Genomic DNA, 144,179 nt, shown 5'->3' on the forward strand with positions numbered 1-144,179 from the left:
CTACTAGTCACAGACAATTAGGGAGATCTTTGACAAGTTTTGTTTGTTTCCTACTAGGGAATTCTTAGGAGTTCAGAACTTTCAGTAATACACTGTCTTTGAATACACTTGTTTCTGAATCAGGTCTTGGCTTAATGGCAGAGTTTTCAAATTCAATACTCCCTTATCCCATCTCTGGCCCTTCTCCCCATCTGGGACAAAGACTAAGCTAGCTGTCTCTTAAGGAAAGCCAGTGTGCAAGTTAAATTGTTTATTCAATGACCAAGGTGACGAGGAAGCCTTAGGATTCATTCAATGGTTTCTGAAAGTGTAGCCTAGAGCTCCCTTCAATCTCTGTTTCAGAATCTCCAGTCGACTAGGTCCTGAGATAGGGGCGTCGCTGAGAACCTGGCTTAAGAACAAGCCTTGCCCATCATTTAGTCGGATTTAGGTTCTCTCATGATCCATTCAGTAAGTGAGAAATATTAACATTACCACTTTTATTTCCTAAGTGAACAATGTAAGCTCAGAGAAGCCAAATGTCTTGCCCAAGATGACTGACCCCACCTTCTGCTACCAAGGATGCCAAACTGAACAGAACTTTACAAGCAACATTCCTACTAGTTTGTTACTCAACTCAATCATAACTGCTGTTCCCTACTTTCATTCAACACACCATTTTTGCTTATCCTGTGTAATTTAATCTAGAAACTTCACAATACTATTTGGTGAATTCAAAAAGCTTTCGGGGGCCTGTGAGACAGCTGAGGACCTAAGCCGTCACACCCCACAGAAAGCTGGAAGGACAGCATCGACTCCTGAGTGTTGTCCTTTGACCTCCATGTTTGTACTGGCATCCTCTCCCTGTCGTCTCTCTGAAGAGATTAAAGCCGGTGCTATCTCTGCTCCCAGAAGTCACACTGAAAGTGTCTGGGGCAGTTTTCTCTTTGACTGATGGCATTCCTTCACAATAGCAAGAGGACAATCGTACCTTCATCTAAAATGGGCAGCAGGGTCTGACCAGATCTACCACAGCGGTATTTATCCTAACATAAATGGACACGTGATGATATAAAAGAGGAAGAGAGAAGTTCAGGAGAGCAAGACTAATCCTCCACACTAGAACAATTAAGAAAATAGGACCAGTACAATACATGTTAGGTAAGTCTTTAAAATGAAGTTTATAAAGAATATTTAATATCCTGGAGATATGCCTGATAAAATGTGAGGCAAAATGTGAAGTTATATATTAAAAAATATTCCCATTATGTAAAGCAGTTGTGAAAAGATGAGGAAATATGTTCAAATGTTAACTGTATTCATTTCTAAGATGATGGATGCTTGCTGGTTTATTTTAACCTTTTTTTAAAGTTTCCTTAATTGTACATAATACATACAATGTTAGAATTAACATTGTATTATAGCTTGTATATTATATTGCAGATTGTGTTTAGTAATATGACCTGTTTTAAAGCTTTTCAAAGACAAATGCCCTGTCTGGGTTTAAAAATTGAATAAAGAAAACAACATGGGCCGGACGTTGGTGGTGCATGCCTTTAACTCTAGCATTTGGGAGGCAGAGGCAGGCAGGCAGATCTCTAGTCTACAGAGCAAGTTCTAGGACAGTTTCCAAAACAATACAGAGAAACCCTGTCTCAAAAAATCAAAAAAAAAAAAGAAAGAAAAAGAAAATAACATGGTCTTGGGTTGGAGCTTGTACGGAGGGCTCACCTACCACACCAGGGCCCTTTGTCCATGATCCAGTACTGCAACATAAATGAATGAATGAATGAATGAATGAATAAACAAATAAATCTAATAACAAATAATTTTGGGGTTACCACCTACAAAAGAACACCACCACCCACCTTAAAAAGTGAGATTATTGCTGGGTTTTATGGCACACGCCTGTAATCCCAGCACTAAGGAGGCAGAGGCAGGCTCATCTCTGAGTTCAAGGCCAGCCTGGTCTACAGGGTGAGTTCCTGGCCAGAGGCATGGTTTCTCTGTCTATCCGGGTCAAATCCGTACCTGCTCTCTCACACTCTGCTCTGGCGTCGTTAACACCTTTACGGGAAGCAAACTTGTCTTTGCCCAGTGCACCAGAGCCCCCTTTCCTCTTGCCGCTCACCCCCCTCCAGAACTTCCTGGGGATCCCTCCGACTCAAAGAGGGGTCCAGATCTCCCAGCTCTTCAGTACGTGGGGCCCTATCCAGCACTCCTTCCTCTGCCCGCCCCGCTACTCTAGTCCAGCCCTCCTGCTCCCGCAGACAGTTCCTCATTGGTCTACGCATGTTTCATGGGCTGGAGATGAATGTTCCTTTGCTAAAATAGAATAATGGGATCTTGTCCAAATTGTGCTCAAAGATACCATTTTCTCAATCTTAAGTTCTTCCCATCAATTTTTGTTAAGCCTTTGGTACCCGCAGCTCTGCCTATCTCTTGTGAGAACTCACAGATGGCCAATCAGAGAACAAGCCCCCAGTGGATAACCACAGAAAGCCCCAGGGACAGGCCAACACATGTCCTTCCACGGCGTGTGCATTTGACAGACATGTGCTCACAGCTGTGGCTTTTTAGGCACATCTATGTTCCCATTTTCCATTAGTTCAGTTGTTCCTGCTTTGCGCAATACCTGTCATACTTTCATGATAGTCTTTTTTAAAAGATTCACTCCTATTTGCATGCGTGTGTCAGTGTGAGTGGATAGCATGTATGCTTGAGTGCCTGCCTGCAGAGTCCAGTGTTAGATTCTCCTGGGGCTGGAGTCCCACGTGGCTGTAAGCTGCCTGCTGTAGGTGTTGGGAACTGAACTCTGATTCTCTGGAAGAATAGCAAGTGTTCTTAACCTGTGAGTCATCTCTCCAGCCCTCAGTGATAATTAAAGAAACAAAAACCAAAAAACACGATGATCCGCTTAAGAGACATGGTTGTTGTGAGCCAAAACACTGCCAACAACCATGGCAGACACTCCAACCCTTTCCCGCAGCATGTCACATGCAAATGTATGCCTGTGCCCTTTGTCCATATCCCCATGACCCTTTCTTGTCCAAGAACACTCCAGCACTCTACAGGATCCCATCCCCCCGAGGGTTTCTGCCCCTGTGTGGATCCTACAGAAGCCCTTGCATTTCTTTGGCAGTCAGGGATGAAGAAGGAACAAAGCATCATGGGAAGCATAACACTGAGGTAACACTTTCCACAGGAAGTGTCACACTGAGAAGGAAAGTAAGGGGGTGCCTTCCTCCAGACATGTGTCTGTGGAGCTATTATCATATTGCCATATGGATTACCTAGTTACCATTCACATTTACAAGGTGTACACAGTAAGTGAAAGCTACCCACATTCTAGTCAGGAATGCGTGGGCCAGAACAGGTAAAACATGGATCCTGTAATGAAAAACTACATCTTGTCATTAAAAGCAGCTTAGCGTGGAGGGAGGAATAGGAAGACCATATTTAGCTTTTCTAGCCTATCATGACACTGGCAGGCTCTGTCAGAGCAGGCCCTGAGGTAGGCAAGCCTCCACACTCCAAGTAAACATTCCTAAGGGGAGAAGTCCAGATGAAACTCAGATAAATATAGAGAGCAATTAGGCTATGGAAGGAGCACGGAAGGTGGAGGCAGAGCCAGAAGGGATTCTAGTCAGGGGGTGCATGAAATTCTCCCAACCGGAGCATTCCTCAACGGGCAGGTAGAACAGAACCCCTGCCCAGAAAGGCACATGTTAAACGTAAGCCGCAAAGGACCGCCAGCTGGCCCTTTCTCAGGCAGGGTGTTTTGTTGCAGCAAAGATCACTTGCTTATTTGCAGTCAGATTTTATTTTAGGGGAGACACCGGCTCACAAATAATGACATGGAGACTTATTATTAATTATGAAAGCTCGGCCTTAGCTTAGCTCTTATAATTTAAATTAACCTGCTTTTATTAATCTACATTTTACCATGTAGCTTTTTACCTTTCTTTCATTCTGTATGCCCAACTCCCTTTATGTCACGTGGGTGTCTCCCTTTCACCTAGATTCCTCCTCTTCTTTCTTTCTCTCCCCTGAAATCCTGCCTATAACTCCTGCCTAGCTATTGGCCATTCAGCTTTTTAAATACACCAGTCACAGTAGTACATTTTTACACAGCGTACAAATATACCACGATATTTAGTCATAAAGTCATTCAGTCTTTGGAGACCACCTACAAAGTACTACATGGTGGAGTTCCAAGGTTCAGACAAAACTTAAGAGGGTCTTTATTAGAGGAATTTGTACCCTGAGCACCATGGCTGTGAGCACCAGGATGTGATCTATGCTCTGATCAGGAATATGACAAAGGATGCAGTCGCATCCAGGTTCTGGTGTTTGATGATGGTTTTACCTAGGAAATGTAGCTCATGACTTCAAAATGTGAACGATCCTCCTTCCAATGGCCATACAAGACTCCAAACTCTCGTTGTAGCCCTAGCTCTAATATAAATACCTCTAATATCTAGTATCCTACTAGGTAGACACGTAGGAGCAATCAGTTGGCAGCCTTGGGACATATCGACTATTGTGAAACCTGTGTGTACTTATGTGTGCGATGCCCTCTACATGGAAAGCCCTTTCAGCCTTGCTCTATACAGCAAAGCTCTAGGAATCAACCACCTCCAGGGCCAGCCCATGTGCCAGCTGTCTCTGGAGTCTTCCTTGACCCTCACAGGAAGTAATTCGTGCGCAATACCAGAAGCCACGTCTACGCCTCTCTTATGATACCTGTAGCCACCGTACAATAGCTATTTGTCCCTGTGCCTTTCCCCCACCCAAGCGCAGACTGTTAGCTCTCCTCAGACAAGCACCAGGCTGAGGATGCCAGCTCAACAGATGCTAATGTGAGTGGAAATGACATTCACTGCTCTATAAATGCCTTACCTTTGGGAGGGGTTGTCACAGTGATGACCTCCTCTGACTGACAGAGGAGGGACCATCTACCTGCCAAGGCCACCTACTGCCGGAGCTCTATAGTCGGAATGGGAAGGAGACCAGGAGACATGAATACAGCAAAGGAAAATCTAACATATAGGTTTGTAACAGCTCCACTGTGTAAATTTAAGTGTGGTTGTCTGTACAACAGAACATACCCACATGGTATAGAATAAATTGTTAGTAGTGGATGATTTGGGAAAACTGGATACAGGCAAGGTGGTAACATGGGGGCTTTTATTTCCATTTTATGTCTTTTTTATGATAAAATTTTGTCAGGAGTCCCTATCATTTCAAAGAGATAAGAAAAGAGAACGATTCCTATAAATAAACTTTAAATAAACCAATTAAAATTAGGTTTTTGTTTTTGTTAACCAAAACATACATGCTAGAGTCTCACCAGAATATGCATGGCAAATACCTATATGTCCATTAACAGTAAGATGATTCAACCAACTACAAGCCATTTATACTATGGAATATTACATTACAAAGAAAATGAATAAAGCACAACTACAAATTGGTGACTCTCCTAGACACCATGCGAAGAAGCCAGGCATAAAAATACATGCTGGGGCTCTTTTTCGTGGCACCTCTTAGGCAGTTGGCTGTGTGAAGATGAAGCTGAGTATCTCCTTTTCCACCACCAGCTGCCAGAAACTCATCAAAGCGGACGATGAGAGCAAACTTCCTACGTTCTACGAGAAGTGCATGGCCACAGAAGTAGCCTCTGACATTCTGGTGAAGAGTGGAAGGGTTATGTGGTCCGAATCAGTGGCGGGAATGACAAACAAGGTTTTCCCGTGAAGCAAGGCATTTTGACCCATGACAGAGTGCGCCTGCTGTTGAGTAAGGGGCATTCTTGCTGTAGACCGAGGAGAACTGGAGAGAGGAAGCACAAGGCTGTTTGAGGATCCATCGTGGATGCCAATCTGAGTGTTCTCAACTTGGTTATTGTAAAAAAGAGAGAGAGAAAGAGAGAGAGAAGGGTATTCCTGGACTGACAGATACTACTGTTCCTTGTCGGTTATGACCTACATGAAGTAGCAGAATCAGAGAGCTTTTTAATCTCTTTAAAAAAGATGATGCCCGCCAATATGTTGTGAGAAAGCCTTTAAACAAAGAAGGACCAAAGCGCCCAAGATTCAGCGTCTTGTTACTCCACATGTCCTGCAGCACAAACGCCATCATATTGCTCTGAAGAAATAGAGCACTAAGACAAACAAGGAGGAGGCTGCAGAATATGCTACACTTTTGGCCAAGAGAATGAAGGAAGCCATAGAAAAGTTCCAGGAACAGATCACCAAGAGATGTAGGCTGTCCTCACTGAGAGCTTCTAAGTCTGAGTCCAGTCAAAGATAAGTGTTTAATGGTAACAGATAAATAATCACATGTTGAAAGAAATGTTCTGGGTGATTCTGTTTATATGAAGTATAAGAATATATAAATAAACTGGTCTATCAAATTTTAGAAGCTGAGAAGGTGGCTACTGGGGCAGTGGAAGATGGATTTGCTGCCTGGTGGTGAAGAGGCTTTCTGTTGGGACTAGGAAGCAAGTTAGTGAAGGCTTGGGTCTTTGTCTGCTGTCCTGGTTAGTTTTTTGTTAACATGACACAATCTAGAGTTATCTAGGAGGAGGAACCTCAATGGAGAGAATGTCTCCATCTTATTGTCTGTAGGCAAGTTGGTAGACATTTTCTTAATTAATCATTGACGTGGGAGGGCTTAGCCCATTGATGGTGGTGCCATTGTTGTGGAATACTTTCTGTACACTGTGAAGATGTGTTGCTCTCATTTGTTTAATAAAGAGCTAAATAGCCAACAGCTAGGCCGGAAGAGGTTAGGCGGGCCTTGCAGACAGGGAAAAGTGCTGCAATGAAGAAGGGTGGAGTCGTGAGGCGACTTGGGGAGGAGCAAGATACACGTACCCTGCTGAGGAAAGGTGCTGAGCCACGTGGCAGAATGTAGATAAGAAATACGGGTGAATTTAAGTTGTAAGAGCTAGTTAGTGACAAGCCTAAGCTACTGGCTGAGCATTTATAATTAATGATAAGCTCTGTGTGATCATTTGGGAGATGGCTAGGTGGGACAGAAAAATATGCCTACATGCCATCCGTGGGCAGTTGATCCTGAGTGGGGGGGGCAAGCCAATAAGCCGGGTTCCTCTTTGGCCTCTGCTTCAGTTCCTGTCTTGAGTTCCTACCTTGACTTCCCTCAACAGACTGTGACTCAGGATTTGTAAGTCAATTAGTTGCTTCCTCCCTGTATTGATTTTGATCATAGTATTTCATCATAGCAGTAGGAACCTAACTAAGACATCTGGACAATGCAAACACAGAGGTCCCTACTTTGTGGAAACTTCTTTAGTCTACAGTTAACAATCTATGCACTTTCCTGTATATGCTATACCTAACAAAAAGTACATAGGTCAAATAGGCCAACTCTGATACTCTAAGCCTTCTCTTCTAAGAGGCTGAAAATCCCCCTTGGGAGTCAGATGCCATCCTTTCAGCCTCCTAAATATCCAGCAACGCCATGCCATGGTGACTGAGATAACTATGATTCTTCTGTCTGCAGTGAGCACCTGGTTCCTGCCATGAGCTAAAGCCAGAGAGCAGGGAAGAAGGAGCAGGGACCTCATCACGTCTACAATTCTAGACACCAGGGCTGGCCCAGGGTGGACTTCTCTAATGTTTTACATCTTTAGGCCTGGGCTGGCCTCACACTCACAGCGATCTGTCTGTCCTTGCCTGCCAAGTGCTGGGATTAAAGGTGTGTGCCAGCACACCAGGCTTGGTTTGGCTTCTGGATGGGAATGGGGTGTGTAGGAGGGACAGGAGCAAGAGGTGAGGAGTGGTTTTCAGGTGGCTTGAGTGAATGCTATCTTCTTCCCAGAGCCAAAGTGTCCCCAGACAGACAGAAACACGGAGATATGTATTTGTTTCTAAACGCTGTGGTGGTTGGGTCTCAAGGGGCTATAGATGCGGAGCCTACCCCAGGCTAAAAAGGCAGGCTGGATGTCCTTCCCATGTCAAGGGAAGTAATCAAAGATGGAGCATTCCATCTGGAGATCCACTACCAGTCGACCGTGGTTAATTTCCCCTTTGTCCAACTCAAAATACATACAGCCTACTCAGCAAATCTAGCAGAGCCTCAGTGTAGGTGGGCGCTTAGAGACCAAGCCAAAAGCCAAAGACTGGCCTGCCTCGCCACCTGCCCTCCAGTTGCCACAATGAAGCCAGCTGGCTCCTCCCATCCCTTAGCTCAGTCTTCCAGCAGTGCTGTTGCGAGATGCCACAGCCAGACCTTTCATAGCTCCAGGCAGACAAATTGTGAGAGACACGCTTTTTGCTTGGGGAATAAAGTCTGAAAAAGCCAGCCTCTGCTCGTCTAAAGCTCACCACCACGGCATAAAAGGAAGCAAAAAGAGGACTCTAGGCCGGTCAAAATAGATTTTGCCAAGTTCACACATCAACTTCCTCTACAGAATCACTGGAGTAGGCACATTGAACCCACTCAGAGCCCAGGGACTCTTACCACACCCACCTCGAATTCATTTAGGTTTTTAGAGGGATGGGGGTTGCAGTCATGAACTACCTCCAGTGCCTGACTTGGTTTGGAGTTCCTAAACTGGTAGATCAGAGGCAGAAAGCTACGGTGGATGTGAGGGGTTGAGTGACTGGAGAATTCATGTTTTTAACCCACTGTAAGTTCTGGTAGCCAATCTAAGGTGGAGACGAGCAGGCAAACTCTAACGAGGAGATGCAGGGTCCCCACAAACACCAGTAGCCTAAGGGTCCCTCATGCGGGGCAGGCAATTCTTGTGACCTTCAGAGACAGAGCAGGCAACTTGGCATGTGACCGGCTCCACAAGTAGGCAGGTCGGTAGCTAGAGGTGGGGGAGGGGCTCAGGAGAAACTGCAGGGTCACCGTATGCTGCTGTACAGATCCTGTTTCAGAACGGGCCTTGGTTCCCAACGTAACATGAGGCAGTTTGTATGTATGTATGTATGTTTGTTTGTTTTGAGGTTTGGGGCTTAAGGAGGACATCCTTCTTCAATCAGAAGTCTTGACTGCTCACATTCCTCCAGAGTCCCCTGATAGTTGATGTTTCACAAGATCTAAGAATGGAGCATTAGCAGGAGACAGGAGGGGGTGATGTCTCCGGAAATAAGCCAGGAGAGGGATATGAGCTCCTCCCAGCACCCCAGTCAGAGGGTCAATGACACGCATTCAGCCTGACTTGGCTGCTTCTCAGACATGCATGCCTCTGTGTGTGCGTGTGTGTGTGTGCGTGTGTGTGTGTGTGCATCGCGCATTGCATGAGCATGTGTGCAAATGTGTGTGCATGTGTGGAGAGAGAGGACATTCTTCATTGTCATTCCTTAGGCACCATATACACTTTTTTTTTTAAGACATGGTCTTTAAAGTAGGCTAAGTTGACCTTCGGGAGAGGCCCAGGGGTCTCTGTTTCACCTCTCCAGAATCAGGAGTTCAGCTTTGCACCTGATTTCAGGCATGTTTCTGAACCTCACACACTGAATCTCAGCAGTAAACTGTGCATTAGCACGGCCTGTGAGAGGATTTGGGGCCACTAAATGAGACACTGTGTGTGAAGCGATCATGGAAGATGCTCTGTAAATACAATTTCTTTTTCTGATGTGGGTTTCATGGAGGTGTATCCTGCTGGCTCGGGATAATTCAGAAGTCTAGGTGGAGTTTCCAGAGCAAATTCCCAGAAAACTGCTCTTGTTAGAGAGGCAGATGAAGAACCAGAACCCCACAGGCAAGATGGGACACCATGGGACACTGCACATCACAGCAGAGTGCCCGAGAACATGGACCCTCTTCAGGGTCTGCATTCTGCTCTGGCTCCAACTCTTACTAGCTACATACCCTTGAAAAAATATTTCCCAACCTTGTGCTTTACTCTCCCCATGTAGAAAATGGGAGAATGATGGCCTACATGCACATCACAAGGTTGATAGAAAGATCGAGCAATTAATTTAGGCAAAGCCTTTGCGTAGGGCCTGGCTTTTCCAGAGCTGTGTGACTTTAATTCCTTCAGGTCTCGGGGCACTTATTTCTAAATCTTAGAAAGGAAGACAGAATTCTTGTTCTTTCCTTTGAAGCAAATATCTCTGTACCATTTAGACCTTGTTTTCAAATCCTTTCTTCCACACTATAGAAGAAAGAAACCTGGGGTTATGTGCCTGCACCCAGGGCCACACTCACTTCTAATGGGGACAGGAGGCCTTCTGTTAGCCCAAGGGGACAACATGACCACTTGCATCAGTTTGAATACCAGGTTGAAAGCTAGGTTGCTTGTTTTACACTCTGGCTGGCTTTGGCATTTGGGGGGCACCAGGCAAAAGCAGACCTCTAAAAGGAAGCAAGCCCCAGGCTTGGGCCCCCTCCTCCCTTTCCCGTCTCCCTCATTGTTCCCATCAACTGACACTGTAAACTGAATGTGAACAAGAGTCTAGCTTCTCTTTGTGACCGAGTTTTGTTACTGCCCAAGGACAAAGGCTAGATTGACACAAGATGAATGTCCCAGGGGGCAGGTCTCTTTTTGTTTTCTTTTCCAATTCTGTTTCTCTCCTGGAGGAGAAGGAATGATAATTAGAGTACTTGTTCTACAAATCCCTCTATGTAAATATGTTCTTAAGAGCAAAGATCCAATGCACTAGACAAGGAACTTCTCCAAACTAACCTTAACTCTCGTATCAGCAAAGATAACGAGAGAAAGAGATTGGGGTGGGAACAGACTGGAAAAGCCAGAGAGGAGAAAAACCCATTTTGGCCTCTGGACTCTGTTCAGATGTTGTTGCTGGGTGGCTGGCTTAGCCCACACACTGATGGGACTCTGGTGTAGCGGCTCTGGAGTGTGACCTCTGGTCTTATCTACTTTCAGCAAAGGATGGACTAGCGCTGCGTCTTAGTTTCTCATTTGTAGAATGGAGATATTAATAGTTCTCTCTGCCTCACTCACTGTGAAGAATTAGATAATCTGTGGAGAACTGTATGACAATGGACTCTCCTGGATCTCATCCATTTCTGTAACTTTTCTTTTTTCTGCCTAGCACATCATATGTGGCACAAATTAAATGTTTACCGGATGACTAAATTATTAATTGCCAACAGCTTTAATGCAACATAATTCCTCACATATTATACTGTATCAGTTTTCCTCTGTTCTGTGGTACCAGGGCTATAAGCCTGGACTCCGTGCCTTCTAGGCAAGTTCTCAATGACAAGCTATCTAAATTGTGATGACTACCCAGGACTGCAATCCCAATATTTAGGAGGAGGAGAAGAACAGAGAAATCAAGGCGATGGGCCACATAGTGAGTTTCAGGCCAATCTAGATATATATCAAGGCCATGTCTCAAAAAGCAACAAATAAATAAATCAAGTATGGCACACAGCGCTTCCCCTCGTCCCAGATAGCCTCTGTTTGTTGCTACTTAACCTATAAATTTCCCATCCTCTTCCCAAAGAGGAATGGAGAGCTTTGGTCTGAGGCAAAGGTCACCAGAGCCACACTCCAGACATGAAGTGAGGAATGTGAAGGGATTGCTGTCCAGTGGCCTCCACTGTTTTCCTGTAGCTTATCCAGCAAGCTCCGAGCTTTTGAAGGACCGAGGCCTGAGACAATTAAGCAAAGGGGAGTAGGGAACTCTTAGAGAAAGTAAACCAAGAGGAGGCTGCCCTGGATGAGGACGGGATGGCGGAGGGGAGCGGACCAAGCGGCAAGGGGGGATCTGGGGACTAATGCGGGCCCTGCAAGTAGCTGGATTCAAAGCCTCCAGGGACGTCGGAAACAGGCTGGGAGCACCAAAAGGATAGGGCAGACTCTCCAGTCACCGAGTAAAACTGGTGCTACGGGGAGCACAGTGCTCAAGCAGGAAGTTAAATATCAAGGAACTGCTCGTTAAAAGTTCAAAGCACCTTCCCACACATCAGCTGGTGCCCTCCTCAAGTCTCTGGCAAAACCGATAACTCAGCCCGCTGGGCCTGGCACCAGGTTTCACCCCAGCATTCAAACTGGTCAAGGACCGTGATCAATCAACACACCAAGTGCCAGCTCTGCTATACAAGCAGAGGGGGAAAGACCGCGGACCCTAGAAATCCACACCGCATCCCCCACTGTGGAGGACCGGACACCCGGCACCCGAGTCCGGCTCAACAGCCATTGCTGTGGCTCTTCTAACTTTGACATCCCGCTCCCACGCTGGCAGAGAACAGAACTCCGTCACAGGGCGCCCTAGCATCCTTGGGAAGAGAAGAGAACCGCCGGTGTCGGTCTCAGGAGCGGGCCGAGGGTAGAGGGTTGTTTATTTCCTGGAACACCCTGTTAAGAATCTCAGCGATTGCAGTCAGTGCCCGATCCTTTGGCAAGCAACGCTGCTTCTCCCAGCTCCCAGCTGCACGGGATCTAATTCGCAAATACACCATCTTGCATTCAACACTTAAATGGAAAACAAGCAGCTCGGAAGGGAAGCAAACGGTCTAACTCTGACCGCACGTTTCAGAGGGATTTGTGCTTCCAAAGGCCCTCTACTGGTCCCGTGCGGTCCGAGAACCGGATTTCTGGTTGAAGTCTCTAACTTGCAGAGCCCAGAGTCAATCAGCCCAGGGAGCCACGATCAGATCCGGCCTTAGGCTTTGTCAACATGAAACATCAACTAAAACCTGGAAGAGCTCAGGTTTTAAAAGAAAGATAACTGCTTAGTCTTTCCACTGGAAACCTGGTTAAAGGAAATTAAGGCCTCTCCTCTTCAAGGTAGCTAAGATTAGAGGGCTCGGTTTCCGTTTTCTGTGTTTCTATGGGCCGAACGCCCAGGCGGGTCAGCGAGTTTCTGTGTGTGGAATGACGAATTCCTCTCGCCTGAGTTCTAAAATGATAACTTAGCTCGCTGCTGCAGCTGCGAACGCCTGGCGCCAAGCGGCCCCGCGCGGGGGTGGCGGGAGGAGCGGCGCAGGCAGAGGCCTGGGGGAACTTCGCGAGTGGCCCCTTTAAGAGCTTCACTGACTCAGCTCAGCTCCCCCTCAGGTCGCGTTTTTTATGAATGAAAAACGTCCTCACATTCATTATATAAACAAGCCGGTGCTGATTGGTCAATGGCGCTCAGCGCATAAATTATGTAAAACAGACCTCTGAGGGCGTTGAGAGAGGCCGACCGTTAGCCAATGGGCACCGCAGTTGGTGGGGCGGCCCAGCTGGATTTGCCTGAAGACAGGGTAAACAAGAGGTGATGGGCAGCCCGGGGGACAACCGGAGACCAATGAGGACGCGTCTGCTCTGGGCTGCGGGCCAATGGCGGCGGGCGGAGCCGGCGGGGGCCGGGCCAGTGCTGCAGCGGGCTGCAGGGCGGCGCAGAGTCCGGAGGCCGGTGCGCGGAGCGGTCCATATCCCCGATCGCTGCGGCCCAGCCCGCCACCGAGGCGCGCAGGCGGGCGCGCGGAGTGGCCGCTCAGGTGCGGGCTGGTTCCGAGTCTTCAGTCGGGCGTGCCTGGGGTGACTCCCGAAGCTAGTCGCCCCCTCCCCCCCCGAGGCCCGGTTCGGTTCGGTTCCTGGGAGGCATCGGGCGGGGGCGGCTAGCGGTTCCGGAGCGAGCGGAGAGCGGGTTTCCGTACGTGGCGGAGGAGGCACCCGGGGTGCGGGTGCAGGGAGCGGGGTGCGGGGCGCAGGCTGCGGGAGCGGACGCGATGCAAGAACGGGGTGCGGGGCGCGGAGTTGTGGGCCCCCGAGGGCCCTGGGAGGCTCGCGAGAAGAAATGCTCCGCGGCTCTTAGGTGGGAGGGGGGCGGGCATCAGTTTCAGGGGTGCTGCTCCAGTACCCCGAGAGTTAAATGACACCGACATGTGCAGCCTGCGGGTGCGGGCACGGCCCGAACTTCTGCGGGCCGGGCAAGTTACAGACCGGGCAGCGTGCCCCCAGCCCCCCACTCCGTTCTCTGAGGGCTGGGGGTGCGGGGGGCCGCCTGAGTTGCGGCCTGCGGGGGAGAGAACCGGTGCCGAGCCGGCCGAGAGTGATGCCGGGGCCTCGTGCAGGATTCGGGGTCTGGCTTGCATGAGGGGGGGCGGTTGAGTAGGGGGCGATGAAGGAAGGCGTGTGGGGTCGGGAGTAAATTAGAGGCTGCTGGTAGCGCCCAGCGCCGCATTTCATTTTCTGAATGTGGGTGACTTTTATGAATGAAGCAGGTTTCTTTCGTGGACTCCGAGCTCCCTGAGGCTTTTTTTTCCCCCCTCTCCGGTTTTTGTGAATGAAGCATTGAGCTTTTTTTTTTTTTTTTTCCTAAAACGCTGGGGTGAGGGGCCTGCGTCGGAGACTAGGCGTGCGTTGGGAGTGGGGGCGGGGGCGCAGCTGAAGTTTTCATGAATGGGAAGGCTGGGAATTGGGTGGAAGTGTGTCTTGTTTTGTGAATGGGGCCCGGCGCGAGGGATCCAGTTACAGCCTCTACCTGCGGTGGCGGCCGCGGCTCGTTCTCCCATTCATAAAACCAGGCCCTCTGCGCGCCACGGGGAGGGGCCTCGATCCGGTCGCTGAACCGAGTTAAAGTTTTCCTGGGGGCACCCAGATTTTTTTTTTGGGTGGGGGGAGCGACGAGGACACAAAGGAAGTGGTTTAAAACTCCAGGATGAACTAGATGGAGGCTTCCCTGCAGGCTTTTAAAAGATACTTTGAACACAGTGTTTCCAGCCCTTGAACTCGGAGGGCTGCTTAGAAGAGCCTCCGTGCTGCTTTTGGATTCTCTTAGAGCAGTTTCTTTTACCAGTTTTTTCAAAAGATATTTTTGTGCACCATGAGATTCTAAAAATATTTTACCCTCCGGTTTCCTACACGCTGTCCTGTTACCCACAACAGACATTTAAGAATTTCTGAAGCCACGATTTAATCAGACAGATTTTTTAAATGCAACACAGACTTCTTCCATGCTTCTCTACTAAGGTTTTTAGATTTGGGTACTGGTCGGTGATATTCGAGAGAGAGGGAGAGAGAATGGCCTCGCTCTGATTGATGTTTGCACTGGGTTGAAGGCAAAGCTGGCAGGGGTGTTTTTCTAGGAAGTTGTGAACTCTCTTTCCTTTGACTTTGAAAATATCTGATTACTTGGGCCAAGAGCTGTCTGCGAAGGGTTTTCTTGTATCCTGCTCGCTTATGAAAATTTGATACGGTGTTCACAGCATGAAAAACAAGTCAGATGGAAAGGGCTACTGTGAAAATAGTTCCTTAGTTGGTGTACAAGTTAAAAGAAATTGCCATTTAGGCCTTTCTGTTATTTAGAACTGGAGTGAATAGATGATCATGCCCCCCCCCCCGCACGCCCCTCAGTTTTGACCTGAGTTTTTAAATGGAAAATTAAGTGTTTAGGAAGGGACACCTTCCAAACTTGCTGATTAGCTCCTTCTACATTAAAAAGCTGTCTTCCTTCTTCTGTTGCCCTCTGCCAAGCCCAACTCTTACCAGTGTTTGATTGTTTTTGTTGGGAAATTTGACTTCACTATTTAGTAAAGTGTGTTTTCTTTTTGTGGAGCTTTTTGCTTTGGAAGGTTTTTGGGGGGGCACTTTGGTAGAGATGCATAAATATGAGGAGTGGAATTGAATTTCCTTTATCTCTTACTTTTGTAGATGTTTTATTTTAGAAGTTGAATAGATAATCTTTGTACGTTACCATGGAGATGTTTATGTCATTTCAGGTATACACACCTGTTTGGACAGAAGGCTTAGTTTTAAATAATTTTGTGTGAAGAAAGTATACTTTTGGTCAATTTGTTCCAGGAACTGTACCTAGTGTTCTTACCATAGACCTATAAATAGACCTACAGAATACTTTGAGAAACACATGTATCTTAGTTTCTTAACTGCCAATAATTCGGAATACTTTCACCCAGTTTCTCTAGTTCTTGTTACTGTACTATCAAAAACTTAATTACCTTAAAAAAAAAACAAAACCTGAATCAGATAAATCCTGGAAGGTCATTTACAATGAAAATTACTTAAGGTGTTTTGTTGGTTGGTTGATTTTGGTTATGTGGTAGACAGGCAGGCAATACTATATATATTAATTTTATATATATACTTTTTTGTCATTACTGGAGATTGAACCTAGGGCATTGTAAATACTTCTGGTTTAAGTGTTCTACCACTGGACAACATCCCCCTAATGATCAAGTAAATAGATTTGGTTTTGAGTGCCTAGTAAGCTTTCAAAACTTACACGGAAAGTTTACACCTTGAGTAGGCTTTAAGAATCTCAGAGAGGCAAGGGAAGAATAGACTCCACCCCCTCTCACTTTAATCCCCCAAATTCATGTTACAGGAGGATCTCTGTACACCCCCAGAAACTACTCAATGCTGAAGCCTTTCAACGTGATCCCAGACACTTTGGAAGCACCATGGATGGGTTTTGTGATCAGCAAGTCCCTTTTATGGTCCCAGGGGTGAGTTGGCGCCTGTGCAGTCTTGTCTTGGATCACCTCTGTTGAGTCCTCCCCTTCCTTCCTGGAGAAGTGGGTGGACTCCCTCTGCACCTTTTTTCCTGCATTTGAGCCTTCATTTGTTGGCCCCTTTCAGAAATCTCGGTCAGATGAATGTCGAGGACGACCTGTGATTGACAGAAAGAGGAAGTTTTTGGACACGGATCTGGCTCACGATTCTGAAGGTAGTGGCTCTTGCCCTGCGTGCCGTGGCTTCCTCAGATTAACAATGTGCCGTCTGCTGAGTGTCTTTCTCCTTGGCACTAGAAGTATTCTCATGCTGAGTCTTCTTTTTTTCTTAATTGCAGAGTTGTTCCAGGATCTTAGTCAACTTCAAGAGGCTTGGTTAGCTGAAGGCAAGTTTCTTGACTATGTCATTCTCCATGTAAGACATTCTACTGTGCCTTACTCTACCCAAAGATCTAAAACAGGAATCTGTTTTTCCAGCTCAAGTTCCTGATGATGAACAATTTGTCCCAGATTTCCAGTCTGATAACTGTAAGTACCTTTCTGTTGCTGACACATTTGTTCTGAAATTGTTTGGTCTTGGAACGGTCCCATCTAGAATACATTCTTCAGTGATAGCCAGAAGATTTTGGACAGTGGTATGCATGTATTTTAATAATTTCTGGTTCTGTTTAGATTTAATCAACATAATTTCAATAAAACTTCTTTATCTTAAAACATGAACTCCAGAATTTTAAGTTAGTTTACCATCTATGATCTTATGTCAGTTGTGTGCTTTTTTTTTTTAATTATCATTTTTTGATTTATCTGGGGATGTGTGTGTAACATGTTGATATTTGCAGAGACCAGAAGAGAGTGTCAAATCCTCAGGAAATAGAGTTATAGGTGGTCATGAGTGGCCTTCTTGTGGGTGCTGGGAACCAAACCCAGGTAGGTCCTCTAGAAGAGCAGCAAGTGCTCTCAGCTGGAGAGCCATCAGCCTTAAGTGTCTACTGATCATGCATTTTTTTTCAAATCTTTGGGATGGGGATGTTGCTGAGTGGTATAGTAGTTGTCTCGCATGTACCAGGGTTCCAGGTTCAATTGCTAGCGTTGCAAAAAAGTTATAATTAAGGCAAAGCCAGTGATGAGAGTCTGACCTTTTTCTTTCTTCCTTTGAAAGATAAGGCACATACTTAATGGAAAATTCCTTTTGATTGTGGTTCCACCTAACATGTCCATTTTGTTTCTCCTAAGCTAATGAAGGGTGGTCACAGAATGATTTGATACGCTCTTATTTGTCATGTGGTTGTTATGATGTCACTGTTGAGAAGAGTAAAGTCTTTTTCATGACAATGTCAATTGCAGAGAAAAGTTCCACCATGGCTCCTGGTGCTGGCAGGGCATGGTTAGCTTTTCCCTGTCCTCAACACATTTGGAGGCTTTTATGGTCCAGGCGGAGCTACCGGGGACAAAGCTGGCTGATGAAACTGGAGCAGCACAGGGCTGCTCTCAGAGCATTAGTCACTGGCGAACGAGCAGGTTTAAGAGCGGGCTGGAGAACGCCGCCTCTCTTGAGAGTTGCATCATAGAGAAATTCATGTCTCTTAGTCATAGTTTATAATAGCAAGCACCTGAGCCAGCCTGGGGTCTGATTTCTCATTTTGCACTAACAGATTCTTCTCAGCTTTGTTTTATCTCTGGGGTGTATGTGTGCGTAAAAATGCCACCGGGAGAGAGAGTATCTGGGTCTCTAAAAGAGTGGGGAGTTCTAAATCTATTAGATAAAAGAACAGAGGTACCAGCTAAGCGTTCTGTAATGATAGGCCTGGTGTTCAAGGCAGAATGCCATGAAACTTGAAAAAGAAATAGGCTGCAACCCATAGATGAATGGCTACCTTAGCTTTGTCACAGCTTGCAGTGGAGAGTGTCTATACAAAAGGAAATGCTTATTACTGCCCTTTGATTGCTTTCAGGTGATTGGGAGCATGCCATTGGAAGGCTAAATAGAGATAACCCAAGGGGGCGGTGGGGGGGGCGTTGTTTCCAAGACGAGAGACAGAATCTCCTTAAACTTGTTTTTGTCTTGGCAGTTTGGCCCTGCCTTTCCAGTTCGTACCCAGAGCAGGGTGAGCTGCAGTCTGCCTGGGAGGTGGCTTTCATAGCAGAGGTTCTTTAAAATGCTTTTATTACAGTTTGTTTCTCTGAGTTAAAAGGGAGGTGAGACGGCTGAACTCAGATTGATGGCATGCATTGCCTGTTTGGGGAGGGGCTGTCAGCAAGCAGGGTTTCTATCTGCTGAGACTCTTATCTGTAGGAGTAGGCTAGAGCAAAGAAATCAATAAATGTGTCTTGGTGCTCTAGGAATAATTTCTGCTCGGCAGATAAAATGTGCTAGCTTTTTTAATTAAAATACCCCACTGTAAATGCAGGTGCTTTTGGGGCTGTTCCTGCCCACCAAATGTGATGGGGGGGATTGTTGTTGATTTGTTTTGTCTGCTTGCTTTTTGTCACTACTGCTTAAGGTTGAGCTTGTCTGTATTTTAAGGGTAAAGTAGATGGTCCAGTAGCCTAAAAAAGCCTCGGGACATTAATTTTGTTGCAACTCTTCCTGAGGTAGTGCATGGGAGAGGGTGGATCCAATAGACTGATCTGCCCTGGGTGCTGAGGCAAGAGCCCCAATGTGGCTCCGGGAGCCTGGAACCCTTCATTCAGGTTGCTGTGTATGACTGCAGTCAGGTTCAGACTGGCAAGGGATGGGGCAGGGAGGGGGCTGATGGAGCCCAGCTGCCCACAGACTGGATACCTTGCTTCCCTGGCAGACTGGATACCTTGCTTCCCCGTGAGCACTTCCCATAGTGTTGTGTAAAGTCACATGGAAAACGTGTTTGTTGTTGTTTCTTGTTTTAAAAACAATAAAGGCTCCATTTCTGAAAGATTATGTAAGTCTTCCAGATTTGAACACCTTGTCTGTAAATGTGGTTTAAAGAAATAAAGCCGTTGTAAGTTTAACAGAAATGTCCCCCGCTTACCTCTAGTGATGCAGATTGTGTCTCTGTCTTGTGAATACATACTCATGCACGCGCACGTGTACACAGGACACCGCTTGCTTTCGGTGGTTAGAGGAGAACATGTTGGGATTGGTTCTCTCTTCACCGTGTGTGTGTGTGTGTGTGTGTGTGTGTGTGTGTGTGTCTGTCTGTCTGTCTGTCTGTCTGTCTGTCTGTCTGTCTGTCTTATCAGTTTTGGTGACAAGCGCCTTCATCCTCTGAGCCATCTTGCTAGCTCCTTGTTAAAAATTTTAAAAATTGAAATCTGGGGAACAGAAAGCGCATCTCTGAGGCAGTGGTTGTCAACCTTCCTAACCTGCGACCCTTTAATACATTCCTCATGCTTCCTCATGCTGTGGTGACCCCAACCGTAAGATTGTTTTCATTGCTACTTCATGACTATAATTTGATACTGTTATGAATCATAATGTGAATGTCTGGTATGCAGAATATTTGATATCCGAGCCCCCTAAAGGGGTTGAGACCCACAGGTTGAGAACTGCCCTAGAGCCTAGTAGCGCTGCCAGTGTGCCCCCAGCCCCAATAATCCCTTAGTGTTGAGAAGTGACTTGAAGATCCAAGGTTGTCTGAGCTGGAAACCCCTTGTAGAGATAATCTGAGAAAACCAACATGTAATTTGGGTGTAAATGGGAAGACTGCAGTGAAATGAACAGTTTTTTAATCCTTACGGAAAGCTGCAGTCCCATTACCAGCCTGCTCAGGTGGGTCAGGACTCTTTGTTTAAGATCCCGGAGGTGACTTTCAGGAAAGTGAGGGAGGTGGCTGGCCATCCTGTCCACACCTCAGAAAAAGCTGACCTACAGATGAGGGCATAGAGAGCTCCCATTTAGAACTTGGAAGAGATGTAAAACAGAAACATTGTAACAACTGACATGATGCATCGGTATAGAGAAAGGTAATGCGTGCGTGCATGTGATAATTGAGTATGTCACAGGCTACATGTTGCAACAAACCTTGGTCTTAGGGGTCTCTCCACCCCTTTCCTACGTATTTCCACAGAGTTAAGTCAAAGCCACAGGTACAATTGGAATTGGAGGACTTAGGGACTTTGATGTGGGAGTGAGAAGCTGCTGAGTTCGTTTCTCTAAGCTGACTTCCTGGGTACTAATGCGTGTTTTTAAATGTAGGTTTCAATTGTGATCTTTTTAAACATCTCACTTGTTTCAGTGGTGGCATTGTGAATACATCCATCCAGCAACTTGAGTAACTGGACTAGTTTATGCTGAGAGGGAATGACAGATCTCACTGTAGCACTGTACCAAATACGATTTGCAAAAAAACGATCTTAAAATCTGAATGGCCCCATTTTCCCCTTGAGTTCTCTTTTAAATATGTGTTTCAAAAAAAAAAAAAGGAATGACTTCAGGAAGTACGGGTAATTTCCCAAGGACCATCTAATTAACTGTTAAAATCAGCTTTTCCTAAGTTCAGTGCAGTAGGTGGCTAAAACACAGGGTTAATGGTTGTGTTAGCCCTGGAGCCACAAACAGCAGATACAGTGGTGACACTGGGGCCCTTCTGAGGAGAACACAGTTCTGGCCGTGAGTTGTGGGAGGGGGCGCTTGGAGCAGCCCTTACTCTGAAATGAGGCCACTTGTAGTACAAGGGCCCTAGATGTTGTTGTTGGAAAATGAGGAAGAACATATAGGTGACTTAGGAAGAGGAGGCTGAGTCAGGGCTATCGGTGTGCTTCTCAGAGGGTGCTAGAACTGAAAGACCGGGGGAGAAGAAAAGAAAGCAGATGAAAAAGTGTGAGGAAAAACATGGAGTGGGGATAATTTGGCCTCAGACTTTAAAGCGACTTTCAGAGGCATTGCTAACCAGTCCTCTGCCTTGTGGCACACGGAGCCCTCAGTGATTAGTGGTCGTTTCCGTTTCCATACTGCTGGCATCCTGAGGACTGCTAGTGACCCAAGACCATTGCTCTAAACAGGAGCCATAGGGTCAAGTTAGGCATATTTAAAACGGTGGTGGTTCTCTGACACATCTCCAATAAAGCCTGGAAGCCTCTCCGGTCCTTTGTATTTGGTGAAAAGCCTTGAGAAGGGGAATTAGTCTGTCTGCCAGGCAGATCAGTCATGTAGGTGCCAGAAGTAACAAAATCCTGGCATGCTTCAAGAACTTACCATTAGGTCCCTGCTCTCCAGCATCCTTCGGTTTTATGAGCTAAAGATACGGGAACTGGTGTCTGCTTTTTCTTCTGTCTCATAGTATCATGATTGTGTTACCAGTCCCAGAAAAGAATATTCCTGGGGGTGAGGTAGGTTTGGGTGTGAGAGACAGTCAGCTGCCGCATTTCTGGAGTTCGAATGGTGGCGAAGCAGCAGCCTCGCTGACTTCCCCATCTTGGGCATACTCTGCCCTTGAGCAGCTTGGGCCCCATCTGTGCCCTGGCACTCACAGCTTCTCCATTTGGAATCCAGGGAGCTCAGAGTCTCGTCATGTTGCGGCTCCCAGCTTTTGGATTGGTGCCAGGTGTGCTGATGCCATTACCGGATTAGGTTGGTTTTTTAAAAATTCATTTTGTGAACTCATCAGGCTCCTTTGACAGAGGCTTTGGTCATCACCATCGTCCCTTCTCTAGGCTTCTTTTAAAAGAATGATCCCTGCTGTGGGCAGGGCACAAGTGTGTGTGTGGGCATAAGTCATCACTCTTATGTCCATTTGGGGGTCTGGCACATAAGGTGACAGTGGACTGGTGTTCAGGCCTTATAGGGGATGAGCCCCACCCCAAAAGCTCCACCCAGAAAACAACTGAGGCTCCCCCTGTAAGAGAATGAGGGAGTTAGAATTGCTGCAGAGAGTAGAGGATTTTTAGAGCAGGCTAAAGTCTGGGCCAGGAGTCTCAGACTCACTTCCCAAACAGGTAAGGTGATGTTTGGGAATTTGATACTGAGAAAGGTCTCCAAGAAATGGGCATGGGCAGTCAGTGAGAAGCTGTAAGCATAAGACATTTGAAAATAAGTCTGGTATGAAGAAAGCAGTCTACAAGCTCAAAGTGATCTCATTCGATTTTCCTGAAGTATATTTTTCCTTGAAATCAAGTTTGGAGAGTTTTGCTCTCTCCATTCACCCTCGGGGTAATTACTGAGTGTTTAGAGGGAAAAAAAAACCTAAGACACCAAACCAGTTTTTAGCCTTGTACCCTCTGAAGTCTTGAGAGATTTTATCCTCCCTCTCCAGATCTGTGCAGTCTTCCCTTTGGCTGCCCGGACATCCAGAAGGATGTGCTAAACCCTTCGGGCCACTCAGAAACCAAGAAATTGTTAAAATTCCTCATGTCTCCCAAGTCTCTCTGCCCTGGGGAGGAAGCAGTGGGGCTCCCTGAGTTGGCTACCAGGGAGGGGGAAATGGGGGAGAAGTCTGGTCAGGCAAGCTCTGAGAGGCAGAGTTGGTCCTTAATATAAATCAGGGCAGTAGAAAGCTAAGTCCCCTGGAAGCAACAGTGATAGTAAATGGTAATCCTGCTATTCCTTTACCCCTTTGCCTGAGGGCACTTTTCTGAACAGTGTTTTCGCCGCTCAGCCTTGCAGATTTCAGCAATAATCCTAGCCATTTGGGCCGAGGGAGGGTGCAGACCCAGCCAGCGCCCCCTACTGCGTCTGAATTTCTTACATAAACATAGCACACTGGGCGAGCAAGCTTCTCTGTGGCGACAGCTGAGTCTCAGGCATTAGTAGTAGGTCTGTCCCAGCTAGCTGAGCTTCAGACTCCCCCTCTTGTCTGAATGGAGCATTCCAAATTGGTTGTGAATGGAGGGCGGGGCCCACTGGCAGACTTTTTCAATGAATAACCAGACCCCATTGTGCAGCCTGTGGAAAAACAACCAACTCCAACAAGGCTGTGACTGTTAGAAATATGCATGTGATTGGCAGCTTGGAGAGCCTCCAGAATTAGTTTCCTTTGGCCTGCTAACTGCTCCCTGCTCTCCAAGCCTGAGCTTAATGGGGTATGAGTTTTCCTTTAAGGGCTGTCTTTTAACTCTCTCCCTACCAGGTGGGTGACCTGGTGGCTCCCTGAAGCCTGAGTCTTCACTCCTTGCTTTGCCTGCCATTTTCTAGTGTAGCTTCCCCAGAGAGACTTGATCTGAGGGTGTCAGCCTTTTATCTCCTCTGGGACTGTGTCTTTACTTCTCACCGGAAGGTGACTGCCCCTCTTCCAACCTCTGCTCTTTACCCCAGCTCTGGAGGGTAGGTGTTTGCAAGGCTGAGGCAGATATTTCTCAATTTTGGCTCTTTCATAAGCGCCAATAAAACTGTACGCTCTCTACCCCTTGGCCTCTCTTGTTTCATTTGTCTTTACTCAAAAAGTGTTTCTTTACGATGTTGCTTACCAAACTTCCATACTTAGCTACAGGCTATCCTCCCTGCGGCTTCGCTGCTTCCCAGACACCAGTGAAAGGGTTGGGCCTCTCCAATTAAATGCCCAGGGAGTACCAAAAAGAACTCCGCCTTGGAACAACTCCAGAGCCAAAGGAACCCCCTCATGCAGGAAGTACTCAGCTTTAGGGGGTACCCAACTCTATTAATAGTGTATATACCCTTAAATATCCTCCAGCATCTTGGCTAACAGCCAGCTCCTAGAACAAGCTAGGCTTGGTCAGCATTGTAGGACACACACTCGGCGGGCAAAACTTAACTAGTAATGGTGGGTGTGGTTTCCACAGGGCTTTAAAATGCTCTTCTGAGTGTTTGCTTTTGTCCTCACAACCAAAATAAAGTTTTTTATGTTCTGTCATATTTTTATCCCAAGTATTTTCCTGGAAGTTGACCTTGCAAGCGTACCTCTCCCCCTTTTCCTAGGAGAATAGACCTGGGTAGATTGTCCTTTGCCAGAGTTGAAACCTGTCAGGAGGTGACCCTAGTTTTCTATTGTCAGAATGTTGCCGATGCCCCCCTTCCTGGGGCCCCCTTCCTCCCCCCCAGGCTGAGGACACCAGTATTTCAACTGCAGGCCTGGAAATACTTTGCAGTGATCTGAAGAGCAATTCCCAAGGGTCACTAATAGATACCAAGAGGGATCCTGCTAGCTAGCTCCTGAATAATGACATGGAGACTTCCTTTTATGAAAGCTCAGCTTATAGGCTTGTTCCTAGCTAGCTCTTATAACTTAAATTAACCCATTTATATTAATCTACATTCTGTCACATGGCCTTACTTCTCTTCCACCTTGTTCCTCTTGTTCTCCCTGTGGCTGGGGACTCCGTCTTTATTCTTCCCAGAGTCCTCTTTTGCTCCGGAAGTCCCACCTAACCTCTTCCTGCCTAGCTATTGGCCATTCAGCTCTTTATTAAACCAATCAGAAGGTGCCTTGGCAAAGACATGTCTTCACAGTGTAATCAAACATTCCACAACATGGGTGTCTCTTGTACATTGTCACCCACAGTGAAGGCCAGATTCTGGATTTCCCAAATTTCCTAGTCTGAATCTTAATGGGAAACAGTTGAATGGAGATAATCGCCCCTGTTACTCGAACACCCTTGACCTCTTCAGATTGTCCTCAGGTCTTCTGTCACCCCTCTCCTTCCTCAGCAGCCGCAGAATTTTATTTCTTTAGCGATGTTGATAAAACTGTGAGATTTTAACTTGTCCTTTATTTTTATGAGTATTAACCTCAATTCCCGCTTGCCATTCGCCATTCCTGTCCACCTGGAGAATTTCCTTTAGTCTCCAAGTCCTTCCAACAATGGAGAAGTCCTGTAATGTTTCTCCATACGTTCCTCAGCCACGGACCCGTGCTCTGCATGGTTCAGTAGTACCTGGTCATGTACTTAGCACACAAGCAGGATATCTGTTCCATTCTGTCCCCACCCCACCTCCCAGCGTGGGCCTCCAGACAGTAGGAAGTAAGGCTTCAAAGGATCCAACGCCAATGATGGCTATTTCTCATTTCCTGTTAACTCTGTGCATGCATGTAGTAAAATGTTCCTTGGTAGTCTAGATTGACAGCTGATTTTCTACCTCCAAGGAAATCTCCCTGTGTTGGAGAGCAGGCCCAGCCTTGGTGCCCAATGCCCTGTATAGGAGAAGGTGTCAAGTGACACAAGGGAATGGTTCCTAAAGTTTGGGTTTCCTCCTATCGAACTTCAAAGGTGAATTTTAAATACAAAGTTGAAGACTGAGAGTTTTCACAGGCCTTAATGCATTCCAGATATTTTTAATATTCCTTTTTTGTTTTATTGAGACAGGGTCTTTCTACGTAGCCTGTTTTTAATATTTCTAACATTTTACTGATGTCAGTTTAGATGAGAACTATGTAAAGTGAGAAATTCTTGAGACAGTAAAGCTTAAGGTTCAAGCTTAAGGTTCTGTTTGGGCCCCGTCCCCCCCCCAAAAAAAATGCTCCATGTCTGTTTACCCTGCTGGGGCACGCTACTGTGAACAGCTTCACAGCCCTGCCTGCTATGGTCAGAGTAACCATGCTGTTGTCTCCACCTGGCCACACTAGCCTGGAGAGCAAGACGCTCCTTAGGCCTCTTGTGTGTTGTATCTCGTACTGGCAGAGGATGGATATTAATACTCTAGGCATAGCTGCTAAGAAAGTGGTAAAATAGTCTGCAGGATGTTCAGATCCTCCTTGTATGAGCAAACTAATCAGTCACATTGTTACTCTATAAACACTCTAGCTGGGTGGCTGGGCTGTGTCTTAGGTCCAGAAGCTTGCTTTGACTTTCCCTAGAGTTGGCTCTGTCCAAGTGGACAAGCCCTTTCCTTAACTATTAAAGTGCTTTGGCTTTTGTTTTGTTTTGTTTTTTTGGCCTATGTGTTCTAGTAGATAATTCTCACTCAGGAAAACTTAACTCTGCACAAAGTATTTCTTAAAGATTTTTATTTTTTAGGTGTGTGTGCGTGTGTGTGCGCGTGCGCGTGTATGTGTGCGAGTGTGTGTGCGTGTATATGCACATAGAGGCCAAAGGAAGGCTTGGGACCCCTGGAGCTAAAAGGACAGGAGGCTGTGAGCTGCCTGACTTAGGTGCTGGCAACCACGTTTAGATTATTTGGGAGAGCAGCAAGTACTCAACTTGAACCGTCTCTCCAGCCCCCAGAGGAAGAGGCCCATAGCATGATGCCTACCTCAGTCTGGGCCTCTGTTCTCCCTCTTTTACCTCTCTTCAATTCTTAACTTTAGGGTTTGAGGTCCCTGAACTGCCTCTCTTAGAATGCTCAAGCACTAGGTCAGGATTGTTGACATACACAAACACATCCTTTGCCGAAAAGGAACCGCACAGATTCAAGTTGCTGAAGTGTGGTGACGAAGGAATCTGAAACTAGTTCACCTGGGTCAAAAAGAAAAAGTGTTATCATTGGCTTTGGCAATTATGGTCCTTGTCCTCTGGTTTCCTTCCTTACTTGATGACAGGTTTTCTGTTTGTAATTATAAATGATACAATTTGATATCAAGAGCCAGAGGCTGCTGTTGGGCGTTAGACTCACGGTCTATGAGTCAAGAGGTACCTGATTTGCTACCTATGCCCATGGTAGACTCCTCTCACTTCCGAGACCAACTTCGGAGAGAAGAAGAGAGTGGGCTTTAGTTAATACAGTGAATCTTTCCATTTTAGCTATGCTTTCTTTGAAAACTACCATCATTGTTAGTACTGATCGAGTCAAAGAAAGGACAAAGCCGGTGTTCCCAGATCCATGGCAGCCTCTAATAGATGGCCACAGACAAGACTGGCCAGTTTTTCTACCTTCACTCCTGTACCTATTGAACCCAGAGTCTCACACGTGCCAGACAAGTGTCACTGAACTATAGCTTAGCCCCTAAGCCAAGATTTTTATTCTCTGATGGAGTCTCCAGGCTGGTCTGAAAGTAATAAGTTGACTGTCCAGCTTTTTACCTTCTGGGTTTGATAATTTAATTATGGGGTGTCAAGTGCTCCAGCCAACCGCTAGATAGTGCATTGGTGAGCTGAGCCTACCAGGAACAACCTCTAAGCTGCCTCCTCCCCTATTTATATGTAGTTAAGAGCTAAAATGAATATAGTTCCTGGAATGTACCAGCACCCATCTAAAGCCCCTTGTCAGTGTCCCTAACCACAAAGAAATTGAAATTGCTTTGTGAGTGTGAAGCCCCTGGTTTTGTCTCAACGCTGCTTTGACCTGTGAGTTAAATGGAATTCTAACCCAGAGCCCCGCAAGGCCAGCATCACCCTTGTGCTAAGGCACCTTCAAAACTAGACTGAGTTCTTCTCCCTTGAATCAAGTGTCTTGCCTCTTGTAATTGTCCATACTTCTGGGAGCAATAAGACCACAAAGTAGTATAACATGACCTCCACACAAACCAAAGTGAGAAATGCTGCCCCCGGCTCATATGCACTCTTGTCATCAAAGATTTACTCCATATCCATCCAGCATGTCCCCAGAGATCCAGCATGTTCCCAGAGGAAGAATGCCTTCCTTGCAAGCCCAACACATCGTGCATGTTACGGCTTAAAGCTGCTGTGTTGGTCTGTGGAGTCCACAACCTAAGTCTGAGTTCATCAGAGATAAAGACATTGAGAGGAAGGTTTACACAGCATGGCGTCTTTGTCTTACCCTATCTGTGGTATCATTTGACTGCTAAGCAGAGTGGAGGAAGGTCTATGAGCTGTTAATTCCTGTGCTTTGGGAGAGAGACCCTATCCCAGGCAACTTCGTGGAATTGCCTCAGAATTTCAGAGCTCAGTTTTTAGATTAACTCAATTTTCTTCTTCAAAGTTCTGACTCTTGTATTCGGAGACCATGGGTGTCCATTTTCATAACTCTTAGGCAGTCTTCCACTGTTCTGACAACTTGCGTATCCCCACCATCCCACTAAAATCAGAGTAACCCCCCCCCCATCTCCACAGACTCTTTTCAAGGTGCCTAGCATTTTCAGATAGTTCACCAGCAAGATTCCTGAACTTATACCCAAAAAATGCTGCCCCCAAAGACCCTGGTTCTTGAATTTCCAAAACCATGATACAATGCCATATGTTGTTTTGGACAGAGTCCATACTCTTCCATCATTCAGTTCCTGCTGTAGCAAGATCCGGCTCTGATGTCTTTGGTTGTTTTCCTTTGGTTGACTAGTTATTTTAAACCTTTACCTTGGGTCTTAAGTGGGTCCTGTGCCTGCATCGTCCTGGCCGTTTGTTGCCTTTTCCCATCATCTATGGCATAGTTTTACACTCAAAGCCTTTCTTACTTTTTTAAAGTTCATTAAATTTTCTTCTCTCATATTACAGCCTCCTCTCTTTCCAGTCCCTCCCCCTCACTTCCTCCCTCAGATTCAGCTCTCCTCTGTCAAAGCCTTTCTTAAGCTGATTATATTACCTGGTTTCTAGGTCTGAATCCTGACATTTTTGTTTATTCTCCGAGTACTAATTGCTGGAGCTGTCTGTAGCAGAGAGACCTGACTCCTGAAGTCCCGAGTTCCAAGAACCAGATTTCTTGGGTCCCACTTTGGCTGTGATGTTCTTTATTGTAGAGGGTGGTGCTGGCCATATGACGAGGCCCTTCTCTGACTGTTCATGGGTGAGCTCTGCTTCCTCATGGTGGGTCCCACATCCTGAGATCCGGAACCCTAGCGCCAGGGTGACAGTCCTGTGGTCCTCGGTGAAATGACATTCAAGACAACCCATCTGGCTATGGTGGCAGATACTTGTAATGTCAGCATTGAATGGGTAGTCCCAGAAGGATCACAGACAATTTGAGGCCCGCCTTGTCCATACAGGCCAACCAAGACTGCATAGTGAGACTGTTTGGGAAGGAGACGGAGATGGGGCTGGAGAGAAACATACAGAGACTGTGGATGTCCAGTACTAATCAGTGCTAACCCCCTCACACCACCACCATGGTTCATCACCATTCTAAATTCCTGAGTAATGCAGCCAATCCTGAAGCAGCCTTTCCTGGGACACAGAGATCGCAAATTCTGTCCCATAGCAGAAGCTGTGCGTTGTTGGGACAAATGTATCTGTCCTTGTAGTTTAATAAGACTGTAGTATGAGCCTCCCTAAGACCTCAACTTTTTTTTTTTTTTTTTTTTTTTTTGAGGGTGTGTAAGACAGAATCTTCTGTAGAACTTCCTGGCCTGGAACACACTGTGTAGCCTAGGCTGTCCCCAATTCCACAAACTTGCACCACCACTGCATGGCTATACTTTCGTTTTTAAGTACAATTTAGGTCTTTGGCTTCAGGTCTTTTTCTGATTCCCCAGCCTGGTACATAGGGTGGGCTAACCAGAGTCCTCAGACATGCGTAAGCCCCAAGATCCCCCTCTTTGTTCTTTTCCTGGTCCGGGCCGTTTGGCCTTTATGAGCAGAAGGGAGGGGAGGGGTGAGGCAGCTACTTGGGAAGGGACTGAAGAGGAGAACTTCAGGGAAGATATTTCAAATTTTCGAAGTCTTTTTAGTTGTCACAGGCTGTTGATGGCTGATTTGTGCTCCCTTGAGGACTGTGGGCATGAATCTAATGAGCTGTCCAGCTGGTCTGGTGATGCCGAAAGTCTGTTGTGTGTATATATATATTCACAAGGAGAGGAAATTCTCTCTGTTCCCTGCCCCCCAAGAATGCTCGTGGTTCTGGGTTGGACATATGCTTTAGTTCCTGCTCTGTGTAGTTCCATATGTGAGACGACTGATGGGTTTTATTTCAGTCATTCTCTCCTCTGCAGCAGGGCAGCAGAGAGGAGTGGTGACAGTGGAGGTTCATCTTGCCCTCTCTAGGATGTCTACCTTAATTTTTCTAAGTGGGTCAGAGCCAACAAAATGTTTGAAAAGCAGTCCTAAGCATTAGGATGCGATCAACATTTGTTCTTGTGTGATTTTTAGAGCCCCCAAGGACATCCTATACTGCCCGTTTGGTAACAGGCCAAAGACTGGCTTTCTTTGTGAAAATGACACAGCCTTCAAGGTTTTTGGTGTGCCCCCTCCCATGTTGGTGTGGGTATGCGTGTGTGCAGGTGCACATTTCCATGAATACATTGGTGAAAAAAAGAGTTCAGCATGAGCTATCTTCCTCTATAGCTCGCCACCTCATTTATTTATTTTTCTTGAGACAGGGTCTCTCACTGAGGAAGCTGGACCTCAACAGCTGGCTAGAGCTGGGATTACAGGTGCGTACAGCCACACCTGGCTTCTTGAGTGGGTGCTGGGGATCTGAACTCAGGTCTCTCACAGTGGGACCTAACGGGTCATCCCTTTCTCCAGGTTCCTATTTTTGACCTCTTAGGCAGCCGCAGATAAAAGATCCATCCTGTCCCTTCTTTGAAAAAAGAAGGTACTGGTTGAAAATAGAAGACACTTGTTTTCTTGATTTATTTTAAAAAGCAGATCACTACATTTTTACATTTGTTTTATTGTATGTTCTTTCTCTCTTTCTTGTGGAATCACTTAGAAGCAGGTTATAAGATATTGACATTTCACCTCTGTTGGGGGAAGTCCTGTGCATTTGTCAATAAAGTACTGTTGAGCCAATAGGAAACCTAGATAGGAGGGACTAGGAGTCCAGGAGGACTCTGGGAAGGAGAAACACAGGAGTTCGAGATGTAACCGCCATGGGGTAGGAAGCCTGGAACTGTTCTCCGGTAAGAGAAATATTTAGATTAACAATTATGGGGTAATTACTTAAGTCAGAGCTAGCCAGTAAGAAACAAGCAAGGCCAACAGCTTCATAATTAATATAGCCTCCTGTGTGTTTGTTTGGGATTGATGTGGCTCTAGAACCAGGCTGGCGGAAAAGTTTCTCTCAAAGAAAAAGGCTTCTCATAACACACCTCTAAATGCTTGAGTGTACTTTTCTAAAAAATAGGGAAATTCTTCCCTATAGTCCAAGGAAAGTAATGAGGTCCTGTTCCGAAGTCTGCAGTTGTCCCCAAGGATTTTTCTTATAGTTAATATTGACACTGCTTCTGATTGAGAATTACTACTCACCCACCCACTGTATTTGTGTGTATGCTTCATTTGATGACTACTCAACCTGTAACAGTCTCCATGATTTAAAGACAGAGTCTTGCTGTGTACACTAGGCTGGCTTCGAGTTCCCCTAGTGCTAGGATTGCAGGTGTGTGCTGCCTCGGAGTGTTGTAAGTTGCTTTATAGTTGCTGATCTATTTAAGGATATATTTAAAAAGAGTGTGTAGAAGTGAAAACCATACTAGTCTCTGGCTTGGAAAACTGTCCTATTGATCCTGTTGCTTGCACTAACATTATTGTGTTGAACTTAAAAGACTAGCACCAAATATTGATAATCATATCAAGAAGAGCTTGTGCATGCTTGAGGAGAGGTCTTTTGGGAAACTCATTACAGATTTTAGCACACTGCCCAGCTTTCTGTGCAAGCATGGGGCCTGAGTTCAAGTCTCCAGCACCCAAGTGAAAGCCAGGTGTGACTGTGAGTGCTTGTAACACCCCAGTCCTGAGTGGATGGAGACGGGGTGAATGGGGCTTGTTGGCTGCCAGTCTAGCTCCAGATTCTATGAGTGAGTCTGTCTCAAAGGAATAAGGCCAAGAATAACAGAGCAGGACCCCCAGTATCCATACTGACTTTCCCATGGGTGACGCTGAATATACACATGCATAGATACCACACATACATAAAAAAAATCAAATGAATTTTTAAAAATTTAGCATAGCTCATGTAAGAGCTGATTTCACTATATTAAATTTGAGAGTTTGCTTACGGAAGAAGTTAGTTATTTTAGATATGAAAGTGGTGCTATCCCCTGTACTTCTTCCAGTTCCTCTGTTGGAACTTGTGTCCTGAACTATAATTGGTAACTTCCTAGTCCTTTCTTACTTTTTGAGACAGTTGCCAGACAGAGTGGACCTCAGCCATTCTGCACATCGGAACGTGCCTCTTACTGGGTTTGGGAATCTTAGATACCTCCTTTTCCAAATTGCCTACTTGGCTTACCTTCCAGTGTGGGGTGTTGCCTGCCGTCTCCTCCATTCACTGCTGCTGCAGTCAACACAGTGTGTAGAGGTGATAATAATCATGTTGAGGGTGGCACTCAGGTCCTCATAGCAGTTCGGGTCATCTGCCTAAGATCTGCACAAGATCCAGCCAGTCAGTAATTCTGGCTGAGAATCTGTTGGCAGTGATGGCCGCAGGGTGGGGAGATACCTTCTTTAGAGGTGTAGCTGCTGTTAGGTTTAGTGGATGATTATAAAAACACAACATGAGGATATGAGTGGCACATATTGGGGGAATCTGGAATAGTGGGAGGGGAGGCAGTTAAAATGGGTATGATCAAAATGCATTGTATGTATGTGAGAAATTGTGAGAGAGAGACAGAGACAGAGACCTGAGAGAAATGCCTGAGATCAATTCCGTGTGTAATGACCTTTCTGGTAATATAGCTGAGAAACAAGCCACCTCCTAACTCTGCTGCTCATTAGCTGTGTGACCTGTGTCCCCTTTCTGACACTAAGCCCCACAAGTTTAGGTTGGTCTCTTAAAATTTTTTCTATGTAGATTGATACCTTTATGTCTTATTGTGTTTAGTATATTTGTGAGACTGGTCTGTGTGAATAAATGTAACTTACTCATTCTAACCACTGTTACATTGAACTTACAGATAAATCTGAAGAGAACTGATGTCTTTACAGTACCAGGCTTTTCAATCCATGATACATCCTTCCATTCATTGTCTTTAATTTTTGTTAGTGCTTTACAGGAATCTTTTATTAGATTGTCTTTAGGTAATTGATATTTCTGATGCTATTAATTTTCACTGCATTTTAATTGTCGGGGGGGGGCACATGCCACAACATGCATGTGGCAGTTAGATGACAATTTTTGGGAGTTGGGTCTTGTAACGTGCAGTCTTCCCACCAGCCACCTGGGTCCCGTTGACGCTTTAGCCCCCAAATAACACACGAGACATTATATTAATTAAGAAGCTGCTGGCCGTTTGCTATGTGGTTTCTAATCGGCTAGCTCTGACTTAATTATTAACCCATAACTACTAATGTATATTTCTATAAGGACTCATCTTTCTGAGGATGCCCTCCCTCCTAACGCTTCCTTTCCTCCTGGGAGATAACATGGCGACCCTCTCCTCTTGACTACATTTCCCAGAATCCTCCTTGACTCCTAGTCCCACCTATCTTGCTTCCCTATTGACCAACAGTGCTTTATTTACATATTCACAGAAGGACTTCCCCCATCAGCGTCTCTTCCACCATATGACTCTCAGGGATCAAATTCAGGTTGGGGGGCTTATTGGCAGATACCCACTGAGTCCTTTCACTGGCCTAAATGTATTTTCTTTAATTTTTATTAAATGTATTCATTTTTATGTATGTTTTTGCAGGTGGGATTTTTCCGTCCCACCAGCCAGTTCCCAAAAGAGCCTTATTATTAAAGGTAAATTCTCAGCCGATAGCTTAGGCTTGTTACTAACTAGCTCTTACAATTTAAATTAGCCCATATTTCTTATCTTTTCCTCCACTTGGCATGTTCATCTTCCTTCTCCCCGGGTCTCCTGGAAACTTAGCCCTTCTTCATCCCAGAGCTCTCTCCCTGTCAGCCACTCCCGCCTAACCTCTTTCTGCCTAGCTGTTGGCCATTTAGCTCTTTATTAAACCAGTGAAAGCAACACATCTTCACAGTGTATAAAGAGACTTCTACAGCATGTGTGTATATATATATATATGTATATATATATACATATATATATATATATATATATATGAGTGCCACATTCGTTGGTGCCCTTGGAGGTCAGAAGAGAGCTTTGAGTCCCCAGAAGCTGGAGTTACAGAAGGTTGTGAACTACCATGTGGGTGCTGGGACTCAGACGACCAAGTGCTTTTAACAACAGAACCCCTCTCTCCAGCCCCCTAAATATATTTTCTTGTTTCTTATTGCTTTGGTTATCAGATGTAGCTAGAGTTCTTTTTGTATTTATTGACCATGTAACAAATGACCATGCCAGATGAACCTATTAATTTTTATTCTTTGTGAGCATATTTATATTTTCAATGTACCCATCCAGTTCCGTCTGTGAAGAATGACAGTTTAGTCTTTTCTGATGCCTCTGTGTGTATGGTTTTTGCTATTTTCCCTTCCTCCCTTGTTGAGGACCACCTGGTTTGTTGATTAATCCTGTGCCCCTTGTGAGGAGTTTCCTGTTCTGACATGATAAAAAGCTATGGGGGTTAAATTGGTTGATAGGTAAGTGCAGTATCTAAATTTAAAATAGTTTTATGGTGGGCTCTGAATGTTTGCCCAAATGTGGGCTTGACTAAAGTTACCGTCTAATTTTTTTTTTTGTCTGTATTTGGGCCTAGATCTTTACTAGACTTCTTGTTAAATAGGAACCTAGAGAGTGGACTCAGCGTTCTTGCATCAGAAGTGCTTTAAGAGAGGGTGGACAAGATGAAGGCCTTCCAGTGTGCTGGCAGTTGTCTTGAGTGAGCAGAAGGCTTTGGCCAACTGGACTGTAGAAGGGAGAATGAGACCTTGTAGGTGGAACACTAGAGCACAAGGCATGGATTGCAAATCGTGAAGGCTGTGGGCGAGGGCGGTTAGCTGCCAGTAGGAGTGAAGGAGGTCCCTGGATATTCCGTGTGGTAGAGGAGTGGAAGGTGTCTGTTCCTGGGTGGGTTAAGTGTCAGGTATACCCCATCTGGAAAATGCATAGTAAACATGAGGCTACAGCCTTCCCATTTAGCAAAACGAATTTTCTCACGGTTTCTGACTTGGCTTTCTTTTCCATCTCTTCTGCTAATTTTTCTAATCTATCTCCCCGGAAATAGGATCTTGCTTTGCAGCCATGGTGAGCTTGAATTTATCTCCCAGCTTCTGAGTACTGGGACTACAGGCACATCCCACCATGCCTGCCACCAAGGCCAACTTTCTTCACTATCTTTTTTTATTTTTTTGGTTTTGGTTTGTTGTTTTTGTGGTTTTGAGACATAGCTTCATATGGCCCAGATAGATGGTCTCAAACTTTCTACATGGCAGAACTCCTGATCTTCCTGCTTCCACCTCCCAAGTTCTGGTATTACATACATGAGCCCCTATGCCCAGCTCTGTCCAGTTTTCTGAACAGGCGGTTTTCCCTCTGATTACCTCTGGGAGTCTATAATTAGGTGGACACCCAAGAACTGCTTGGGTGGAAATCCTGACAACATACTAGTTGAGAGACCATAGCAGGCTTTGTTTTCCTATCTGTAAATGGAAAGACTGCAAATACTGTTTTTCATTGGGTTGAAAAGACTGAATGAAATAAAGCAAACCATGGCATCTGCCTCATAGGGACTGCTGAGGGGGTCTGCCTGGTTGCCTGTTCCTGGTCTGTCTCCTTTGTTCTTTTCCAGAATGATTGGTTCTTCTTGTCCATTTTCCTTTGTTCAGGAATACTTTTTGGGGGTGGGGAGGTGGCTCAACAGGTAAGAGCACTTAGTGAGCAAGCTTGAGGACTCAAGTTCAAACCTCCGGGGCTCAGGTCAAGAATCAGGTGTGTGTGACTATGCATGCCTGTAGCCTCAGTACTGAGGAGATGGGAACATGGAGTGAAAAGCCAGGTGTGATTGTGTGTGCCTTGTAACCCCAGTGTTGGGTACATGCGCATTGGGTGGGATGGAGGTTAGAGACAGAATTGCTAGGGCTTCCTGGCTGCTAGTCTAGCTCCAGGTTCGATGGGAGATTCTGTGTCAGAGAAATAAGATAGCAGGATACTAGTGTCCTCCAGTCTCTACATGCATGTGTAACACACACACAAACTGCAAAATACTTTCAATCAGGTATAATATACCTTTATTGTTTTAGGTGAGGGGGAAGTATATGTCCTCTATTTCTTTCTAACGGACAAAGTAGGTGATTGGAATGTCTCCTGTTTCTCACCATGAGGTAGAAAACTGATAGTAACAGTATGGAGCTTTTGCCTCCTTAGACCGTTCCTTCAAGTCCTTTGAGCCTCAGAGTTCTTTTTTGGTTGTTTTTCGAGACAGGGTTTCTCTGTAGCTTTGGAGCCTGTCCTGCAACTCAATTCTGTAGACCAGACTGGTCTGAAACTCAGAGATCCACCTGCCTTTGCCTCCCAAGTGCTGGGATTAAAGGCGTGTACCACCACCACCTGGCAAGCCTCAAGGATCTTACCTGTAGGGGATTGAACAGAGTAGACCGTGGCCCCAGGCAGTCTCTCAGCTGCTTCTATGAGAAAACAATAAAAATCAGGTATCTAATGTATTTGTGCCATGAGAAGATCTCACTGTTTCACATTGTCAGTGCTTCAATAATACGGTCTCAGAAGATCTGAGAAGGGAAGGGAAGGCAGGAAGGAAATCTTCCTGAGAGTGAAGGTGGCCCATTTTATTGTCCAAGCAACTGACTTTGTAGTTCCATCTCCCATTGAGCACAAAGGTTTCTAATTATAGATGGTTATCAGCTCAAAGAGCCAACACTTGGAACATTTCAGACTTCTCAGGAGTTCATGACCCTTCCCTGGTGTAATCCGGTTCCATCCTTTGCAGCTAGAGATGCCTGGCATCATTTAGTAGGTCCACTGCGGAAACGTGAGCACTTTAATTTTTTAAAGCACCAGGTAAAATTATGCAACATCATAGCTCCATCTGAGAAGTTCTGTGTCATTTTCTCAAAGAGGCATCACATACTTTTATTAATTCTGTAGGCACCAGCCAGATCCCAAATAACCACACAGAGACTTCTTATTAATTATGAAAGCTTGTCTGATAACTTAGGCCTGTTCCTAATTAGCTCTTATAATTTAAATTAACCCATTTCTATTAATTTACTTTCTGCCTTGTGGCGTATAACCTCATCTCAGTAGTGTTCCTGCTGCTCGCTCTGAATCTCATAGCATCTCCTGGAGGCTTCACCCTTCTTCCCAGTGTCCTCTTTGCCCCCAAAAACCCTGCCTAGCTACTGGCTGTTTAGCTTTTTATTAAACCGAGTAACCCTTCTTCATGGTGAACAAAAAGATTATTCCACAGCGTTATTCAGATGAGGAGACACACAGCACAGAGTGTGCCTCCTTTTGGAACTCCTGACTTGAGTGAACCCTCTTCTGACTGGCACATGCCAAAAGTAGACTCCTACCCAACAACCTTCACCAGCAGAACTGTGGGCAATTGGGCTTTCTTCTCATTGCTCTCATGCCTCACTCCTGTCAACATAGATTTGTAAAACTTAACATTGCTTTTCTGCCATTTTCTCTCAAAATGGCTGATATGGGGGGGTCGTTATGGCTAAATCTTACCTAGAATTAATGAGTAAATGTGGAGCCTGGCGGTGGTGGCACATTCCTTTAATCCCAGCACTCGAGAGGCAGAAGCAGGTGGATCTCTGTGAGTTCAAGGCTGGCCTGGTCTACAGAGCGAGTTCCAGGACAGGCTCCAAAGCTACAGAGAAACCCTGTCTTGAAAACCATGTGGACCCTGCCTTCAATGTTAAATGGTGTTTGGTAATATAAACAATTTATAATTTATTGTAATGTGATGGATTGTTTTTTTTTTTTTTTTTTTTTTTTGAGAGAGATTTTGCCATGTGGCCCAGTCTAACCACAAACTTGCTGGTCCTCCCACCTCCCCCGTACTGGGATTGCAGGAGCGCACCACCAGGCCTGTGGATTAATGTGAATATCTTGATGGCTCCCTTTCTGTAAAGGAAATGTGAGGTCTCACTACGTGAGAGCCTGGTGGTAGAAGACCCTGCCTGAGGTGGAGACAGCAGGCGGCATAGATTCCCTTTTGAAATGGATTATGCTTTTCCTGAAATTGTAATGAAGTTTTCTCTCTGGGCAGTTTTGGTTTGCAATCTAGAGTTTGCTTTGTCAGAAAATCTGGTAATTTTAATAATAATGTAAAAATGAAGATATTTCTAAAATGAGAAAATTTAACATTGTCCCATAATCACTCTCTACATTTAGGTCAAACCATGATTATAAACGACAACTTTAGACAAAGAAAAGTTAGACTTTTAAAGCTACACACAGTTTTTCTTTAAATTGGAGTGTTGATAATTCTTCCGATTATTATTATTATTATCATTATTATTATTTTGATTTTTTGAGACAGGGTTTCTCTGTGTAGCTTTGTAAACCAGGCTGGCCTCGAACTCAGATATTTGCCTGCCTTTGCTTCCTGAATGCTGGGATTAAAGGCGTGTGACACCACCACCCGGCTTATTATTATTATTTTTACAAAAACTGACAGCAGGAAAGTAATTAAAAAACAAAAAGAGGCTGTGACCAAGGGGCCATCCTGATGGCCACCAGAGTTTCTCATTTATGAACAAAACACAGAGAAGCTTAGCTACTTTTTGTGTCTGAGATCTGAAAACATTTGATAACAATTGACTCTCGGCTGCCATGATGTCACCATCAAAAACTCATGAGAGAGACTCTAATATTAGACTTCTAAATATAATCTGCTAGTTCTCAACTTATTTCATAGATTCAGGAAAACACAGTTGGTATTATGTAAGAGAAGAGCTATGAAAATCAGTCTTCTCCTGTCTGTTCTTGGCAAGACAGCCTTTTTATATATATTGTGGGGGGGTGTACACAGGTTTGGGGGTTGGGGGGTGGGCACTTGTGGGTGAGGGTGTGAGTGTGTGTGTGTGTGTGCACGTGTGTGTGTGTGTGTGCCTGTGCATATTCAATGGCATTTGTGTACAGATCAGAGGGCAGCATTCAGAAGTCAGGTCTCTGTCCATCCTGGGTTCTGCGGGTCGGATTCAGGTTGTCAGATTTGACATTATAAGAGAAACCTGTTGCCTCCATCTTAGTAGATAGAAAAGGAAAATTACTTAGCTAATTCTGTCTAGTATAATCACTAGAACTTAGTCAGACTCCTAAAAGTACTTTATGAGGAAACATTGAGTCAAGGAAGATTTTGGTGTACCATCAGACACTTACTATGGTTAGCTGTTGATGAGCCCTCCGATGTTATGTGGTCCTCAGGGAAGCTTGACCTCACACCCTGCACCCAGGTAGCTAGACAGAGGGCAGCCATTTTAAATCCTTGCCGGAAGGGACAGCCCTCGTGGTACAGTATCGTTGTTAGGGTTTTCCTACTTTGGGGGAAAGGGCCTCTCTGAAGCGATGGAGCGTTTAGGTAAGACAGAAAGGGCAGTGTGGAGCCATTAGAAAAAATGAAGGTGATTGATTTGTTTGCCCTCTCAAAATCCTGTAGTAGGCTTCCAAACACAGCCCCAGCTGTACTTTATGAATTCATGAGAAGCCATTGACATTGTCTCAGTCCGTTTTCTGTTGCTGTAACAGAATAACCCAGACTGGGTAACTTACTAAGAATACATAAATATATTTGTATAACTACATGTGTAAGTATATCTGCAGTTTATGTTGGTTATGGCTTTGGAAATTGAGAAGTGTTTGGTGAAACTTTCAAGCAAAGATGAGGGGAAGGGAAGTGTATGGGAGAGACAAGAAGCTAGGCACACTGGGAGGCTAGCCCTTGGGGTTGCTAATTCAGTCAGTGGAGATCATTCTTCACCCATTCTTTCCTCTGTGTGGAACTCTCATGATCAGACACTGCCCTTCACCACCGTTGCATTGGGAAACAGATGGCATATGAGATTCAGAGGGGACAAAACAAGTCCAAACCATCACTGGGTACCAGGTACTGAAGCCCTGCTTATGCAAACCGGCCCTTCCTGATTGGTTGCTGGGAAAGGCTGGGAAGAGCTGTGGTGGGGACAAAGTCCTCCACAGAGGTTGTTAGCCTTTCCCGAAAGACTGCTCATTCCCCTAAACCTAAGTGTTTCTTACTCAGAACTAGTATTTAGTTTCTTGAAAAAGACTTAAAAATTGTATTTAACTTGAAAACATGATTCTGAATAAGAAATATATTGCAGCCAGGTGAGTGTGGTGGTGGCGGCGGCAGTACACAACTTAATCCCAGCACTCGGGAAGCAAAGTCAGGCAGACCTCTGAGTTTGAGGCCAACCTGGTCTGCAAATTAAGATCCAGGACAGCCACTGTTAAACTGAGAAAAACCCTGTCTGAGAGAAGGAAGGAAGGAAGAATTTTATTGCCTCAGCCATTTGAAGCCTTTGAAGAGCTAATGTGTAGTGGCTAACTCCACAGTTTTGCCTGTTTTCTCCCTTTTTTGATAGAATTCTTGGTGCCCACGTCTCTTGTTATTCTCTTGCCCCCTGTATTTTCCTCATCACCACCTCTAGGGTCTTTAAGGACTTCAGAAACTGGTAAACAAGCCCATGATTAAAGAAATAAGAACAAGGGTTGCTCATTTAAAGTGTCAGGTCATAGTTTCTGATTTTCAGTCTTTTGAGACGTCTCACTAGGTACCCCAGGCTAGCCACAAAGTCACCCTGAGTGAAGACCTGCAGCTGTGCACTGCCATGCCCTACTGAGGAACTTAATTGTCTTTTGACAAAAGGTTACATCTGGGAGTGGCTGGGTCCCTTGACCTTGAGTTTCAAGAACAGTCAGCACTGGCCTTTGGCAGAAAGAAGCCCGAAGTACTGAATGCTGTCTTCTCTCTCTCTCCCTCCCTTCTTCCTCTCTCATTTCAGTGGTGCTTCATGCCCCGCCTCCCACCAAGATCAAACGGGAGCTGCATAGCCCCTCCTCTGAGTTGTCATCCTGTAGCCACGAGCAGGCTCTTGGTGCTAACTATGGAGAAAAGTGCCTCTACAACTATTGGTAAGTGTTGGGAGGTAGGGGAACTTAGGGCGGAGCTGGTTGGGGAGGGTGTGATGGAGAGAGCTGCTCAGAAAGACTCTGAGTAGTAGAGTTGCAGGAATTATCTAGCATGCCCTGGGGCAGAGCTTGCCTGCCTGGCCTTGGTGTAGCCTGTTCCACTGGGGCCATTATAAGCTACGCATGAAAGGCACAACCTTCATTAGTCTGTTGTGGCTCCACAGGGAACCAAGGCCAGCTAGGAGAAGAGCCTGGAATCCTGGGCCATTTGATCTGTGAGGCGGGTAATATACGCTCCTTCCTGTCTATCATGTGTTAATGTGAACTTTAAGCACCAAGGAAATAATCTTCAAATCAGAATAAACTAAAAAGCCCCCACACTTGTGCCCTTTACTTAAGACTATCCAGGTCCCAGGAATGAGGCTTTAATTTTAATCATTCTTTGCACTTAAAAAGGGTAAACACAAGTCTGCCTGGAACCAGGGAAGGCTTGTTTAATTCAAGTGCTGACACCTTCCACAAGGATTCTGACCCAATTCCTGGGACCTCTGGAATATTTTGAAGAGGGGACCAGAGAAGGCCCATAAACTCCCAGCCTCACCCATCCACCCCTGCACACGCATCCACAGAGAATTCTTTTAGAAGGAGGGGAAAAGGAAACCGGAAGCAGAGGCTAAAATTATCTTGGAGAAAAATCACTAGAAGTGTTAAACAAGTCTTTGACGCAGTGTACTTGTCACATTTCAGAGGTACAAATATTCCCCCGGGGCTGGAGCAATTTAACTATGTTAATGATGTCATTTCCTGGCAACAATGGGCTGCAAACTGGTGCTCTGCTGGACCTGGTTACCATGCAAATGCTCCACTGCCGCTTAATGGATGCTTCCCTCTTTCTTTTACAGTGCCTACGATAGGAAGCCTCCCTCTGGGTTCAAGCCATTAACCCCTCCCTCCACTCCTTTGTCACCCACCCATCAGAATCCCCTGTTTCCCCCACCTCAGGCAACTCTGCCCACCTCAGCTCTTGCCCCTGGAGCCGGCCCAGTTCAAGGTGTGGGCCCTGCCCCCACCCCTCACTCACTCCCAGAACCTGGATCACAGCAACAAACATTTGCGGTCCCCCGGCCACCACATCAGCCCCTGCAAATGCCAAAGATGATGCCTGAAAGCCAGTATCCGTCAGAACAGAGGTGGGTGTTTTCCTTGGTTCCCTCTCTCATGGGTTCCTTTCCTCACTGGAGTAGCAGCCAGTCATGTTGGCCAGGTACCTCGAAAGTTACGACTGCACTGAGGCATCTGAGTTAAGACTACTGATGCACTCTGGGTGTAGACTGGTTACTTACCACCCTGTTCCCAGGTACTCAGAATGGATTATAGGGTTGCAGCACCCTCAGGAAGTTTGTCCAGCCGTGAAGACAGTTACTTGCCCAGGATGCACAATCAGTTGACCTCTACCTGTATTTTAGTTTATCCTACTCTTAATTGGCTTATTGTCATTCTGTTTGCATCCTGGTAAAATTCTGGGGTACAGGAGGTATTATTAGTCACTAGATTTTAGCATATTTCTGCAATAAATATGTTAATGATAAAATCTGCTTTTGAGGTACAAATTTCCTGGTCTCCCTCTAGGTAGTTCTATATTTCTAACAGTTGAAGCATCAGGGGAAATTTGTCCAGAGTCCTTCATTCATCAAAAATAAAGGTAGAGAGGGAAATCTGGCTTTCTAAGTACATTGTCTGTGGCAGTGGTTCTCAACCCTTTGATACAGTTGCTTGTGTTGCGGTGACCCCCACCATAAGATTATTTTTGTTGCTACTTCATAACTGTAGTTACACTATTGTTATGTAAATATCTGATAAACCCTCGTGAAAGGATCGTTTATGGCCCCCCCAAAGGGGTCATGACCCACAGGTTGAGAACTGCTGCTCTGTGGAAGTCTAGAAATGTGGCTGGTTGTAGACTTCCTTCTACTTGTCAGATGTTTTTCGGCTATGTTGGATCATGAGATAACATAATGAATGATTAATCAGTAGTTTACCAAGGACTGCAAGATGGAGACCACTATTCTTACCTATTATGCTGTGCGAGGGGGGTCAGAGGCACCGAGAAGAGAGGGTGTAGTTCAACCCAGTGTCTGTTTGGAGGTTATGGTTCGGTCCCCACTGACTCAGAGCTAGCTGATGATGGCCACAACCACGTTCAAGTCAAGAGTCCTGAATAAGCATTTGTGCTATGTAGACCCCCGGAGGTGATCACCAGTTTGGGGGTGGGGTGAGATGGGTGACTTGACAGGCATGCTGGTGTTTTTATGGAAAATGGATTTTTGGGTCAAAAGTGGGTGGGCTTTGTCATTTTTATTTAACTGGTTTGGGTGTTGTGTTTTTAAACGGCATCTCACTGATTGCCTGCAGGAGTTTTTAATGGGGCAAGGGGTGGGAGTTGTGATGTATCTGTTTGGCATTTGAAATGTCCAGCAAATGTGGGCAAATGGAAATTGCCTTGTTAAATCTGTTTGGTTAGCACTTTGTGCTCAGCCCTTGTTTCTTACCCTAAGCATCGTGAACGCATATATGAATTGATCACAGAGCCCAGGGAGAAATACCTCACTGGAATCACTGTTGTCTTGTCACAATGGCTGACTGAGAAGCCAGATCGTCGGTTGTAGCATAGACTAGTCTCCGGGCTGCCCACCTTCAAGAAAGATTTAAATCCCCGGGTCCCGAGGGAAGAGCACACAGGCGTTTCTTTTCCAGGATGAGTCTTTTGTGAAGTGGCCCTGTCTGCCTTGAGCTTCCTGCTTTCTACCCTTTGCCTGTGGTAACGGCGCTTCTAAAACAAGGCCTCACTGAAGGGACGGCGGCTCTAGGAAACTGGGGTGAAAGGTGAAGTAGTGTGTAGGCTCCTAAAGCGACAGGATGAGAGCCAGAGCCGCTCTGGGGTGCTGGGCCTCCCCTGGAGCAGAGCTGAGGGTGTACAGAAGGCTCTTGGAATGAGGAGGTGGAGATAAAATTGCAGATTCTGGCAGGAAAGGGTTGCTCAGTCTGAAAGTGCTTGCTGTGAAGGCACAGCCAACCACCTGAGTTGGATTCTCAGACCCCATGTGAAAAAGCCAGGAATGGTCGTTCCTGCCTGTGATCCTCCTGCTGGGAGGCAATGACAAGCAAATCCCTGGGGCTTGCTGGACAGCCAGTGTAGCCTGCTAGGTGAGGTCCAGGTCCGGTCAGATACCCTGCCGGGTGTGTGTGTGTGTGTGTGTGTGTGTGTGTGTGTGTGTGTGTGTGTGTGTGTGTGTGTGATCAGAACCCGAAGGATGACACCTGAAGTTGGCCTTCTGTGTCACCCACATTCTGTGTGCTTGTGCGTGCAGGCACACACAGAAGCAGGTTCCTTGTTCCACCTCTGAGACTGAGTTGGTGGATCTTGGCCATGACTTTCATATGTTATCATAACACTTTGATATAACATGGAGAATGCTCTCCTATCTCACCTCAGCCTAGCCTTTGACAAGCATAGCCTTTTGTTTGCTAAAGGGAACAGGGCTCTGTTACCAAAGCAGAATTCTGTTGTTGCTGCTGTTATTGTAATTTTACAGTGAGACCGCAAAGCATGAAATTTGCTTTGCTTCTGGTTGTATTTTAGTTGCAAGGATCCACTAAGAGCCAAGTGACCTCAGTGAGACCATTTTGTCCTTGAGCTTTGTTCTGGTCTTAAATGGCAGTGCCTTTGGAGTTACTGCTTTATCTTGTCAAAGTCCATAGGACAAGATGTCTTTGTTTTGTTCATAATGTGCCTGATCTTGCCGGGTGATAAGTCCATGAACTGCATTTTAATGGTCCCCAGTAGGTTTGTTGATAGTGTTGGCCATTCCCTATGGTCCTGCTTTAAACAACTGAAATGTTAAGTATATTCTTAATGTTCTGTGTAATCTGCCTCTATAGCTCTTCACAATTCAGTTTATTTTTAGTAGATACTGTATTTGAAAGCTGTAATCTGTGTTGGTGGTCCCTCCCACGCGGTGTGGGAGGGGATCATCGTGTATTTGGTGAACTCCAGCATATTCCCACTCACGCTCCTTGAAACTGTGCTTTTCCTTCAGCCAGAGCAATCTTGATGGTCAGAAGTGCTGAGAACATGGAAGTGGCTGCGTGGGTTTTTTTTTTTGTCTTTCCTTGTATCATATCTCATTGTATCTCAGTTTGAAGAAAGCCTCACAAATTAACTGAAGAGACTTCACTGAAAAAAAAAAACGTTCCATCTAAGAATTTTGAAATATGTGCTATCTCAAGATAATACAAAACTTGTATTGTTCTGTAGTAGAAAAAAAACAAAGCAAAGCTGCTTTTGAGTAATTCAGAAGTGCATCTGTAATTCAGTGTGTCCAGTCACTGTTGTTAACCGCCTGTGCTACCGAGGTACCAGGAGGTCAGCCATGTTGGTGGATACAGCCATGTTGAAAGTGGATGGGGCTGAGAGCAGTGTCCTGCTGTATGAGCTGTGCAATTCAGGCCTACAGCCTGGGTTGAGCTGTTTTCTCAAACTGATTTCATACACGGCTGTGATGCTTAATAATTACAAGATTTACTTCCTTTTGGAGCCCATCCCTGGCAGACTGCCATTCACCATGGCCCTTCAGATCTTGTGTAGTTATGGGAAAGAGTTGACTGAGTCATATGTGTAACCCAGTCTGGGGTGTAGAACCTGCGTGTCCTCACCACATGTCTGCCTAATAGCACACTGTGTATGGCAACATGGGTTCACTTTGGGGACTAAAACCAAGTTTCTTGGATTCTCTTGTTTTGTTCTGGAGACAGGGTTTCTCTGTGTAGCCCCGACTGTCCTGAAATTCACAGAGATCTGCCTACCTCTCTCTGCCTGAGGAGTGTGGGATTAAAGGCATGCACCACCACCAGGCATTTGTTTTGTGTTTTGTTTTGTTGTGTTTCTTGTATTCTTAATGAAACCTTGTTTGACAAACTAAGTAACTGTCTCCTAACAGTTGGAGTAGAGGGTTTCCAACATTTTACTGTTTATTGTACTTTTTTGTTGTTACCTTTTGTCAAACTAAAGGAAATTTCCTTCCACCCCTCATGAAAAGTTAATGTGAATCAGTGTTGAAATTTGTTAGACAGTGCTCTTGTCTCTGTTAAAATGATCAGATTATTTTCTCCTTTAATAATGCACATTACCCTGATTTATATGAGACCATCCTTGCATTCTGTAACAAACCCAGTTTATCTTTTTTTTTTTTAATGTTGTATGTCTGTGCTTGTGTAACATGGCATGTATATGGGGGTCAGATGTTTTCCACTATGGGATTCAAGTTGTAAGGCTTGGCCTAAGCTCCTCGACAGCTGAGCCCTCTCCCGCCTCTATCTGAACTTGACCTCTCATACGTGTTTAGCACCTCTCTGCGTCTGATTTGTGATAGAACTAAGGTGGCTTTTCATTCATATAGGGACTTAGGTTTAGCATTGAATTTGTGTTCATCAAATGTGTAGAGGATTGTCTTTATATTTGGAATATCTCATGTGAAATCTGAATTAACTGTTCGAAGGTATTTGAAGAATTTACTAGCAACTTATTCTTGACATTCTGGTGGGAAATACTTAAAATTTTAATTTCTATTTAGTTTAATAAATCAAATGAAAAAATTTAAGGGATTTACCCATTTATGCATTTAAAAATTAACCAGCACAGAGTTGTTCATAGCTTTTAAAAACCGGAATTTCTGTCGTCCTTTTTATTTAGAGTTTTTGAAGCCTTGGCAGGCACTGCTGACTTCTGGAAAAACATCTAGCCTCAGGAGTCAAGTGTTGTTTATCTTACTTAGTTTCACTGTTTCTGGACTGGTTCTGTTTTCTGTATGTGCCGCCCCCCTTCAGACAGTCGGCTACATCAGTCCTGATTTTTTTTTTTTTTTTTTTTTTTTTTTTTTGGTTTCTACGAGACAGGGTTTCTCTGTATTGTTTTGGAGGCTATCGGTCCAGCCCAGCCTCGAACTCACAGAGATCCGCCTGCCTCTGCCTCCCGAGTGCTGGGATTAAAGGCATGCACCACCACCGCCCGGCCCGGTCCTGATTTTTTACACAAGCCCTTTTTTAGATATGTTGCCTAAGTTATTATTTGTGAAGTTTTTGTCATTCCAAGTGTTTGCTATCATAGCTTTTAGTCTTAATTCTTTTTTTACGGTTTTTTCTTGGTCTCTAAAAATGGGTGCATGCACTAGTGTTTTCTATCTAGATTTCACTAACAGAGCTTTGAGAGTGGTTGTGGAGCAGTTTAGGTGAACAAGGTGAGCTAGCTTTGTGGTTAAGAGCACTTGCTATTCTTATCCAGGGCCAGAGTTCAGATCCCAACCACCCCACAGCTTATAACTCCAGCTCTGGGGATCTGATGCCCTCTTATGGTCTTCAAAGGCACCTGCGCGAGTGCGCACACACACTATACACACATGCATATATACACATACCTTTAAAAGGCAAAAACTGTGTCATCCTGTAGCTCTGGAGTTACAAACTGAGATCTGGAGTTGAACCCCAATTCTGCTACTTGGAGGTGAGGTGTGCTGGACACGGAGCAATTGTTCCCACATGCTGTGATTTCACAGGCTGTATCACTGTTCCTGGCTCTATTTTACCTTTTTTTTTTCCTTTCTAAACACTTTGCAAATTTGTTTTGTCAGGGTGGGGAGTGGTTGTGGAGCCCGGAAGCTGACCTAGTTGGACCCCTCCTTCCACCATGTGGGTCCTGGGGAACAAACTCAAATGGTCGGGCTTGGCAGCTGTCTTTAGTGCTGAGCCATCTCATGGGGTCTGCATTGTACTTCGCAGACATCGCTTTGGGGCCAGTGAGATGTCACAACAGGTAAATGTGTGCTACACAGCCTGAGCCTGGAACCCGAGTGGAAGGTGGGAAGAGAGGAGTGTGTCCTGAAATCTGTCCTCTACTCCCATGACCTCACCCCACCATACACACCACATCATAATAAATATTTTTTAAAAATATAACTTATTTCTATAAATATACTTTTTACAAAAAGATGCCCAAAATGTGGATGCCACAGAGCATTCCGTTGCTGTATTTTTATGGCTTTTATGTGAAGTCTTTCTCCCTTTTCTTTGACCATTGGAGTTATACTTGTGTGTGGATACTGTCCCAACTGATGATGTCCTTGCAGCATGCCGAGTCTGCCTTACTCAGGAATAAAACCCAACACTATGTCTCAAGGGGCCTGGATATCATGGACAACTCATGGGTCTTCCTTTGATCTGTGTCTTTGGCCATCACCTGACCCCCCATGGGTCTTTGTATTTGCATAGCTTGTGACTTTAGCTGGGAGACTGAAGGAGTGTTGAGGGTTTAGTGTGCTAAGCCCAGTTGTATGCGCTATCTTACATAACCCTGACAACAGACCTTTGGGGCCGGTGCCCTGGTCATCCTTATTCCACTGATGGGAAAATGAAGGCTCGGCTATTACATAAGTTGCCTGAAGTCACGCGGGGAGCTGTGGTAGAGGCTGGCTTTCAGCTCAGCTTGTTTTGACCTCACAGCCAGGCTCTCATTTGCCTCTGCTGTTTCTCTGTTTTCCATCTCGTTTCTTAGCCATTAATAGTGAGATTTAAGTGTGTGACCTGATTCTTGTTGAATCTTCCCTAACAGCTCTGAGATGTCCTCTGAACAGTCATTATTCTACCTGTCAGTCATAGACACGAAGTGCCCTTCGTTGAATCTGCACTTTTTTTTCCTTTCGCTTCTGTTACCATTGTGTTTACTCTGTGTGTTGGCAGCCGAGACCAAAAAGGAAATGCAGAAAAAGAATCTAACAGTTTTCATAACGTAAACCAAATGTTGGTGGTGTGGGTGTGCTCTTGAGAGGAAAGGCGCTATATAAATCTGACAAATAAATAAATAAATTGTCCTTTAAATAAACTGGCGTTCAGAATCCTTGCTCGGTAGTCTGTCTCCCATTGCTCACTGTATCCGAGCCCGGCACTCATGAGCCACATTGGGGTCCTGGGTCCGGTAGGACCAATTGGGCTGCAGCTGCTTTGGGGACAATCCCAAGAGTGTCTTGGTGGTGGCTGTTCTGTGTGGACAACACACTCTTAGATACTTCAAAAAGATTGCTGAGAGAGGGGGTGAGGTTCAGGTGAAGGCCAGTGAGTAAAGTTCACAGGATATATTTTGAGGATGAGTACTACATTCCTTTATTAATCTCTGCAAATAGTAATTACAGCTGCAAGCTCTGAGCCACCGCCCCCCATATGTTGGTCTTGTGACCTACCCCGGGAATCCTTTTCCACCCCCATTCTCGAAACATGGAATGAGGAGCAATGCTGGTGAAAAACTGCCCCATCTTTGATCTTTGAGATCTAGCCAGGCCTTGGCTTCATGAATCCTAGGGCTCAGCTGCAGGGGCGTGGGGTGTGGGGTTCTGGCTAGGGTTCATGGAAGCATCTTTTCCTAAGGAGGCCATCCCAGGCCAGCTCTAGAGTTACATTCCGGAAGGTGAGAAGATGAGGACTAAGCGGAAGCAGAACCATCGTCCCGCCAGCTGCTAAGGCTCTGGTTACAGAACTGAGCGCTGCAGGCCATCTTGAAGCCATCATAGGGACTGACTTGTGGGGGTCACCTTTGAAGGTGCTAACATGGCAGCAGAGGGGCAAGAGAAGAGAACATGGGAGGGGCTGTCCCTGCTGCAGATTCTTCCAAGTAACATCGGGTTTGGGTAGTTAAATGTGAATAAAGCCTCTGCAGGGTTTTTGTGCTTTTCTGAAAGTCCCCCATTCAGGTTTTGAGACCCTGGCTGGTGCCTCGATTCAAAATGTCAAGTGCAATCTCTGAGTTGCAAATGTATGCTTGTTTGGAGACTCTTGAAAGATTTCCTTAAAGCCAGCCACCTCGCTCAGGTTTCTGCTGGTGAAAACAGTGCACCTGTGCCCACTGAACTTCACCACGGTAGGGCGTGTTGAGAATGCTTTTGTGTGGGGGGACAAAAGAACATGCGTGTGTGAAGTTGCTCAGGGATCATGTTAAAATGCGGTGACTTTCGTGGTGCTTCTTGCAGGGGGACAGTAGAAACTCACCCAGGAGCGGATCGTGCTGTGCGCTGATCTCACGGTCTTATCTGTACCCAGATCTCTAAGGTTAAGTCTTGATGCTCTAGAAATCTGTTAGCCACCTGTTGACACAGATTGATTCAAATCTAAACCCAGTTGTTGGGTTAAATCTATTAATAAAAAACCGTGTTTTCTTAATCTTAGCAATTTTGACTGGTGTAAGATGGTGTCTCAAAGTAGTTAAGTTTGCATTTCCTAAGGCTAAGGGTGGCCAACCTTTTTGAAAATCTTTCTTAGCCACTTGTGTTTCTTCTAGCCCATGATTTAGTGGAATCATTTGTTTTCTTGGTGATTAGTTTTAGTTTAGATTTTAGTTTTTTCTATATTCTAGGTACTAATCCTCTGTCAGACATAACTTAGCAGAAGCACCCCACCCCACCCTCACCCCATTTAGATGGCTTCTTTGGTCGTTAACAGCTTCCTGCGGTACAGAAACGTGAATTTCATGGAGTCCCGTGTGATTGATGGCCTTACTTCCTAGATGGTTTGAATCCTATTTAGAAAGTCTTAACCCAAGGCTGTGTACTTTTTTTCTTTTGGAAGTTTCAGAGTTTTGGGTCTGGCGTTGAGATCTTGGGTTCATTTGGAGTTGATTTGTGTGCAGGGTGAGAAGGAATGGTGAGATTTCATTCTATATGTAGCTAGCTGCCTAGTTTGACCAGCACCATTTCATTTGTTGAAGATGTTGTCCTTTTCTCCTATGTGTAGTGTTTTTCGTCCTTGTCAAAAGTCAGGTGACTAGAGAAGCGTGAACTTAGTGGGTCTTTGATTCTATCCCATTGACAAATCTGTCTGCCTTTATTATGCTAGCACGCTCTTTTTATTTCTCACGGGATGTCTGACTTGAAATAAGTGGTGTCGATAGCTCCCACAGTTTGTATTGTTCATGACTGTTTTGGCTGTTTGGGTTTTTATTGTTTCCATATGAATTTAAGGCTGTTTTTTCAATTTCTTTGAAAATTTTTTGAGTTGGAATTTTGATGGGGATTGCTTTGAATCTGTAGATTGCTTTTGCTAGCATGTCCGTTTTCACGATATTAAGCCTACCAATAGATGTGCCTGGGAGGTCTCTTCATTTTCTGGTGTCTTCTTCAGTTTCTTTCTTTAATATTACAATTTTTTCATAGTGCAGGTCTTTCACTTTGTTGGTTAGTCTGGCCCCAAGGTAATTTTTGTGTTTAGTTAAAAAATGCTTATTATATTTATTTATTTATCTCTGTGTGTGGTCAGAGGACATGGGAATCAGCTCACTTCTTGTACCGTGTGGATCTCAGGGACCACACCCCAGTGGCAAGTGCCTTTCCCATTGAAACGTCACCACCACAACTTCGTCTTCTTTTTTCCCCTATCCTCCCATTTCTTTCCCCTCCCCTCTCTCTTTCCCTCCTCTCCCCATCTGTGTGTGCAGGATAGAGGCCAGAGAGGGTTTTCAGTCCTTTGAACTGCCCAGCAGGGTTCAGAAACTAAATTTGAGTCCTGTGGAAGAGCAGCAAGTGCTCTAAGCCCTTTCTCTGGCCCCCTTTCATGATCACTAATCAACTTTTTATTTATGGCCATGAGTATTTCATTACTGATTTCCCCATTTGTCTCCCTCACTGAGTGTCTTACTGTCCTTTTGCTGTAAAGAGACACCATGATCAAGGCAACTCTTAATAAAGCAAAGCGTTTAGTTAGGGCTTGCTTACGGTTTCAGAGTCCATTATCATTGTGGTGGGGAGCAGCAGCAAGCGTGGTGCTGGTGGAGACAGTGAGACAGTGAGAGCTTCATCCTGATCCATAGGAAAGAAACTCTGGCCTTAGTTTAGCGTGGGCTTCAGAAACCGAGCCCACCGCCTTCCTCCAACAAGGCCATGCTTTCTAATCCTCTTAAGCCTTCAAACAGTGCTACTCCCTGCAGACTAAGCATTCAAATACATGAGCCGATGAGGGCCATTCTCATTCACACTGTGTTAACTTGTAGGTGGGGGGGGGGTGCTCACCTGTAATCCCAGCCCTCAGGAGGCTGGGGCAGGAGGATCTGGAGTCATCCTGAGTCCCACTCAAATAGACTGTCAACATTGCCGAGTCCCCAGCCTCACTCCTGATTTTGTTCCTGGCACTTTCTAGCTCTTACAGATGGTGTTTCTCCGATCCCACTTTCATCTTTCACTTTTGATCTTGCATTCATGTTTATCTTGATGGTCTCTGATGTTAATATAACTTAAAAAGTTCTCTCTCGCCCCATAATGGTGCGTATATATTTACTTCATAGTATGAAATGTTTTATCTATATGAGATTTACCTTAGAATGTAACTAACCTTCCTTATAAATTTGAAATGCTTAATTTAACAGGTAATAAAACTATATTTTGCAATATTCTTGACAGTTCTTGATTTTTTAAATTGAGTTCCTTCGATCTACCAATCAGCTTTTCATTTCTTATATTGTAATTATGCTAGTTTTATGGTGTGCATCCTTAGCAAGTAAGTCATTGATTCTTTTCAAAATTAAATCATGGGCCAGTGCGATGACTCAGCCATTAAAGGTGCTTGCTATAAAAGCCCAACATACCCTGAGTTCGATCTTCAGAACCTGTGTAAATATGGAAAGAGAGAATGACTCCAGAGAGTGATCCTCCAAGCATGCGCGCGCGCGCGCGCGCACACACACACACACACACACACACACACACACAATGAACATTTCTTGAATTTAGGAATTGTCTTTTTAAACTGAATGTTGTGTCTAGTCCCTGATGCTGAGTCATAGTAACTATTCATTTTGTATTAAACCATACAACTTTTTCCTTCTTCCAGATTTCAACGACAGCTGTCGGAACCCTGTCACCCCTTCCCTCCTCAGTCAGGAGTCCCTGGAGATAATCGCCCCAGCTACCACCGTCAGATGTCAGAGCCTATTGTCCCCGCTGCTCCCCCACCCCTTCAGGGATTCAAGCAGGAATACCATGACCCACTCTATGAACATGGGGTTCCAGGGATGCCTGGTCCCCCAGCACATGGGTTCCAGTCACCGATGGGAATCAAGCAGGAGCCCCGAGACTACTGCACCGATTCAGGTTAGCATAAACTCAATATTTGGCTTCTGCCTCTCACTGTGGACTTTACTTAAGCCCCTTGGGAAGGCTGGAGCAGCCTGAAGCTGAACAGCTCTAGTGAGTAGAGCAGGGTATAGCTGCTCTTGGTCTCTAAGATAACCCAGACATTGTGCTGTTTGGATGGAAACTAGTTTGGGAGAATCTGAGAAGGCAGGCCAAGGGAGGAATTACCATGTTATGATAGCCGAATAGCTGCTGATGACCCATACACATTTCCACTGGATTCTTTTTGAAGGCTTTGAAATTTTCTTCTCAGGAGAAGTCATGGCAGTAGGATTGACATAGATATAATTTATTGTTTGTTTTACAATATAATCATTTTATAATTTTATATGTTATATAAATTATATATTTGTTTTATATTGTAATTCATGTATTATATAATTATGATTTATTGTTTTATGATATAATTATTGTATTATATAATGAATTATGTATCAGTATATGTGAGTGCATCCAAAGACCAGAAGAGTCAGATCTCCTTGGAGCTGGAGTTTACAGGTGGTTGTGAGCCTGGTGTGGGTACTGGGACTTGAAACTCGGGTTCCCCGAAGAGCAGTGTGTACTCTTAACCACTGAGCCATCTCTCCAGCACCCCAGCATTGGCCCAATGTGCACCCAGTTTACTCTTTTCTTGTGTAACCTGAAGAAGACATGGCTGGAGTGTGGTTTAGTTTCGGCATAACAGATCCAACGTGGAGAAAACAGATTTGCCAAACTACAGTACCCACCCTGTCAATTCTTATCCTGGCTTCAAAGCTTAAAGTTCCACTAATCCCTTTAGCCTTAAATACCTTCACCCCTGGCAGCAGAATTGGATGTGACCATCAGTGACCAAAGGAGCAGATTGGGAAAGGTCTTCCCCACCCTTCCCCCGCCTTCCCCACCCCATCCTAAAGCCCCTTTGAAAGCCAGTTTCTCCCATTACCTTCGGCTTTCTCACCAGATGCATTGTTAGCTGGTTTCTAAAATGAGTGAGATGAAGACAAAGCACCGTTCTTTCTCCTGTGACCCTGTATAAGACAGTCTCACTTGCAGGTGGTGGGTTCCAGTGTTTGCCGTATTTGGTAGCATGGTACACATCCACAGAACAAGGCCCCAAAGGCTTGCCCTTTGTCGTGGGTTGATTCTTAGTTGCTTTAATAAAACACTTGTCAAAGCAGCTTGCTGGTGCAGGGAGGGGGTTGAGGATAGGGAATTTGGTTTAGGGATTACAGTGCATCGACATTGAGGGATGCCAAGGCAAGAACTGCCTCAGAGACCGCAGAGGAGCCTGCTCACTAGATTGATTCCCACCCCCCATGACTTGCTTGGTTTGCTTTCTTGCATACTTCCACGTTGACCTGCCTCAGACCCTCCCATAGCAATCATTAATCAATACAATGCCCGACGGGCCAATCTGAGAGAGGCAGTCAGTCGCTCAGGGAAAGGTTCCTCTTCCCAAGTAAGTCTGCTCTGTGTGACAAAAATTAAAGCAGCACGACCTGGAGCGTGAGGGTTAGGGGCTTTGCTGCCCAGCATGTCTTCTGCTGTTCCTCAGGAACAGTTAAAAGTGCATGTGTTTGTGCTTCCCTTTCAGAAGTGCCTAACTGCCAGTCGTCCTACATGAGAGGAGGGTATTTCTCCAGCAACCATGAAGGTAAGGATCTTGCTTTCGCCCTTTTGAGATTAATTTGTTTGGGGGAGGGGGTGTACGGGCCACAGCACATGTGGAAGTTGGAGGATTTCCTCTTCCTCTTTTTTTTTTTTAATACATATGCTCAACTTAAAATTACCCAGTTTCTGAACTGAGCTTTGAGGTCAGTGGTTAGACCTTCCGTAGCTCATGAGTATGAGAGCTAAGGATAGTGATTGTTGGTTACTTTGCACATAGGATTTGTGCCAGCCACCCAAGCACTGAGGATGTTGTCCTTTTAAATGGCACTGGACCTGACTTTGCAGAGTTCCTAGGGCAATGTGAAGAAAGGGGGAACTTGAGTTCTACAATTCCAGCTAAGTCAACCTTAGGGTTTATGTCGGGAGGTTTTACATGGATCCAAGGACATCTTAGGAAAGAATTTTAGAACGGGTTTCCGGTTTCCACTTAGTTTGGGTGGGTAGCTCAACGTTGTGATAGTTAGGTAATGAGTGACTGCTGAGTTTAATGTGAGAGGGAGATCTGGCCTTGAGGAAGAGTTGGCAGCTAGTAAAACAGAGGGGCGAAGATAGGAAAGTTGCTAAGACTGCAGAGGTATTGTGTACAAAACACTGCAGGACACAGCAGAGATGTTTTCTGATTGAGTACACTGAGGGTTTGCCTACAAGCTTGGATTAATGTCTTGATGATTAGGTTTAGGGAATAGAGGGAAAGGCTCAGTGTATAAAGTACCTGCTGCCCAAGAATGAGCCTCTGACTTCAGATTCCTAGTACCCATGAAAGCAGCCAGGCATGGCAGTGCTTGTCTCAATCCCAGTACTGGAAGGGGGAGACAGAGAGCTTCTGGGGCTTGCTAGGTAGTCAGTCTAGCCAGGGAGTGAGAACTCTAGCTTTAGTTCGAGACCTTGTCTCAAAAAATGAGGTGAACATGGTAGAAGATACCCGGCAGTGACCCCGGCCTCCACGTGTGCACATACAGTTTCATACAACCATATACACGAAAGATGAGTATTGTTTGCTATTTAGGTTCTTGTGCACGGTCCCTTTAGAGTTGAATGAAATCAATCAAACATCTGAGATGCTTACAGTTAGGAGCAAGAGCAGTGGGCAGAGTTGGACCTGTGACCTTACCTTTTATAACACTAAGATGCTTGGCTCATGGAGTGCCTGCCACCAATAAGAAGCTCTGTGTGAGGGTCTCAGCACAGCACATTATCAGGCATGGAGGCACATGCCTATAATCTCAGCACCCAGGAGGCAGAGGCAGGAGGATCAGAAGTTCAAGGCTATCTTTGGCTAAAACAAAATAAGGGTTAGCCAAGGTGGCTCAGGTGTTGAAGGTGCTGCCAAGCCTGCTGTCACTGAAGAAGTCAGGACAGGAATACCAACACAGCAGGAACCTGGAGGCAGGAGCTGATGCAGAGGCATGGATGGGTGCTGCTTCCTGGTTTGCTGCCATGGCTTGCTCAGCCTGCTTTCTTTCTTTTTGCTTTTGTTTTTGTTTTGTTTTTTGAAACAGTGCTTCTCTGTAGCTGTGGAGCCTGTCTTGGAACTTGGCTGGCCTCAAACTCATAGAGACCTGCCTGTCTCTACCTCCCGAGTGCTGGGACTAAAGGCTCAGCCTGCTTTCTTATAGAACCCAGGACCAGCCCAGGAATGGCACAGCCCACAGTGGGCGGGGCCCACCCTTATTGACCACTAATTGAGAAATTGGCTCACAGCTGGATCTCATGGAGTCATTTCCTCAGCTAAGAGGAAATTTCCTCTAGCTTGTATCAGGTTGACACAAGCCAGCCAGGACAGCTCCTGAATCAAAAGCTCCAACATGGAGGCCAGAAGTCTGTTTTCAAGTTTGAAACCCACACTCAACCTCAGTTGTCCCTTAGGCTCACTTAGGTGGGTGCTTTTAAATTAAAGTGGTGAGAACCCCAAATTCCAGAGTAAAGATCTCATAAACCTGAGGTTGTGAACACCCGTCAGTAACATTTTGGATATTCAGGAAGCACTGGCTGTTTCTTGCAAGTGACTACAGTTGAGGCCAGGCAGTGGTGGTGCACGCCTTTAAACCCAGCACTTGGGATGCAGAGGCAGGTGGAGCTCTGTGAGTTCAAGGCCAGTTGTCTACACAGTAAGTTCCAGGACAGCCTGGAAAAACCACAAACAAACAAAAGCAAGTGACAGGTTGACTAGAGTGGTTTCTCGGATAAACAACTTTCCCCTGGCTAGGCAAGACCAGCACCACTTCCCTGCTGTGCTCTGATATTCTCAGTGAGTGTCCAGACCTGAGCAGGCAGGCTGTCTCCTGGGCTGCTGGCTGTGGAGAGAGACAGCTGTGCAGGGCTGCTTCCTCACTGTTTCTATAGAGGCAATTGATGTCTGCAGCACATGAGGGGGGAGCAGGGAAGAGAGGCAGGCAAACATTTTGTATAATTACAACATTTAGCAAAGAGCATGCTCTTAAGGGAAATATTTTTAGTAAGATTTTGGGTTGCTTACTACACACAGAGCCCTCTCGTGAAGCCACCCCCGCCCTCCACCCTATTCCTCTGCCCAGTTGACCGCACACATTGAAAAAAAGTAGATTTCAAAAGAGCCAGCATTTTAAACTGCTCGAAATTATCGTGGCCTGGTTTTTCTAGCCTTCCTTTACAGTCTTGACCACAGATGCCTAGGAGACAGTTATCCAGACAAGCGTTTCTGATTGGCATCTCTGATTGCTAAGATAGCCGTCCTGCCTCGGGTACTCACCTGGAATCCTCGTGTGATACTCTGAGTCTTTCATTTCTTTCCACTTCGCCCTTCAAACAGGTTCTTCCTTCCTGAACCTTTATTTGAGTGATTAGATGGTTATAGCCACAACTGAAATAACTGCAGATGCAAACTCAACTGACTTTATTACTCAAACCAGAAACATCTTCCAGGTGTTTAGAGGACCTCGTGTGGCAATAACTAGAAACCACAAAATGTTCCCAAATGATGTTCCTTATAAGCTCTTAAAAACCAAAACAAGAATTTGATCTAGTCTTGTGGGGTTGTGGATGAATTATCTTTCCCATAGAGAACAGTGCTGAAAATAACACGGCATGCTTGACAGGTGTGTAAACTTTCAAGCGGTTCACTTACAATGACTTTATAACGAGGCCATTTAAACACTGGAACACATATGGGAGGTGGGAACTCTATCACCTCCTGGCAGCTAAGGGGGAGCGTGACGCATAAGGAATTATGTCTTGCCGATAGCGGGAAGCATACCAGCTTGTCATAAAAGTCAGTTTGCCAGGTGTTGTGCACTCGGGAGGTGGGGTTCCAGGAGGACAGGGAGTCTAAGGTCATCCCCCTCAGCTATATGGCGAGTTCAGGGTAGACGTGTGCTACATGAAACCATGTCTTAAAGGAATGTCAAAATTCTTGGCTTAAATTCTCAGGCAATCTTGTGGGACTTCAGATATTGATTGAACACTTAGTGTGTGCAAGGTGTGTGGGAACACTAAGAAGCATAGTGTTCCTGAGAATGTTTGATTCTGTGGCAGGGAATGTCAAGATTAAAGTTCTCATGCTGTCATTCAGGGCTGTTTTGGAAGCAGTGTCACTATTACTCCTCGGGAGACTAGGCTGCCTAGAACTTGCCTTTAGAGTGCTGGGATGGAGGCATGAGCCACACAGGATCATGCAGTTTCTTAACAGTGTTTGTCACAGTCTGCAACTATGCTTGTTTTTCCATTAAGTACCATTTACTCCACACTTAGGCACCAGAAGCTATGCTTAAACTCTGTTGTGGAAATAGGGTAGTGGCTCAGTAGAACAGACTACACTTTAACTCATTAAATCCTCATAACTGTGCCAGCTAGGAAACTTGAACACAGTGGAATTAATCTATTCAAAGTCACCCAACCACCAGGTGGTGGTGGCGCGGGCCTTTAATCCCAGCACTCGGGAGGCAGAGTCAGGCCGATCTCTGTGAGTTCCAGGCCGGGCTGGACCGACAGCCTCCAAAACAATACAGAGAAACCCTGTCTCGTAATAAAAAAAAGTCACCCAACCAATTGGGGTCAACCTGTCTCATTCTAGAGCCTGTACTCTTTAAATCCTGTGCTATGCTATGTCATTTATTTCCTGTTCTTTTAATATCTGCTGCCTGCTTTAAGTTGAGGTATATACCGCATAAGAGCATGGCTGTATTCTTACTATCTCCCCACATCAGCATAGCATGTCATCTAAATTTTTAGTGGAGTCCATCAGGAAAAAAATTACCAATAAAATATACTTCTTTATGTGTATGGGTGTTTTGCCTGCATGTATGACTGTGAACCATGTATATACAGTGCAAGAAGCCAAAAGAGGGCAGTGGATTCCCCTGAACTAGAGTTACATGCCATTGTGAGTCACCACATAGGAGTGCTGAGAATCAAACCTGGGTCCTCTGGTATAGTAGCCAGGGCTCTTAACCACCGAGCCATTTTTCCAGCCCATATATGGTGTCATTAATTTAAACAACAGAAACATCATGCCTGAGCCTAAAGACAAAAAGATGAATGACGTGAACATCAAAACAATCTGTTGTACATTGCACTGAGTTTTGTTTTAGGCCCCGGCATCTTAAGAAGGTGCCAGGCCTGCCAAGACAATCCTTCGCCTGAACTGATTACAGAGAAGCCACGCATTGCAGGAATGGCATCACATCCGGGCTCCTTGACCCATGGGGTTTTCATACCACAGATAGTCCTCTCTCTGTCCCCTCTGCATGTCTAGCACATACAGGCTCATAGTCTTCACGGGGTGATCCAACCAGGGACTAAAGAGAAGAGCCCAGGCCTTGAGGACTGTACACCAAATGTAATACCTTTGAGGCAAAGAGCACAGGGTCCCCATCAGGGAGTTGTTATGCACCTTGGTTTAAACCACAAACCTTATTGAGAGGTGTGAGGCCACCTAATGGTCTGCATGGCCATCCTTTCACATGACCCCTTTACTTTGTGCCTCGGCTATTTTGATGCCTGTCTTCAGACCAGTTAGTTCCCATTTCCTGACCCACCTTCCTGTGACAGCTCTACCGTGAGGAAAGCGTGGATTCTTTCCACTGTCTGGGGACAGTGCACCATCGTGTGCCCCTCTTACCAGTCTTCTGGGGGCCTGCATCTTTAACTGACTTTCCCTTCTCTACTTTGCCAGAGCCTAGGAGGTGTGAGGATAGATTGGCCAAGTCTGCTGGAAAGGTTGAGTTACTTTTGGCTGACAGGAAAATGACAGCACTCTACACAGATGGAACAAAGCTAGATAGATAGGTTCCTGCAACACTGGTCCCTGCAAACTTCATAAGATCTGAGGAACCTTTGTAACTCCCTGGTTCCTGCATCCCAAGCCCTGATAGCATGAACCGATTCAGCCCTCACTGAGGCCAAGGTAGTGACATCAGAACTTCAATGCTTGAGTCCTTTGCAAGATCTCTGAAAATTCAGTCTGGCATAGGTATAGCAGTAGGACTCAGGAACCAAAAATGAAAGGATATGGGCCAGTGAGAGGTTCACTGGAGAAACCCTGACATCCCGAGTTCAGTCCCCAGAATCCCTGTAAAAGGTAGGAAAGGAGAACTTACCCCTCTGACCTCCGTGTGTGTGCCCTACACATCATACACATAGAATGATAATAATAAAGTTTTTAATTTATGTTAAAGAATGCCACTTCAGTTTTTAACGATACAGCTTTTTGTACAACATGGAGTGTTAATCGTTCTCTTTAAACTCTTTCAGGATTCACATATGAAAAGGATCCCAGGCTATACTTTGATGACACTTGTGTGGTGCCTGAAAGACTGGAAGGTAAGATGCCCATCCAAGGCTGGGTGCTGAGTCCTGGCCTGTTCAGCGACTGAGAAACTCCCAACCTCAATTACAACATGTGTACCCCTGTCCCACACAGGCAAGGTCAAGCAGGAGCCCACCCTGTATCGAGAGGGGCCCCCTTACCAGCGGCGAGGCTCTCTTCAGCTGTGGCAGTTCCTTGTCACCCTTCTTGATGACCCAGCCAATGCCCACTTCATTGCCTGGACTGGCCGAGGCATGGAATTTAAGCTGATAGAACCAGAGGAGGTAAGTCTGGGTGTCTGGTTACCTTTCTGCTGCTGTGGTGAAACAGTGGGACCGAGGAAACTGTTAAGACTTAACTGCTCTAAAGAGTTAGGCTCTGACGTGGCCCTGAGGGTTAGTTAGGCTCTGTCACGGCGGCGGGAAGGCAGAGCAGCTAGTTGAGGGCTTCCAGCTCAGCATGAGGGTAAGAGAGCTAACACCAGGGATGGCCGAGGGCTTCGGAACCTCCAGCAAGGTCATGCCTCCTAGATCTCCCCAGACAGCACCACCAACTGAGGACCAAGTGTTCCAATGCAGAACCCATGGGGCGTGTTTCTTATTTGAGCCACCGCAGAGGATGCTGGGTGTGAGTGAGTGAGGCTTTTGTGACTCAGTGTGTTCCGCCTTCCCATCTTCTTTCCAGTTGGTGAGCTCAGCAGTGTTGTTCTTCCTTTCAGTAGGGTAGTTTTCTGCATGTTGCCAAATGTACAGGCAGACTTCTCCATTTGTAGAACATGTAAAGTATTTCAACACTCCTGGGGAGGGGAAAAAAAAGCGAGGGACGAAGCCATGAGGAGTTATGCTAATACAGGCTGTGTTCTTCCTCTTAGTGTTTTGTAAGTGCTGCTTGTATAACACAGACTAAACCCTAGTCTGTTCCAGCCTGCAGCTGGGGCTGTATGGACATACTGTGTCTGACAGCCTGCTGCAGCCTGTTGCTCTCAACCCTAGTCTGTTCCAGCCTATAGCTGAAGCCATCTGAGCGTGCTGTGTAATGCATTTACCCTACTACATATTCCTTTTCAACATTCATTTCCTTGATGTGTGTTTGCATGCACACGCACTGAATTTGCGGCATGTGTGTGAAAGTCAGAAGACCACTTGTGGGGATCAGTTCACTCCTATATGTGAGTCTTGGGAATCAAACTCAAGTTGCCAGGATTGGTGGTGGCAGCAAGTGCCTTAACCTGCTGAATCATCTCACTGACCCCACCGCATACTACACATGGCTCTAACACGGAGACATAAAGTCACCAAAGCTAAGTCCTAGAGGCCTAAAAATTGTTTTGTTTTGTTTTTTCGAAACAGGGTTTCTCTGTATTGCTTTGGAGGTTGTCCTGGAACTCACTCTGTAGACCAGGCTGGCCTTGAACTCACAGAGATCCGCTTGCCTCTTGCCTCCCAAGTGCCGGGATAAAAGGCGTGCGCCACCACTGCCCAGCCAAGCTTGCTTTATAAAAACGTGTGCGTGTGTGTCTGGTGTGTGTAGGTGTACCTCGTGTGTGCAGTGGGGAAGCCAGGAGTGGGCACTGGATCCCCTGGAACTGGAGTTACAGGTGGTTGTTAGCTACTGCGTGGGTGCTGGGAATCAAACCTGGGTCCTGTGCAAGAGCAGAGAGTGCTCATAACTGCTGAGCCAACTCAGCAGCCTCAGAACATAAATGCCTTGTTTTTAAGTATGCTATGTAGGATCCTGGTCGTCGTAGTTAGGGTCAGTAATTCTGTGTTGCTGTCATAGAGCACCTTGGGAGGGGGAAATGGTTTGGTTTGGGTTTTTTGGTTTTGTGGGGTTTTGTTGTTTGTTTGTTTGGCTTTGGCTTTTACATCATTGTTCATCATCTAAGGAAGTTAAGTCAAGAACCTGGAGGCAGGAGCAGACACAGAGACCAGGAAGGAGTGCTGCTCAGTGGCCATTGCTACTTCATAACTGTAATCTTACTACTGTTATGAATTGTAATGCAAATGTCTGGTATGCACATTGTCTAAGAGCCACTGTGAAAGGGTCGTTCAATACTCCCCCCAAAGAGGTCAGGAGCCACAGGTTGAGAACTGTCAGCCCCATTTTATGGAGGCATTTTCTCCATTGAGGCTCCCTCAGAAAAGGAAACATGGTTATCATCTTTTTTGCCCAGTGCTATTCACAGAGCCTGCAGCCCTTCTTCAGTGAGGAAGATACCCCCATAGGACCCCTTCTTGAATATACAGCATAGAGAATTAAACCAGCTTCTTAGTATATTACATACCAAAGGACATAATTTTCGTTTCTATTTGGTTTAGGGTTTAAAAATTGTATGGAAAAGACGCAAACACACTCGCTGGCTGACACACGGTTCTTTAATAGTGTGTGGTTAGCAGACGCTGTCCCCGAGTTGGTGCAGTAGAAATGGGAACAGCCCTCTTGGGAAGCATTCCATTAAGGACTGCAGAGTGAGCAGCAGAAGGCAACAACCTGACACTATGTTTGGAAGAAGGACATGGTCTGAAAGTTGAGATAGGAAAAGGAGGGGGAACGTGGAATAGAAACTTGGGGCCTCCTGCAGGCTCCGTTGAAAGTGGTATAAAGCATGCGTTTCTGGGGCTAGGGAGGAGGTTCAGTCCGCGAAGTGGCTGCCGCACAAGAACAGCAGTTCCAGTGTATATCCCGGCACCTATACGAAAGCCGGGCCCAGTGCCACACTTCTGCAATCCCAGCACTCCTCCCAAAGACAGGTGGATCCCTGGAGCTCATTGGCTGTCCAGCCTAATCGAGTGAACGAGTTCCAGGTTTAGAGAGAAGCTTGATCTCAAAAGTGGAGAAAACCGAGGGAGGTACAGAACTCGGATCTCTGGCCTCCGTGTGAGCACAACACCACGTACACACTCGTGTGCAGACACAAATATGTCTGTGGCGTCCCGGTCTCCTGTTTAGTCACAGAAATGCCGTCCACATAGAGTGCCACAGGCAGCCTCTGATTGGGCTAGGTTGTCTAGGGACGGAGGCTGAGCCTCCAGCTGAGCTTGAGGGCCACTGCCCCTCATAGGCCATTCCTCCCTCGTTGCTTCCCGAGTGATATGGCCTGACTTGGTGATAGGATGGTGCCTTAAGGCTTTTGGAAATGAAAGTAAGCCTGTCTTGTGGGCAGCCCTTATTGATTCATCTCATTCCACAAACTGGAGCTTTTATGACCCTTATTGCCACCGCCTCGGGCCTGAGCACAGGCTGTCCAGCTGCAGGTAAACCTGGTTATGAGCCTCAGTAAGGCTGTTATTGAATCTTCTGCTTTCCTACCAGCGGTAAGGAAAATGATGAACAGATGGCAGAGGGCCCCTGCTTTCTTATTTAATGGAGGAACTAATATTAACCCAGAATGCTCATAAATGCCAAGTGGCTCCAAGTCACATGGGTAAACCTTTGGTGGCCCTGAGCCTTTCTGTTGATGGAGCAGCATTTTTTAAATAATTATTATTTTAATTGTGGGGGTGTGCCACATCAGAAGACAGCCCACAGGGATGAATTGTCTTTCCAGCACATGGTTCCCAGAGAGCCAATCCAGGGAGGCAGATGCCTCCACCCACTGAGCCATCCCACCACCCCCAGCATTGTTTCTCTAGGAATTGCTTTTTACTCCCTGCCTTGAGGTCCCTGGCATTCTCGGGCTCCTTGATGCAGGGCCCTTTGAAATCTTGGGGGCACTGAGCCTTGTGGCCTGCACAGTGCTTGACTTTCCCTCTTCTCTTCTTTGTGTAACTGTGACAGCCCTGTCGTTGTTGGTGTCAGGAAGATACCCCCAACTCCTGGGGAAAGCTGTAAGGACTTGTCACGGGGGAGCTTAAAGGGTGAAGCCGAGGAGGAAGCTGTTGGGGATGTAATTGTAGGCAGCTGTGTGGCTGAGTAGTGCACTCTGGGTAATTATCCATAATATCCATTACACTGTGCATGGAAATTGTGGTTTTAGAACTGCGTTTTGGCAGGCCCCCTAATCAAATGTCTTTTGATAGGCGTCCAGCTTAGCAACCTCTCCATTATGACTGACTCGGCTTTAATCTGGAGCCGTTTTAACTGTGAATCTGCATTAATATGAATATTTGTTGGGGGGGTTGGGTTGTTTGTGGAACATGAGGTGGATTTGTGATGCCATGGGAGGTTTTTAAAGGCTGGGCTGCTAGAAAGAGCCGCTCCTGGTTCCGTGACCACTTACTTCCTCTTTGAAGAGGAATAGGTGAGTCCTCTTTAGCCTCGGCTCCCGAAATGTGTATCCTATGACTTAGTCCTTGGGAAGTAGAACCAAGGAGCAAGCTGTCAATATGCTCTCATCTGCTCCTCCTAACACCTAACAGGGACTGCCCAAGTCTACAGCTGCATCACGAATTGCAGTGTGCTGGGGCCACTGAATCATAGGGCACCAGCCTGGAGGATGAGTCAGTAACTATAGCTACCAGAGCAGCTTTGAAATCTGCACATACATAAAACCCCTCTCCAGTAAGCTGTTGCGTGTTCTGGCAGCGATGGGAGGCCACCACTCAAGCTAAAGACTAGGCAAAATTGGTTTTCTACCACCCATTGGAGGAAAGGGACAAAGCCAGCTGCCTTGACATTCCCTGTCACTTGTGACAGACAGGTTGGCAGTGAGCTTCAGAGTGTGGGTTGCTTTTGAACCTTTCAGGACTGAGATTAACTTAGCAAATTTCTCTTTTACCAATATTTCCATTGATTCACAATATATACCTTTGCGGGATGGACTGGCACACAACTTTAAACCCAGCACTTCAGAAGCAGAAACAAATGGACCCCTGTGAATTGAGACCAGCCTGGGCTACCTAGTGAATTCCAAGCTAGCCACAGCTGCATAATAAGACCCTGTCTCAAATAAAAAAGACTTCTAACCAGGATTCAGTTTTTGTTAAGTTTTGCCTTTGGGGATTTTTTGACGATAGACTTATATTGATAAAAAAATGGAACAGAAAGGGGGAAACCAAGATTTGTGGTTGCCTGAGAGACACGAAACAACAAACGGAAATTGAACTTGTGTGGGATTTCTTGCAAAGTAGAAACATGGCTGGTGGTGGATTGTTCGGATATAATTAGTACAGATGAGTTCTTCCTTCCCAAATTGACTCTGGTGTTTGCTACAAGCAGTCATTTTAGAACCCTGAATTCCAAATATTGGATGTGAACTGCTGTTTGTTCTCAACTTACCTGTATGTTTAACCTTTGACTTTTTTGGCCCGAGTTTGTCTGTATGTCTGCTCCTCCTAACACCTAACAGGGACTGCCCAAGTCTACAGCTGCATCACGAATTGCAGTGTGCTGGGGCCACTGAATCATAGGGCACCAGCCTGGAGGATGAGTCAGTAACTATAGCTACCAGAGCAGCTTTGAAATCTGCACATACATAAAAAAGAGCAAGTTGGGGTTGTACATGTCTGTGATCCAAGCAACCAGGAAGAATAGGTGGGAAGATTTGAGAGTTCGAAGCCAGCCTGGCCTATATAGAGAGATCCTATCTCCAAATAACATAGAAAAACATCAAAAGAATGTTGTTAGGTGGTCTTTTTTGAAAATTTTAAAGGTGACTAAAATGAAGACATCAGACAGCTCGTGTTTCCACGGTTGATCTGCCTTGATAGCTGCCCTCCTAAGTGGGGTTGTGAAAGTTTAGATTCTAGAAACAGAGCTTGCTGCCCTGATAACTGAGTAGACTCTAGTAGGAAATCCTCCTGCTATAACGCCTTTGCCCAAAGCTCCAATTACATCTCCCCAGCCCTGCACCTCAAGTGGACTGGGTTGCTGTGATGCACTTTAGAGCTGTGTGAGAAGCCCTGTTAATTTTTCATTAAATGGATAATGGTGCTGTGTGCCTTACTGTCCATTCTGTGGGTCTGCTGGGAGTGGAGGGCTGGATGGCAGTAGGCCGATACGATCTGAACCCCCTTAGTCCATGAGCTGCAATAAGTAAACATCTCCCAGCCCCTCTCCAATCTTATTAGAATTGAACTTCTGCTCTGCAGGCCCATTAGCAAGTCACTAGCATGTTCCTAATGTTTCAGGAATGACCGTTCTAATTATTCCTTATTGACTGCTACAGAAACCATAGCACTTAGAGGCAATATGTTAATGGTCCGGGAGTATTGGTCAATAATTCATAAATGGAGAAACAGTAGAGAGCCTGTATCCTCTGGGATGCTAACCAATTCCTCCACAGTCTTACAGTATCAGGAGTCTTATACCCCCAGGTCTCACCTCCTGAACACTGTGACCGAATCATCATCACCTTTACAATATTTGATCTTGAGAGAATTAAGCGCATTACTTTCCAAATTAGAGAAGCCAGTCATCAGCCAGACCAGTTGAGTTACAGAACTGTCAGTCCTGGGAATGTGTTTGCATCTTTGCTGTCTTGTCATTCCAGGTGGCTCGGCGTTGGGGCATTCAGAAGAATCGGCCAGCCATGAACTACGACAAGCTGAGCCGCTCCCTGCGCTATTACTATGAAAAGGGCATCATGCAGAAGGTGAGAAACACAGATGCTCAAACCTCTCTGCCTCCTGCGAGGGGCTGTCCTTAACCTCTGTGATAAGGCCACTCACAGTAACTGGAAGAAAGCAAGAGCCTCATAAATGAGTCTGGAAGAAAAGAACCTGGAACACACAAAAAGACAGAAATTACAAGATGGAGTGGTACCTAAAATGTCAGCACTTGGGAGGTAGAGGCAGAAGGATCATAAATTCAAGGCCAGTTTCACCTGTATCAAATTCTAGGTCAGCCCAGGCTACATAAGATCCTGTCTCCAAAAAGCGAAAATAAAAAGAGGCAAATAGGATATTTTAGCGTTTTTAGATCTGGAGAGATGGATGGTTCAACATTGAGAGTACTTGCTGTTCTCCTGGTACTTGAGGCCCTAGCCCTCACATCAGACGGCTCCCGGAGATCTGATGCCATCTTCTGGCCTCCAGAAGTACTGCACACATGATACACATATACACTTGGGCCCACATGTGTACACATTAAAAAAATGAACACTTTTTAAAAGTCCTTTTAATGGCAGAAGTTGCATGTGAACCACACAAGAAGAAATTGGCTTCCTTTAATTTTCTCAAACTACCTCCAGTTACAGAGTACTCACACTCAGGCCAGCTACTGTTGTGTATTTAAAGGAAGATATGAAGGAATCCACTTAAGATCTCTGCTCCATATTTCTTGATATCTTAGTAGTTCAAACATTTGGGGCACAGCTATCTACATAGACTTTGCCAGTTAATCTGTGCAGCTATCCTACAGTCAATTTTATGGTTTTTTTTATCCTCCCTCAGCCCACTTAGTATCAGATGAAATATAGGAAATATAGGAAAAAGCTTTTCATTAGTTACTTTTCTGTTGCTCTGATTAAAACACCATGACTAAGCTGGGCAGTGGTGACACAAATCCCTGCACTCCAGAGGCAGAGACAGGTGGATGTCTGTGAGTTCAAGGCTATACACGGAACCCCTGTCTTGTGAAGAAGGGGAGGGAAAAAACCACCATGACTGAAGCAACATATAAAAGGGAGGATTTATTTGAGCTTATGGTTCAGGAGAACAAGTTGTCCATCTTACTGACTTGATTTCTGAGCTGGAGCTGAGAGCCCTGCATCCTGCAGGCAACAGGAAGACAGCTGATTTTCACACTGAGTGAAAGCTTGAGAAAAAGACCTTGAAGTCTGCCCCCACAGTAACACACTTCCTCCAACAAGGCCACGCCTCCTAATAGTTCCCTTTGGGGGCCATGCACTTTCAGACCACCATGTGTATTTATATCCAGTCCTTGTGTGGTGGCCTGCAACAGTCCAAGAGCAGCGTGTCTCCCAGCACTGGTGCTGTCACTAAGTCTTAATTCTACTAAGAGGACGTGAACTACCTTTGACACTGTCGGGTTATTTTACCTTTTAAACCATCTCATCCAGCCATGGGTATAACAAAGCAATGAGTAGCACATTATTATTACTTAGATACTTTCAGTCCCATTAGTCTGAAATTATAGCGAAGCATTGCGTTTTCACTGTAAGGGATATGAGAAGTCACATGACCAAAAAGGATAAATAAGAATGTTAGGATCTGAACCAGCCAAAGCCAGACTCCTGGGTTTTCCCATGCTTATGTAATCGGGAACTTTAGCTGCCTTCCTTGCAATGCCTGACAGTTAGATTTGCCTGTCAGGAGTCTGTCCCTTCTCTCAGTTTTGTCAAGCAACAGAACCTGGGTGAGCTGTGTGCAGAGGCCCGTGGTTGAGATCGGCAGTCTTCCTCATCATTCTTACTCTTTGAGGCGGGGACTCTTCAATAAAACCCGGAGTTTGCTGAAATAGCTTTAGAGATCGGTTCATGGGTATAGGACCTATTTGTAATTCCAGCCTCAGAATTCAGCTGAACCAATCTCAGCCATGGGCCTCTGTACATACATGTATACACACCACACACACACACACACGGACCTCTAAACCCTTCAAAATAGCACATCCATCCTGGGAAAACTGTAAACTTTGGAGGTCATTGGAAATGTGGTTTGGCATCTGCATTGTACATTTAAGCCCCTGTCAGCCCTAGGGCAACCAGGCTGCCTGAGCGAGCTGTCAGTATAAGACAGTGAGACTTGCTGCTGAAGGAGCCCAACTGGCATGCATTTGAAATTCAAATACTGTCTTTTAAAATACTGAACTGTGTCAACAAAACCCTTGGCAGGTAATAGGTCCCTGAGATGCGATTAGAATAATCAACTAGTAATTAACCCTTGGTTCTTGACTCCCTGAGAGATTGGTGTCTTAAAACATTCTTTGCTCAGGCCCCATATGTTGTCCCAGCTAAGCCTTGTATGGTGTGTTCTCATGCAGGTGGCTGGGGAACGGTACGTCTACAAATTTGTCTGTGACCCGGATGCGCTTTTCTCCATGGCCTTCCCAGACAATCAGCGCCCATTCCTGAAGGCAGAGTCTGAATGCCCCCTCACCGAGGAAGACACCCTGCCACTGACTCACTTTGAAGATAACCCTGCTTACCTCCTGGACATGGATCGATGCAGCAGCCTCCCCTATGCTGAAGGCTTCGCTTACTAAATTTCTGGATGGCTGAGTGGCCACACCCCAGAGCTAGCAGTCCCCATTCAGGCAAATGAGGGCAGTGGTTTTGTTTGTGTTCTTGGCTGTTCCTAAAGCTTGCCCTCTGAGTATTATCTGGAGAACCCAAGCCATCTCTGGATTGACACCCTTAAAGACAAATACCTTGGCTAGGGAGTGGGAACAGGGAGAGGCAGAAGAACCACCAAGCAGCTGGTGATTCTGATGAGATTCTTGGGACGAGATGAAGGTGGAGCCTCCTTGCCAGCATGGACCATAGGTGCAGAGCAATACCTTGTTCAGGTTAGCGCCCACGAAAGGGGACCTAGTGTACGACAATCTGCGTTGATCACGGACTGCTAAATGCCTTCTCGTAGAAGGGCTTGGACTTGCACAATTCTTTAGAAAGAAACCGCACACCCATAGGAAAGTCGAAAGATTAGTAGGTTGGGAAGCTCAGATCACGAAGGCTTGAAATCTGTAAAACTCCTGTGGCTCAGTTTGAAGTGTTCCCCCTAAGTCCAGAACTGGGGAGGCCAGGACAGCTGTCACCCACTGCGTACCGCTCCTTGAGCCTTCCAGCCAGAGTGGTCACCAAGTAGATCAAGCCCCTCCCCCTCGTAGTCACGTGGCTGAGTGCAGATGGCTTTCCTTCTAGAAGAAGAGCAGTTAACACTTGACAGTATTTTGTTTTGCTTTGGTTTGGGGGGGGGCTCATTTTGTTTTGGTGGTTGTTTTGGAAAAAACAGTTTATATAAACTGATTTTTGTAGTTTTGGTATTTAAAGCAAAAAACAAAAAAACAAAAACAAACTTTTGGTAACTGCACTATGTCCCTTAGGCAGGGCTGTGCCCACTTACGAAGACGTTGCAGCTTGTAGGGGCTTTGCTGGGGCTTCCTGAACTTCACCATGTAGAAGCCTGCTTGGTGCTTTCCGCACCAGACAACCTGTTGAAACATTTACATCTGATTTGTACATTTTTGAAGTGTGCAGGGCAGCCTGGACACAGCTTAGATTCTATGTGTATAGTTCTCCTTGCTCACTAACTTGCCCTCTCTGGGAAGCAGATGTACATACTACACGTCATGTCCATATAACAACTGGTCACCTGGTGGGAACCCTATAGGCATCAGTCTCTGTTTTCCTTTTTCTTTCTGTTTTGAACCTTCCACCCTGCATAATGGTTCCCTGGGGTCTGAAACTTACCTGTCACTGATGGGTAAAAACAGTGCTAGCCTAGCATTCTGGCTTCCTGATACTTTTTTTTTTTAATTTTTATTCTGATTGCTGTATTATATTGGGAATGTTTTAAACAGCCAAACTAAAGCTGTATGAGACTTGGGTTTGGAGTGGAGGAAAAGTCACCAGGAAGGGCCAGTACCTTGCTGCCCGCTGCCCTGTTGACTGGGGTGTGCTACCCTTGACACTCCACACCCATTAAGAGTGTTCCTCCATGCAGGACAGAGCTGACTGAGTGTGGGACATGCTCTCCTGTCCTACAGTCAGGCACTCCGTAGCCCTCTCGTGACCCACACACAGCACATTTGTGAAGAGGTTCACGGGTATACGGGTGCATTTTATGGCTATGGGAAATTAAGGTTTTCTTCCTGAAAGCTAGTCAGCCCACAGAGGTGTCAAGCCGAAGGTTGGGCCTTAATTAGCATTGTACTCTACTGAAAGAACTCTTTCTGAAGTATATTTATAGCTTTCTAATCTACACATAGTCTATACATAGATGCGAATTTTACCCAGCTGGCTAGAGATTTATTTGTTGTAAATGCTGTATAGATTGGTTTTTTTGTTTGTGTTTTCCCTTCCTCTCTTATACTGGTTTAGGGGTTTTTTGTTTTGTTTTTTAATGAACTTAACGCTGTCTTACTGGGTATGAAAAGAATCTTCTGTAGCCTGAGCTGCCCCTCCCCTGCTGTGACTGCACAGCCTGTGCTGTCAAGGGACATAGGACAGCGGCGTCACGTTGCATTCCCATTGGACTCATGTACCTCCCAGATAGCTGTTTCCTTCAGGGTGTGGGGCTTGTTTCATTCATTTGCTTCTTTTCCAGAGTGTGGAAAGTCTACAGTGCAGAAAGCCTTTAGCCTGCCAGTTGATTTGAAAACTCCCCCTGCGCAGGGCTGTGTACATCCTGCCGAGCTGCGTTATATTCTGTACTGTGTACAATAAAGAAGTTTGCTTTCCTTTACACGTTCTTAAAACCCGTCTCTTTCTTGCCCTCAGTGTTTTAATTTTCAAGTAATCAAGAGCCCCTGGGCTTCCTCTCATTACCCTACCCCTACCCGACTTCCAGCCTTTCGCCTTACTAACGGATGATGGAGTTGAAAGAAGTGAAGGGTTAAAAATCTGATCTCTGAGACCAGCCTGGTCTACAGAGTGAATTCCAGGACAGAGCTCCATAGAGAAACCCTGTCACTAAAACGAAAAATCTGATCCAAGGGGTTGGTGGCAGAGATCCTACCCCAGCACACAGTGAGTTAGAATCGGGCCCCGTAGGACCACTAACTGACTTTTTCCCTTTAAAGCTTGATTTGTTTGAACTTTGGATTGTGTGACAAGATTAGCTAGGCAGGGATATTTTTCTGTAACAGTTTCTAACTCAGCCACTTTGGTATTTCAGAAACCGGTAAGCACAAAGACCATTTTCCTAATTTCCTCCCAATAGATTTTGCTTTGGACAAGTGAAATAATTTTATTGATGGTTGTCTCAAAAGAACTAGGTCGTTTGTTTTCATTTTCCTGGTCGGTAGGTGTCTTTCCTCAGTGTCCATCTAAATGACATATGACATGTGAATACCACACACATGCCGCACTTGGGAGATAACGTGGGAAGAAATCATCGGCATTTGTACATAGCATCTCCTGTGCGCGTTTCCTGTCTCATCCTTGCTATGCACTTTTAATTTGAGGCATTCAAGACTCCTATTACATGCTGGACGCACGCCTTTAATCCCAGCACTCGGGAGGCAGAGGCAGGTGGATCTCTGAGTTCGAGGCCCGGCTGGTCCGACAGCCTCCAAAACAATACAGAGAAACCCTGTCTCGTAAAACAAAACAAAACAAAAAGACTCCTATTACATAATAGAAACAAATAGAGCCTTTTAGGGCCAGGAAGGGAAGGCTTTCTGTAAGTTACCTACTTTCTTTTGGCATTTTACAAGCCCATAAGTGTAGAAACATCCAGGACTGAATAGGTACACAGCCCCATCAATGAGAACTTGCAAGGAACTAATGAATGTCTACTACATAAAACCCATTGGCTTCCACAAATGAGGAAAAGGTGGTCTGGGAAAGGGGGCAGGGTGTGCAGGACAAAGGGGCTCTCCTCCAAGGTTCCTGGTGATAGAGCCTTGACAGAAGTCCCCCCATTGTAGGCAGGCTCGTTATCTAGCCTAGGCCCAGACCCAGATCATTAACCTAATGCCAGAGGTCACCCAGCACTGTTGCCCTACTAGTGTTGGATGCTGGGGTGAGGAAGCCAGAGAAATGCGAAGTTTATTCTTCCTGGGGCCCCCTTTCACGAGCCAAGTCAGAGGAACAAAGCCCATTCAGCTGTTAGATGACAGAGACAGTAGGAGAGCAAAAGAAGGTGGCTTGAAAGCCAGGGCTCAAGTCTAACTTGTAATGCAGCCAGAACGGAGTGTGGAAGAGAAACCAGGCGGCAGGGAACTTGCGGAAGAGCCATCTCCATCGGTCACGTAGTTGGAGCATAGTGTGTCTCCAAAACGCAAGCAAGGTAGGGGTGGGGGAAGACTCCTGAAAGTCGATTCTGACACAAATGTAAAACACTGGATTTAAGAGTGTTTGTGTTTCACATGACGGAGGGATCCGTGGTGGGACACAGACAGGAAGTTGTGTCCTGGTTCCGGCAAATACACAGACCCTGTCTGGCCTTTCCATAGCCTTCCAATTGAAGAGCTGGCTCTACACCCAGGCTTCAATTGTTGACCTTGGCAGTGATCCTCAGATGGCTAACCATTTGGTAGCACTTTACAGTTTGCTGAGCACTTTTTCTTTTCAGTCTCCATTATCTTTTTTGGCATGCGTTCTTAAATGGGAACACTTGGTAGAAATCAAATCTGAAAATACAGTTCTTGGCTTCCAGAATTATTATCTTCAGGATGTTCACAGTGGCTACCGTAGAAACCGGACTAGACTCTGGGCTCTGGTCCCAGCTGTGTGCTCTTAGAGGGCATCCCAGGTCGGTGAGGGCACTGGTGAGGTACCACTGCAGAACGTTGAGGAGGGGAGGAGGGCAACATATTTCCCAGGGAATTTAAGGCATATGTGCACTTGAGGTTGAGGGTAAATACAACAGCTCAGGGTGTGATTGCTTTACATTTACATAGCACAGTTCCCATCAGCTCAGGGTATCAATGCTCCACCTCTATATAATACAGCTCTCCATCAGCTCAGGGTATCAATGCTCCACCTCTATACAGCACAGTTCCCCATCAGCTCAGGGTATCAATGCTCCACCTCTATACAGCACAGTTCCCCATCAGCTCAGGGTATCAATGCTCCACCTCTATACAGCACAGTTCCCCATCAGCTCAGGGTATCAATGCTCCACCTCTATACAGCACAGTTCCCCATCAGCTCAGGGTATCAATGCTCCACCTCTATATAATACAGCTCTCCATCAGCTCAGGGTATCAATGCTCCACCTCTATATAATACAGCTCTCCATCAGCTCAGGGTATCATTGCTCCACCTCTATATAATACAGCTCTCCATCAGCTCAGGGTATCAATGCTCCATCTCTATATAATACAGCTCTCCATCAGCTCAGGGTATCAATGCTCCACCTCTATACAGCACAGCTCTCCAAGCAGACGTTGTCTAAGCGTCCACTGACTGCCACTGGATGCAGTCACCGCTAAAGGTTAGAAACAGCAGTTTCAAATGAAAGGTTGCTTTGTGGCACAGTAATGCTTAAGATGACCCTTCGAATGTTTAATAGTCCACTTCCCATCTCATGCTCAAACACTGTTCCAGCATCTTATTCTGACCACCTTGACTCGACGCTGTTAGCTACCCGCTAACCTTTACCCCTGTTGAATGTTAACCCTGGGATATTCACTTCTTGTGCACTCTGTCAGGAACAAGGGAAAAGGTAGGTTACAGGGGTTGTGTGCGGGGAACTGTTGGTAGGTGAAGCTCACTCAAGTGGTCTCAGAGCAGCCGTGGTGCTGCCCTTTAAACACTGAGCAGGCCTCTCTTGGATAGCCCTGTTTTCATAGTGAAGGGGGAATGCGTCTGTTTGCATCACTCAGTGATGTATGCACAGTCTGTCAGTTATGTGAAAGACACCGGTACCGGAGAACTCACAATGGAGCCCACCCAGGCTACTCTCAAGGCCACTGACATCTCTAGACAGAACTAGAACACACGGCACACCAGCAGCATCTGCTAAGTTGCAGCGTCCTATGGCTGGTGCTACTCTGTGTAGCGGAAGGAATGCAAAGACAAGTCTGTACGCTCGGGGCCTTGTGTGGCAAAGGGACCAAAACAAACAAACAAGCCCAGAGGAATAAACAAATGCTAGCATTTGTCAGAAGATGTTGACCACTGTGGGAAGGGGTTGGAGGAGACAGTGAGGGTGGAGAGGAGGGCCACAGCTTTAAACCCTGAGGACAAGGAAGGATGGTTGAGCAGAGACTTGAACTGGTGCCGGGTAGACACCTGAAGGCAGAGTGAAGCTGGCTGGGATGCTGTGGAAGGGCGTGGACTGAATCGCTGGCAGGGAGCTGGGGCCACGGTGAGAGATAAAAGTGGGCAGCACAGACGTTCTGGACACCAGGAATCGCCTTGTTCTTGGCTAGCCGGTACGAGTTATCTGAGTTCAGGAGTGACCTCATCAGATGTTTACTTCAAGAAGCCGTCGACTTCTCAAGTTGAAAGGGGCGGGAGAGGGCAAGGAAGGAAACAAAACCGAACCTGCAGCTGCCGAATGCAGATGGTGGGCCGCGGGAGGCATACCCAGTTGCAGGTTTACATTGGAGCCAGTAATTCTGGGACGGTTGTTGGGGCAAAGGGGATTTAATTACAGCTCCAATGTTTGGGGCTGAGGAAGGCTGAAGTTGCTGTGAACTGAAACTCAGAAAGAAATCTGAGGAGAAAGGATTTGTGGTTGGAGAAAAGCGGGCCTCCACCCAGGCCATATTTAACTTATGCAGACCTTAAAAATCAGCTAGGGAACTAGAGAGATGTTTCAGTGGTGATGAGGAAAGGTTCAAGCATTACTCTGGCCTGCCCTGCTACCTGGCAGGATTCACTCAGGCAGTTCTCTGGCCAGCCCAGAGTTCCATGAGAACCAGTCTGCTCACAGATGCAAAGGACTTTCGGTCTCTCTATAATAAACTACGGTTAACGTACTCTCCATGGCTTGTGCTCTATCACGCCGGTTCCGTCTCCTGCAACACTTTCTTTTTCCTTTTTTCTAATGTCTAATCTTAAGCAAACTAGCAACAATGAGCACTGACTGCTCTCACAGAGCACCGGAGTTCAATTCCCAGCACCCACATGGTGCCTAGCAACTGTCTGTAACTCCAGTCCAGAGGTATGGTGTTCCTCTTTGAGGGCACAGGGCATGCACACGGTGCACATACATAACACGTTCAGGCAAGCAAAACATAAGATAATACATTAGAAAAAAAAGATCAGATGGGGGGACATCAGCTGGGACGGAGCTGAGGGAGGACCCCCAGCTGGAGATAGGAATCAGAAGTGTGTTTGGGAGCGTGAAGAGCCAGCACTGGATGGAAGCACTGGGGAAATAGGCAGAGAGAGAGGAGCTGTGTCTTCCGACACCCCACAGCTAACACATGGGAGAAACAAGAGTCAGTAATGGAGACTGGGAAACTAGGAGCAGGGGAGGCAGGGAGGGAGGCAGGAAGCATCTCCTGCAGGAAGGCAGGCTCCACTCTTCGCGTGTTTCCAACGTGACGGAAGAGGACTAAGGCTGGAACAAGAGTAGTCTGGGTTGACTCGCACAAGACGCACAAGACGTTCCATGTGGTGGCAGACAACAGCTCAGCACCGCTGGAATTCGGAGTTGGAGGCAGGGCCAGGGGAAGCCCCATGGATTTCCAAACCTTGGCTTGAACTCAACTCAGCTGCCTCCAGGCACAACTTCTGAATGAGTGGTAGGACCCTTGCCCATGCCCACAAGTTCATAGAGTAAAAAGCCTTTCGGGAGGAAGGAGCAGGGTGCTGTTGCTTCCTGCCCCTTTGGGGTTCTGTTTGTTCTTGTTTTATGTTTTTAAAGAGCATTCCTACTTTTGGAACATTAAATGTTTATTAATTACCTTCTTCGTATTTTATAATTAGCAAAGTTCTTTGTGGAAAATTTAAAAACTCTAAGCCAAAATTTCAAACTGCCTTGAAAATTTCAAGCTAAAGATCATGTTTAACACGAGCTCACTTCTTTCTCTACGCTGTTTTTAAAATACACAAATTTTGGCTGGCAAGATGGCTTGGGGAGGAAAAACATTTGATGCCAAGCCTGATGACCTGAGTTTATTTCCCAAAAGCCACCTGGTAGGAGAAAATCAACTCCCCAACTTGTCCACCGTCCTCTACTTGTGTGTTGTGGAATGTGCTAACCTATACACATACACATACATGCACACTGAGGAATTGACTGATTCACTTGTTTTGGGTTTTGTTTTGCTTTTTTGAGACAGGGTTTCTCTGTGTAGCCCTGGCTGTCCTAAAACGTACTCTGTAGATCAGACTGGCCTTGAACTCACAGAGTTTTTCCTGCCTCTGTCTCCCGAGTGCTAAAGGTGCTCGCTGCCACTGCCCAACTTATTAATTAACTTTTTAAAATACAAAATTATTCATTACTACATTGTACACAATCTTGTAACTTGTTTCTCTTTTTTTTTTCCCTCTGAATGGATTTATTGACCACAACAAAGTTCTGTATACAAAGTGGCCTAGACCTTGGTGACAAATGACTATAATCCCAGGATGCAGGATTTTGAAACAGGAAGACCACAGGTTTGAGGTCAGCCTGGGCTACACAGTTCTAGGCAATGATGAGCTGCAATACTGGACTGCAGTGATGATCTCCAAAGAGCAAAATGACCAAAGCTTGAGCAAATCAACTGCGATCCTTTTTAACTAATATCTTGGTAACCGGTTGCCATATAAATAAGGAAGTCCACATTGGACACTAGGTGAGTGGCCTAACCCCTGGAACTTTAATAGTTTCACAAGTTAACTGACACATAGGATTGAATCCCTGTGACAGGCTGCTGGAGAGCTGACATGAGATGTCAAGAGGCCATTTTGTGCACCCCCACTGTGATGCCATCGTGTTTCTGGATCATAACGGTCCCGTTATCTCATTCTAAACAGACCACAGGAACACCAGTGTGGTTAGAGGTTAGCTTTGCTTGCTGGGCTAAAACAGGTATCACTCCAGCATGCTCATCTGACAGCATACCACGACAGCCCAGATTAAGTTCTTGTGAATCTGTGCACAGGACTCCAACAATGGATGGATTCTTCATTGTATCCTCCAAATGCTGCTCCAACGTCGCTTCCATCTGGTCCGCTAGCCGCCCCACTCCTGGATTCCGCAGCAAAACGCTCCCTGCTTGTAACTTGTTTCTTAAATAAAATACTTTAAAATATTTCTTATCAAAAATATGATTAGGGAGATGACTCAGTGGGTAAAGTGTTCATACAGTCGTGAGTTCAAGTCCCCAGAAATCATGAGAAATCTGATGTGGAATCACTTTCACCTTTAATCCCAGAACTCCCCGGAAGAGACAGGAAAATTTCTGGAAAGTCTGTAGGCTAGCTCTTGTCTGACATAAAATCCGGGGCATGGGAGTGGGCAGTATTAGTGTCAAGCAAGGTGGAGGTTTGGACTAACACTCAAGGTTGTCCTTTGATTTCCACATATGTGCTGTGACACACTTGTACGTCCCCCACCCATGCACACACATAACACATATCATATACATACATGTAAAGATTTTAAAATGTTTGCTGTACAACATTTTTAATGGCAGTATGCTATTCCGTAGAACATGTTTGAGGAGTCACATTTGCTGGGGATAAATGTACCACAAAATGAAGCCAAGTGTCACTCAACATCCACCAAGATCAAACAACAGTAACACCTCCTGTCAATTTTGCCTCCTCTCTCAAACCTGGCTCCACCAGCAGCTGCATGTCCAGCCCACCTGGACTGTTGTGGCCAGCACTTAGTAGGTCTTACCTCCTCCACTCTTACCCCACCCCAGCCTCGTTTCCGTAATGTACTGACTGATTTTTTAAATTTTTTTATACAAAGTGTGAACTACACACCCTGCACCCCGTTAGTCTTAAGAATAGAGTAAGTTAAAAGCATGCAAATAGCAAACAATATTGTATAATTCTATTTATGTGAAGTCTTAAGTAGACAAAACTAAGCTGTAGTAATAGAAATCAGAAAGCCATAACAGGGCTAGAGGGTGATAGTCCATATTCTGGCTTAGATCATTGTTGCATGCTCACAATGTAACTGTAGCTGTTTGCTTCCTGCTTTGCTCTGTCCCTGACCTCTGACCTCCATAGAGTCCACACAACCACACCTCACCCAAGGAGAAGACACTTCATGAATCTTGCAAAACACTGATTAATCTCATGTTGTTTGCTGCTTTAATGGTTACTGTTTCTTAAAGTGGAACTTCTCACTGCTTAATTATTCACCCATTGCAAGATTAGTTGACTTTTTTTTCAACAGAGTATAAACTCCATGGAAGCAGAACATATCTGTCTGGCTAACTTGTGTTATCTCTAAAACGGAAATTCCTAACTGAGGGTCTGGAGAGATGGCTCAGCAGTTAAGAGCTCTGGCTGCTCTTCGGGAAGACTTGGGTTCAACTCTTAGTACCCCCATGGCAGGTCACAAATGTCTACATACAACTCCAGGCCCAGGGGTCCGACCCCCTCTTCTGACCTGCACACAGACAAATACAGGCAAAATACCCACACACAGACAAATACAGGCAAAATACCCATACATATATAATGAATAAATAAAATGTTTTTTATTTTTATTTTTTTTATTTAGGTTAGAAACAATCTTGTTTCACATGTCAATCCCAGCTCCCTCTCCCTTCCCTCCTCCCCCGCCCTCCCCTCCAGGTCTCCCAGTCCCCCACCCAATCTCCAGTCCGATCCCCAGGGAGGTTGAGGCCCTCCACTGGTGGATCTCCAGTAACTGTCATTTCATCCAGGGCAGGGCCTAGGCCCTCCCACATGAGTCCCGGCTGAGAGAGCATCCCATATTGTGGCATGGGCACTCAAAGTCTATTTGTATGCCAGGGAAAAGTACTACCCAAGGCCCCATAGATTACCTAGGTCTCCTCACTGACACCCACATTCAGGGGATCTTGGTCAGTCCCATGCTTTCCACACAGCCATCAATCTGGAGTTCAAGAGCTCCCCCTTGTTCAGGTCAACTGTTTCTGTGGGTTAAACCAGCCCAGTCTTAACTCCTTTACCCATCAGTTCTCTCTTTCTGACACTGGATTCCAGGAGTTCAGTTCAGTGTTTGTGGGTATCTGCCTCTGCTTTCATTAGTCTCTGGATGAAGGTTCTGTTTTCTAGACTCTGGCAGTGGGATTATATACTGGCACTCCCCTGAATCATGTCTGAAATCCATAAATGAATGAGTACATACCATATTTGTCTTTTTGTGACTGGGTTACCTCACTCAAGATGGTTTCTTCTCGTGCCATCCAATTGCCTGCAAATTTCAAGATTCCATTGTTTTTTCCACTGAATAGTACTCCATTGTGTAAATGTACCACATTTTTTCTATTCACTCTTCAGTTGAGAAATAAAATATTTTAAAATACTTTTTGAAATATCTAACTCAGTGAAGATGAAAAATAATCATCGTTGTTCCTTCAAACATGGATGTTTTCAGGGGTTCTGCCTCTTCTGGTTCATCAGCTGCCTGCACACATGTGGCTTGCGTGCGCACGCGCACACACACACAAATAAAAACTGTCTAACTAAATCTTTTTTAAAATTATATTTATTTGACAGTAAGGCTTTATAGTTTTAAAATCATGTTGTATTGAGTGCCTGTGATTGTAAGTTCATGTTATCAAAAGAAAACTATATAACCAAATCTGACACACAATTATTAAACAAAAATTTTGTAAGTGAATATTTCAGTGAGCTCAGTGGGAGAGTTACTGCTTTTCCATTATTGCAAGAGTGGTACTGGACTTGGTGTCAGCTCTATTCCAACTTAGCAATTTTGTGTGACATAGTAAAATATCCAAAGGAAGATTTTCTTCTGCTCAGTTAGTAGTTAAGACTGTAGCCAGATACACGACGGCCCTGTGCTTCCCAGAATCCTTTGCAGTGCAGCTGTGCTTAATATTACTATATGGCTTCTCAATTCCAATTCACCATCTCTCTTATTTATTTATTTATTTATTTACTTATTTATTTAGGTTTTTGCGACTCTGAAATTGAGTCCTTTAGACCTTCAAACATTTGCCTTTAGTGACTGACTCTGTCAGTAGAAGATGCTAAAGAAAAAGGATTTATTCCCTATGTGCATGATCCTGCAATGAGTAGTCTAGAATCTCCAAGACCCATTGCTGTAGTGCATAGCAGACCGCTGATTTTGAGTGGCTTTGCAGCCGAGTGCTTCTGACTCCTGGGAAGCTGGCAGACTCTCCAGGGCCTGGCTCCTGCCATGCACAGTGTCCAGAAACACCCAGCCCTTTCCTGCCTGGCAGTTTTGCAACAAAGTTCCTGATCAGCTTCCCCCAATAGCCACCAGGGTAGATTTCTAGCAGATTCCACCAGCAAGGCACTTCGGGCCTTCAGTAAGCCAGAGTCATGCCCTCTTGTCAGTAAAGGATTAACTCATTCTGTATTGTCTAAACATTGCACATTCCACAAGGGTTTGACCTCTACCTGGCTCCTGGAAAGTCGTCTTTAAGCCCCTGAGATATCCTGTGTGATAAAACAGGCTTTACTTACCTGGGACCTTGAGCTGAGCCAAAGAATCTTTACAAATAGTGTGACTCCTGCTGTATCTGTGTGGCATGAATTGGTCTCTGGAGGATCTAGGGGCCAATTAACTAAAGAGTAGTTACGTGGACAGTCAGTCCCATATCTGCGCGATTAACTCCAACAGCCGGGGACATCAGGTCTTACTAGACTTCTGTGATGGGCAGCTCTTCATTAGTGTCCCCACACATCGCTGCTGAAAGAGATAAATCTTGTTTGACTCCATGTGGGGACACATGGAAGCTTGCACCTGGTGGCCCCCAGACACTGTTATGTGCCTGTCCCCTATGGTGACTTCAGTCTGTATCTTTTTACTTTAACAGGCCCCAACCCTGCTTGTTATTGCTCTTCTTGGTTTTTATTTCTCACACATCGCAGAGCCCAGTGGTGACATTTGACCCTCAAATACACGTCTCCAATAAAGTCTGGATCTTGAAAAACAATGTGGAGAACCTTCTCAACCCTCTCCTCTTCTGAACCCTGCTCTCCTAGGCTTGGTGACAGTCACTCCTGCTTCTCAAGTCCCTGGGAGCTTAGTGAGTCCCCATGAAACTTCCCACACACAAATTACTTTGTAGTTTCTTCAATGTGGGCCCAGATGGATACAGTGGTCATGTTTGTCACTTCTGATTAAAACTAAGCAAAAACAAGATGTGTTATCTACGGCACAGGGCTATTAAGATGAAAGTGTGCTTCTCCATATGTCTTTCCATTTGGTTGTAGATGATGGCAGGACCTCAAGCATGGTAGGACCCTGAGGTGGAAGAAGCCGGGGCTTCTCGCTCACTGAATGCTCAAGAGCTGACTAAGAAATAACAGCAGTTCAGCTTGCCCTATGTAACACACTTTGTTCAGTTAAAAAACAGTCTCTCTGTCTCTGTGTGTCTGTGTGTGAGTGTGAATGTAATTGGCCCCCATAAGTTCATAGGAGGTGTGGCCTGGTTGGAGAAAATGTGTCACTGTGGGGGCGGGCTTTGAGGTCTCCTATGCTCAGGTTACCACCCAGTATCCCAGTCAACTTCATGTTGCTTGCAAGATGTAGGACTCTCAGCTACTCCAGCACATGTCTGCCAGCACACGGCCATGCTCCCCATCATGATGATAATGGACTGAATCTCTGAAACTGCAAGCAAGACACCCTCACTCAAATATTTTCTTTATGAGTGTTGTCGTGGTAATGGCCTCTCTTCACAGCAACAGAAACTTAAGACGGTGTTGTGCCTTCACGTATGTCTGTTCACCTGGTGCCCGCAGATGTCAGAGGAGGGTGTCAGATGTCCTGGAACTAGAATTACAGACAGTTGTGAGCCATGCATGTGTGGGTGCTCTTAACTGCTGAGCCAGCCATTCAACCCCACAGGGTGCATGTTTAACAGTAATGCCACGCCAGAATCAGATGTCTTCTCAAGTCATATGCCAAAATTCACATGCTGGACAAAAGCATTGTCACTAACCTGCATCACCAGCCCCAGGAACTGCTCTTAATGATCTGCCAGTTCATAGCTCTTCTAGGCCCTTCCTCAATTTTGTTGAAATACGAAACTGGAGTTCTGGGGAATATACCGAAGAATCTTCACCAGAACTTCGTTACCAAATGACTCCACATGTTTGGTTGTCAAAGGGTAGATCCCAGGAGGTCCCAGCAACATCTAATACAACTTGTTAGAAGGCAAACTCTCAGGTCTCAGACATGAGGGATCAGAAACCCTAGGGAGATGCTGGGCCTGGCCAAATTACTTAGCAGGATGATTACAGGTTTGAGGTCAGCCTGAACAACACAGAAATACCTTTGTCTGAATAGAAAGTAAATAATAATAACAAACTCACCCCAGGGTGAGGCCCAACAACCTGTGTCTTAGCAGGTGATTTAAATGTACATAAAGTCTGAGAATAATTACTACACAGTGTGCTTGTAATTGCATCTCCAGAACCCCACGTAATCTGATGGTTTCAAAATCATTTCAGTATTGAGAAGTGATGTTTGTAGTAGTTACCTATTGGTGTATAAAAATAATGGCTCAAGGGCTAGGGAGATTGTCCAAAGGAAATATAAAGGGCTTGCTGTGCAAGTATTAGGACCTGAGTTCAAATATCCACACCTACATAAAACATCAAATGTAAGAGCAACTAACTGCCTGTGATCCCAGCAACAGAGAGGTGGGGTTTATGGCCAGCCAGTCATGCTTGTAAGAGACTTTGTCCTGCAGGGTAGCAAGCAATGGAGGAAGACACCCACCAATGTCAACCTCTGGCCTACACTACACTGCACTACACTCTCTCCTCTCTCTCTCTCTCTCTCTCTCTCTCTCTCTCTCTCTCTCTCTCTCTCTCTCTCTCTCTCTCTCTCTCTCTCTCTCTCTCTCTCTCTCTACCCAAACTTAATGAGTTAAAACTATGTATTACTTTCTTCCAGTTTCTGTGGATTTGAGCACAATCTGTCCAAGTTCTCCACCTCACAGTCTCCATGGCGTCAGAAAGGACAGATGTCACATCTGAAGCGCATCTGAGAAGACTGGCTTCTATGCTCACAGTCGGTGGCAGCGCCAGTCCTCTGCCAGCTGCCAGCCAGAAGCCACCCTCAGCTCCTTGCCATGAGGCTTGCCAACATTGCCACTTGCTTCTTCAAAACCAGAAAAGGACTCTTTCCTAACAAAAATGGGTGATGCCAGTCCCAGGGCTGCACACACATCTGTTGTCCCAGAACTCGGGAGTCTGAGGCAGGAGGATCCTGAGTTTAAAGCTAACCTGGGGTACACAGTGATAGTTTGTTTAAAGAGAGAGAGGGGGGAGAAAGAGAGGAAGAGGAAGAAGATGGGAGAGGAAAGAGCAAAGGAGGGGAGGGGGGAAGGGAAAGGAAGAGAAGGGAGAAGACTGGTTTTATGTTGTAGCACCTGCCTGTAATTCCAGCTCTACAGAAACAGAAGAAGAGGGTCACTTGTTTGAGGGCATTCCAGGCTACATGGTGAGATACTATCCTATAAACAAACAACAAACAAAAACCTGGTATTATGTGTCACACAATCACATACATCTCATCTGCCATGCAGGACGGTGGTGACAGCTGGCAATGCAGGTATGGAAGAATTCACCAAGACACAGGAAGGCAGAAACAGGGACTTTATTAGATAGACTCCAGGTCAGCCATCGCAGACAGGAAGGCAGAAACAGGGACTTTATTAGATAGACTCCAGTACAGCCGTCGCAGGCAGCAGAATGAAACCGCATAGGGACATTCTAAGCAGCAGCTTTTATGGGGCAGAGAGGTCCATGAAACACCATGCAAGTGGTGTTTCAAGTCAGTGCTCTGGAGCAATTGCATTCGGAACTCATTGCGGTTAGCAGCAGCCTGGTCATCCATCCTAATCTGTAGTACACACTTAGCCCTTGGTAGAGCAATGGTGTCTGATTTTTGACATTTGAATGGTGGTCTTGTTATTAGTAGCTTCTTTGGGTTGAGCAGGAATGATGTACTGCTGGCCCTTACCTATCGCTGCTGATCTACCAGAAGTATGGTTGTGATGTCTCAAGATCTTGGATGGGCAAGTTGGCATCTGTCTTTTCTGTGTAACTATTTGAAGCCAAATTTGTTGAATTCTAAAGAAACAAACCTGATAAAACTGCTGAAAGGCAGGAACCAAAAGCATAGAGCAACATACAAACTGTTACTCTAGGGGTGAGACAGGCCAGCCATGGCTACGCCATGTTGGTAAATGGACAGAGAGAGGCAGTAACAGCAGCAGGCCTGATAGAAGGAGAGGTGGTGTGTGTGTGTGTGTTTCTGTGTCTGTGTTTAAAGTCCCTGTGAGGCAAGAGAGAAGGTAGGCTTGATATGTCCAGTTAGTGTGTGCCAATTGTCTGGTGATTTCCAATGTTCCAGGGGCCTGAGACTCACAGGTGTAGTTAAGGACCTGTCTTGAAGATTGGGATCACACAGGCCTGAGTGCCTGGCCTGGGAATGAATGACAAGCCCACGTATGATAGAGATTTTCTCCATAAGTAATTGAGGAGACATTAAACAGAGAACTAGACTTTTATTTACTCAGATCCTGACAATTAGTTATGGCAGAAGAATAGAATATCTTTAAAAGATTTTTATAGGAGTTGAGATTTGACTGTGAAATATCCCCCATAAGCTGGAGTGGTGATACAAGTTTTAAATCCCAGCACTCAGGAGGCAGAGGCTCACACAGTCCATAACCCCAGTTACAGAGGATCCTTAAGCCCAGTACAGAGGATCGGTAACCCCACTAACAGAGGATCTGATGAGGGAGGTCAATGCAATGTGGAAAATAATATATTTATTTACTGGGGAAAGAACTTACACACAAGCTGGAAGATCAGAAGTGTCGCAGGCTTTCAAGAGAGAGTACCCTTACTTTTCCTTTCCTTAAATATCCCACCTGTGCTCATCTCCCTGTCCCCGCCCTTTTGGGTATGGACAGTATTGTGGGCTCACCCCTACAGGGATCTGATTCCATCTTCTGGCCTCCGAGGGTACTGCATACACATGGTGACCATACATGCATGTAGGGAAACACTCATACACATATAATTAAAAATAAATGTTTTTTTGTGTGTCTAATCATGTGTAGGTGTGTCCACATGTGGGCATGTGCATGTGAATGCAGACAGGCATCAGATCCCCTGGATCTGGAGTTGCAGCTGCAAGCCACTAGACATGGCTGTCAGGCCCTAAACTCGGTTCTCCTCAAGAGCAGCAAGTGCTTTTAACCACCGAACTGCCTCTCCAGCCCCAGAGTTTTGTTGTCAATGATACCAATTACTTTATTTTTTGATTATGGATTCCTTCTGCATGTTTAATACCATGTAAATGACCAAACCGTAACCAGTTTCCTGTAACTGTTAAGGTCGTCAAGGCTCTGCAGGGTTACTCTTAGGGACTTGCGAGGAGCTCGTAGGCCCCTTAATTTTCTCTACGAGTTGTGCCATTTGCTGGGATGGGTCAGTTTTGCTGAAGATGTGGCTTTCCAGAGAGGTACAGGGGACATTTCTGTCTGATGTCTCTCTTCTTTGTAAGGGTGTGCACTGGTTAGAGTCCCGCGTCGGGCAGGTGACTGACTGAAGCTGCAAGGCCCTGACGCAGAGGGTTCATCATCCCCAGGGTCCCGACTGACTTTGGAGGTCAAAGGCCAAAGTCTTACTGTTTTACCTCCAAGCTTAGACTGTTAAAGGCCCAGGATAGTTTTACCAGTACTGAATAGGAAGTGGATTTTAGATTTAACTTGTGTGTTAACAGTTAGGCAAAGCTCAGACAAAAACATAGAGATTTTATTAAATATGATCCAGTAGTTACGAGCCTAATAAGGGTCTTAGAAATGTAAATAGTTATCGTGATAAATATGAGCCCTGATTTAAAGCCACTTCTTACACATGTTACCAAGAACAAACTGTGAGAACTCCTCATACTTTAAACAGAGAATTAGATTTTAGGTTTATAATCTTGGACTGAATTTGACCTTGGAAATTTTAGTCACCTTCACTCGTGGCTAAGTTTTACCTTTCACAAACCTTCTGTGATTTACTTGGACCTTCTGTGACGTGCTTGGACTCCAGTGTGACATCATCTTTACTTTTCCACTGTGGAAAATATTGAGTCAGTTTCACCTTAGGACAAAAATCTACTTTACAACACAGTTTTCCTTTCTCTCTCTCTCCCTCCCTCCCTCCCTCCTTCCCTCCCTCCCTCCCTCCTTCCTGTCTGTCTTTTTTTTTTCTTCGCAGGATCTCACTATAGCCTTGACTGCCTGTAACTCCATATGAATCCACAGCTCCTCCTCATGAACTCTAGGGCTAAAGGCATGAACTACCATACCCACCTGCAAAATGCTTTCTTATACAAAACACACTAGCTTTTCCTTCTAATCTTTCTTGCTGAAATTGCATTTTCATCTCCTTTCCATCTCCCTTCCCTTCTTCCTGCTCTTTTTAACTTCAGCTCCTTCCTTAATGAGACAGACGGTAAGATGGACACAGTAAATTTATCATCTTATGAAAATGTAGAATCTAAATTATGTTTATGACAGCATAAGTTGGCATGCTCACATTATTAAACTGCTTTGTTCCTGTCTGCAGACTTTATTGCCACTTGGATTTTTTAAGACTCGTGTGCATGTGTGTGCCTGTGTGTGTGGTCTGAAAGTACAGATGGGTTTTTCTTTAGGCCACCAGCTCACAAAAAAAAAAAAACACATGGAGACCTATTGTCAATTATGAAAGCTTGGCCTATAGTTTAGGCTTGTTCCTAACTCTTATAACTTCAATCAATATCTTTTAATTTATGTTATTTTACATGGCTTGGTAATGCCTTTGCTGCTTGCTCTCCATATGGCTAGAGACTCTGCTTTTTTTCTTGCCAGAGTGATCTGTGCCTGGAAATCCTATCTAGCTATTGACCATTCAGCTTTTTATTAAACCAATCAGAGTGACACATCTTCATGCTGTACAAAAGATTATTCCACTATTTTCCCTCTTTTTTCTAAATAAAAAGAAAAGGTTTTAATCCTAACACAGTCAAACTATATACAATAAGAGCAATTATCAGGTAAGAATTACATTGGCAATGTCAAGTCCATTTGTATGTGGAAAATTTGGAGAAAATACTCCATTATCTATCTTCCCCAATGAATCCAAAGTTTTGTACCTAATACACTTTCTATCATGACTAAGGAAAACTGTAACTATCATATTCAGTCTTCAATCTCATGAAAGGTATGAAAAGGATATAATATTACATGAGAAACAGGAAGGTCAGAGCAAGAAACTTCCAATCTATAAGAAATGACAGAAGAAGCTGACTGTCTGGACAGTCACTCAAGGTTCCTCTGTAGTGCTGGGGCATTCAACTTAAGCATGCAGGCCTAGAATACCTGACAGACTTTTTTGTAAAGAAGGATTTTTGAAGGACTGTCTTACCTTGTCTTAGCAAAGTTCAGCGGTTGCCTTCTTTTGTGTCCTGTGTGTCCATATTGAATAGTATTGTGTCAGTAGTTGAGGCAAGGGAGGTTTCTTTGCCCAGAGGTTAAGCTTACCACAAATGAAAGCAAACTCCATATGGAGGTTCTTCAATTCCTGTCATCATTTTTTGAAGCAAATTGGTGCTGCCAGGACAGACATATCTCGCTGCCATGCAAAGTCTTATGTTATTAAAACATTTTAAATGCCATGTTCTGTAGGTCTTTGAAGTGTTTGAAGATCACCTATATATCTAAAATATATCTTTGTATGACCTTGAAAATATACCTAACATGACTATAAGTCTAATTGTTATAATGACTAACAATTAACCTGTATTTCTTTATTATCCTAAATAGCTTTCAAGGACTAAAACTTTATATTACATTTCTAAATGAGCTACCTAAGTACAATACTTTAAACAAGAGTAGAAACATATATACAGTACAACAAAAATAACCTTAAATTTTTATCAATATGCAAAAATCCATATCAATGTAAAATATTTGCAACTAGTGGCTGGTTAAAAGTAGACTCAACAATCTACCTTTTATCCCATCATTTCTATACTCTTCCCTTTTCCCTTCAGAAAGAGATTTCTGAATCTAATCTCCTTTGTTTAGTTATCTCCCTGACCATGACCAGTAACAATTTGTAATCAACCCCACTAAATTATGACAAATACTCATACCCGGTAGAATGGCCAAAAACCACCTACCTCACCTCTTGGGAATATGGGCATCATGTTCTCTAGATTTGATGGGGAAGTCCTGTGTATATGTCAATAAAGCACTGTTGGCCAATAGGGAAGTAAGATAGGTGGAACGAGGAGTCCAGGAGGACTCTGGGAAGGAGAAACACAGGAAGTCGAGATGTAACTGCCATGGGGTAGGAAGCCCGGAAATTTCTCCGGTAAGAGAAATACTTAGATTAACAATTATGGAGTAAATATTTAAGTCAGAGCTAGCCAATAAGAAACAAGCAAGACCAACAGCTTCATAATTAATATAGCCTCCTGTGTGTTATTTGGGACTGATGCAGCTCTGAAACCAGGATGGCGGGAAGGCTTTCTCTTTACATAGATTGCTTCCTATTGTCTGAGGGTGACAATATCTTTGGGGGAACCCTGAGAAAATTGAAATAATGGTCAAGTCCTGGGAGATCTGGCTGTTGTCTGGTCTCGGTGATGGGAACATGTAGGGCTTATCTGGCTGGAGTAGTCTGTGAGGCTGGACCATCTCAGCAAGCAGTCTTGGAGCTGTTTAGATGTAGAACTCTAAGGAAACTACAACAGAGGCGCTCTGAGAGGCTAGATCACCTGTGCCACTGGTTTTCATTGGTGTCTGAAAACACATAAACTATTAAACATACATATCTGCTGAACTAAAAAAAAAACCCAGTAGCAGTAACCCTCTTATATACAGATGGTAAATGGGCTGAAAAAGAAATCAGGGAAACATCACCATTCACAATAGCCACAAACAACATAAAATATCTTAGGGTAACTCTAACCAAACAAGTGAAAGACCTGTGTGACAAGAACTTTAAGTCTTTAAAGAAAGGAATTAAATAAGACAACAGAAAATATAAAAATCTCCAAAGCTCTTGGATAGGTAGGATTAACATAGTAAAAATGGCAATCTTACCAAAATCAATATATTCAGTGGAATCCCCATCAAAATCCCAGCACAATTCTTCACAGACCTCAAAAGAACAATAGTCAACTTTATATGGAAAAACAAAAAACCGAGGATAGCCAAAACAATCCTGTACAATAAAGGAACTTCTGGAGCCATCGCCATTCCTGACTTTAAACTCTGCTATAGAGCTACAGTAATGAAAACAGCTTGGAATTGGCATAAAAATAGACAGGTGGACCAATAGAATCAAATTGAAGACCCTGATACCAATCCACACAACTATGAATACCTGATTTTTTGACAAAGAAGCTAAAATTATAAGATGGAAAAAATAAAGCATCTTTATCAAATGGTGCTGACATAACTGGATGTTAACATGTAGAAAAATACAAATAGATTCATATCTATCGCCATGCAAAAACTCAAGTCCAAATGGATCAAAGACCTCAACATAAAACCAACCACACTCATAGAAGAGAAAGTGGAAAGTAGCCTTGGATGTATTGGCATAGGGGACCACTTTCTAAAAGAACACCAATAGCACAGACACAGAGAGAAACAACTAATAAATGGGACCTCTTGAAACTGGGAAGCTTCTCTAAAGCAAGGGACATGGTCAACAAGACAAGATGACTGCTTACAGAAGGGGAAAAGATCTTCACCAACCCCACATCTGACAGAGGACTGATCTCCAACATACACAAAGAAGTCAAGAAACTAGACGTCAAAAGACCAAATAATGCAGTTTTAAAATGCGGTACAGGGCCTGGAGAGATGGCTCAGGGAGGTTAAGAGCACTGGCTGTTCTTCTAGAGGTACTGAGTTCAATTCCCAGCAACCACATGGTGGCTCACAACCATCTGTAATGAGATCTGGTGTCCTCTTCTGACCTGCAGGGATGCATACAGACAGAACACTATATACATAATAAATAAATAAATCTTTTAAAAAATGTGGTAGAGATCTAAACAGGGAACTATCAACAGAGGAATCTCAAATGGCCAAAAGACACCAAAAGAAATGTTCAACATCCTTAGCCATCAAGGAAATACAAATCAAAATAACTCTGAGATACCATCTTACACCTGTCAAAATGACCAAGATCAAAAACTCTGATGACAGCTTATGCTGTAGAGGATGTGGAATAAGGGGAACACTCCTCCACTATGTGTCAGAGTACAAACTTGTATAGCCACTTTAGAAATCAGTATGGCAGTTTCTCAGAAAATTGGAAATAAATCTACCTCAAGACCCACTTTGGACATATAACCAAAGGATGCTCAATCATACCACAAGGACATTTGAACAATTATGTTCATAGCAGCATTAGTGATATAGTCATAAACTGGAAACAACCTAGATGCCCCTCAACTGAAGAATTGACAAAGAAAGTGTGGTACAATTAAACAATGGAGAACTACTCAGTGATAAAAAACAATGACATCTTGAAATTTTCAGGTAAATGGACAGAATGAGAAAAAAACATCCTAGTGAGGTAGCCCAGACCCAGAAAGACAAGTGTACTATGTGCTCACTCTTAAGTGGATATTAGACATAGAGCAAAGGACAACCACCCTACTACAGTCCACAGTTCCAGAGAACCTAGGCAGCAAAGAGGACACACGTGGATCCCTCTAGGAATGGAAAAAGTGGCAAGATCCCCTGAATAAATTGGAGGCATGGGGGAGGGTGGAAGGAGAGAGGAGAGGGAGGAAGGGGAGTGGAGAAAAATGTATAGCTCAATAAAAATGAGGTTAAAAATACTTGAAAAAAAAAAACCATGGGCCTGTATTAACACAGGTATGGATTGTGCAGTGTGTACTTTCTTTGTTTTATGTTTGAGCAGGTAAAAGACATCTGCCAACTTTATAAGTCCAAACTATAATATAAATCTCTATTCATGACATGAAAGGATGGCATGTAATAATAAGTCATGAGAACTCTGTAGCCAACAAGATTTGTCATGTCTCATCTTGTCTCTACGCTGTTCCCATGCAGAGGGATCAGTTTACAAGTCACCTGTTCTGTAGTCTTTCTTGGCTTCCTCTCCCATGTCTGTAGCCAAGATGTTCAGGAGACCCCCCCCCCCCCGTCATCCCCTCAACCCCCGTGAAATCTTATCTCTATTAACCTGGAAAGAATCCACAGCCTTTCATTTCCTGTGGAAACAAAAGCATAACCTCTTCCCCAACATAATACATTTTATTTTTACTTTTGCACTTCTAAAGTAGATAAGTTGGTTTAATTCAGGAGTCTTTTCCACAGTCTAATCTCTCTGCAGCTGTTGTCTGCTCGTTAGCATTCAAAAGATTCAAAATGGACAAAGCACGATATAAGGTCCAAACTCCCTGTGTTATAATATTTCCTATCCTTACATGGCTTATTTTTTATTACTTCTTTCTTTAAAGACTTCATTATTTTAAAACTATTTTTATGACTGTCTATGCCACTTTTCTTTTTTTTTTCTTAAGCCTACACATATTGTTAAACATACTGTAACCTGTGTAGAGGTGTTTTCCATCTGAGCCTGCTTTACTGCATATCTGTAACCTTTTCTGTCTGATTGAGCAGGACCTTAAACTACTGCGCAGCTTAGCTTATGGTGCACTGGTGGCTTAAGCCCCCTGCCCCCCTGCAGCCCCCCCTCGTCCCCCATCCCCTGCCCCCCTGCAGCCCCCCCTCATCCCCCATCCCCTGCCCCCCCGCAGGCAGCAGCCAGGAGATGTGTCTCTGTACTGCAATCCACATGAGAAACTGTGGGTCTATAAAGCTGCGTTTGGCTCCATTGTCATGTACTGGGGACCCCTTTCTAAGCTTTCTCAGGTCTTATGTGTAAATATGTGCCCTACACTGGGCACCATTTGTAGCAAGTCTTTCTCTGTCCCACCAGCCAACTCCCAAATCACAACATGGACACTTACTAATTATGAAAGCTTGTCCAGTAGCTTAGGCTTGTTTTTAAGTAGCTCTTATAAATTAAATTAACCCATATCTTTTAGTCTACATTATTTTATATGGCTCAGTTACCTTTACTTGGTAATGCCCATGTTGTTTGCTCTCCATATGGCTAGAGATTCTGCCTGGAAATCCTGCCTAGCAATTGGCCGTTCAGCTTCTTATTAGCATTTTCACAGTGTACAAAAAGATTATTCTACAACATTTCCCCCTTTTGTCTAAATAAAAAAAAAGTTTTTAACTCTAACACAGTAAAACTTCATACAATAAGAGCAATTATCAGGTAAGAATTACATGCACAATGACCAGTCCATTTGAGAGCACCAGTGTTAATTTTCCACAAGAGTTTCTGGTAACAAATAGCCTTGGACAATGCATTATTTTAGTTTAAACAAAAGGAGAAGAAATACATAGAAGTGAACGCTGGGGTCCCTGTTAGACAGCAAATGGCTACTTTTCCTGAGATCCAAGGGAAGGATGTCCAGTGGTCCAAGCTGTACAAGAGACTGGGTGTTGGGTCTACCGGTGGCAGGCTGGGCCCACAACATTTGTGTTTTAGAGTAGGTAAGACACGGTGAAGAGGATGCTCACCTGGATGGTGTGCAGGTCCCCACTGGCCACCTCCCAAACCAGGAGAGTGTTCTCCGAAGGACAGAAGGTAACTGCACCCTAGTTTCCTGAACTCCTGAAGTTCCTGAAAAGGCGTGTGAGAAAGGGAGTGTTTCTGGGTTAGCAGGAAGAGCGATTAGAGAGAGTCCCACAGGCAGAAGGAAGAACAGGATGGGGAGAGGCCGAAGGAGGGAAGGTAGGGTAGAGTTCTCAGGTGGAAAAGTGTATTTTGTAGCACCTGTGATATAAAGTGTTATGAAAGAGTAGAGCACCATCGTACACACTTGAAACAGCAGCATTCAGCATGAGTTCAGAGAATACATAGCGATACCTCAAAAATAAATAAAATTACCAAAGCAAGCAAAGATGGAATATAATTCATCTATCAAGTTACCAACACAGCATGACAATAGGGACCTCATTACAATTATCCAAACTTGTAAAATTGACTCAAGCTGTGAGTTACTAGTTTGTGTGTGTGTGTGTGTGTGTGTGTTTGGTTGGGTTTTTTGTTTTGTTTTGTTTTTTGAGACAGGGTTTCTCTGTATTGTTTTGGAGGCTGTCCTGGAACTTGCTCTGTAGACCAGGCTGGCCTCGAACTCACAGAAATCCACCTGCCTCCGCCTCCCAAGTGCTGGGATTAAAGCCCAGCATGGGTTACTAGTTTTAATTTATTTTATGTGTATGGATATTTTGCCTGCAGTGGTCAGAAAAACAGATGTTAGGTCCTGTGGAACTGGAGTTACATACAGTTGTGAACCACATGTGAGTACTAAGAATGAAACCCTAGCCTTCTGGAAAAACAGCCAGGGCACTTAACCACTGAGCCACCTCTCCAGTCCTTTGGGCTATGGGTTATTATTGATGTGACTGGTGATGCCAAAGGGAAGGTACCTCTTTGACAAATGGGTGATCCCATGGGTTGTGATTTCCGGTGGTGAGCTTTTGGGAATAATTCAATTAAGTTGTTCATTTAAAAAGCCAAAATAGCCTCTTTAATTTCATCAGACATTGTGATTAAATTTCCCATGTATTTAATGAAAAAGAAAGGTATATACTGCTGAAAGTAACTAGCTGAGCAACTAGATTATAATCTTATTTTTGTTAATAGAAGGTGCAGAATCTTATTATCGTCTGAAATGAGTATCAACTATAATTATAGCAAACCTTTCCTAACATGAGCTGGTAGAAAGGGTTGTAACTGAATGATGCACAGTATATATTCGATCATGTGAGATGCCGTGTAACATGTGCTTTGTGAACATGTATAATGGATATTTCATTTCATTTTTTCAGACAAACCCATGGAAAGCAGAAAAAAATTGCATCATGAGCACTAATTAGCACTTGGCTTTAATTGTTGTAAGCATCTATCTGTTAATCTCTTTAATTAACTTCAGCTCCTAGATGCAAGGATATTTCCCAGACTTATTGTTGAGTAGATTGTCTTGTAAGCTGGACTTGTCTGATGCTCTCTCATGCTGGGATTCTTAGGAAGGAAACACAAACTGAGGATGCTGGTATGAAGAAGGGTAGAGTCAGAGGAGTTGCCAGCCAGACACAAAATGAATTGGACACACAAAATGGGATAGAGGTAAAAGCCACATGGCAGAATGTAAACTAATAGAAATTGGTCAATTTAAGTTGTAAGAGCTAGTTAGTAATAAACCTGAGCTACTGACGAAGCTTTACAATTAATATTAAGCCTCTCTGTCAGTCATTTGGAAATGGCTACAGGACAGAAAAACTCTGCCTACCAGTGGCATCCAAACATTCAGCAATTATATCCACCACACTAAACCTGAGAGAGTTTTAAAAAGGATTCTAAACACAAAAGAACAGAATCAAGCATGGCTTCTTGGTAGCAGCATTTTCTCGAGTGGGCTCTGTTTGCTGGCAGTGAGCAGAGGTGTGACTCCTTTAAGAGACAACTTCCTGGAGCAGTGCTAGTGGCAAAAACTGGTTGACTCTTTTTAGAGGCCCTGATACCTGACACTTAAATGGGGTTTATGAGCCGTGGTGGCACACTACTCAGTGGCAGTGTGGACCCAGAGACTCACCAGAGTTTGGTCAATAAATGTGGGTCCCAGAGCTGGAGATAAACATACCTGACTATGAGACTAAGCTCTTAGGGAACCGAGGGGGAAGAGCCAGCCACCAGCACCCAGTGATCTAAGATACACAGCAATTTAAGTTTTCCTCGTGCAGAAAGAAAAGGTTACAGATGCTCATAAAAGACAGATTCACACACACACACAAACCTCTAGACGGGTTACAGTATGTTTAACAATATACATAGGCTTGGGAGAGAAAAGAAAAGGTGTAGATAGTCATAAAAAAGAAATATGTAGTTTTAAAATAAAATAAAATCCTTAAGGGGATTATAGTAATATGAAAGAAAAAAGCTACATAAAGATGGAAAATACATGGAGAGTCTGTATCCTGTATGTTATTGCGTTGTCTTTGAATTTTTTATTTTGCTGCTAAGAGACCCTGGATTATGAAAACTGCTAGATTTAACCAACCTATATATTTTAAAAATATCTTGACCTCAAAATTAAGGTCAAAATATGTTACTTTGGGAGAGAAGTTATACTTTTACTTCCACAGTAAATGGGAAGCTGTGGATTCATTCCAGGTTTGATCTAGGAAAACCCCCTGAAATCTGCAGACATAAAGAAACAAACCTAGAAAAACTGCAAGACATGTATGTGATATATATGATGCTCAAACACATAACAAAAAAATCATCTTTGACTGACTTACGCATGATACACAGTCTATATTTATATTGATACAAACATGTATGTTACCTTTAAAGGTTTATGTGTTTTCAGAACAAGGGGACCAGACATCAATGAAAACAAATTGCCCCGGTGATCCAGCATCCAGAAAAGCTTCAAGGCTTCTGACTGAGATGATCCAGTCTTATAGAATACTCCAGCCAAGACCTAACACTTATCCTAATCTCTTAAGGTTCCCCCAAAGATGCCAGAGCCTCTAGACAATAGATAGCAGTCTAGAGAACTACACTCACATTTCCAGAAAATGGGTTATGGATATTTATTACCTTTTAAGGAGGGTTGGTTACAAGTTGTTATTAGTCATAGAAAAAATGCATAAGCAAGAGTTAAATTCAAAGATTTCTTTCTAAAGGAAAAAAAGGGGGCATGTTATAAAAATGATCAGATAAAAGGGTAGATTATTGAATCTATTTTAATCCAGAAAACAACTATTAATTTCAAAATATTTTATATTGGTATGGATTTTGGTTTATTGATACAAATTTAAAGTTAATTTTGTTATACTGTATGTATGTTTCTATCTTGTTTAGAATTTAGGCAGCTCATTTAAAAATAATACATAGTTAAAATACAGATTCATAGACATCTATAATAGTCAATTTTATAGTCATGTTAGGTATGTTTTCAAGGTCATAAACAGACACTTCAAAGACCTACAGAATTTGGTGCTTAGATGTTTAATAGCTAGGGCTTTTCATGACAATGAGACAAATCTGCTCCTGGCAGCACCAATCAAGTTCAGAGAAGATGATGGGCATTGAAGGAATTCCAAATGGAGTTTACTTTCTTTGTGGCAAAAATTAAGCCACTGGGAAAGACACTGTCCTTGCCTATACTTCTGACAGTATGGTGTCCAAATTGGACAAGCAGGACACAAAAGAAAGTGACTGCCAAACTTTGCCAAGACAAAGTAGGACAGCCCTTCAAAATTCCTGCTTCACAGAAAAGTCTGTCAGATATTCTAGGCTTGTTGGCCTAAGATAGATGCCCCAATATTACAGAAGAACCTATGGTGACTGTACAGGCAGCCAGATGTCCCTGTCATTAGGAAACATTTCACCCTCTGGGGTCTTTGATGGCATTGAAGATTAGATAGATAGTCATAGTTAAACTTTTTCTTAGTTATGATAAAAGGTAGATTAGGTATAAAACTTTCAAGTCACAAAGATAAGAAAAAAAATTGAGTATTTCCTCTACTTTTGCCAAATATAAATAGATTGGATATTGTTAACTATAATTCTTAATAACTGTTTTGTTATATATAGTTTTACTATGGTAAGGTTAAAACCTTTCTTTTTAATTAGACAAAAAGGGAGAAGTGTTGTGGAATAATCATTCTGTACACTGTGAATATGTATTACTCTTATTGATTAATAAATAACTTACTGGCTTATAGCTGGGTAGGAAGAGATTGGGCAGGAGAGCCAGACTAAGAGGAAGCTAGGAAGAATAAGGGCGAAGTCTGGAGTCGCCAGCCAGATGCAGAGGGAGCAGGAGATGAATATGCCATACTAATAAAGGTACCACCACATGGCAGAGTATAAATGAGGAATATTGGTTAACTTAAAATGTAAGAGCTAGCTAGTAATAAGCCTGAGCTATTTGCTGAACATTTGTAATTAATATTAAGCTTCTGAGTGATTATTTGAGGGCATCTGTGGGACAGAAAATCTCCACCTACACAGCATTTTTTCCAGAGGTACTCCTGAAGAGTCGCTGTGTACTTCCCATCACAGCACTCTGACAGCTATAGATGGCATCACTATCAGGAATGCTGGCACTGGTGACTTTGCTTTTGGTTCTGTAAGTACCTATCTCTGTGAATTCAACTGAGGTGCCCAGTGACAGAACAACAAGTTTTAAAAAATGTGGCACAGATGCACAATGGAATACTATCTATCCAAGCTTCGAAGTACATTTTATTTGTTCCTTGTGTGTGTGTTTGTACGTGTATGGGGGGCATATGTGCATGGAGGTCCCAGAACACCTTGGGGGAGTTGGTTATCTCCATCAAACCCTGGCCATCAAGCTTTGTAGCAACCACCATTACCCTCTGGGTCATCTTACTAGCTCCAGCCATTGAATTTTTTTTAATTCTGTCTTTTTTTTTTCAACACAAAGGATCTGGAGAGCATAATGTTATCTGAAATAACTGAAGACAGAAAGTCAAATGCCACATGATTTTCACTAATATGTGAACTCCAAAGAAGCTGAGCTCATAGATGCAGAGGCCAGTGAGGGCAGGTAAGTGTTAAACACTTGCACAGTCATAGACAGATAAGGGGAACATTCTGGCATTCTGCCCCACAGAAAAGTGACTCTAGTCATAAGCATTTAAACTGGTTGAAGAGGATTTTGAGCATTCACGTCACCATGACAGCTAAATGTGTAGAGATGATGGACAGCCCCAGCACCCTGAGTCATACACAGGATATTAATGTGCTGAAACAGCACAATGCCCATGCAGATGAACAATTCTTCTGGATCGCTCTGAAAATAGTGAAATAAATGAATAAAATAACTTTTCTCCTATTGCTTAATAATAGCAACCCATTCACCAACTAAGCATCACCTGATGCTTTGGAGTTTTGTTTTGTTGTTTGTTTTTGTTCTTGGGGTTTTTGTTTTTGTTTTTTTGTTGTTGTTTTTTTTCTTTTTTGGTTTTTGGTTTTTGGAGATAGGGTCTCTCTGTGTAACAACCCTGGCTGTCCTGGAAATCACCCAGTAAACCAGGCTGGCCTCAAACTCACAGAGATCTGACTGTTCCCGGTGCTGGGATTAATGATATGTGCCACTACTGCCCGGCTCACCTAATGGTTTTGATTTTGGTTTTTTTGTTTGTTTGTTTGTTTGTTTGTTTGGTTGGTTGGTTGGTTGGTTGGTTGGTTGGTTGGTTGGTTGGGTTTTTTCGAGACAGTGTTTCTCTGTCCTGGAACTCACTCGGTCGGTAGACCAGGCTTGGTCTCTAACTCACAGAGATCCACGTGCCTCTGCCTCCCGAGTGCTGGGATTTAAGGCGTGTGCCACCACCGCCTGGCTCACCTAATGATTTTTAACAGCCTCTGATATATCCTGCCTCAATAAGTGCTCATTACACTGCTGGGCAACAGTGTTGATAGCTGGTACTACAGGGACAAACTCACATCAGAATGCTACCTATAACAAAATTATTATTTCAAATATTGTCTTGAGGCTTGTGGGGACATGGTTCTGTTTTTTAGTCTTCTGGGAGAAGATGGCCAGCCTCAGCACCAGAGTCTAGGGTAACTACCAGGACTTGTACCTCTATCAGGGATGTGTCTGCTTCTCAGGGTGCTGCTTTCTGCCTGAGCTGTCCACAGCAGGGGGTCCAGAAAGCGTGGGTTCACATTTTCACAACTCCAAATCCCACAGATATGACAGCAGAGGTGTTAGAGCTCAGTGTCTTGACTCTGACTGGCTTAACTTGACTTAGAGCTCACCCCTAAACCAATCACTGTGGTTAGGGAAATGATGCCAGGGTTGATTTATTTGCCTGGTCCTGAAACAGAAGTAGGATAAATTCCAAATGAACTCTATGAGCTCAGTAGTAGTCTCCAATGAAAAAGAAGGGATGTTACTAATGAAAGAGAGACATGCTGGGTGTAGTGGCACACACCTATAATGCCAGCGTTTAGGAGGCTGATGCAGAAAGATCTATTTAAGGACAAAATGGACTGAATGGAAGGGATGGGAGCAAGAGGCAAAATCAACAGATGTCTACTATAATGGATTGCTTCATTAAGGTGCCTAAATATCACTTAAGTCATTTAAAAGACCAAGATTATGGGATAAATGTGAAGTCAGACATCCACAGTGTCTTTACATCAAATTCATTCTGTATCTTAATTTACATACCAGTAATAAAGAAAGAAGAAAAACAAGTTTGTAGCCCTAGATAAAAATAAAATCATGACATTTTCAGGAAAATAGACACAGTTCAAAATCTTAAGTTCAGTGAAATAAATCAGTCTCAGAAATACAAATACCATATTTTTCCTCATATGGAATACCTAAACTTCAGATTATATGTGCACATAGGTGTTTGTAGGTCACAAAACTAGAAAGGTGATCATGAGAGGGAAGGTGGGAAATATGACAATAAAATATATATAACTGGAAAACAAAAAGAGGGGTCTAAATAGAAAAAGGGAATTATTGGGATGGGGAGAAGGGTGTGGGTGAGACCAAGTTAGAATGAAGAACAATGACCTGTGTGTATGAGATGCCGTGACCAAGCCTACGCCTTCATATGCCAACCTAAAGTGAATAAGTAAACCAGTGGGAAATAAGTACATCAGTGGGAAATAAGTAAACCAGTGGGAAATAAGTAAATCAGTGGGAGATAAGTAAATCAGTGGGAAATAATATCACTTGTATAGCTGCTAAGGAATCATTTAATAAGATTTAGAGAACAAATATTTAAGTCACTAATGCTATGCAGTTGAGAGCACTGGCTGCTCTTTCCAGAGACCCACGTTCTATTCCCAGCACCCACATGGTGACTTGCAACTGTCTGTAGCTCCAGTTCCAGGGGACAGACATCCTCTTCTGACCTCTCCAGTCACCTGGCAAGCACGTGGCACACACACATACATGCAGGCAAAACACTCATGCCGATAAAATAAATATTTTAAAGTGTTTGTAAATAAATCACTAATAAGCCAGGCAGGTAGATCTCAGAATTTGAGGCCAGTCTGGTCTACAGAGTGAATTCTAGGACAGCAAGGGCTACTCAGAGAAACCCTGTCTTAATAGATAGGTAGATGATAGATAGATAGATAGATAGATAGATAGATAGATAGATAGATAGATAGATAGGCAGGCAGGCAGGCAGGCAGGCAGGCAGACAGACAGACAGACAGACAGATAGATCACTAATAAACATAGAGTGGATGAAGATTTAAAGTCACTATTACAATAGAATTAACCCAAGCTAAGAATCATCAATAGACACTGAGTGAAAAGTTTGAGGGCTGAAAAGATATCTTTTAAGGTCTCAGAATAACTCTCCAAGCATACTCATCAATTATGATGGACACAGGAGTATCTTTGCACCAAGAAAACCAGCCATCCATAAGTACTCAATATAAGATCGATGGTTGCTTTAACTCAGACTGCTATAGCAACACATTACATACAGCCTGGGTAGCTGATGGACAGAAGAAATTTGTTTAACTATATGAGATCAGAGTACAGCATGGTGGGGTTCTGCAGGCTTCTTCCTGCGTTGTCCTGAAGCAGACAAAGGGTAAAAGAACTCTAAATTCTAAAGCCTCCTATACAAGGACATAGTCCTAGTCAGAAAGGTTCCATTCTCATGAGCTAATCACCTCCCAAACCCTACCTCATAATACCACAGATGGTGTCTTAGTTAAGGTTTCAACTGCTGTGAAGAGACACCATGATCATGGCAACTTTTGTAAAGGAAAACACTTAACTGGGGCTGATTTACAGTTCAGAGGTCTAGTCCATTGTCATCATGTCAGGAAGACATGGTGCTGGTGAGTAGCTGAGAGTTCTACATCTGGAAGGCACCAGCAAGAGAGAGATAGATATTTGGCCTGGCTTGAGCATTTAAAGCTTCAAAGCCCACTCCTAATCACACACTTCTTCCAATAAGACCACACCTACTCTAACAAGGCCACACCTCCTAATAGTGCTATTTCTTCCCTGTGAGCTTATGGGTGCCATTTTCACTCAAACCACCACAGATGGTTAGGATGTCTACATGAATGGGGGGAGGGTGTAATCAATCCATATCCCTAACAGTAAGTAGGATGAATGAATGGCTCATGCTTCCTGACACAAAGCACTAAGGCAAACACAGTGTGGTTCCCTGAGTCTCCTGAAAAGAAGCTGAATTATATTCCAGTGATGAGGAAACATCAGGTATGTTCAAATTGAGGGAAGGATGAAGGGAGGGAGAGAGGGGGAAAAAGAAAAAACACTTGAGGAAATACTCAACATCCTTAGTCATCAGTGGAATGCAAATCAAAACAACTCTGAGATACTACCTTACACCTGTCAGAATGGTCAAGATGAAAAACTCTGACAACAGCTTATGCTGGAGAAGATGTGGAGGAAGGGGAACATTCCTCCGTTGCTGGTGGGAAGGCAAACTTGTACATCCACTTTGGAAATCAATATGGTGGTTTCTCAGAAAATTGGGCAATACCACTTTTGGGCATATACCCAAAGGATGCACACTCACACCTATGTCCATAGCAGCATTATTTGTAATAGCCAGAACCTGGAAACAACCTAGATGCCCCTCAACCAAAGAACGGATAAGGAAAATGTGGTACGTGTACACAATGGAGTAAAATTACTCACCAGTAATAAACAATGTCATCTTGAAATTTACAGGCAAATGAACAGAACTAGAAAAAGTCATCCTTGGTGAGGTAATCCACATCCAGAAAGACAAACTCGGTATGTACTCACTCATTAGACATAAAGAAAATGATAACCAGGCTACAGTTCACAAGCCCTGAGAAGCAAGGTACCAAGGAGGACGCTAAGAGAGACATGCGTGGATGCCCCCAGGAAGGGAAAATAGATAAGATCTCCTGAGTAAATTGAGAGTGGGGTATGGAGTGTGGTGTGTATGTATGTGAGAGAGATGGGGGGAGAGGAGGAGAATGGGGTGGTTGAATTTGGGAAGGGACAGAGAGGGATAGCAAGGAAAGAGAAATCTTGATAGAGGGAGCCATTATGGGGTTAGGAAGAAATATGGTGCTAGGTAAATTTCCAGGAATCCTCAAGGATGACCCCAGCTAAGACTACTGGCAATAGTGGAAAGGGTGTCTGAATGGACCTTCCCCTTTAATCAGATTAATAACTGCCCTAATTGTCATCATAGAACCTTCATCCAGTAACAAATGGAAGCAGATGCAGAGATACATAGCTAAGCACTGGGCAGAGCTCCCAGAGTCCAGTTGAAGAAAAGGAGAGAGATTATGTGAACAAAGGGGTCAAGATCTTGATGGGGAAACTCTCAGAGACAACTGACCCAAGCTAGTGGAGCTCACTGCCTCTGAACTGATAGCTGTGGAACCCGTATAGGCCCAAACCAGGCCCTCTAAATGTGGGTGACAATTCTGTGACTTGGGAGCAGCCACACAGCCAGACACTGAATAAGAAGAAAAGAAAAGATATGCAGAAATAGAGATAGGTAAAAGCCAAGAGGCAAAAGGTAGACAGGGTAATTTTAGTTAAGAAAAGCTGTCAAGAAACAAACCAACCAAGTCCTGGCATTCATAAAACAGAATAAGCCTCTGTGTGGTTTATTTGGGAGCTGGGTGGCAGGGTCCCCAAAAGAGTATAAAACAAAACAAAGAACAAACAAACAAAACAACAACAACAAAAACCAACAATAATAATTAGGTTCTTTTTGGGAAACCTGGGTTACAGAGTTTTCATTTACACCATTTCATTCAGCCTTCCCATGTGCCCCAAGGAGCAGTTACAACAGCTCCAGCTTCACAAATTGAGCCTTCCCAGACTTCCTAGTTAGTAAGTGATGTATAGAGCTAGGACAAATCATTGCCTTTTAAAGCCATGCACCATGTTCGTCCTCGACCATCTGCTGCCCCTAGGGCAAATGCTTGTCTTGGTCCTGCTCTGTCTGGCTAGCCTACTTTCCTCCTTATCCTCCTTCCTCCCAGCAATTCTTCTCCTCAGATGAAAACTAACTAAAGAGTGAACGATAGGGCCTCAAGGAGGCCCACACAACAAAGACTTGAGAGGTTGTAGGCACCCCTGTTGAGTGTTGTGTTGGTGTTGTCGCTTCCATCATTTCCGGGGTCCCACGGCTGTGCATGTGGCCACCAGGATTCAGGCAAAATGCCTGTTCATCCCACAGCCTTATGTGAATGCACAGCGTGGCCACGTAATCTATGCGTATGTGTGGCGTGGCTATGTAAGGCCCTATACGCATGAGCTAAGAGATCTTTAAAAGCAGACACGCCCACCCCACTTCCTCTCTTCCAGACAGGCTTGCGCACATCCCCTCTCCCCTTTCCCCACGCTTTACTAATAAAACTCTTAAAGTGGGTTTTGTTGTATATCTTGTGATCTGTTCTCCAACAGTAAATAACAGTTGGTAATTGCAAAACCAAAATATCGATCAAATTTTAAAAAGTTGGAATTGTTGTGTGTCCTGCAGTATCAAATACTGTGGCAAGACTTACATTTTATACAATCAAGTACATTTTTTTTTGCTTTCTTAGTATTCAAAATTGCTTTCCTCTTTAATGGATAGAAAAGTTACATATAGGGGGGGAAATGGAGAAGAAGCAGTTCGGTGATCATGTGACAAAGATGATTCCTGATTCAAAACTGAAAACATCCCTGTGGTCCTTCAGATGAGAGATCAGAAAAGTCGGTGCCTAGAGAGACAGCGTGGTTGGAAGCGTCCAGGCTGAGGCAAATCAGGAGAGGAAAATAAAGGAAGGAGACTAGAAACTGGAACGCGCTTGTGAAGATGAAAACAGATTCTTCCCTTCCAAGAATGAGACTGGAGCCCCAGCAGGGCCTGGGAGACAAACCCAACTTCTGCCTGGAGAGGAAGTTAGGCAAATGTCAGCGTTTCTCAAATAGCCGTGCCCAGAAAAATGTGTCAACAAACACCCAGCCAAACTTCACGGATACCATGCAAGGCAACTCGGCCGAGAAACCGGGGGAGCATCTCCTGAGGGAGAAGCGCTTGAATTGAGTTAAAAATACATTACATTCACAGCCACTCGAGAGCTAAAGGCCCAGAAAATGTCTCTGGACTTTAGCTTTGAAATCCTTCGATTTCCTTTAAGGTAGGTGTCCTGGGTTGTTTTTAATCATTATCTGGGTCTGCCTGGGGCAGAGGAGGACAGTCCCTGAAATGGGAAACCTGATTTCACCTTTGAGTGGAGCGATGTCCTGGCTGTAATTCCAGAGGGAATTCTGGGAATGGAAACCAGGTCCAGAATGCATCCCTGCAGCCTGCCAGGTAGCAGTAGTTAACAGTTTTCAGGTGAAAATCGGGCTTCTTTTTAAGGAGCCCACAAGATGTTCTGGAACCCTTCAGAAATCTTAATCAACTCCTGTCTCCAAATAGAAGGAGAAAGACTTTAGTAAGTTTGAAAGTTGTTTCAAAATAACTCCCTTCTCACACATGTAAAACACTGAGAAAAATACAGATGTACCAAAGAGAAGGGAATACATATTCCTGATTCTCTGCTATGAAAAATGAGCATTTTGTTGTATTTATTGCATTTTAAAGTGTTTTAATTTCAGGGTTAAAACCAATCTTAGATATTTGTTTGTTTAAGACAGTTTCATCCTAGGGTCCCTGGCTAGCTTTAAACTCTCAATTCTCTGTTCTAGTCTTCCAAGCTCTCAAATTACAGGGATGCCTGGCTTAACTTGGGTTTTTGTGAATGCTTCGAAATAAAAATGATGTAAAAAACCACTTTTTGAGAAGGGAACATTTTTTAGTTGTGCCTCCATAATATTTCCTCACACAAATGCAAGCACAAACACAAATTCTTTCTTTAAAAACATTTTTAGCCAGTCCTGGTGGCATATGCCCTTACTTCCAGCACTTGGGAGACAGAGGCGGGCAGATCTCTGAATCTGAGGCCAGCCTGGTCTGCAGAGTGAGTTCCAAGCCAGCCAGGGCTACATAGTAAGGCCCTGTCTCAAATATTATAGTAACAGTAGTAATAACAACAATATAATAATAGCTTTACCTTTGTTATTTTGTTGTTTTGTTTTGAGGCATGGTCTCATTGTATAGTACTGGCTGTCCTGGAAATCACTGTTTATGGGACTGGTCTTGAACTCACAAGTCCACCTTCCTCTGCCTCCTGCATGCTGGGGTTAAAGGCGTGCACAACCACATCCAGATTTTTAATTATATGTGTGTTTATGTTCCCGCAGATGGGTGTGTACTCGAGAGTGCAGGTGTCAGTAGAGACAGATCTCCTGGAGCTCAGGTCACAGATGGGTGAGAGCCACCCAACATGAGTGCAGAGAACAGCTGGGCTTCTCTGCAGGGGTAGCAAGATCTCTCCACTGTTAGCCTTCTCCAGCCCCAAAATTGTTCTCTTTAAAAACAAAAACAAAACCTATGGACTAGAGAGATGGCTCAGTGGTTAAGAGCACTGACTGCTGATTCAGATGACCCAGGTTCAATTCCCAGCACCCACATGTCAGCTCACAACTGACTGTAATTCCAGTTCCAAAGGATCTGGCACCCTCAAACAGATGTACATGCAGGCAAAACATCAATGCACACAAAATGAAAATAAATGAATAAAAAGAAAAAGAAAGAAATGAACTTTAAAAGAAACTATTAACTTTGTGTGTGTGTCTGTGCTTGAGTGTGTACATACACGCATGGTGGTTTAAGCATGTTCCTGCCGTGGTGGTTAGGGGACAGCTCTCGGAAGTCAATGTCATGTTTCTGCCTTGTTTTAAGGTAGCATCCTCCTGTTGTCTCTGCATCACTGTGTACTCCAGACTCGTTGGCCCATGAGCTTCTAACAAACATGGAATCTTGTTTCACACTTTCCTGCAAAGAGTGACTTTGTGCACTTGACAATGAATCCTAGGCATTCATTTTTTCATGTGCTTACGTGGACAATGAATTTTTACTGACCAGACTTATTTCTGTGACATGAGATCAGAATTTTGTACCATGATTTTTTTCAAATAGTTTGTTTAAATTCATTCTATGTGCATTGGTGTGAAGTTGTTAGATAGATCCCTTGACTGTAGTTATAGACAGATGTGAGCTGCCATGTGGGTACTGGGAATTGAACCTGGGTCCTCTGGAAGAACAGCCAGTGCTCTTAACCACTGAGCCATCTCTCCAGCCCCATGATTTTTTTTAACTCAGGGATTTGTGTAGACATTTATGCTATAATTTTCCAATGCTATGATGACAGGCAAAAACCCTGAAATATTACTATGGCTCTCTGCCTCCTTCAGGATAATCTCTGGGATAGGAAAGAAAAATATTTTCATCCTTGAAGAGCACAGGCCTTGGATGACTTCAGGCTTAGCCAGACACCAGCCTTGTGAACTTGAGTTCTGAACCATAAATCCCAACACTTAGAGGCTTTTCACTCACTCTTATGTCCCATAGCTGCCATGAAAATTAAATGACAGGTTAGGGAACAATCACTTGATATAAGGCAATAAAGTACTAAAATATCTATACAACTGTGTCATATGCTCATGACTGTATACATACACACACACACACACACACACACACACACACACACACACACACACCAAGGGGGTGCTTGTGTTCTGATAGTGAACTCTATTTGGTTACTTGGTTTTTCAGTAAATACCTTTACACAAATTTTTGTTTTCTAAGAACATTTCTATTGTTGTGCATAGATGGAGAAATTAAGAAAAGTAAATAACCAAAAATGATAAAATTGAAGTAATTCCTAACTTATTTATAAAAATCTCTCCAGATATTTCATATGTATATATGTGCAATTTATAAATGGTTCATATTTTACATAATTATTCTTATAATTTCCTCATCTCATACCATAATATAGTCTTTTTTAAATTCATAACAATAATCTTTATCATTATTAGTAGTACATAGAATCTAGTTTTAGAAGGAAGCATGCAATGCTTTTTTTTTAGTTATGCTACTTCTGCTGGATACTTAAGTTCTCTGGAGATTTTTAATATCACATGCAATCTGATGAGGCCGTTTCCTTGTCCAAATATTCACATAATTTGGAGCTTGAGAGATGGCTTAGTAGGTAAGAGCTCTTCTAAAGAACCTATGTTCAGGGCTGGAGAGATGGCTCAGGGGTTAAAAGCACTGGCTGTTCTTCCAGAAGTCCTGAGTTCAATTCCCAGCAACCACATGGCGACTCACAACCATCTATAATGAGCTGTGGTACCTTCTTCTGGCCTACATAAATCTAAAAGAAGAAGAAAAAGAAGAAGCTGGGTTCAGATCTCAGCTTCCTTGTTGGGTGACTGGCAGCTAGCTCTAGGAGACCCGACACTCTCTCTTGGCATTCAATGGCATCTGCACATAGATAGTGTGCCCCAGTTGGCATACGCACATAGAGACATACTCACAAACACAGAAATAAAATTGTATCTTTACAAAGTCCTACAATTTAGGCAGTAGTGGCGCATGCCTTTAGTCCCAGCACTCGGGAGGAAGAGGCAGGCAGATCTCTGTGAGTTCAAGGCCAACCTGGTCTACAAAGCTACAAAGAGAAACCCTGTCTCAAAAACAAAACAAAACAAAACAAAACAAAAAAATCCTACAACTTAAAGAAGTCAGTTTAGAATAAGGGTGTGTGTTTCTTACACTCACTCAACAAATGCTCTTAAGCTCTACTAAAGGTCCTCTGGCTGGCTCAAGCATGGTGAGCATGACTCTCCCACTCCCTCTGCCTTGCTAAAACCCATTAGATTACATTCCTAAAGCTAGCCACCAAGGTCTATTCCCTTATTTGGCCACTTCCTCCTCCTGAGGCTGACTACCAAGGTCCAGCCATCAGAGTATTAAAGTCCAGCAATCAAAAATCCCTTTGAGTTCACCTAATTACCGCCCAATCAAAATCTGCCATGGCATCTGAGGCCATTGTAACACAGACCTCCCCCTTTTTTTTTTCTCTTCTTAAAAATTACACCTGCGAGTCAGAAAGCAGCCACTTTAACTTTTCTTCGAAGCTTAATAAAGGATCTGTCTGTGAAAAGACGTGTTGGGGTGTGGCTTGTGCCTACTGCAGGATCTGGGAGGGAACCCTGCTGTGTGGGGTCTCCTTAACCTACCACTTGCTAAAAACTGTACAGAGGTTAGAGTGCGGACAGGAATCTGACACAGGAAGTGTTAATCTAGGAAAGGACATTGAAATAAGCCTGTTACATTTTGACCTCACTGACCTCCCTAGGGTTTTACAACCCTAAGCCTGCCTCATTCAGCCCATTCTACTCCGCAGGCCACAATGTTGCAGAATATTTGTTTACACTGTAAAGCTGTTTCTCTGCCTAAGGCACCTCTCACTGGTTTAATAAAGAGCTAAATGGCCAATCGCTAGGCAGGAGAGACTAGGCAGGACTTCCAGGCAGAAAGAACTCTGGGAAGAAGAAAGGTGGAGTCATTGCAGGATGGGCAGTATGGAGATGAGATAACAGAGCCACGTGGAAGAACGTATGTAAAGTTCTAGTCCCAAAAGTCTATCATTACAAACTGTTTAAGATAATTCAGAAATGTGGGTTAGTTAGTAATTAGTCATCTGAATGTGATCAAAATATCCCACAACAAACGTAGATTTAAAAATATGGGTTAATTTAAGTTGGTAACAAGCCTAAACTAAGGCCAATCTTTTATAATTAATAATAAGTCTCCATGTTATTATTTGCAGACTGGTGGTCCTGATGAGTAAGTACGGCAACATCACAACAACCTTTTTCCTTTTCTCTGTATTACAAACATCACTCATGTGTCAGAACCTAATGCAAATAACCTCTGCTCTGTGGTGGCTTCCTGATGCCCCAGAATACAATCAGATGCTTCTGGAGTGTGACCTGGAATCCTGTCAAGGTCTGCTTGTAATCACCCATAAGCTGTCCTACCTCATGCCTCTCCTCACTATAGGCTTCTTGGAGTTAGAGACTTTGTTTTTGCTTTATGTCCAGCTGTGCTCAAGAAGATGAAAATCATGTAGGCTGCTCTTACAGAACACACACTGAAAACAGTGCCAACAACATGTGCTTAGTGACATACTATATTAAAAAAAAAAACTGATGGGGCCGGGGAGACGGCTCAGCTGTTAAGAGCACTGGCTGCTCTTGCAAAGGACCTGGTTTTGGTTCCCAGCACCCACATGGTGTTTTAAAGTTAATTGTACCTCCAATTCCAGGGAATCTAATACACTCTTTTGGACTCTGAAGGCACGAGGCACACACATGATATATAGGCATACATGCAGGCAAATACTCATACACATAATTTCTGTTTGTTTGATTTTGGTTTTTTGAGACAGGGTTTCTCTGTGTAGCTCTGGCTGTCTTGGAACTCCCTTTGCAAACCAGGCTGGCCTCAAACTCATAGAGATCCTCCTGTCTCCCCTCCCAAGTGCTGGGATTAGAGGTGCATGTCACCACCACCTGGCTCTTCCTTTCTTTCTTTCTTTCTTTCTTTCTTTCTTTCTTTCTTTCTTTCTTTCTTGTGTGTGTGTGTTCAAGTGTGGAGGAGGGCGTGCATACCCCAGAGAAGGTATAGAGGTCAGAAAGGTACTCGATTCTGGGATTAGTTGTCTCCTCCACTCTGTGGGGCTTGAAAATCCAGTTATCATACTTGACAGCAAGCACCTTTATCCATTGGGCCATCTTGCTGGTCTGAGTTTTGTTTTTCTACAGTTTCATCTTTGTCTCGCTTCACCAGGACGACTGAAAACCTAGACTTCATATTTCAGGTCACATAGGCAACCAGAGTGCACTGGGGACTCACCAAGAGAAAAGCTAAGGCCCAACACTTTCACAGGTGGGCAGACTTTTTAAAGAGAATATTCCAAGTCATGAATGCCAGATTGAATATAAAATTGTATTTATTTTGGCCAAGAAAGTGAATGTCAAAAACTTACAAAGTTCTTAAGCTGGCCAATACTATAGACCCCAGCAGCCTAACACACCTCTCCAATCTTTTTTATAATCTTCAATTATTCTGAGAAAAAGATACATTAATCTAAACTTAAGAAGTATATAAGAAATTCAAATGTCTTTCTAAATGGTTATATCTGTAACAGAAAATACATAAGATGAATCTGTGGCATCTTCTAGTGCCAGAAATCAAGGAAGTGGGGGTGGTAATCTTTCACAGAATTCGGGAGCTCCCTCAGCTCTCCCAGTGGCCAAGCTGAAAACAACTAAGGCAGGAAAATTAAGGAGCAGTACACCACAGCCTAAAGGAAAACCACCCAAGGACCACACATTCATAAACGACTCAGGAGAGGTGGGGGGGGAGTAGAAAAAGCAGTGGAGGAGGGAAAGGGAGCCAGGTGGTAGCAACCCCAGCACTGGGGAGGTTGAGGAAGGAAGATCTCAAGTTCAAAGCCAACCTAAACTAACAGGGCTAAGCCTTGTCACGGGGGGGGGGGTATGTGAGGAGGTGGGAAGGGAAAGAGAAGAGAGGGAAACTCTGTCACAACCAAGAAGAGCCTATGAATACATGATAACTAAATATAATATAGGTTTGTGAAAAAGGACACGAAGAAACATGCTAAGCTTACAAACTTTAGTGTGCCCATATTGGTTCATCTATTTTGATATGTGCTTGTTACCAGCGTATCCTTTCTCATAGGAGAAAACTAGGGCCAGGATATGTGGAAAACCTCTGTACTGCCTTTGCAATTCATCTGTAGATTGAAAATGTTTCCAAAAATACAGTCTGCTAGGAGAAATGGCTGTCAGGTTACACTGAATTCATAATTGTGTGTATGTAGGCATTCTCTTTTTTGTAGGTGCTGTTGAGACAGGATCTCACACTGAAGCCTGGGCTGGCTGGCACTATGCAGCCCAGGTTGGCCCTGGACTCACAGCAATCCTACTACCTTAGTCTCCCCTATATAGCCCAGGTTGGCCCTGGACTCATAGCAATCCTACTATCTTAGTCTCCCAAGTTCGGAGACAGGGTTTGTCTGTGTAGCCCTGGCTATCATGGAACTCACTCTGCAGACCAGGTTAGCCTTGAACTCAGAGATTTGTCTGCCTCTACCTCTTTAATTAAATGTGTGCACTACCACTACCTGGTAGTATTCTCTTTTATAAAAGGTTTATTTATGTCTATGAGTGTTTTGCTTGCATGTATGTCTATATATCACATACATACCTGGTGCTTTGGGGCCAGAAGAGGGTGCTGGGCTCCTTATATATCTGTGAGCTGCTATGTGGGTTCTGGGAATCAAACCCAGGTCCTCTGGAAGAAGAGTAAGCACTCTTAGCCAGAGCCATCTCTCCAGCCCACCAAACTATTCTCAAATTACAAAACTCAACTTGTGGGCCAGGCATAGGGGCAAATACCTTTAACCCCTGTTCTCAGGAGGCAAAGGGGAGTAGATCTCTGTGAGTTCAAGACCAGTCTAGTCTACAAAACAAGTTCCAGCCCACCCAGGACTATACGTGGAACTCCTTTCTCAAGCAGCAACAACAGCACCAACAAAATTCCAATTTAACTTGTTAATTAGTATGTGCTGGATTTTTCTCCCAGTTCTTTGACTATTTTAACATATCAGGAAAACTGTCCCTTACTCACTTGTATGGAACTCCCAAACTGTGTTGCAATCAGCTTCTGCAGGGTGCTGGGCAGTGCTACCCCTAGAACAAGCAACATGACAAAAGGTGTTGTTTTGGCTCACAGCTTTGGAGGCTCTAATCCACAGTCAGGCAGCCCCGTGGCATTCAGGCCTCTGGAGGGGTGCCAGGCCACAATGGAGGAGGTGTGTGATGTAACAATCTGCTTACATCACCTCCAGGTGAGGCCAAAGAGACAGAGGAAATGACAGGGCCACACAACCCCCTTCAATCGCAGTGACTAAATAAAGACACCCCCCACCCCGCCCCAGGCCTGGCCTCTAAAGGCACCAGCATTTCCAGTAACACCACCCAGGACGTGTGTTTAATATATGGATTTATAGAAGGCATTTGATCCCAAGTATAGGACATGTCTTATTTGGAAGTAGTTAGAAAATATAACAGATGAACATGAGCTGTTCCAGTAGAACTAAGGATGGGACCTGCAGTCCAAAAACTTATACCATCTCTCCATCTTCCATCTTCCATCATCCATGGCTTCCAGAGGTGTCTCTAGGGCTCTGGTGAGCAATTCTGTTGACTCATCCAATGAACATTTGTGCTACTGGACATGTCTGCCTTCTCTCTGAGGTGATCTGGAAGCCTGTGGCTGAAAGCAGTAGTTCTCAATCCTGGTTGAACTTTTGAATCACCAGGAAAGCTCTTACCAAAAAAAAAAAAAAAAACCAGAACTGCTGGGTAGACATGGTAGTGTGCCTGTAACCCCAGCACCAGGGAGGCTGAAGAAGGACCGAGGTGAGTTCAAGGCCAGCCTGGGGTACACAGTGACAGCCTGTCTCAAAGCAACCAGAATCCCCAAGGGTTTCAAATCTCCCCCAAGAGATTCCAAAGTAAAGCGTAGACAGGATTGAGAACCCCAGCACTGCAGTGGTGGCCTGTGGTCTCTGCCATCGCGGGAAAGCACCCAGGAAGCCCGGGAAAGAGGAACGGTGGCAGCAGAAGCAGAGCTGGAGCTGGGGGGAGTGGGGGTGACGAGAGGGTGATGAGGAGCAGCGGTGCCGTGCGCAGCAACCCGTGCGCAGCAACCCACGCACTTGCTCCTTTTAGAACAGATCAGCTCTTCTCAGACATATGTACTGAGGAAGCCGCCTCCTGGAAATTTCCAGACAGAGCTAGGGACTACTCCTAGCATAAAGCATTCAGCCTACACTCTGCTTCTCTTGATGCAAAAAGCCTCAAGGTTGTAGGTCCTTGAAGACCACCAATCACCTCCTTGTTCTCACCTACTTCCTTTTCTCCTCTTCCCCTTTTCTCTCCTCTACCCTCCCTCCTGCTCCTCCCAAAACTATCCCTCTCGCTCCTCTCTCCCTCCCTTGTCTTTCTCCTTTCTCCCCCCCCTCACTGTCTCCTTCCCTCCCTTCCTTCCTCCCTCCCTCCCTCCCTCTCTCCCCAACAGTGCCAGGAGCTGAAAGCATTTCAGAGCAAGTTCTCCTGGAGTGTCCACATAGATCATGCAGATATCTGACCTGGCATTTTTACACCCCAAGTAAAACTCAGCATAAGGAGATGCCTGGAAAACATGGCTCAGGGGTAATGAAAGGAAAAGCAGAACACGCAGAATCCATGCACTAAACAATCCCCTTCCGTTCACACCTTGTAGGAAAGGCTTTGCTCTCTTCATTTCACTGATGAGGAGCCTGCGTTCAAAGAGCTGAATGTCCTCTCTGGATGATTTAGCTCGCAGTGATTTTGGTCTCGTTTCCACGTGGGAAACTGAGGTGGAAAGATGGCAGTGGCAAATCACCCATCAGATGCTCTGGGGTCTATGTGGAGAAGGAGCAGGGCTCTCTCCTCAGAATCACAGCTGCCTCTGCGCTGGGAGGCACCATCTGCCCCACTCGAAACAGGGAGGGCGCTGAAGAACTCTCTGAACTGTCGCTGCAGCTTTTCTATAAATGTGAGGCTATTCCAGAATGAGAAGCTTATTTTCAAATGGCACAGAATGGTAGCACACACATGTGATCCTGGTACTTAAGAAGCTGAGGCAGGAGGATCACCCTGAATTCCAGACCAGCGTGGGCTATATAGTGAATTCCAGGCCAGCCTGAACCACATAGCTAGACCCTGTCTCAAAAACAAGCCACACAACATTTTACTTCTTGGGGCTTTTTGCATATTATAAGTAAGCAAGATAAGATTAATTTATTTAGACCTGGAGAGATGGCTCAGCAATTAGGAGAATGTACTGCTTTTGCAAAGACATCTGGCAGATCACAATCCCCTCCAAGGGATCTGATGCCCTCTCCTGGCCTCCTGAGACACCCCCATGCACCTGAGCACACCTTACACATAGACACACACATACACAAGAGTAAAAGGTAAAAATATTTCAAAAGATTTTTATGTTGGCCTTTTATCTATGTATTTCAATGTCTATTTTCTTGCATGTATACTTTTTAAGATATTTCAATCCACTAACACATATGTTGTGTTCAATTCTTAGAACGGCCATATAGTCTACATGGCTGAAACCCACAGAAATGTACTGTCTCACAGTAAAGGTCAGAAGTCTGTAGCTCAGGTACTTGTGCACCAGGGAGCCTGTGTGCATCTGTCTTAGCCTTGGAAATTGCCAGCATCAATTCTCAGATACCTCACTTCTACCCATGCTCAGTTCACTGGCACTCCCTGTGTTTTTCTGTTTCTCCTTTTCTTACAAGACCAGTCACATTGGACTAAGGGCCTACCACACTCCAATAGGACCTCATACATGTCTTAACCACACCTACCCCCAAGTAAGATCACATTTTGAGGTCCCAGAAAGAACGTGCATTTGGGGGGAAACACTGGCAAACTCAGAAGAGCTGGGTTCCTGGCTCCCTAAGATGCATACATGTGATGGCTGTTCTTGGTTGTCAACTTGACTACACCTGGAGTTAACTAAAACCCAAGGTCTGGGCAAACCTGTGAGGGACTATTTTCTCAATTGAATCATCTGAGATGGGAAGAGCCACCTTTCATCTGGGCCAACTTTCTGGTGGCAGCCTATATAAAGGACACGGAAGAAGGGCGCATTTGCTCCTTGCCTGCTTGTCCCTACTCTCCCTGGTAACCATTCCTTCACTGGCATTAGAGTCTGCTTCTTTGGGATCCCAGCATTTACTGAAGACCAGCTGAGACACCCAGCCTTGTGGACTGAACAACAAATGGATATTGTGACCTTCCACTGTCAGACAGCCATTGTTGGACTACAGCCTGTAATCTACTCTAATAGATCCTGTTTATTATATAGATAAATATTTACTTATGTCTTCTATCTGTCAGTCTACCATCCATCTGTTTTGTTCCTTTAGAAAACCCTAACACAAATTCTGATATTGGGAGTGGTGCTAGAATAACAGAAGTATCAGGATGAGTTTAAGTACCTGGAATAGACTTTCCAACCTACTGACACCTACATTTAATAAAGCCTCTCCTAGGGCCTCACCCTCCCTGGGGATCACAGTGGAGATTGGGTGGAGGACTGGGGGACCTGGCGAGGAGCAAGGGGGGGAGGAGAGGGTGAGGGAGCTGGGATTGACATATGAAACAAGATTGTTTCTAACCTAAATAAAAAAATTAAAAAATAAAGCCTCTCCTAGAAGATTGGAGAGTACTGAAAGTCCATGGTGTGAACTATTTCACAAATGTATTGAGACAAATGAGTTTGATTATCCTGATTCACCAATTGTGAGAGGAAAGGAATTTTGTAATTCTGTATATAAAACTTGGCAAATTGTGGAACAATAAAGAAAGTAATGATGCTGGTTAGTTGGTAGTAGCATCTTTGGGATAAACTGACAAAGGCAAAGAATAAGCTCTGTGTTGTAGAATAATGTTTGTGTACACTGTGAGGACCTATTGCTCTCTGGTTTAATAAAGAGCTAAATGGTCAATAGCTAAGCAGGACTTGCAGACAGAGACAGAGTGCTGGGATGAGGAAGGGTGGAGTCACCAGGAGGTGAGGGGAGAAGCAAAATGAACATTCTGTGCTGAGCAAAGGTACCAAGCCATGTGGTAGAATGTAGATAAAAATATGGATTAATTTAAGTTGTAAGAGCTAGTTAGTAACAAGCCTAAGCTATTTGCCCAGTATTTATAATTAATAATAAGTCTCTGTGTGGTTATTTGGGAGCTAGCTTACAGGACAGAAAATTATACCTATATCTCTGTGATAACATTAATCAACTTCTAGCATCTCAGAATACAGTGAAGACAGCAATGAGCTCTGTGATAAAACTGACCACCTCCAGATGCACATAAACAGTCTAAACTTTAGACTCTACAGGTTTCTAAGTGCACCCTGGAAGAGAACTTTCTCTCCCACTGCCACAGGGCTCAAGTTGTAAAAAAAAATCAAACAGAAGTCCTCACTGTAAGGTTGGCTGAATTACACTGAAAATTCAAGCCCCAGCCTCAGAGGGTGTCAATGGTTAAAGTAAGGGTGTTAATTGATAAAGAATGGGATCCTGTATCTTGGGATGGAGATGTGTGAAGCAGAGAACTTTGAGTCTTCAGATTCTCAAGGGTTCATCTCACCTGAGGAAGTAGTCTCTCCACCCTCAGCAGATGTATTCCCGCCCCCTGAAATATTGTCCTCTCCACATTTAATAGAGGAAATTAATCCTCTACTGTCTGCTAAACCAGCAGTGACTTTCCCTGAAGGAAATGGCAGACAAGACAATATTGATATCCCTTAGGGCCTACCAACAGTTGCCTCTAGACCCAGAGGCAAAGCAAGATCCTAGTGGGGAGGTAGAAAGTGAAGTCCAAGAGGAGGTGTGTTACACTGGAAAAGAGCTTAATGAGTTTGCTAATTCATTCAAGCACAAGTCTGGGAATATGTGTCGGAATAGATCTTAAGAGTGTGGGATAATGGTGGAAGGAACATAAAATCGGATCAGGCTGAGTTTATTGATATGGGTCCACTGAGTGGAGATTCTAGGTTTATTATTGTAAGAAGGAACCAAACTAAAGCCATTTCAGATAGAACTTTCATTTTGAATAAGGGTCAAATAAAGTTTAAGTTCCCATGACCTCCACAGACACCCCTGGGCAACTGACATTACTGAAATCCTAGTTGGCAAGCTGAAACATGAATGGTGGGCAAGCCACCCTGACATACTTGAGTAAACCAGCCAATGAGAACAAGATAAGTGTATCACGGAACAATGTTCCCCTATCCCCAAATCCTGACTCATGGAAAATGTAACTGTGACTTGGCACAGATGTTTGTGGTTTTCAGGCTTAAACACTCTGTAACATTCTGACTTCAGATTAGTTCTGTAACCCTGATCCATCAGTAGTAGCTTGATTACACTAAACTTTTGTCATCTGCATTGACTTGGTGTGTGAGTTGTGTTGGCTCCAAGTGGACCCCATAACAATATGGAAGCTTGCAAAGTTAAAAAAAAAAGTATCAAAAGTTTGTTTAAATGGTTGGCCAAAGCATTTGTCAAAAGATGGCCTACTGCAGAGGAATTGGAGATGCCTGATATCCCATGGCTTAGTGTTGATGAAGGGATTTGAAGGCTCAGGGAAATAGCAATGTTAGGGTAGGTACATGGTCACAAGGGGAAGGCCCAGAAGACACACTTTCACTAACCCCATAAGACACAAAATGGTGAAAGGGGCATCAGCACATTTGAAGAGCTTTGCTGTTGCCCTTTTCCTTAGGCCAGACCTTAGAGTTGGAGATGCTGCTGCTCAATTGGCTGAATTAAATGCAATGGGTTTAATCGGGCCCCAAAGTAGCAGGGACCAGGTGGCAGCACTGAATCATCATAGGCAAGGTCATTGTAGTTATCCCAATGGGCAGCATAGACAAAACAATGTCCATAATGGCCTGACCTGTAATGGTCAGCATAGGCAAAGTGATTTTTATAGTGGCTTGACTCCTATAGTCCTGGCTAATCAATCGTGGTGTTACCAGGCATGAAATAGATAAGAAGCCTGCTGGATTTTTTGTTTGATCTGTGTAAGAAAAATTTTCATACAAAAGAAAGGCTATATTGGATTGTGTAAAAGGGAATGTTGGCCTGTGAATTAATTTTCAGACTTGAGACACTCTGCAAACCCAGAACCCCTTGAGTTAAGGAAATGCCAGGTCCCCCTGAGGAAGGACTATGCTAAATGCCTAGGAGTTTTACTGTTAGTCTTTCTCTGGTCCTTCCCCAGAGAAATCTATGACCTTTTACAAAGGCAACCATACACTGGGGGAAAGGAAATATCCAGAATTTCTGAGGTCTATTGGATGCTTTCCAGGAGACCCCAAGATTCATTGTGGTCCTCCAGGTAAAATAAGGGGTTATAGAGTCAGGTGGTTAATGGAGTTTTCACTGAAGTCTAAGTCACAGTAGGTCCAATAGATTCCTGAACTTATCCTGTAGTCATTTCCCAATGTGGGAATATGTGCTTGGGATAGATGTACTTAGAAGTTGGCAGGTGCTGGGAGGTGATGGTGCACGTCTTTCATCTCTGCACTCTGGGGGCAGAAGCAGGTGTGTCTCTGAGTTCGAGACTAGCCTGGTCTACAGGGTGAGTTACAGGACAGCTAGAGCTACACAGTGAAACCCTGTCTCAAAACCAACACACACACACACACACACGCGCGCGCGCGCGCTCGCGCGTGTTACATAAATGGTTTTGTTATATATAGATATACATACATACATACATACATACATAATACATACATACATACATACATACATACATACATACATACATACAGAGAGGTGGGGACAACCTCTTTTTTCCTAAGAGGTACAGGCTTATTACATAAAAAGACAAGCAGATCAAGTCAATATCTACCTTGCTGAACACAGTACTGCAAGCAGTGATCCCAGATACTCTGAAGCTTGAGGCAGGGGGACTGGGAATTTGAAGCCAGCCTGACCACACAATGAATTTGGCACCATTCTGGGCAATTTAGAGAGATAATATTTCAAACCGAAATTTTAAAAGGTGGGATGGGGTGGGGAGCTCGGTGGTAGAGCCTTGCCTAGCATGCAGCAAAACCCAGGGCTCCATTCCCAGTACTGCAAAAATAATAAAGTAAAATCATTCCTAATTTGATGAGCTTATGTTTGATATATTTCCAATACACATCAAATTGATTTTTTTGTCTTTCACTGATATCCCACATGATGTCTGTATTACATTTTGGGAGAGAAAGGAGCACATGAAGACACATAGAGAAATATCCTTGCTTTGGGAAAGCATTTCCCTGTGTCATGTATTCCTCAGCCTTGCCAAAGAGGCCATTAAGATGATGTGTGCGCTGGCCAGTGGCGGCCGTGGCGGCCGTGGCGGCCGTGGCGGCCCGTTCTGGGATGGGAAGGAAGGGTTTCTAAGAACAACGGTGGGATTCCCGGTCTTCCTTCTTACAGCACACCTCTCATCCTTTCTCTTCTTCTTTGCCTGAGTATAATGGAAGCTTTAAAAATGCCAAGCTCTGAAATACTTTGTCACATTTCATGGAAGGTGATTACATCTGTAACTCTTTGAACTGAGGCACCCATGGCTATTAGTGTCATTTTAGTGTTAAAATCCTCCACGCTGCCTATGGTGGTACATAGCTGTCACCCCAGCATGTGGGAGGCAGAGGCAGGCAGATCTCGGCGAGTACAAGGCCAGCCTGGTCTACAGAGTCGTTCTAGGCCATCTAAGAGACGTGAGATCCCATCTCAAAAATAAATAAACTAAATAACATTCATTTTATTTGCCAATGTAATGCCTCTCCCAAATTGATGTAGACTTCAAAACTTTTTTTTTTCGGTTTTTCAAGACAGGGTTTCTCTGTATTGTTTTGGAGGCTGTCCTGGAACTCACTCTGTAAACCAGGCTGGCCTCGAACTCACAGAGTTCCACATGCCTCTACCTCCCGAGTGCTGGGATTAAAGGCATGCGCCATCAATGCCCGGCTGACTTCAAAACTTCTTGATTTTGTTTTCCGTTTTGAGACAGTGTCATATAACCTAGGCTACCCTTACCTAGCTATGCAGCTGGGGATGGTCTTGAAGTCCTGATCCTCCTGCTTTCCCCTCCCAGTTGTTGGAATTACAGGTGTGCACCATCGCACCCAGTTTTATGCAATGCTGGATGTTGGGCGCTGCCCTGGAACCACGCCATGGCGAGATGGCGCTGACATCCGCCTGACAGTTGCAATGACAACTCTGCTGCGCATGAGCAGGAGCTCCCTGCCCACGAGGCCGGGGGTGCCTGTGCCTTACGTCACCTCGGGTGACATAATTGGACCAGTAATTAACTGCCACGTCCGAGGCGAGAGAAACTCTCTATATAAGGAGAGTCCCGTTAGGGCGTGGGGTCTTCGCTTTGTGATAGCTTATGCTCCTCCTCTCAGGAGCAATAAAGCTTACTGCAGAAGGATCCTGATCGTGTGCCGCGTCATTCTTGCGGGCGAGATAGAGCGCGGGACAACTGGTGCCGAAACCCGGGAAACTGACCAAGCCATCGTCCGCACCATCGAAGACCCCTTGGAAACGAGGAGGATTCAGAACTGCAGGCAGGTAAGTTCGGAGAGGTATGCTGATCTGGGACTTTGGTCTGGGGTTGTCTCCGCCTTGGGAGGGTTTGCCTGAAGCAATCGTCCTCCTTGGTATTGTTCTTGTCTTCTTTATACTGGTCACCTAAGCCTCCTGTAGATAAAGGGGCCTGAACAGTCTCTTCTGTCCTTTGCTTTCGTTTTTCCCCATTTGCTGTAAGACGGACGTAGATAAGCCGCGGTCATCTGTACCATTGGTAACGGTGGTGATTAGTCAGACGTAGATAAGCTGCAGCCACCATGGGGTCCTCTCAATCCATATTAACTACCTTGGAGACTGTATTAAAGCAGAGGAATATCAAGGTTGACAGAAAGACGTTACGGAGCTTTGTCAAGGAGGTCGATCGTGTGGCACCCTGGTATGCCCTTTCTGGCTCTCTCACCCTGGCATCATGGAATAAGTTGGGGAGGGATCTTGATCGACACCTAGAGCAAAGAGACCTAAGGATAGGGACCAAGGCAGTATGGAAACTAGTGAAGAACTGTATTGAGGATGAAGCTTGCCAGGCGGCCGTTGTAGAGGGTCAGGCCATTCTCGAGGTAACCCAGGATAGCATGTCAGAAACCGAACGTAGTGAGAGGTCAGGCGCGCGAGAAAACGGAGGTATACAAAAGAAAAACTAAGAAAAAGAGCCCTCCTGTTTTAGGAGAGAACATTATAGCAAAACCAGATGCCCTTCCTGGCCTTTCCACTAAAGGGACAGGTCAAATGTATCCTTTTAAAGAACTGGAGGCGCTGAACCTCGGCAGCTCCGCCAGTTCTGAGTCTTCTGATTCCGAACAAGACTCTCTAGGCCCTGGAGATGAGACAGAACTAGAAGAAGAGGCTACAAAGTACGAGGCGGAGAGATATCACCCGGATGGGGAGTTTTTCTCTAAACTGCTACCCAAGGGCAAGGCCTCAGCAAAAGCGATAGCAACTCCATCTGCTCCGCCTATGCCGCTCTCTCCCCCCCCTTATGAAGGGCGTTTACATAGTTTCTCCTTTTTACCTGAAAAAATTAGAAGAAAGGTCCATCTCACCTTCCCCGTTTTCGAAGTAGAGAATGGAGGGCGGGTACATACTCCGGTTGAGTATAAACAGATAAAAGAATTGGCAGAATCGGTTCGTAATTATGGACCTAATGCCAACTTTACTATTATGCAGATAGAAAGGCTTGCCTTGGATCCCCTAACTCCTGCCGATTGGCAGATGGTGGTGAAGGCAGTATTACCAAATATGGGGCAATATATGGAATGGAGAGCATTATGGCATGAGGCTGCCCAGTCACAGGCGAGGGCTAACGCCATAGCACTCACCCCAGAGCAGAGAGAATGGAATTTCGATCTGCTTACAGGACAAGGAGTCTATGCTGTGAACCAAATTAATTACCCTTGGGGCGCATATGCTCAAATAGCCACCCTGGTAATTAGGGCATGGAAGTCACTTACGCAGAAAGGGAAGGCAGGTGGACAACTTACCAAGATTATACAACAACCTCAGGAGCCGTTTTCCGATTTTGTGGCAAGGATGACGGAAGCGGCAGGAAGAATTTTTGGAGATACAGAGCAGGTTAAGCCGTTGATAGAACAGCTCATCTTCGAGCAGGCTACACAAGAATGTAAAACAGCAATTGCCCCTAGGAAAGGAAAAGGTTTGGATGATTGGCTCAGGGTATGCAGAGAACTCGGAGGACCGCTTACTAATGCAGGCTTGGCGGCTGCCATTCTTCAATCACAAAGAAAGCCGACGGGCTTCAAGGATCGGAGGCTCTGTTTTAATTGTGGAAAGCCAGGGCACCTAAAAAAGAATGTCGAGCTCTAAAAAGGGTCAGGATACTATCTGTGCCAGATGTGGGAAAGGCTACCATAAGGCAAGCCAATGCAGATCCATAAGAGACCTTAAGGGCAATCTCCTTCCCCCCCGTAAACCAGGTACAGCTGACCAAGAGCCAAAAAACGGCCAGGTGGGCCCCCGATCCCGGGGCCCGCAAAGATACGGGACTCAGTTTGCCAAGGCCAGTTCCGAGGAGGAGACGACTCCACAAGAGACGTCAGGATGGACTTGCGTGCCGCCACCTCAGTCCTACTAATGCCACATATGGGGGTCCATCCAGTGCCTGCGGCACCTTTGCATCCCCCATTGCCTGATGGTATGATAGGACTTATAATAGGCCGTGGTGCCCTTACTGCGCAGGGACTAATTGTACATCCTGGAATAATTGATAACCACCATATTCCAGATATTCAAATTCTTTGTTCCAGCCCCCAAGGTGTTTTCTCCATCCATAAGGGGGATAGGATAGCTCAGCTTGTATTGCTTCCAGCAAAAGATCAAATTTCACAAGATATAAAAGGTCCGATGGGATCCACAGGGACGGACTCGGCCTATTTAACTGTGGCACTAAATACAAGGCCTAAGTTAACTCTTAGAATTAATGGCAAAAGTTTTGAGGGCATTTTGGATACAGGGGCTGACAAAAGTATTATTTCAACACATTGGTGGCCAAAAAGTTGGGCGGTCACACAGTCCTCTCATTCTCTACAGGGGCTGGGATATCAATCCAGCCCTGACATCAGCTCTAGTGCCCTAACTTGGGAATCCTCAGAAGGACTGAGAGGCCAATTTACCCCCTATGTCTTACCCTTACCAGTTAATTTATGGGGTAGAGACATCCTAACAGAAATGGGCCTTACCTTAACCAATAATTATTCGCCCTCAGTTAGAAACATGATGGAAAAGATGGGGTTTCAAGAAGGCCGGGGCTTGGGACGTCTTGAGCAAGGCAATCCCCGCCCTATATCACCCCGACCTCATGAAGGTAAAACGGGCTTGGGTTTTTTCTTGAGCGCCACTGAGGCAGCACGACCCATACCATGGAAGACGGAGGACCCGGTATGGGTTCCTCAGTGGCCATTAACCTCCGAGAAACTGAATGCCATCATGAAAATAATTACAGAACAGCTTTGCCTTGGTCATATAGAACCATCCACTTCGCCTTGGAATACTCCGATTTTTGTTATCAAAAAGAAATCGGGAAAATGGCGCTTGTTGCATGACCTAAGGGCCATTAATGTACAAATGTTACTATTGGGTCCGGTCCAGCGAGGATTGCCTCTACTCACTGCCCTGCCAAAAGGGTGGCCCCTTCTGATCATAGATATTAAGGACTGTTTTTTCTCCATACCCTTACATCCCGTTGATCGCCCGCGTTTTGCCTTTACGGTACCTTCTTTAAATCATGCAGAACCAGATAAGAGATACCAATGGAAAGTTTTGCCTCAGGGAATGGCCAATAGTCCAACCATCTGTCAGCTCTTTGTTGATCAGGCACTTGCCCCAGTTAAAAGACAGTTCCCGCAGGTCCTGTCTATCCATTATATGGATGATGTGCTGTTATGTCATCAAGATCTTACAGTTTTACAGCAAATGTTCCCTGTCTTACAAAAGCAATTAAGTCAATGGGGACTTTCCCTAGCCACTGAAAAGGTACAAATAACCGACTCCGGATCATTCCTGGGCTCGGTTATCCGACCTGATTTCATTAGACCACAGAAGGTTGAAATTAGAAAAGATAAGTTACAAACTCTAAATGATTTTCAAAAGTTATTGGGTGATATTAATTGGCTAAGACCTTTTTTAAAAATTCCCACCATTGAATTAAAACCTCTATTTGATATTTTAGAAGGGGACCCGCATATCACCTCCCCAAGGAAATTGGATCCCTCGGCAAGCGAGGCTCTTTGCAAAGTCGAGAAAGCTATAACTCAGGCCCAGCTGGATAGGATAGATTATACCCAGCCAATTTTGTTATGTGTCTTGAACACACAAGGTCTACCCACCGCCGTTGTTTGGCAACAAGGGCCTTTATGCTGGGTCCATCCTCGAGCTTCCCCTGCTAAAATTGTTGATTGGTATCCAGCTGCTGTTGCACAATTGGTTATAAAAGGCATTAAAATGACAATAGAATACTTTGGTCTGGAGCCTAATATCATTGTTAGCCCCTATACTCCGGATCAAATACAGGTTTTGGCCGCCACCTCTAGCGACTGGTCAGTCCTATGTGCTTCATTTTCAGGGACCTTTGATAATCATTATCCCAGGCATCCACTTTTACAGTTTGCTTTGGCCCAGCCTTTAGTTTTCCCAAAAATTACCTCTAATACCCCAATTAAGAATGGGATAGTAGTATATACAGATGGTTCTAAAACAGGACAAGGGGCCTATGTTGTAAATGATATGACTTATATAAAACATTTTCCTGAATCTTCCCCACAAGTCGTTGAATGCCTCGTGGTATTAGAAGTTTTACAACAATTTATGGGCCCACTTAATATTGTTTCAGATTCATTATATGTAGTTAATGCAGTTAAAATTCTTGAAACTGCCGGGTTGATTAGACCTTCTAGTAAGGTGGCTCACATATTTGAAGCCATTAGAGCTGCTCTGCTGCAAAGGCGGCATCCTTTCTTTATTGAACACATAAGAGCTCATTCTGGTCTTCCCGGCCCCATGGCAAAAGGGAACGCGCTCGCTGATCAAGCCACTAGACTTGCAGCTGTTGCGCTTTCTTCACCCATAATAGCTGCAAAAGAATTTCATAATAAATTTCATGTTACTTCAGAGACATTACGCAGACGCTTTTCTTTAACCAGAAAAGAAGCTAGAGATATAGTGATACAATGTCAAAATTGCTGTCAGTTTTTGCCTGTCCCCCATCGAGGAATTAACCCGAGAGGTTTGATCCCCTTACAAGTTTGGCAAATGGATGTTACCCATTATGTCCCTTTTGGTAAATTGCAATATATACATGTTTCTGTTGATACTTGTTCTGGAATATTTTTTGCCACCCCACTTTCAGGGGAGAAGGCTTCTCATGTGATTCAGCACTGTCTTGAGGCCTGGAGTGCCTGGGGCAAACCCCGCTGTCTTAAAACCGACAACGGGCCTGCCTATACTTCACAAAAATTTAAACAATTTTGTGCACAAATGCAAGTTACTCATATTACTGGATTGCCCTATAATCCTCAAGGTCAGGGCATCATTGAGAGAGCACATCGGACACTTAAATCATATTTATTAAAGCAAAAAGGGGGAGCAATAATGGAGCTACCCCCTGGACCGAGAGTGGCCATAGCCATGTCACTCTTTACCCTGAATTTTTTGAACTTGGATGATTCAGGGATGAGTGCGGCTGAGCGACATTGCACAGAACCTAAAAGGCCCAAGGAATGGGTGAAATGGAAAGATGTGCTAACTAATCAATGGAAAGGCCCGGATCCTATCCTGATAAGGTCCAGGGGAGCTGTCTGTGTTTTTCCACAGGATGAAGACAATCCGTTCTGGGTTCCGGAAAGACTCATTCGTAAGATGGGGAACCCTGATGATAATGATCATGGCTCAAGCCTGGAGGGCAACGGGAGAAAGAAGATGGGGAATCATGTCGACCTTTCCCCTCCCCATGCCGGTGATGTATAATGCACAAGTGTTTCCTAGATTTTTTTCACCAATAAAGAGCTAGGGCTAGCTTATTTGCCCCAAGATAATCAGATTCATGCAGTACAAGAAAATCGCTCCCTCTCCTTAAGAGGAAGCTTATGCTTTCATTTTTCCAAAGTAAATGATAATAAAAATAGTATTAACTGTGTTAATTTGAGGAATCAATCGGCTGCCTGGCAAGGCGAGGCTAGTTGGGGAACTGATTTAGAGATTGTAGCCAATGCATCCGATGTTGGGCGCTGCCGGTTAGTACTAATGCTACTCCCCATGATCAGCCAAAGTTAGCCCCATTTTGTAAAGGGATTCAATCAGAAGAGTATATCCTGCCTTGGACTGAATGTCAATCTAGGTATCAACACTGGGTAGGCCCTAATACCTTCACTTTCTCACCCAGCCTAGGGCATCATTTTTTGAATATGACACCCTTGACAACTTGGGTCAATCCCTTTGACGGATTTGACTCCTATGGTAATGATAGGAGGAGGAGCTGGGGAAAAAGGACAAATCTCTTACAATTGGAAGGGCAAATTTTCGGGGGGATCTGGCTCCGGCACTTGGCAAGCTTCAGATATGAAGCATAAAGAATTTATTAGAAAAGAATATGCCCCATCACCAGTTTGTGTTTGGCCCCCCTTTTTATGGATTGTAAGCAATAATTTTATAGGTGAGAATGAGGAATTAAGATGTGATACCAAGAGCTGCTTTTATACATTATGCTGGGATGCCACGAAATATTCTTATGCTGTGGTGACTAGAATGCCGAGGTTTGTGCCCGTGCCGGTGAAAGCCCCGAGTAGCTTGTCTCTGCTACGCACAAAAAGAGATTTCGGCATCTCGGCCATAATTGTAGCCATTGTGGCCACTACAGCAGTGGCTGCCTCTGTGACCGCCTCGGCAATGGCCCTATCCACATCTGTACAAACGGCAGATACTCTTGATGGTCTTTCATCATCAGTATCAGTGGCGCTCGACCGACAAAGTTCGGCAAATACTCAAATTCAGGGAGGGTTGATGCTGGTTAATCAGCGCATCGACCTGGTTCAAGAACAATTGGATATTTTATGGCAATTGGCGCAGTTAGGATGTGAATATAAAATGCCTGGACTTTGTGTTACATCAATACAATATGAAAATTTTATTAGAGCGGCTAATTTGTCCAAAAAGTCTTTCTCAGTTCATTTTACAGAATTGGACATTCGAATTTGAACAGATACTGCAGGACTTGAGAACAGCGATCCACCAGAATTGATGTCTCCCTACAAGAAGGACTGTCGTCATGGATCTCTTCTGTCTTCTCTTATTTCAAGGAATGGGTGGGGGTGGGACTCTTCGGGATGTTTCTCTGCTTCGGGATGTTTCTCTGCTTCGGAATGGCAATTTTATTCTTTTTGTTTTGCAAAGTGTTCAAAAAGGCAAAAACAGATAAAGTCATGATTACACAGGCACTCGCGGCTCTAGAGTATGGGGCCTCGGCGGAGGTCTGGCTCACCATGTTAAAGCGTGGAGAATAGCCTTTGATTATCCCCATTTCATTCTGGCTTTCCCTGTCACCTTGGCAGACTCCGGCTATATTTCTCTGCCCCTGCTTCAATAGATCAGCCTTTGCACCTCTGAGTCCGAAATGTTTTGGACATTTGCACCAGAGAAGGTGATCATTGATATTGCAGCCTTTGCACTCCACTGAGCTCGTCTCATTGCACGCGGAAAGGTGCTATATGGGGTATATTCATCTGTTTCGAACCCTGATGGGCTGCAGAGCCTGATGGTGATCAACGGATGTAGGCCATTCATCTGGTTTCTGTCTCTGGTGACGAGGTGGCCATTAGCTGTCGGCAGAACAGCCCTTGCACCCTCAGCGACTTTGTTGCATTGCACGAGGATGGGTGTTTTAGCCTATGCAGCCCAGTTGGGACACTTTTGTGTGCTTTTATTAAAATAAAAAGGGGGAGATGTTGGGCGCTGCCCTGGAACCACGCCATGGCGAGATGGCGCTGACATCCGCCTGACAGTTGCAATGACAACTCTGCTGCGCATGAGCAGGAGCTCCCTGCCCACGAGGCCGGGGGTGCCTGTGCCTTACGTCACCTCGGGTGACATAATTGGACCAGTAATTAACTGCCACGTCCGAGGCGAGAGAAACTCTCTATATAAGGAGAGTCCCGTTAGGGCGTGGGGTCTTCGCTTTGTGATAGCTTATGCTCCTCCTCTCAGGAGCAATAAAGCTTACTGCAGAAGGATCCTGATCGTGTGCCGCGTCATTCTTGCGGGCGAGATAGAGCGCGGGACAGCTGGAGACTGAACCTAGCATACTAGACAAGCATTCCACAAATGGAGCCATATCCCCAGCCCATGAAATATAATTTTAATTTTTTCTATTTATTATTAGGATATATATGCATTCAGGGGCACACATGCCAAGGTCAGAGGACAGCATTCTGAAGTCAGTTCACTCCCTCCACCATGTGTTCCAGGGATCAAACTCAACTTGCCAAGCCCAAGAAGGAAGTGCTTTTACCAGTTAGGGCCTCTTACCTTACATGTAACATAAGTATAATTTAAATTTTTTGTTGTTTTTTTATGAGACAGGGTTTCTCTGTATTGTTTTGGAGGCTATCAGTCCAGCCTGGCCTTGAATTCACAGATCCGACAGCCTCTGCCTCTTGAGTGCTGGGATTAAAGGCGTGTGCCACCACCGCCCGGCTATAATTTAAATTTTTAAAAAATTTTGTTGCCATGTATTTTATTTATTTTTCCACCTCCACAGCAATATAAGTAACTGGGTCATGTTACTGGTATTTTTATTTACTCTGTATTTGTTTTAATATAATTTTTTCTAATTTTTGAGAACTTCATTTATGCACATAAAGTGTTTTGATCAAATGCATTGTTTTCGTTCATTTGTTTTTGCTGCTGTTGTTTTGTCTTGGTTTTTTTGAGATAGGGTCTCACTATGTAGCTCTGGCAGGCCTGGAACTCACTATGTGTGTGTGAAGCTGACTTCAAACTCACAAAGAGATCTGCTTCCTGAGTGCTGGGATTTAAGGTGTTTGCCAGTAGCCTATAACTCTCTCGGATCCTCCAGAATGTTCTGCCCAGCAGCAACACTGCCCTGACTATAGGCAACAACAGGGCATCTGAGATGAGTCTCAGAGCTAGTCCAGTATTTACTGTGCTTCAGAAGCCTTGAGCCAGACTCCTGTTTGGAGGCAAAAGACACACTGAGTGACACACAGCAGTTTGCAGCACCACTTTAATGAATGAATTTTCGATTGGGAGATGGGAAAGATGGTCAAATGGGCCAAGTAGGGCTGGAGAGTGATGTGCACCGGCCTGGATCTTGCACAGGATCACCCTGACTCTTCTCAGCAAGGTATCTAAGATGAAGAGTGGTTCTTTTTCTGGATTAAGCCTCCTAGAAAGACCTCCATGGTCCATGCTGCCATTGGAGGCCTCCACAGGTTGTATTTATGTGGTCCAGTTGCCTCCAGAGGCCACATAGATGTCCATGGTCTGTGCTGTCACAGGAGGCCATGTTGATGTTTGTGGGCCATGCTGCTTCCAGAAAATGTGTAGAGGTCCATGCTCCATGCAGCCGCTGATTGTTATGGGCAAGGAAGCTTCTTTCACAGTTTTGAGATCTAACACACAACAAGCTGAGGTGGGTATGGATGACAGCAGATTCATAGCTTCGAATAAGAGACATTGAAGGCTTCCGTGGCAACCTTCCTCCCCCACCCCACCAAAAGAAAAAGAGAGGAAAAGGGGGAAAAAGAAAAGAAATTGTCCAGACAGGAAGCTATTGAAGACAGTCCTTAAAAAATTGTGCTAGAAGAAACCATCCTGAGTGAGGTAACACAGTCACAAAAAGAGAAACATGGCATGTACTCTCTCATATATGGATTTTAGACATAGATCTGGGGAGTGCCAGCCTACAATCCCATGGCCAGAGAGTCTGGGAAACAGAAACTTCATTCAGTGGCTGATCGAAGAAGAGGCAGACTCCCTTGGTTAAGTACTGAGCTGAGCTCAAGAAAGCCAGTAACAGAGAGGGAGGACTGATGACCAAAGGGATTAAGACTGGGCTGGTTTAACCCCCAGAAACAGCTGACCAGACAAAGGTTAACTCTTGAATCCCAGGCATCAGCCCGGGAATCAGCATGGGACTGATCAAGACCCCCTGAATGTGGGTGTCAGTGAGGAGGCCTAGGTAATCTATTGAGCCTTGGGCAGCAGATCAGTACCCATCCCGAGTATACACACGGACTTTGGACTCCCATCCAACAATGTGAGGTGCACTCTCACCCTGAACTCTTGGGGAAGGGTCTAGGCCCTGCCCTATATGAAATGACAGACTATGAACACCCCCACGGAGGGCCTCACCCTCCCTGGGGAAATGAGGGGATAATGGGGGAGTTGGGGGAAGGGCACGGGAGGAGGGGAGGGAAAGTGAGAGGGTCCTGGAACTGACTTGTGAAGCAACCTTGTTTCATATCCAAATTTAAACTGAAAAAAAAAATGTGCTAAGATGGTGAAATGTAGTTCTTCACATTTGATGGCTTCTGGTAGTGGGGGGACGGGGCGGGCATGACTCAGTTACCTGTAAGGGGCTGGCCACTGGGAGTTTCACCATGCTTCAATGACTACATGGGCAACACAGCCTGGGCATGATAGCGTTGTGATCCCAGCACTTAAGAGGTAGAGATGGGAAGATCAGAGGTTCAAGATTATCCTCTGCTCATAGAAAACTCAAGGCCTGCATTGAATACATGAGGCCCTGCCTTAAAAAGAGATAGAGTAATTCATAAAAATTAGAGTAATTCATAAAAAAATCTATCTACGTCTTTCCAATAACTTGCACAACAAATATATTTTGGAGTTAATATTCAGTAATAACGTTTAATTATTTGATGAAATGCTTTGTTTTTGAAAAGTCAAATCAAATCACAGTTGGAACAGTAACTGAGGCAACCGCCAGCTGCCAGCTCCCCTCTGGTTGGACCAGGCATCCTCTGCACATGACTGTTTTTATTAACTGGGATGCAGTCCATCGCTGTGTAACTTTATGAAATGTGTTTTGGCTCGGAGCACAGAAAACCCATTTAGACATTAATAGTCCACTTGCGAGCTGTGTTACTCATTCATAAGAGTAACAGCAGTGTGCTGGGATTTTTTTTCCTAGCATTTCCCCCTTAACTTTATTGGCTAATAAAAATCCAAACACTGAATCTTTTGCCCAGAAAGTGGCACCAAAGGGAAGCAGCTGCCCACCCAGGCCCCAAGGGGCTCTCCTAAGAGGACCAGAGCCCCTGATGAGGCCCAAGCAGAGAGAAGGCCTGTTCTCCAGCTGTCAGGGTCCCCACAGGGTCAGCCAGGAGCTGTCCCCAGGACCTCCTGACTGGATGAAGGAAATCCACTCTTCTTTCCTCTGCTGAGGATTTCTATTTGAAATTCAAAATGGTGGTATGAAACTGCAGAATGGTCCCTGAAAAAAAAAAAACCAGTTACAGGAAGACGATTCAAGACCTCACTCACTTTATAATCTTGAAAAGCTGAAACCACAGAACCGAGGAAGAGTGTGGCAGTGACCAAAGCCTAGAGGCAGGCAGTGTGGGAGGGACTAGATCCAGTGTCTGCTTCTACACACACAGCGAGGGAGTTTTGAGATCTAACGCACAGCAAGCTGAGGCGGGAAAGTTGTAATGTGTATTAGTTTTGGGTTTTGGGTGGACAGGGTGGGCAGGGGTGGGGGGGGTGGGAGGCATGTGTTTGGGAGTGAGGAGCCAGTGGAAGCCAGAGGCATCAGATTTTCCCTGGAGCTCAAATTACAGGTGGTTGTGAACTACCTAGTGTGGGTGCTGGGAATTGAACTTGTGTTCTCTGGAAGAGCAAGAAGTTCTCATAACCACTGAACTGTCTCTCTGGCTTTCTCTGTGTAGCCCCGTCTGTCCTGGAACTTGCTCTGTAGACCAGGCTGGCCTCAAACTCACAGAGTTCCACCTGCCTCTGCCTCTCAAGCGCTGGGATTCAAGGTGTGTGTCACCATGCCCAGCATGCTATTAAGTATATTTCAAAGTTGCTAAGAGAAGAAAAAATCAAATGTTCTCAGCACAAAAAAAATATGAGGTGATGAATACGCTAGTTACGTTGTTAAATTGTTCTACAGTGAGTACACATATTAAAACACTGGGGTTAGAGAAATAGTTCAATCAATGAAGTGCTTGCCACACAAGCAAGAGGATTCCAGACCCAAGCACCCAGGTGTGGTGGTCCTCTTATAATTCCAGCGCTGGGGAGGCAGAGGCAGAGGATGCTTGGGTCTTACAACCCAGCCTGTCTAAGCAATCAGAAAGCTCTAAGTTCAGTGAGACTTGTTTCACTGGTAGGGGAGAGTTGCTGGAGAGATGGCTCAGTGGTTAAGAGTACTGGCTGCCCTTCTAGAGGTCCTGAGTTCAATTCCCAGCACCCACATGGTGACTCACAACCTTCTATAATGAGATCTTGCGCCCTCTTCTGACATGCAGGCATAATGCAGTCAGAACGCTGTACACATAATACATAAATCTTTAAAATAAAAGTGACAAGGGCTTGTGAGATGGCTCAGAGGGTAAAAAATTTTAACACTCAATCCTCACAACCTGAAGTCGATTCCCAGAACCCACAGGATGGAATGAAGGAACTGACAATTGACTCTCACAAGCTGTCCTCTGACCTTCAGCCCCTCCCCCCCACACACAAAGAAAACTTAAAATTCCTAAATGACAGTAATAATTACATTTACAATGTGTGTGTATTGTTGTTGTTGCTTGCTGCTGCTGTTGCTTTCAGGTCTTTTGAATCAAGGTCTCACTATGCGGGCATAGCTTGTCTGAAACTGTGTAGACCAAGTTGACCTTGAACTCAGGTATCCACCTGCCTCAGCATCTAAAGCAATGGGATCAAAGGTAGGTGCCACCGTGCCTGGTTTAATTTTTTTTAAATTTAGATCAGCAATGAGTGTAATCAAGTAAAGAAGATTACTGCACAAGCCCAATGACCCGAATGTGACCCCCTGGAATGCATGTAAAGGGTGGAAGGAGAGAAATGACCCCGCATGGTTATCCCCTGACCTCCATGCATGCTGTGGCACAAATGCCTGTGTCCCCATCGTGCACACACACAAATAATCAGTAACATTTTTTTAATTGAGGTCTTGTGAGATGACTCCCCAGCTGTCCTCAGGCAGCTTCTAAAGCCAAGGGCTGAACCTCAAGCTTCGATGGCTACTCAACTGTGCTAGCCTGAGCAGAGGCAGTGCTCAGAACTGCCCAGAAGACCGCAGAATTACTATCTAGAGAGGCTTCCTTGAACACAGAAACACCGTTGCCCCTCTTCAGAGTTAATCTAGTTTTCTGCACTAGTGAATTCACAGACACCGTGGTTGCACATGCGAACAAGCCAGTAACCATTCTAGCATGGAGGGGTGAGGAGTTGTGGGCTCCACCACTGACTGAGGGAGTCATTTTCTTTAAGGTTGTGGTTCCTGGTAGTTTGACCATGCTCCAATGGGTAGGCTCAGGAGTATACAGACAGAACAATGCGTTACTTAAAAAAAAAAAAAAAGAAACCCTGTATCAAAAAAAAATTGAGGTCATAAAAGTGTGGTTAGAGATGTGGAGGTAGATTTGGGAGGAGTTAGGGAAGGAGTTGGGCGTGAATATGGTTGAAATACATTGTGTGAAACTAGCAATAATTAATTACTTATATTTAGTTAATCCAGGATCTAAAATCAATCTCTAGAACACTACACACACACACACACACACACACACACACACACACACACACACCACTCAGAGTTAATCCAAGGGCCATGTGTGGTGTGGTGGCACACTCCTTTAATCCCAGCACTCAGGAGGCAGAGACAGGTGGATCTCTGAGCTTGAGGCCAGACTGGTCTACAAAGTGAGTTCCAGGAGAGGCTCCAGAGAAACCCTGTCTCAAAACACGAGAGAGAGAGAGAGAGAGAGAGAGAGAGAGAGAGAGAGAGAGAGAGAGAGAGAGAGAGAGAGAGAGGGAGGGAGGGAGGGAGGGAGGGAGGGAGGGAGGGAGGGAGGGAGGGAGGGAGAGAGAGAGAGAGAGAGGATGGTAAGGAGAGAGTTAATCCAAATGTACCTGTCAATCATCTGCACAGGAAAATACTCTAAAGCAAGCTGTCTGTTCAATGACAGTGAAGCCACAGATCTAGACACCTATTTGTAACTGTTTTGGGACAACCACTGGAACAGGCCTGCTTTGGGGACATAAAGTAAGAGAAGACATCCAAATGTCTGAAGGTGTTGACTACCAACACACTTGGCAGAAGAATACCAGCCCCACGTTGGACTTGACCCAAATTCATCTCAGACTTTATTTATTTTTTCCTGCTGTCAATAATTCTCCACAATGTTCCAGTTTTATGGTACGGTTTTTGGAAGAATTAAATTTGAATGGCACGAAATTGTATAATTATGTTACAACTCCATTGCAATTATTGACAGATCCAAGTCTGCTCCACCATTATTAGGTAATAATGATGATGATGATAATGACAGCTAGCATCCAGTCTGTTCACCATGTGCCAGACATGGTGCTAAGCAACTGCTGAGGCGACTGGTCCACTAACCTGATACTTCATATGTCCTACTTATTCAGCATTAAAAAAAATTCCGAGAATTTCAGATCTACAGAAGCCAGAGGCAGATGAGGCACCATTAGCTTCTAGACTATATACACTGGTGAGTAGGCTCACATGTCACATGACAGCAGCAGGTAGAAACCTTGAACAGGGCACTTCTGCGTCCACCACAATCCACCTGCTCCCTATTGGGTGTGTCGCCACTCAGATGTTATGCCTGTCTTCTGTGCATTCAAATACCCATCCCCCACAGCTGACATTATGCCTGTGATCAGGCACAATGCCAGACAGAGAGTCAGCAGAGAATGGCTGCTGGGGGTGGGGAAGTCATTTTCCTTTGAAGATGTGGCCCCTGGTAGAGCTGTGCTCACACAGGTAGCACTAATTGGAAGAGGAGGGGAGGAGGGAGAGATCAAGATGAGAGAGACAAGGCACCTGTTGGGGAGGGGGGCATCCAAACTGAGTGGAGGGAGGAATTGGGGTGCATATAATCAAGACACGTTGTATATATGTATGAAATTGCCAAAGAATATATTTACATGTTAAAAAGAAAGAGGAACGAAGGGATGGAGGGAGGGAGGGAGGGAGGGACGGAGGGAGGGAGGGAGGGAGGGACGGAGGGACGGAGGGACGGAGGGACGGAGGGAGGGAGGGAGGGACGGAGGGACGGACGGAGGGACGGAGGGACGGAGGGAGGGGGGAAGTAAAAAAAAAAGTCCATCTTTAGTAACACAGCCAAGGTGGAGCAATAACTCAAGGTTTGGCATTTCCCGCCACGGAAAAAATTGCAACTAGGGTGATAGCTTAATTGGTAAAGTGTTTGCCTTCAAGCATAAGGACATGTGTTCAATCCCCAGAACATCCATTAAAACAAAAACCAAACAAACAAAGAACAAAAACAAAGCAGGTGTGGCGGCCTGTACCTGTAACCTCAGAGCTGCGGAAGCAGAGACAAGCAAGCCCCTACGGCTCACTGGGGAACCAGCATAGAGTACTTGTAGACAGTGCCTGAAGAGCAATACCCTAGGTTGTCTGGTCTCTACAAGCTGACACACACATACAAGCAGACACACACAAACAATACATACACACACGTACATTGAACATACGGAAAATAAAAAACAATGACAAATGACACAACTACCCATCGGTTCAAGCCCCCTCATTATTCTGTGTCATCCAGCAGCAAGTATGAAAAGTTAAGAACCAAAATACAAACCCAATTTTTTGCTATTTGCTCCTAAACAGAAAATTATTCTATCCAGTTGCTATGACAGTTTCTAAATGTTCCTTCCATCCTTCCATCCTTCCTTCCTTCCTTCCTTCCTTCCTTCCTTCCTTTCTCTCGCTCTTTTTCATTTTGGTTTGGTTTTGGGTTTTTTTTTTTTTGTTGTTGTTGTTTATTCTTTCTCCTTTTTTTTTTTGAGCCAGGGTTTCTTCCTATAGCCCTGGTTGTCCTAGAACTAGTTTTGTAGACCAGGCTGGCCTCTGCCTCCTGAGTCCTAGAATTAATGGTGTGCGCCACCACTGGTAACTACTTACTATTTTTATATTCTTCCCATCTTGTACTAGTAACATACTTCAGAGACCAAGCCAGAGATAAGCAAAATACCACTCTAATGATTGCCTTTGAGATATGGCAGGCATATTAATGAGGTCACTTGTGGAAGCAGATACTATTTCCCATCATTTAACTGTGGTCCCAGCCAACAATTTTGAGAATGTGGCTGTGGTGTCCAAAGTTTGGGGACAAGTCTCCTGACAGTGTACCACTTAGATAAGAGCAGGGCAGCTGGGACTGGAGAGGTTGCTCAGTGGTTAGTAGCTCGGGCTTGGCTGTTCTTCCAGAGGACCTGGGTGGGATTCCCAGCACCCTCATGGTGGCGCAAAACCATCTGTAACTGCAATCTCAGGGGATCTGACACCTTCTTCTTGCCTCTGTGGGCACCAGGCACACATGTTCACAGACACATGCAGGCCAAACACCCAGAATAAATAAACGTTAAAGAGCAGCGTGGGGTTCAGATGATACAAGGTTTGTGAAATGGAATTGGAAGTTGGGAACTACATGCAGGAAGCTAAGAGAAGTTGTTTAAAAAAAAGTTGTAGGGCTGCCTACAACGTGAAACACAGTTTAGAAAAGTCAGATCCACAAGGAGGTTTGGCTGTTGACCCACAGAAGAGGGTATGGTGTGAACTTGGACAGTAGAAGAGCAGATGAAGATTCAATTTGAAGAGCAATTAAGGGGAATTTGTTACTGGCTGGATGTAGGTAGTGAAGGGCAGGGAGGCGTTAACAGTGATTCCCAGGTCCAGGTTTTGTCTTGAAAAACTCTGATAGCTGGTAGTGCTGATGACTGGGGGAAGGGGGAGCGAGAACACTGACTTTGTGCCTGAACGGCTGCATGTGAGCCCTCCAGAGCCTGCTGCACAGGCTCTGTGTTGTGGTCTCTAAAGTGATGGCCCCGCCCATATGTTCATTCATGAAACTCCTATGCTAAAATTGGCAACCATAAAAGGATTTATTGAGAACTTTAAAGCAACATAGGAAAAACATACTGAGCAATATTAGGTAAAGTAATAAAAATGCAAATTAAAATGAAGTAAAAATCTATGCTTATTAAATTGGCAGAAAGTTTTAATTAAAATCTCTAAAATTGCCAAAGGTGTGGGAAAGCTGGCATCCTCACACGTTGCTGGTGGCAATATAAACCGGCACCAAACTTTTTGGGAGAAATTTGGCAAAATGTGTTGAGAATCATAAACCAATTTGTATCCTGTGACCCTGAAATTCCACTTCTGGAAATCTACACTAAGGGTTTAGCTCAATATGAGGGGGAAAGCGCTTCGTGGACAAAGATGTTTATCAGTGCAGAAATTAAAAATAGAAGCAGTCAGTGATAAGATGCTAGCTAAATAAACCATGGTGAATCTATTGACTAGCCTCTTGTACACAATGAAAACTAGCTACAAATGTTGTTCAGTAAGGGGGAATGTTTGTGCTTTATTACAATACATCTACTGCTACACCAACTATGTAAATGACTTCCAGGAGGAAAATGATTAGAAGGCATTGATAGCAATTATGGGTTAAGATAATAAATCCACAGAAAACTTCCAAGTTTTCCTGAATAAATCTACATTTTGTTCTAAATGTTTAAAAAGTTTATGTAATAGTTGGGTGTGTTACCGTATGTCCTTGATCCTAGCATTCAGGAGGCAGAGGCAGAAAGATCTCTGTGAGTTTGGGGCCAGCCTGGTCTACAAAGTGATAGTGAGAACCTGTCTCAGAAAACAAAAACAAAACCAAAGTAGAAAAATTTATCTTTGTTAGTTACAAATAAGTATGTTTATAAACCCATGAACAAAAAATAGAAAGGAAAATAAGTAAAAGAAACAATTTGCCTTCTTAAAGAATTCTCAGAATTATTCTTTGGAGATGAAATATTACGTATAAAATCATGTTCTCTTCAATTCATTTACTTAATTTTCCAATGTCCTCACAAAGCCATGTTCATTTCTTTTTTTTTTTTCTTTTGGTTTTATGAGACAGGGTTTCTCTGTATTGTTTTGGAGGCTGTCGGTCCAGCCTGGCCTCGAACTCACAGAGATCCGCCTGCCTCTGCCTCCCGAGTGCTGGGATTAAAGGCGTGTGCCACCACCACCCGGCGCCATGTTCATTTCTTAAGATGTCCCTTGGTCCTGACCAAACACTGTAGCTGCCTCGGAGAGCCACCACGGCATTTGGCTTTAGAGCCTGAAGTGTAGTGTGCTTCACACTGGTGGTGGTCGCTGGGGTGCACCTGTGTGTGGGATTCAGGAACTCTAGCGTAGACTCTAGAATTTGCTTTTCTAACAACTTCCCTAGTGATGCAGTTATTGCTAATCTGGGGAACCTTCTTGTTTTGTTGGTTTTTAGGAAGGTTAGTGCTTAAGAATTTCGTTTACACATATATAACATGTTTTGATCAAATCTATCCCCCATTCCTTCCAATTCCTTCTCTATCTCTCCTACGTTTCCCTTCCAACTTCACGAAAAAATTTTTAACCCACTGAGGCGATGTGGCCTGTGTGTATATGGTGTGGGACCATCTACTGGAGTGTGACCTCCTGCATCCCTAAAGAAAACTGGACTCTCCCAGACGTTATCAATTGTTAACAGTTCCTCACCAAGAGGTGGGACTTACCAGCTCCTCCCTGATTCATGCTGGGATTATACCTGGCTTGTGCAGACCTTGTAGATGCAGTCCCATATGGTCTGAGTTCGTGTGTACAAGTAAATACACCTTGAGGGCCTCTGCTCTTCCTGGCTCAGTACTCTTAGGATCAGTACTCTTCCATAGTGATCCCTGAGCCCTAAGGGGAGGGCATTGTGAGACGTGTATGCACGTGCGTGCGTGCGTGCGTGCGTGTGTGTGTGCGTGTGTGTGTGTGTGTGTGTGTGTGTGTTCCACTTAGAACTGACCAACCCACAATCTCTTTATCCATACATGTTGACATTTGTAGTTCTCTGTATTCATTCCTGTCTACTGCAAAAAGAAATTTCACTAATCAGAGCAGAGAAATGCATTGTCTATGGCATAAAGATAAGAACATACATAATTTATCAGTGTCTATTTAGTAGAATAAAAGTGTTAGTTTTTTCCCTCTGGAGCCTATGGCCTAGCCAGCCATGGATTTCTGGCCCAATTAAGGGTACTAGGTAGCATTTTTGTCTTGTGGAGAGGACTTTACATCTAATAATGCCCACATTGCACCAATGAGTATATATTGGCAAGTTAGTTCTTGTTGTAGCTCACAGGCTTCACAGCTAGGTAAAACTTCCCTAATAGCATGCATGGAAACTTCCAGCACTATGAAAGCTACCTAGTAGTGATAAATCTTCCAGTTAGCTTGATTTCTCCCTGTCCTATGATTCAAATATGTGGTGTCTCTAGCAACCGACTCTTACCATCAGATTCTGGAGGGTAACCAAAAGCAAAGGCAGTAACCGACCTGCAATAGTCTTTTTTGATGGAGGGCTTTATGCAACCACACTGACAAACAATGTGAAGAGAGGGCTTTTTATTTGATAGACTATGGTGTCTGAGGAGAGGCGTTGTCCCCATTATAGGGTAGCTACACATAAACCCCTTTTATATATGTGCGTGTATCTGTTTAAGGAAAATGCTACAGTGATGGATTTCCATGTGACTTTCTCAATGGTCTTTAGGTGGTTATCCTTCTCCACCCTGCCCTTCCACCCTAATCACCCTCCCTGTTCTGTTATTCCTTTCCCTTTTCATACTACCTTGATCTATCCCCCATTCCCTATGGTCCCTTAATACTTTCCTGCTGTCTGTGGATTCTCCAACACATAGATCCAGAGTATTTCAAAACTAACATCTGGGCTGGAGAGATGGCTCAGCAGCCATGAGCTGAGACTGTTCTTCCAGAAGATTAGGGCTCAAGTCCCAGGACCCATATGACAGCTAACGACTATCTGTAACTCCGGTTCTAGAGGATCTAACAACTTCTCATCTCTGAGGGCACAGCATGTATATGGTGCACAGACAAAATACCCAACCACATGTTAGAAAAAATAAATAAAAATCTCAAAAAATGAAAACTAGCATTCACATATGAAAGAGAATGTGCAGTGTGGTCTTTTTGGGTCTGGGTTACCTCACTCAGAATGACCAATCCAGCTTCATCCATTTATCTGCAAATTCCATAATCCTATTTTTCTTTATGGTTGAGTAATATTTCACAGCGTATACACACTTGATTTTTATTATCCATTCATCCATCGATGGACATCAAGGCTGATTCTATTTCCTAGCTATTGTGAATACAGCAGTAATGAGCACGGATGAACAAGTATCTCTGTAGTAGGATATAGAATCCTTGGGAATGTGCCCAGAAGTCACATATATGATAGTGGATCATTTGGTAGATCTATTTACAGATTTCTTAGGAAACTCTACACTGATTTCCATAATGGCTGAACCAGTTTGCACTCCCCATAAAAGTGATTAAGTGTTCCCTTCTCCCCATATCCATGCCAGTATTTCTTGCCATTTGTTGTCTTTTTTTTTTAATCTTAGCCATTTTAAATGGATTATGGTGAAGTCTCAAAGTAGTTTTAATTTGCATTTACCTGATGGCTAACGATGCTGAACATGTTAAAAAAATGTTCTCAGACCTTTCTCTGTCTCTGTCTCTGTCTCTGTCTCTCTCTCTGTGTGTCTCTGTCTCTCTCTGTCTCTGTCTCTCTGTCTCTCTCTCTCTCTTTCTTTGTTTCTTTCTTTCTTGTATTCACTGTTTAGTTCCATGCCAATTTTTAAGTGGGTTATTTGTTTTCTTGGTGTTTAGTTTTTTAAGCTCTTTTTGCAGTCTCAATACCATCATCTGTCAGATACACAGCTGGCAAAGATGTTCCCCATCCTGCATTGTACCTCAACGTTCATATGATGGTATCGTTTGCCACAGAGGAGCTTTTTAGCTTCTTGGTGTTCCTTTTTGCTGTCGGTATTAACGTCTGCGTTATTGCTCTGAAAGTCTTTTCCTGCTCCTGTAAATGTCCTCCTATGTCAGATTTGGAGTTTTAGGTCTTACGCTGAGGTTCTTGATTCATCTGGAGTTGAATTTTGTGTAGGTGAGCCATCAGGATCTAGTTTCATTCCTCCACATGCAGCTATCCAGCTTGGTCAGCACCGTTTGTTGAACACACTGTTTTTCGTCTCTGTAAAATATCAAGTGACCATAGGGGCATAGTATATCTATAACCCGGATATAAGTATGTCTGGGTTCTCAATTCTCTTCCGTTGATTAACGTGTCTGTTGTATGTTAGCATCATGCTGATTTTTATTACTAACTTGAAATCAACTATTCATTCTTTTATTGTTCGTGGTTGTTTTGTCTATCCTTGATCTTTTGCATTTTCCTTCAAGTTTTAAGGGTTTTTAAAAATTTCTGTGAAGAATTGTGTTAGAATTTTGAGGGGGTTGCACTGAATCTATAAATTGCTTTTGGCATGATAGCATTTTCACAATAGTAATCAGATGGATCCTTAAGAATAGAAGTTCCCTCCATATTCTGATATCTTCTATTCGTTTAGTGTCTTAAAGTTTTCATGTACAGATTTCTCATTTCTTTAGTTAAATTTATCCCAATATTTTTTGAGGCAATGTCAAATGGGATTATCCCCCTGATTTCTTTCTCAATAGATTTGTTGTTGGGATATAGAATGGGTATTAATTTTTGTGTGTCCATTTTATATCCTGCTATTTTGTGAAATGTACTTATCAGCAGTAGAAGATTTCTGGTGGAGTCTTTAGAGTCTTTTATATATAGAATCATATCATATGCAAATAAGGGTACTTTGACTACATTAGATTTTCCTTTTCCATTTGTTTCCTCCGTTTGTCTGTCTCTCCGTCTCTCTGTCTGTCTGTCTGTCTCTCTATTGTTTTAACCAGCTAAGACTCCAAGCACAATGTTGAACAGGAATGGAGTAAGTAGACATCATTATCTTGTTCCTAATTTTAGTGTAAATGCTTTGAGGTTTTCTGTGCTTAGCATGACGTTGCTGTGAGCCTGCTTGCTGTAGAATGCCTTTATTATATAAAAGTATGGCCCTTGTATTCTTAAAATCTCCAGGACTTTTAGCATAAAGGGATTTTATATTTTTTCACAGACCTTTTCTGTTTTTTGTTTTTTGTTTTTTGGTTTTTTTTGGTTTTTTCGAGACAGGGTTTCTCTGTGTAGTTTTGGAGGCTGTCCTGGCACTCGCTCTGTAGACCAGGCTGGCCTCGAACTCACAGAGATCCGCCTGCCTCTGCCTCCCGAGTGCTGGGATTAAAGGCGTGCGCCACCAACGCCCGGCTTCACAGACCTTTTCTGTATCTAATAAAATGATCATGTGGTTTCTGTCTTTGAGTCTATTCATGTGGTAAGTGATATTTATTGATTTATGCATGTTGCACCATTTCCACATGTCTGGGACGAAGCCCAATTCATAGTAGTGGATGAGTGTTTTATTGAGAATTTTTGCCTCTTTGTTCATCTGGGAGATTGGATTGGCCCTTACTGTTTTTTTCTTTGTTGAGTTTTATCTGATTTGGGTATTATGATAATACAGACTTTGTAAAAAATAATTTGAAAGCCGGGTAGTGGTGGCACACGCCTTTAATCCCAGCACTCAGGAAGCAGAGGCAGGCGGATCTCTGTGAGTTCAAGACCAGCCTGGTCTACAAGAGCTAGTTCCAAGACAACTTCCAAAGCCACAGAGAGACCTTGCATCGAAAA

General features: G+C 44.5%; 2 protein-coding genes, 1 long non-coding RNA gene and 2 pseudogenes across 6 annotated transcripts; 3 read left to right on the forward strand and 2 right to left on the reverse strand.

Annotated features, from left to right (window-relative positions):
* The first annotated feature begins 5,550 nt into the window (after positions 1-5,550).
* LOC106021243 lies at positions 5,551-6,294 on the forward strand (annotated as a pseudogene).
* Positions 6,295-13,276: 6,982 nt separating this feature from the next.
* Positions 13,277-72,010, forward strand: Etv5 (ETS variant transcription factor 5). 3 transcript variants are annotated; one of them, XM_013114604.3, is made up of 14 exons: positions 13,277-13,413; positions 16,260-16,380; positions 16,514-16,601; positions 16,725-16,772; positions 16,864-16,914; positions 30,459-30,512; positions 40,925-41,054; positions 41,954-42,241; positions 52,968-53,227; positions 54,846-54,905; positions 60,650-60,718; positions 60,819-60,988; positions 67,135-67,236; positions 69,588-72,010. In XM_013114604.3, exons 2-14 carry the CDS (start codon positions 16,336-16,338, stop codon positions 69,807-69,809), a joined length of 1,587 nt encoding a protein of 528 aa, XP_012970058.1. In that variant the 5' UTR covers positions 13,277-13,413; positions 16,260-16,335; the 3' UTR covers positions 69,810-72,010. The 3 variants fall into 3 exon arrangements, with proteins under 3 accessions (XP_012970058.1, XP_005071677.1, XP_012970059.1); XM_013114605.3 differs by lacking the exon at positions 13,277-13,413 and adding an exon at positions 13,454-13,568; XM_005071620.4 differs by lacking the exon at positions 30,459-30,512 and having other exon boundaries at positions 13,278-13,413.
* Positions 72,011-78,107: 6,097 nt separating this feature from the next.
* Positions 78,108-78,380, reverse strand: LOC121141796 (annotated as a pseudogene).
* Positions 78,381-104,901: 26,521 nt separating this feature from the next.
* On the reverse strand, positions 104,902-114,997 carry LOC121141992. Of its 2 annotated transcripts, none has more exons than XR_005879001.1 (5): positions 114,806-114,997; positions 113,656-113,801; positions 113,154-113,215; positions 105,763-105,945; positions 104,902-105,425 (listed from the first exon to the last, which is right to left on the reverse strand). It is a non-coding gene; the product is annotated as an uncharacterized LOC121141992 (long non-coding RNA). The 2 variants fall into 2 exon arrangements; XR_005879000.1 differs by having other exon boundaries at positions 105,763-105,949.
* Positions 114,998-122,376: 7,379 nt separating this feature from the next.
* LOC121142061 (igE-binding protein-like) lies at positions 122,377-123,561 on the forward strand. Its single transcript, XM_040751441.1, has one exon. The coding sequence runs from the start codon at positions 122,467-122,469 to the stop codon at positions 123,559-123,561; it is 1,095 nt and encodes a 364-aa protein (XP_040607375.1). The 5' UTR covers positions 122,377-122,466.
* The last annotated feature ends 20,618 nt before the right edge of the window (positions 123,562-144,179 follow it).

This window comes from Mesocricetus auratus, unplaced genomic scaffold (genome assembly GCF_017639785.1).
Source record: "Mesocricetus auratus isolate SY011 unplaced genomic scaffold, BCM_Maur_2.0 Super-Scaffold_100008, whole genome shotgun sequence".
In the NCBI taxonomy this organism is placed as follows: Eukaryota; Metazoa; Chordata; class Mammalia; order Rodentia; family Cricetidae; genus Mesocricetus; species Mesocricetus auratus.

Excerpts from the sequence above, each read along its gene's own strand:
- Etv5 (XM_013114604.3), top strand. The coding sequence starts at position 16,336 with ATGGATGGGTTTTGTGATCAGCAAGTCCCTTTTATGGTCCCAGGG. Across the intron at positions 16,773-16,863 it reads AGAGGCTTGGTTAGCTGAAG|CTCAAGTTCCTGATGATGAA; the intron begins GCAAGTTTCTTG and ends CTGTTTTTCCAG. Across the intron at positions 41,055-41,953 it reads AAGTGCCTCTACAACTATTG|TGCCTACGATAGGAAGCCTC; the intron begins GTAAGTGTTGGG and ends TTTCTTTTACAG.
- LOC121142061 (XM_040751441.1), top strand. The coding sequence starts at position 122,467 with ATGTATCCTTTTAAAGAACTGGAGGCGCTGAACCTCGGCAGCTCCGCC.